The following is a 143,442-nucleotide window of genomic DNA, read 5'->3' on the forward strand; positions in this document are numbered from 1 at the left end:
CGCTACAATATTATTGAGGACTATGGTGGAAGGGGGCACCGCACACGGCTAAGAATATGATCACGTGGATCAACTTGTGTCTCTAGGGTGCCCCCTGCCCCCGTATATAAAGGAGCAAGGGAGGAGGAGGCCGGCCCTAGGAGGAGGGCGCGCCAATCCTAGTCCAACTAGGAGAAGGGGGGAAAGGAGGGAAGTGGAGAAGGAAGGGAGAGGGGGGCCGCGCCCCAAACCCCTTGTCCAATTCGGACTGGGCTTGGGAGGGGCGCGCGCCACCTCCTGGCTCCTTCCCACTAAAGCTCATTAAGGCCCAATACTCTTCCCCGTATTCCCGTAACTCCCCGGTACTCCGAAAAATACCCGAATCACTCGGAACCTTTCCGATGTCCGAATATAGTCGTCCAATATATCGATCTTTACGTCTCGACCATTTCGAGACTCCTCGTCATGTCCCCGATCTCATCCGGGACTCCGAACTCCTTCGGTACATCAAAACTCATAAACTCATAATATAACTGTCATCGAAACCTTAAGCGTGCGGACCCTACGGGTTCGAGAACAATGTAGACATGACCGAGACATGTCTCCGGTCAATAACCAATAGCGGGACCTGGATGCCCATATTGGCTCCTACATATTCTACGAAGACCTTTTATCGGTCAGACCGCATAACAACATACGTTGTTCCCTTTGTCATCGGTATGTTACTTGCCCGAGATTCGATCGTCGGTATCTCAATACCTAGTTCAATATCGTTATCGGCAAGTCTCTTTACTCGATCCGTAATACATCATCTCACAACTAACTCATTAGTTGCAATGCTTGCAAGGCTTATGTGATGTGCATTACCGAGAGGGCCCATAGATACCTCTCCGACAATCGGAGTGACAAATCCTAATCTGGAAATACGCCAACCCAACATGTACCTTTGGAGACACCTGTAGAGCACCTTTATAATCACCCAGTTACGTTGTGACGTTTGGTAGCACACAAAGTGTTCCTCTGGCAAACGGGAGTTGCATAATCTCATAGTCATAGGAACATGTATAAGTCATGAAGAAAGCAATAGCAACATACTAAACGATCGGGTGCTAAGCTAATGGAATGGGTCATCTCAATCAGATCATTCACCTAATGATGTGATCCCGTTAATCAAATAACCACTCTTTGTCCATGGTTAGGAAACATAACCATCTTTGATTAACAAGCTAGTCAAGTAGAGGCATACTAGTGACACTCTATTTGTCTATGTATTCACACATGTATTATGTTTCTGGTTAATACAATTCTAGCATGAATAATAAACTTTTATCATGATATAAGGAAATAAATAATAACTTTATTATTGCCTCTAGGGCATATTTCCTTCAAAGGTCTCTTGTCAGCAGCCCAAAGGGCGGGAAGTGAAGGCCTTTGGTCTCGGTTGGTGGCACCAACCGGTACCAAAGGGGTGGATTCGTACCGGTTTGTGCCACGAACCGGTACGAATGCCCCCCTTTGGTACCCTGTTGGTGCCACCAACCGAGACCAAAGGCCTCGTGCTCCCCGTGGCCAAAACTTTAATCCCACCTCGCTAGTTGAGAGGGGCGCGGTGTGGTTTATAAGCCCCACTGCCGTACCCCTCTCGAGCTCCTCTCGATTGCAGTCTTACGAGCCTAATTGTCACTGCTATGCCTGATGGGCCTATTGGGCCTTGTTCGGGCCTGAATCCTGGCCCATGTAGGGTTTCTAGTTGTATTCAGGCCGTGGTGGCCCAGTAGTTGGCAGTTTTTTTTGTTGCTTTATTTATTTTATTTTGTTTCTATTTACAATAAAAAACCTTACTGTTGCTATTTTTATTTATTTTATTAAAGTTAATTTATTTTATTAAAGTTTATTTATTTTACTTTTATAAAGTTTATTTTGTTTCTACTTCTTTATTTTATAAAAGTTAGTTTTACTTTATTTATTTTGTTTCTACTTATTTATTGTATTAAATTTTAATTTGTTTTATTTTGTTTCTACTTATTTATTTTATTAAAGTTTATTTTATTTTATTTTGTTTCTACTTATTTATTTTATTACATTTTAATTTATTTAATTTTGTTTCTACTTTTTATTAAAGTTTATTTTGTTTCTTTCTGCTTTTCATGTTTTGAACAGAAATTACTTTGATAATTTCAGTGGCATGAATTTTATAAAATTTTAGTTTAAAAAATACTAGAGGTTTATAAAAGCTTTTTAGTTCATTCCTTTTGCTATTAGAGTTTTATAAAAGTTTTTTAGTTGATTTTCTTTTCGCATGGTATCATCATTTCATCCACATAGCATCTGCAAGAAAGTAGAGATGGTTACGGTAAAAACTGGATGCACTTCGTGTACAAAACAGACAATCTCTTTTCAAGTATGAGAGTTTCGTATGGAAACTCGTCTGTTACGAAGGGATTTCATTTTTTGAACTTATTTGAACTCCATACTTTTTCTGTGTTCAAAATGCACCATTCAAAGACACATCATCAATTTTCAACCCTTTCTGACTTCATTTGTTATTTTTCACCCATTTACTGATTATTTTAAGCTATAAGACCCTGAAATTGAAAAGCACTACAAACGAACTCTGAAAAGGTTGAAAGTTGGCATGGTATCATCATTTCACCCACATAGCATGTGCAAGAAAGTAGAGAGGCTTACGGCAAAAACTGGATGCACTTCATGTACAAAACGGACAATCTCTTTCGAAGTATCAGAGTTTTATACGGAAACTCGTCTGTTACAAAGAGATTTCATTTTTTTTGAACTTATATGAACTCTATACTTTTTCTGTGTTCAAAATGCACCATTCAAAGCCACATCATCAATTTTCAACCCTTTTTGACTTCATTTGTTATTTTTCACGCATTTACTGATTATTTTGAGCTATAAGACCCTGAAATTGAAAAGCACTACAAATGAACTCTGAAAAGGTTGAAAGTTGGAATGGTATCATCATTTCACCCACATAGCATGTGCAAGAAAGTAGAGAGGCTTATGGCAAAATCTAGATGCACTTCGTGCATAAAATGCACCATTCAAAGCTACATCATCAATTTAGTACATATAGCTCTCATGGATAGATAAGTGACCAAATTAATAGAAGTTCATCATCACATTAAAAACAAAGTACATACATAGTTCTCATTGAACAACATATAGCTCTCCAGAGCATCTAGTTAAACCATACATTGAAACTATGTGAAACCTTTCAATGCAACAATAAATGCGATCATAATCACAACCAAGGTAAAAATTGATCCAACGGCATAATGATACCAAGCCTCGGTATGAATGGCATATTTTCTAATCTTTCTCATCTTCAACCGCATTGCATCCATCTTGATCTTGTGATCATCGACGACATCCGCAACATGAAACTCCAATATCATCTTCTCCTCCTCAATTTTTTTATTTTTTTCCTTCAAGTAATTGTTTTCTTCTTCAACTAAATTTAACCTCTCGACAATAGGGCCGGTTGGAATTTCCGGTTCAACTACCTCCTACATAAATAAAATCTATGTCAACTTGATGGGCATAATTGACATAAACAATAAATGAATAAAATAGTTATAAAAGATAATATATACCACATCCGAATCATAGCCAGGACGAGGGCCGACGGGGGCGGATACCAAAACCATCGCACTATATAAGCACAAGCAATAATAAAAGTAAGAAAATTAGACAAGTATCTATCTAAAGTAAGAATTGTTTTTCTTTCAGAAGAAGATAAGAGGCTCACCACAGTGGTGCAGGCGACGAGATCGGCGCGGGCGATCGACGACGCTGAAGACGTGGACGGGAGGTGACGGACCGCTAAACCTAGACAAATCTTGGGAAAAATGGAGCTTGGAGGTCGAGCTTCGAGAGGAGAAATCTTAACTAGCGTGGCTTGGGCATTTCATCAAACACCTCGTGTGCATAGGAGGTGAGCTAGAGCACCCAAATGTCCTCTCCTCGCCGGCCAAAAAAAACACAGCACTGTGGAGTGCTCTGCTGCAGCGAAGGGGTATATATAGGCAACTCATTTGTCCCGGTTCATGGCTGGAATCGGGACTAAAGCCCAGCCTTCTGTCCCAGTTCAAGCCAAGAACCGGAACCAATGTTTGTGGGCCAGGAGCGAGGCCCATTGGTCCTGGTTCGCGCCTGGAACCGGGACAAATGGGTCCATACGAACCGGGACCAATGCCCACGAGGCACCGGCCGGCCCCCTAGGCTCACGAACCGGGACGAATGCATCCATTGGTCCCGGTTCGTGGAAGAACCGGGACTAATGGGCTGGCCAGGCCCGAACGAAAGCCCCTTTTTCTACTAGTGCATGTCACCCAAAGGCCCAACTCCGGGTTATCCAAACGGGAAAGACACCTCCATAGTTCAGTAATAGGTGCCCGTTTCTACCCTGGTAAACATTTGGCCAGTTATAGGCGCCGGCGCACTGGCCGAAAATTTTGGCCGGTCGCATCCCGTGCGTTTGTTCCGCTAGTTGCCAACCGTCAGATTAGGAGTGCTTTGTCCCCTACATCCCGCATCCGAACCCGCACGAGATAAAAAAAGGAAAGGGTGCGGCTTAGATTGTCGAAATCCATCGCATCGCTGACCCTGCTTGCGCAGCCGCCGGAGCCCGGCTCGCCTCAATCCCCCGGTAACTTTTTTGTGAATAGCAATAGCATGATAACTCACACATCGCAGACCTGATAACTTATGTACCTTAATCCTGATAACTTTGGCGACGATGGTGAGGGGTGGGGGAGGGTTGTTGGTGAAATATCAATTTTTATGTGAATAGCATGATAACTCACACATCGCAAACTTGAAAACTTATGTACCGTCCTTGTAACTTTGGCAATGGTGGTGATGGGTGGGGGAGGGCTGTTGGTGAAATATACCCCCCCCCCCCCCCCCCCCGCGGTAACTTTTGTGATACTATGATAACTCAGACTTCGCAGATCTGATAACTTACGTACAAATATCATGGTAAATTTACGCCCGAATAAAGAGTTGTTGAAACATACACCGGTTACTTCTATGCAAATAGCAATGTAATATATGCATCGCAGACCTAATAACTTAGGTACAAATACCACGATAACTTTCGCCCCGGGGGAAAAAGTCGTCGAAAATACACCTCTGGTCACTTATGTATAAATAACATGTTAATATACATATACAATAACTGATAACTTTACGGTGAGTTTTGACCAAAAGAAGTGATCAAAACATGCCAACATGAGATCTAGTTTCGAAGTTCTCGTCGCGATGGATTTTTTATGTGTAAACAATTTTTAATCAGAAACGACAATTTAAGCTGTAAAATATTTTACAGTTTCAAGATGTCGAGAATCTACAATGACATCTGCTTTCCTGTGCTCTAGTGCATTTGCATGTGGAGAGAATGTTGGAGGAGCCATTTTTATGCCCCGGTAATTTCTATGTAAATGGTATGGTAACTGGGGTATCACAGAGGTGATGATTTATTTAGCCTAGGTGTAGTCACTTCTGAGCCGAAAAAAGGTTTTCAAAGGGAGCGACGGTTTGACCTGCAAAACATTTTAAAATTTTAAATTTGGTGGAATGTTTAGTGACATCAGCAGTTTTGTCCTATATGCATGCATGCAGCTATTGGGAAAAAGATTAGCCTAGATATGTTTGTTTTTTAATTAAAAAAATCAACACCCAGCAACAGCAGCAGCCCGACCGTAGATGAATCGTTCGGATGTCTTGTTATAATCCGACCGTCCGGACGTTAGCATAGCCCTTTCTTTTATAACTTTCAATGTGTGTGCTTGTTGATATCGGTGATTCAAATGGTTGCTAGTATTCTTTAAATTTAGTGGAGGTTGCATGTGTTGGAAAGTAGGAAAGTACACGAGATAGAAAAAGTAAGATGGTAACATCACAGGGAATAGTTTTTGTTGAATGATTATGGCGCACACCAACAACGACATTCAAATTTAACTATGTGGATGGCTGGGAGAGCACCAAATTGCTACCTACATGGTACATACATGCCCTGATGGAAAAACCAAAAGAAGTAAGACAACAAACTAAAAAAGATCGCAGTCAACCATGCAACCATGCAGGCGGCGGGCGGGCCGCGGGGGGGGGGGGGGGGGGGTGTAGATTTTGTGCCGTTGAACCACGGCCGTTTTCCTTCTCGCGCCATCTCCGCCCCGATACCTCCTACACCGTGGCGTATGTCGTGCCCCACTTTGCGCCCAGCTCAACGTAGCACGCTGGAAATGATAGATTCGAGTGTTCCATGCGAGTCAGGCCCTGGGCTGCTTTAAGGTTCTTGCCGACGCGAGTTGGGCCTCCCTGTATGCAATCAAATAGACTTTTTTCTCCCCATGTGAGCCTGGTTAAGCTGTATGCAGTTAACCAAATGCGTCCTAACTTTCGTTGGGTGATTGTGTCACACACCAACAACATCATTCAAATTTAACTATGTGGATGGCAGGGGGAGTACCAAAGTGCTTCCTACATGGTACGTACATGCCCAGAGGGAAAAAGAAAAAGAAAAAGTTAAGACACAAACTAAAAAAGATCGCAGTCAACCATGCAACCATGCAGGGGGGTGAAGCTGGAACCAAGCACAAATTGTAGCCGCACCTCATTGCGCACCTCGAACTCGAGGTCTTGAACGGAACCAAAACTAGCACGACAATCTGATCAACACAGCTCATCTTATTCATCGGTGCAATTAAACTAGCGTTACAGCAACAGTCCGAAAGAAAGAAAGAAAAAAGGAGGAAAGAGCGACCACAACAGACGAACAACGCTGGCACAGTGATTCACTACGTCCACTCGCCCACCGGCCGGCTCACTTTATTGGATTCACCATCACCCGGCGCAAGGCTGCGGCCGGGCGTCGGCGGCGACGCTAGCTAGTTACCGCCGGAGAGGTCGCCGTTGCGGCCAACCTTGGTGCACCTGGGCACGGGGCCAGGAAGGTAACTGTCGCCGCAGTAGTAGCCAGATCGGCCCAAGGACACGCAGTCCACGCAGGTGGCGGGGCACTTGTGGTCGAACATATCATCGCAGTGACATATCCGCAGGATCCCGCCGCACCGCTCCCGGTTGCAGCACCTCGGCCGCTCAAAATCCTTCACGGCCGCCGTTGCTTCACCGGCGCCAGCGACCCCTGGACCTGCACGCATCCGTTATCCAGATATTTGGACGGCATACTAATGGAAATGTGCAGGGATGAACTATCTGGTCAATCGAATAGTGTAACAGTTATGTACCGTGGCTCGGGAGACGGATAACGGCGTCCACCTTGTCGTCATCGGCGGCGGCGGCGGCGGAGAGGCGCCCAGCGAGGGAAAGCACCAGCAGGATGGCAGCAATGTATGTCTTCGTGGCCGCAGGCAGGTCAGTCAGCTAGGTTCCTCTTGGGTGAATGAAACTTACGGGCGCCGCTCCCGTATTTATAGCCCGTCAGCTATAGACTATAGTGCATATCAACATGTCATCATCTATTACTCCCAAGCGTTCATCATTTTTTATTTTCTTTTAGAAACCCGCAGGGCGTTGAATTTGGACACAATTACTAGCTCCTGCACGCGCATGGTGCACGCATGCATGGGGGCGCGCACTCTCAAAACGTGCAGCGAATCAGAATCCGCGTGCACTCTCGTCGGGGCATGCAAGAATCGCGTACGCGGCCTGCACCTGCACGCACACGTAGGTGAGGGTGCCGTGCGTGCTTGCCTTTAACCACCGATAAATGAGCACACGCCCGTTATACCTTCATGTATATCTGTGTTTTTTTCAGAATTTTTTAGAACATAGAAAATAAAAAATTTGACAAAATTTGATTTTTTTTTTCAAAACCGAGCTCCATGGAGCTCGGCCTCCAAAGACAATATTCAGCTAGACAGTAGTATCTTCTGCGATGAAAAACCTGCACCGAAATTGGAGTTGTCCTTCGCCCACCATGAGCTACTCACTCCATAAATAAATATAAAAGCGTTTAGATAGTGTGAGTACATAGTACGGCAAATGAATGTGACACTTGAGATTTCATTCCCCAAGATCATGGCACCCTCCCCGACTCCTCCTCCTCCTCCCGACCCCGTGCGGCCGCCGCCGGGCCGCACCGGGCGGCCACATCCCGATCTCCCCTCGACTCCCTGTGCACCCCCCTTCCTCCGCCGCCGCCGCCTGCAACGTTGCTGGGCGAAGGCCCCGTGGCGCGGCGGCGGCGGACCTCCTCTGGCGTCCTGAGATTTGAGGCGACGGCGGCCTGATTTGGATCTCCCTCCCAACGAGGATGGCGGGCAGCGGCGGCCGGGGCGCGACGGGGGGTTTGGCTGCAGCCGGCAGGAGTAGTACGAGATGGCGGCAGCGGCGGCCGAGGCACGTCCCGGGCTGCCGTTACGTCCTCAAACTGCTGCATCTCATCGGATTCGGCGACGGCTCGCTGAAGCACTCCGGGTCTGCATTGCATCACGAGGATTATGGCGGTGGTGGTCATCTCCTACGTCGGAGGTGGTCGACCTGAGACTGGATGATCAGATCTCGTGATTTGTAATCTAGTCTCGGCTACGAGTCGGGGAGACATAGTTGCCGGTGAAAACAGAACTGATGGCGGACGATGGCGGCGTTCTGCGCCGTTACCTTGATGAAGGCATCGTTCTGTAACTACTGTCGACCCACTCGTGCTGCTCTGGGGAAAACCCTATGATCTGGTTTTCCAGTTCGGACGATGACGGCACTGCGGTGTCGTTTCTCTCTTAGGAGCATTGTTTGTGGAGCAGCGCTGGAAGTCAGAGGCAGGAGGTGGAGCGGTTTCGTCTTGCACGGAGCTTCGGTGGAGATGTCAAGTCATGCCTGACCGACAGGTGCTACGCTTTGTCATGCCTGGTCGGCAGGTACTACGCATGACAGATCTTCCAAGGACTTCAAGCTGTGTCGGTTGGTGGTACTTGGCAGCATAGCGCTGAGGTGTATCAGTGGCGATCGCGACGTGCTCAGCTGTTTGTGCGCAGAGAAGAGGTGCCGTTGGGCGCCATGGTGGTGTCTACAATAGCTAGACCGAGCAAGGTTGATGCATCAGTACAGTTCTGAAGATGGAGCGGTGGCAGTTGGCGGCGGCGGCCTCTGAGAGCACGCCGGACCAATGTGTGCCCCAGACCCGGCAAGTGGCTAGGTTGGGGTCTCAGGTCTTAGGTATTAGGCTTGGTTGCGATGTCTGTTTGGTATTAGGCCCAGGCTATCTGCGCCCCTTCATCAGCTAGATAGATGTAGCGACAGTCTGTTGCTTAGATGGTGGCTTTAGTCTTACTGTTGTATCACTTTGTAACGTCTTGTGAAAATAATTAATAAAGTGGCTATATGCATCGCCCAGATAGAAAGGCCGGGGTCATCCTTCTTTTCTTAAAAAAAAATCGTGGCACCCTCACCGACGGATTAGTACACTACTAATGAGTTTTAACTCGATGGTCACTCCTACCTATGCACTAGTTAACCTATAAGAAATCATCCAAGGTTCGGATCCATCGCCGGCGAAAGCGGGTCGGGTCGCATCATCCCTCCAGTGTGATTCCATCTGGATGCCAGTCAGTTTGATAATACGGATGTATGCATGTACACTCTATTTTCATAAGCACCTTCAAAAGACTGAGCCAATATAACATCTTAAAAATTTATGTTATAGTTATCATAGATGTCTCACAGTCGACGGGAACGTTTTCTTTCACTAAACAAACATCGCCGGAAACCTGAAATAAAACTAGACGCCCGTCTCGTATTTATAGCCCCGTCAGCAATGGTGCATCTCAATGCCATCTACTGTACTCCCAAGCGTTGATCTTTTGTTTATGTTTTTAGAATCCCGTGACGTTTGAATTTGAACACGATCGATCACTCCTGCACGCGCCTGGTATATGCATGTATGGGGGCGCGTAGGGTTTCACCGTTTGCGTTGCTCCCAAAATGTGCAGCGAATCAGGAATCCACGTGCAAGTGTCGGGGCATGCAAGCATCTCGTACGTGGCCTGCACCCGCACGCGCATATACGTAGATGCTGCTGGCGTGCAGGCTTGCCTTAGTTACTCATATTAGGAAGTTTCATATACTAGTATGATGTATATAATATTAATGTATGATACTATTTTCATAGTGTATAGTATCATAAAGTAATATCATAGATGGTCATATTTTTTTTCATGCATGACACAAAGTAGTATAGTATTTAACATGATACGGTATCTATCTATGTTACTCTCTCTCTCTCTTCTTTAGTTATGTGCCACATGATCGTGTTTGCTATTTTCAAGTGCATGATACCGGCTACGATACCATCACTATGGCCAGCCATAGCCCTCGGCGGATCAGTACACTAGTAGTATTGAGTTTTAACTCAATGGTCACTCCTACCTATGCACCCCACTAGTTAACCTAAGAAATCATCCAAGGATCGGTGTCCATCGGCGGCAAAACCGGATCCGGTCGCATTCGGATCATACCTTCATAAACACGGACTAGTCAGTCGCTTGGAATAAGCAGGTAGCTATCTCAAAAAATATCAATAACTCAAAAGAAACAACACGGACTAGTCAGCTCGATAGCAGATTTTTTTTTTGACAAAGGACATTTTCATTCCGTGGATATATAGAGGCGATACAGCCAACAGGAGCGAATGCATGTTACTGTACAACACAATGCACACAACTAACAGTCCAACACGACCAAAAGGAAATGCCACTTCAGTAGTAATACATATACTGGCATCCACGACAATGACGGCTTCATCCACTCCGGCGGGGACGGTCGCACTTGTCCCTATCTTTTGTGCGGTTCCCTATTGTGGATTCTCCCGTTTTCATAAAAAAGAAATCCATTGATCTGCTATGTAAGAGGTTCGTCTCATCACCTTGCATCGGTTTGTTTGTTTGGATGCGTTGTTTTATACATAAAGTGGGACGAAAGCCTTTTCCAGCAAAGGCACACGAAACCATGGATTTTCTTGGATCAATCGAAGAAGAAAGGATGAGAGGCCAAATAAAATCAGGAGGGACTGGACCGTTGAAGGATGTGCGTACCTTGAGAGGCCAAATAAATCAGGAGGGACTGGACCGCTGGAGGATGTGAGTACCTTTTTTTTTTTTTTTTTTGAGAACCGAGGATGTGAGTACCTTGAGAGGCCAAATAAAATCAGAAGGGACTGGACCGTTGGAGGATGTGAGTACCTTGAGAGGCCAAATAAAATCAGGAGGGACTGAACCACTGGAGGATATGAGTACCTTATAAGAGGCCAAATAAAATTAGAAGCGACTGGACCGCTGGAGGATGCGAGTACCTTGAGAGGCCAAATGCAGCGAGACTGGTGGCTGGCGGTAAGATTCTCTTCCCCGGCAGCATCGCCTCGACTGGGTATGCCACCACTCGGCCATCCCGCCCTCTTCCGGCGAGGCCACCCTGCATCTCCTCGTGGTCACCTTCTCCTACAGCCCGCCCTGCACCCGACATCTCTCCATCTTACTCACCCCCACATCACAGATCACATGGCCAGCCGATCTGTCTTTGAGGGGATCGTCGCCGCACAGCACGTCGAGGAGGGGTACGTTACCATGCATGTCACTCACCCATTTTACTTTATCTATATGATCTATCTATCACAGTTCTACACCAATATATAATAGATGACCACTACTTGGCCTGTATGCGGATTGGGGAGTGGTGCTCCTACTACTTCCACACTCACAGGTGACAGACAGGTCACCCGACTACATGGCCTCGTGGCAACATTCCCATGCATGTCGCCAACCACCAGATGACCAGAAAAACGCATCACGTACATATTCCATGTGCATGCATCCTCCATCCATCTAAACTATCTATATATATATAAGCCTGCACTATTCGATCTACCTTCCTAGTCTCTAGCCCAGTCGTGCTAGCATCTGCACCCAGTCCTCCTAGCTAGACGATCCGGCGCCGGCGAGGAGGTCATGGCCATGGCGGCGACAGCGTGGCTGTGGGTGGAGGTGCCGGTGCGGGTGGACTGGCCGGCCGTGGCCGCGCAATGCGCGTGGGCCGGCGAGCAAGCGCGGGCGTTCCTGGTGGTGCCGGCCGTACGGCTGCTGGTTCTCCTGTCGCTGGCCATGACCGTGATGATCCTGCTCGAGAAGCTCTTCGTCGCCGTCGTGTGCTACGCCGCCAAGGCCTTCGGGCACAGGCCCGAGAGCCGGTACCAGTGGCGGCCGATCGCCGCATCAGCATGCAAAACTGGCGGCGATGACGAGGAGGACGGCATTGTGGTTGTCGGCAGCGCGGCGTTCCCCGTGGTGCTGGTGCAGATCCCCATGTACAACGAGCGCGAGGTGACCTCCTCCCTGGTGCTCAATAGGAGAATGCTGATCGATTTTGACCGGCGGCAAGCTGGTGCTGTGGTGGTTTTGTTTGCTGATCAATTTGTTCTATCGTTTGTTTGGATTGGATTGAATGGATGGAATGAAGGTGTACAAGGTGTCGATCGGAGCAGCATGTGCGCTGGAGTGGCCGTCGGATCGCATGGTGATCCAGGTGCTTGACGACTCCACCGACCCCGTTGTAAAGGTACGTAATCAATTCCCTTACTTTCTAAATATAGGTTTTTTAATAGAGATTTCAATACAAACTAGTATTATATACAAAGCAAAATGAGTGAATCTACACTTTAAAAAATATCTATACACATCAGTTAAAGGTCTCATATTTGGAAATCTCTTAAAGGTCTTATATTGAAAACGGAGGAAATATTTAGAAACGAAGGAGGTAGCCCGCTGCAAAAGCCATAATCCTTGGGTTACTTCGTCGTACATGCACAATTTCCAATTTCCCAAAAGTGTGGACTACTAGTTTCTTGCCGGCCGTGATAAGTGGAGATGAAGTCCTGCACATATATAGAAATCGATCGTAGGCCAACAACATGCATGTGCAGTGCACACAATCAATCTGGGATCCATGAGAATACCTTGGCGTCGCCAGAGCATGTTCCCAAATTCTTTGGCATATTATAACTAATCAGAATACCTGGCGTTCATGTGACCAAGAAGGAACGTGAGGAGACGTGACACTGGGTTAGGTGGCTGGATCTACCTTGATCGGCCTCATAGTCAACGCTTCACTCATCTTTCCGAGCCTCACAAAAAAGCAAAAAAGAAAGAAAAACACTTTATCAAGTTCGGGGTGCCACATTCCAATATTTTCGAATAGTGCTACCTCCGTTCTAAAATAATTCAACTTCTTTTTTTTAGATAGAAAATAATTCAACTTCTGGATTTATCGAAATTCAAGCTTGTTTAAGTTTGACTATTAAGTTGATAGAAAAAATTATTAACCCCTAGAGCATCAAATTAATCTCATCTGATTCTTTATGAAATTTATTTTCCTATGATGCACAATTTGCTGTTGTACTACATCTTTGCACATTTTTCTATAGATTTGGTAAAAGTTAAGCATGTTTGATTTAGGACAAATCTAGAACTTCAATTATTTTGAAAGAAAAGGGTAGTACTCATAGTTTTAAATAGTCGGCTATAGCTGTTTGAGCATGTTGCCGCTATTTGATTTCATGTACAATTTGCCGCTATAGTCTCGCTATAGCCCGCTATAGCCTCGCTATAGCTGTTTTTAAGGGCTGCCGCTACATACCATAGCCCGCTATTTAAAACATTTACTATGTTGGATGACTCGTTCCCGAATAAATTAATCACAAGCACTACACTCTTGATGCTGACGTTCACAGGGTTAGTTCCATCATCAAGACTAGTCCGGTTTATGATGTAAATTAGTCAAAAACAATTCTTAAGATCTTCATATGTAAATTCAAATGGTATAGGAGATAAATGAGACTTGGTTAATTCCGGGAGCTAGTTACACCCTTGGTTTTTTACAAAGAAGATGCTATTATTTGAGACAAATTGTTAGTGGTAGATGCAGTTTCGAAAGGCATGCTCCATGTTTCTGCTGTGGAGTTTTGGACAATAGATTACCCAACAGCACAATTTTTCAAGATAAAAACCAATCGTACTTTCTGTTTCATTTTTATCAGGACTTGGTGAAGATCGAGTGCCAGAGATGGAAGAGCAAGGGCGTGAACATCAGGTACGAGGTCAGACAGAACCGCAAGGGGTACAAGGCCGGCGCGCTCAAGGAAGGGTTGATGCGCGACTACGTGCGGGAGTGCGAGTTCATCGCCATGTTCGACGCCGACTTCCAGCCCGAGTCCGATTTCCTCCTGCGGACCATCCCATTCCTCGTGCACAACCCCGACATCGCCCTTGTCCAGGCTCGTTGGAAATTCGGTTAGCCAACCCTCGTGCACTATGTTCTAATACTACTGCTTATGACTTTATAAGCAAGATCTAAAGCTTATTTTGTACTCTTTGTTGTGCAGTTAATTCAGATGAGTGTTTGTTGACAAGATTCCAGGAGATGTCACTGGACTACCATTTCAAGTTTGAACAAGAGGCTGGATCCATAGTGTACTCGTTTTTTGGCTTCAATGGTATGTAAACTCGGTTTCGTCATAGACCCCTTTAAAAGAAAGGTTAAACCCAGGCCTCTGCATCATTGTCATGCACACAACCATATCTTATATATATAGCTCAAGTATCGAAATGAGCATGTTGAGTGAGTGATTTGTTTGGGATATTTGCATCTTCCAGGGACAGCCGGTGTTTGGAGGATCTCGGCGATCAATGATGCCGGGGGGTGGAAGGAACGGACGACGGTGGAGGACATGGACCTGGCTGTTCGCACGGCGCTGCTGGGCTTGAAGTTCGTGTATGTTGGCGCCGTCAAAGTAAGCCAAAAAATAATGCTCTTTTATTTAGTTGCTTTTCTGTCAGAAATAATCAAACCCATCCAGACACAAACCTAAGGATGCTTGGACCTGTGCACGGTTAGGTCAAGAGTGAGCTCCCAAGCACATTCAAGGCATACCGATTTCAACAGCACAGGTGGTCATGTGGACCAGCAAACCTGTTCAAGAAAATGTTGGTAGAGATTCTACATAACAAGGTCTGTATTTATTTGATATGTAAGGATGCATCACCACACACAACATCTTGTTGCCTGAAATTTAATTTACTCTGTGCAGAAAGTGTCGTTTTGGAGCAAACTCCACCTGTTGTATGACTTCTTCTTTGTTGGGAAGATCACTGCTCATACAGTGACATTCATCTACTATTGCTTTGCGATCCCGGTGTCCGTTTTCTTCCCTGAGATTCAGATACCTCTCTGGGGCGTGGTCTACGTTCCAACTGTTATCACCCTCTGCAAGGCTCTTGGATCACCAAGGTAACACACACCTTAAGATCGAACGACAGCTGTAATGTTTATTACATTAAGTTAACACCAGAAAGCCACTCTTTCAGTTCATTTCATCTGGTGATCCTCTGGGTCCTCTTTGAGAATGTGATGTCGTTGCACCGGATAAAGGCCACAATAACTGGTCTTCTCGACGCTAGACGAGTCAATGAGTGGGTGGTCACTGAGAAATTGGGAGATGCCAACAAGACAGAGCCTGCCATGGAAGGATTAGATGATGTGCAAGTGATAGATGTCGACCTAACGACGCCCCTAGTACCAAAGCTTGAGAAGAGGCGAACACGATTATGGGACAAGTAAGCAAAGTCTATTGTCTCGACGCTAATGCATTCTGATATATACTACTTTGGTTTACTGTATATAAACTACCGATTTGAAAGTTTTCTAGTTTTGTCAAATAATGCCTGATTTGTGTGTTCTTTTATCAGGTACAACTGCTCAGAGATTTTTGTTGGAACCTGCATAATTATATGTGGTTGCTACGACGTGCTTTACGCAAACAAAGGGTACTACATCTATCTCTTCATTCAAGGCCTAGCATTCCTCGTCGTCGGTTTTGAGTACATCGGCACATGCCCTCCCAGCACCGAATAAGCTACCATGCCATATATGGAGCTGATACGCATGGTTAGGACAAACCGTGTGCTAGTAAAGCCCCTCTCCTGCACATATCGATCTCAGAACATAACGATATACAAAGAATTTATACTCTGCCCTGGTCAGATCTGATCCAACCTTTAATTCTTTGCTGCCAAGAAGGCTATCAAAATTGCATGGTAGCTCATCTGATAATAACATGCTACCACGGGCGATGAGCAATACTGAAGCATCATGACAGAAAGATGCATTCAACACCTGGAGGAATAACGGAAGTTGTAAATGAAATAACATGCTCTGTCAATTACTTACATTAGATTCTCTAAAAAATTATGTGCCAATGTACTTACTGATGTAGCTTATTCAGAATAGAGGATGATCAGCACTTTGTGCGGTTGTGTTGTGTAGTCGGCCAAAACATGTAAATGTACATTTGCTCAATACCATTTATAACTATGTTGAATTCGGACAGACCTTAGAATGCAGTAACAAAAATTCAGACAAATGTTGGGATGCAGTCAAATTCAGACATGTAGCTTAGCAAGTGAAGGAATATTTGTGGTATAACTTTTTCGACGTGAGGCGGAGGAGGGAGATGTGTGCCCATGCTTATATGTGTGGGGTAGACGAAAGCTCAGTGCTTTGCTGAGTTCAGAACTCGGCATAGGAATCCCAACCGTCCAATAGCCATTGCCCCGTTTCCCGTGGGCCCACCTGCCAGATCTTTGCCGAGTTTTTCTCCACGGGAGCTCGGCATTGACGTGACCCCTGAAATTCTGTAGTAAAAAATAAAAAGGAAAAAACATTGTTGTCTTTTTGTTAGCGCAAACCCAGTAAACATAGACCGTCGTCACATCTCCGTCGCCTAGTCATTGGTGGGGCCCACCTGTTAGGGCACTGCCCAGTTTCTAACATGCAAAACTTGGCCAATGTGCGACATCGTCGAGTTTCTCCTTGTCGTCAAGTCCCTTTTTACGGGCACCGGGCACACAGTGATATTTGCGAGTTTTGTGGCACTACAGAGTTCAATTCCCTGTAAACTCGGCAGCCACCTTACACTGCCGAGCTCCCGATAAAAGGAACTCGGGGAACCTTGGAAACTCGACATCTACGGTGTTCCGGTGGTGATTTGATTTTAATTTGTAAAGATTTGTAAAACTTACATAGGTTCACCGTAGGTGTAAGATTTTTTTTTGCGTTTATCTTGGTAGTGTGACACCCTTCCACGGTGCCAGTGGCATAGTCAGAACTTTTGTGAAGGTTGGGCAAACTTGAGGCTAAGTGCCTAATCTTGAAATCGGAATAGAGTGTTTGAATGGACGTGGAGTATCTAGTCCCGAGCTCATATGCTCCCTAACAAACAGTAAAAAAATAGTTTAAAAAACACAAAATTTTGAATTTTTTTGGTGCAAACTTTGACAAATGTTCTCAGTGCTTGCAATTTTTCATTCTGAAATAACATTCGTGGAAGTCGTGGTAAGGAAACAAAATCAATACACCAAAACATGCTATTTTCGAAAACATTTTGGAGTGTTGTTTTTCTTTCTTTTTTTTACTATGACTTCCACGAATGTTATTTGAGGATGAAAATTTGCAAGCACCGAGAACATTTGTCAAAGTTTGCACAACATATGAAATAGCCTTGAATTTCCGAACCACAATCCAATTAATAATGAAGTGAAAAATATAAACATAGTAATCATACAAATGTATGAACTAATATATAATATGTCAGTATTCAGCTTCATATACCATAATAAAGTTGTGAGCACAACAAAAGTCATGGAACCAAGCCATGCATAGAACCAAACTTCATGTTGCCAGCAAAAGTATAGTAATCCAAATTAATTACCATAAAAACATAGTTTCGGTTCTGTTGCACATCATTCACATTTTTTTAGTTCAATTAGCATTTTCACTGCTTGCTCTATTAATCGAAAACCTCTTCATGTATCACATTTGATCATTCAAATTTTGAATTTAATACATAATTATCTAGAACAAATCCCTAAGCAAAAGACTAGGTCCATGAAGCCATGATCTGCCCCACTAGATCATTGCACACGCCCCGACCATAAAATATAAACCCTAAATCTATCAATGTTTTTGAATCATAACCAAGGTAGCATGTGAGGGTACGCGGTTAACTAAAAGACTATGTTTAAGTGGCTGGTTAGATTCCCACTTTTCATCTGTACCTTACATTCTCGATCTGATGGCAATTGCAGGAAGTTTATAGATTTTCACTGGATACTTCAACAAATTACTATACCATTAGGTTTGTTTAAAGTGTTTGCACCACCATGCAAATACGTAGTAGTTCAAATAATATTAGTTGTAACCAAAGGTACTCGTCATGACAGTAGGGTTTTTTTTTTTGCTCCCGGCGGGGCTCGAACCCGCGACCTTCGGCTCATAAGACCAAGGCTCTAACCAACTGAGCTACGGGAGCTGAGCGCTTAGGAAAATTGATTCCCCCTTTTTATATCGTTACTTATCTGTACATGAAGTTGACCGGGAAAACTGCTTTGTATACATAATACCAGATCTGTAATCGCAAGCACCTTTATATTGTTACTTATCTGTACATGAAATTGACCTGAAAAACTGCTTGTTACTTATCTGTACATGAAATTGAGCAGGAAAACTGCTTGTATACATATTCCCCCTTGTTGGTCCAAGTCAAGCACTCCAACCCCCGCACCGAAGAGGGGGTGCCAATTACCAAATCATGTTACCAACAAAATACAATATGAAGGTCGAAACTCTTGTACTCCCTCCGTTCGGAATTACTTGTCGCAGAAATGGATGTATCTAGAATACGTCTAGATACATCCATTTCTGCGACAAGTAATTCCGAACGAAGGGAGTAGCTCGTAGGGGCGGTTAGCAGCTTAGGTTCACGTCGCCGAGAAAAAAAATTGCCGACGCGTGTGTGACCATATAAGTGCACAGATCACTTACTTTTAGTGACCAGTAAGATGTGTCGTCGTCATAGTCGCTGCAAAATGGGGATACGATTTGGTAATTGGCACCGCCCCATTTGGCGTAGGGTTGGAGTGCTTGACTTGGACCAACAAGGTGCTTGCAAAATACTCCCTACATTTCAAATTACTCGTCGTAGATACATTCATTTCTGCGACGAGTAATTCGGAATGGAGGGAGTTACAACACAAAGGCCAAAACCCTTGCAACTCGTAGGGGCGGGTAGTAGCTTAGGTTCACATCGTCGAGAGAAAAGTTGCCGACGCGCATGGGACCACATAAGTCTACAAATCAATTCCATTCAGTGGCCAGGAAGATGCGTCGTCATCGTCGTAGTCGCTGCAAAATGGGAACCAGGAAGATCCACCATTACTATTAATCAGGGAATGGGAAGCCTCCACCGCAAATCATCATAGTCAACGCCATGACCGGCTGTTGATGAATGGGATTTTCCCTTCATTTTTACACATTTTAAACCGGATTTTCACAACCAATTATGAGATATCACTTCGATTTGTCTACTAATGACTAATAAATAATATAATTACAAATCTCCTTGTTTATTTGTGTTCTTGCAGATATGGGCATCAATGCCAATCAATTGGACACGGGTGCAGCTGTCTCCAGAGGAGAAAAGGGCATGCGACCATGTGGCGCCACCACCGAGACGTTGTATTTGACAACTTCCGTGAAGGGAAGGGATGATTCGCATCAGAGACACCCTGAAACCCAATTTCGTCCGTCTACACTATATAAGGAGAAGAAAATCCTTTGGAAAGAAGAGTTCCGGAGTTTTGCCAAGTTCACCCTATCAGCTACTGGCACCATTCCCATGTACAGTTGCCGCCATCTCTATAGCCATCATCATCCCCACCACCATTACCTCCATCTCCATTAGTCATATTACTTGTAATCGAGAGTAAATCACAATTAGAGGCATTGTAAGACTTTAATCATTCATCTTAAGATATCTTCGTCTACAATGTCTTTTGTTTTTGATCTATTCGCGATGTGTGAGTAGCCCCTTTGGGCTAAGGGCAGCAGTGTAGCCTTGCAGCCCCATGTACGTAAATAAAGGGATTGTTGCTTACTTTAAGAGAATGTTATTACTATGTTTGTGCAACTGTTTGGTCTCTTGTCTCTACTCGATCCTAGGGCTCGCAGGTACACCCGAGATGCAGAAGATCGAAACAAACAAAACTGGAAGAGAGGAGTGGAAGACTATGCCTAGTACATTAGCTAGAATCGAGTTTATGGGGGTACATACGGTGCATCATTAAACACCCAATGCATTAGTACAATATATATACTTAATAACTAAGGTAACCCATGAGTCGGAAGGGTCTTGGTTAGACAACAGAACCTTGATGCGGCTAGTAGTCGGTCGTGGGTTATCTGGACGCATCTTCCACATCTATTTGTTGACAAGGTATATGTAATAGTGTTCTGATACGTCTCCAACGTATCTATAATTTTTGATTGCTCCATGCTATATTATCTACTGTTTTAGACAATATTGGGCTTTATTATCCATTTTTATATTATTTTTGGGACTAACCTATTAACCGGAGGCCCAGCCCAGAATTGCTGTTTTTTTGCCTATTTCAGTGTTTCGAAGAAAAGGAATATCAAACGGAGTCAAAACGGAATGAAATCAACTGGAGAAGTTATTTTTGGAAGGAAAGCTACCGGAAAAGCTTGGAGTGCACGTCAGAAAAGAAGGGAGGTGGCCACGAGGGTGGGGGGCGCGCCCACCCCCCTTGGGCGCGCCCCCTGCCTTGTGGGCCCCCCGAAGGTCCACCGACCTACTTCTTTCACCCATATATACCCACGTACCCTAAAACTTTCAGAGACGAGAATAGATCTGGAGTTCTGCCGCCGCAAGCCTCTATAGCCACCAAAAGTCGATCGGGACCCTGTTCCGGCACCCTGCCGGAGGGGGGAACCCTCATCGGTGGCCATCTTCATCATCCCGGCGCTCTCCATAACGAGGAGGGAGTAGTTCACCCTCGGGGCTGAGGGTATGTACCAGTAGCTATGTGTTTGATATCTCTCTCTCTCGTGTTCTTGATTTGGCACGATCTCGATGTATCGCGAGCTTTGCTATTATAGTTGGATCTTATGTTGCTTCTCCCCCTCTACTCTCTTATAATGGATTGAGTTTTTCCTTTGAAGTAATCTTATCGGATTGAGTCTTTGATTTGAGAACACTTGATGTATGTCTTGCCGTGCGTATCTGTGGTGACAATGGGATATCACGTGATTCATTTGATGTATGTTTTGGTGATCAACTTGTGTGTTCCGCCCATGAACCTATGCATAGGGGTTGGCACACGTTTTCATCTTGATTCTCCGGTAGAAACTTTGGGGCACTCTTTGAAGTACTTTGTGTTGGATTGAATAGATGAATCTGAGATTGTGTGATGCATATCGTATAATCATACCCACGGATATTTGAGGTGACATTGGAGTATCTAGATGACATTAGGGTTTTGGATGATTTGTGTCTTAAGGTGTTATTCTAGTACGAACTCTAGGGCTTTTTGTGACACAGATTGATAAACCTTAGGTCATCCACTTGAGAGAAATTTGCTACTGTCATACAAACCTCTGCACTTGGAGGCCCAACAATGTCTACAAGAAGAAGGTTGTGTAGTAGACATCATGTTCACAAGTGCCATGCATGTTGATTATCTATATCTACATCTACACCAATATAAAAAGACCCAAAGGGACAGATCCAATTAATCCCAGCCATCAAATCATGTCAATTCAACGACCTAGACTGCTTTAATGTCGAGCGCTCAGCACGTTTAGCGTGCGCGAACCAAACTGTGGTTGGATGGTTAGAGGGACAGTGGTATCCCCAGCCCACCAGGGTTCAAGTCCTGGTGCTCGCATTATTCTTGAATTTATTTCAGGATTTCCGGCGATGTGCTTTCCGTGGGAGGAGACGTTCCCGTCGACGACGAGGCGCCTACGGTGACTTCGTAAATTTCAAGATGACATGCCGGCTTAGTCTCTTGGAGGTGCTCATAGGGGTAGGGTGTGCGTGTTTGCGTTCATAGGGATGAGTGTATGCACGTATGTATGAGTTCTTGCGTCTGTACTGATGTTAAAAAAACACGTTTAGCGTGCAGTTAATTTCATGTCAAATATAGTGCTAATCACATAATAACACGTAAATAATATCATACTTAATATCCGCATGCACTCAATATACTTTTAAATTAACATGCATTGCACGTACACATTGACTAGTCTAGATAAAATCCCGTCTTTACCTTCTTCTTCTTCTTCTTCTTCTTCTTTTTAGAAAAGGAGGATGGCCCAAGGCCTCTGCATCTGGGCGATGCATACGGCCACTTTATTAATTATTCTCACAAGATCTTACAAAGTCATACAACAGCAAGACTAAAGCCACCGTCTAAGCAACAACTGTCGCTACACCTATCCAATTGATGAAGAGCGTTGATAGTCTGGGCCTAATACTAGCATGAAGGTTCTCGTACACAACTAGAACATTATATGTAATCAAACACTTTGGGACAAAGGCACTCTAGGTAGGGCTAATAATCATTGTAAGTACAACCTTAAGTCTTGTGGAAAGCATCTTGAAGATAACTCTTGAGTCTAAGCTGGGTTACCCGCTCAGGGGAGTTTACTTTGGGAATCAAAATGATAGTGCTATCGTTCCAACCTTGTGGCACCACCGTGGTATATATCCTCTCCAAAACCTCTTGGATAAGATCATCACCAAGCATCGGCCAGAATCTTTTATAGAAAAGAGCGTGCAACCCATCAGGCCTGGAGCTTTGAAATCTCTAATTGCAAACAACTATTTTATTACTTCATCTTCTGAATGTTGGGCCATGAGGGCGTCATTCATCGCATTGGACACTCGGTGGTGGACTTTAGATAGAAAATTAACATTCAACACTTGTACTTGCAACGTAAACAAATCCGCAAAATACCCCCACTAGTAGAAAAAGGGTCAAATGTCAAGCACATTAGTGCCGGTTTGATTTTGAGCCGGCACTTATTTGTGTATTAGTGCCGGTTCCAACGGCTAGCCGGCCGCTCTCATTAGTACCGGTTCGTGCCATGGACCGGTACTAAAGTGAGTGGTGGCAGGGTGTTGTCAGTCTGGGGCCCCTCCAGCACCTTTTGTACCGGTTTGTATCATGAACCGGTGCTAAAGGTCGTCCTACATAAACCCTTCATCCACCCAAGCTCGCTATGTTCTTCCCCTTTCCCCTATCCTCTCTGTTCTTCCCCTCTTCCTCTCGATCTCATCACACATTTTGCCCAAAATTTGTCAAGATTTGAAGGCCCCCATCCATTCAAATGATCACAAAGGTTAGCAAGTTTGTTCTTTCATCTCTCATTGCTAGATTAGCTCTTGCAATGCTTTGTATAGTGATTAATTTATGAGTTTAGTAATTTGGGAGGAAATATATGTGCTAGTATTTGATTTATATGCAATTTGAGGTAAAAATAACACTTAGTTTGCATATGTAGGTGTGGTTTACTTAGTGCCTTCTAAATCTCCGTCGTAACCACCGTCGATCGCCCGCACCGTCCCGTCGCCGGCACCACCTTGTGGTGAGCCTCTTCTTCATGAATGTTTTACATTACCAAATTGATGTTTGTGTGATTTGGATATATAGTTACTTGTATAATTATCTTACCAGTACGTTGTTTGTTATACATAGTGCCATGGTTTTGATATCCGTCCCCGTCGGCCCTCGTCCTTGTTATGATTCGGATGTGGTATATTCTCTTTTAAAACTACTAGTTGCATTTCGTGTTTATGACAAATTATGCCCATCAAGTTGACATAGATATTTTTATCTAGGAGGTTTGTGAACCGGAAATTCAAACCGACCCTATTGTCGAGAGGTTAAATTTAGTTGAAAAAGAAAACGAATATTTGAAAGAAAAATTGAAAAGAATTGAGGGGGAGAAGATGGAATTGGAGTTGCATGTTGCCGATGTCGTCGATGATCACAAGATCAAGATGGAGAAAATTCGCTTGAAGATTAGAAAGATTAGAAAATATGCCATTGATAGTGAGGCTTGGTATCATTATGCTGTTGGATCAATTGTTACCTTAGTTGCTATCTTGATCGCATTTGTTGTTGCATTTAACTGCTTTAGTTAGAGAGTTATTTTTTTGTTGCATTTAAGTGTTGTATGAACTTTATGTATGAACTTGTATTAATTTGGTCTTTTCGGTGTTGTGTAATGAAGATGAGCCGACAATGGATGTACGATGACCGATGCTCTCCCGAGTTGATTAATGGCGTACAAACTTTTCTGCTTGCGGCTGAGGCAAACAAGCGGGCAGATGGTTTTATGCCTTGTCCATGTGCTGTCTGTAAGAATGATCACAATTACTCTACGTCAAGAACCATTCACGTCCACCTGTTTAAGTCCGGTTTCATGCCCCACTATAATGTTTGGACCAAGCAAGGAGAAAGAGGGGTTATGATGGAAGACAATGAAGAAGAAGAGGACGACGACAACTATCCTAGCCATGGGTTCCTCGAATATGATGATACAACAATGGGGGAAGAAGCTGAGCCGGCAATACGGGAAGAAGCTGAAGAAGAGGCATCAGATGAGCCCGCTGATGATCTAGGTCGGGCCATTGCCGGTGCAAAGAGAAACTGCGCAAGTGATTTGGAGAAGAAGAAGAAGTTGCAGCGCATGTTAGAGGATCACAAGAAATTGTTGTACCCGAATTACGAAGCTGACAAGAAAAAGTTGGGCACCACACTGGAATTGCTGCAATGGAAGGCAGAGAATGGTGTCTCTGACAAGGGATTTGGAAAGTTGCTGGTAATGATAAAGAATATGCTTCCAAAGGACAACGAATTGCCCGAGAGTACGTACGAAGCAAAGAAGGTTGTCTTCCCTCTAGGGTTAGAGGTGCAGAAGATACATGCATGCCCTAATGACTGCATCCTCTACCGCGGTGAGTACGAGGATTTGAATGCTTGCCCGGTATGTGGTGCATTGCGCTATAAGATCAGCCGCGATGACCCTGGTGATGTCGAGGGCGAGCGCCCCAGGAAGAAGATTCCTGCCAAGGTGATGTGGTATGCTCCTATAATACCACGGTTGAAACATTTGTTCCAAAACAAAGAGCATGCCAAGGCGATGCGATGGCACAGAGAAGACCGTAAGAAAGACGGAAAGTTGAGAGTACCCGCTGACGGGTCACAGTGGAGAAAAATCGAGAGAAAGTACAGGAAGGAGTTTGCAGATGACGCAAGGAACGTATGGTTTGGTCTAAGCGCAGATGGCACTAATCCTTTTGGGGGAGCAGAGCAGCAACCATAGCACCTCTCTATGTTTATATAACCTTCCTCCTTGGTTGTGCATGAAGCGGAAGTTCATTATGATGCCAGTGCTCATCCAAGGCCCTAAGCAACCCGGCAACGACATTGATGTGTACCTAAGGCCATTAGTTGAAGAACTCTTACAACTGTGGAATGGAACAGGTGTACGTGCGTGGGATGAGCACATGGGGGAAGAATTTGATCTAAAGACGTTGCTGTTTTTGACCATCAATGATTAGCCTGCTCTCAGTAACCTTTCAGAACAAACAAACAAGGGATACCGTGCATGCACGCACTGTTTGGATGATATCGACAGTATATATTTGGACAATTGTAGGAAGAATGTGTACCTGGGACATCGTCGATTTCTTCCGAGCAGGCATCCTGTAAGAAAGAAAGGCAAGCATTTCAAAGGTGAGCCGGATCACTGGACGAACCCTCGCCACTGTACTGGTGCTGATGTACATGATATGGTTAAGGATTTGAAGGTAGTCTTTGTAAAGGGTCCTGGCGGACAACCTGTTCCGAATGACGCTGACGGACGCGCACCCATGTGGAAGAAGAAATCTATATTTTGGGACCTGCCCTATTGGAAAGACCTAGAGGTCCGCTTCGCAATCGATGTGATGCACGTGACGAAGAATCTTTGTGTGACCCTGCTTGGCTTCTTGGGCGTGTATAGGAAGACAAAAGATACACCTGAGGCACGGGAGGACCGACAACGTATGCACGAAAAAGACGGCATACATCAGGTCATGCCAGCTACGCTCTTACCAAAGAAGAGAAGGAAATCTTCTTTGAATGCCTGCTCAGTATTAAGGTACCGTCTGGCTTCTCGTCGAATATACGTTTGCGAGAACATTCGCATGATGGCGTCCAAAAGGAGCAGATCTCAAAGACAGGACTCGGTACGTTTGTCAGAACACTATTCACAAATTTTTACACCATTATCGATATCTAGTCACACAACTAATACAAATGCATATTGATCTCCTTCTTAACAGTTCAGAGAGGTGCGGGAGCAGCTCCTACCAACGGAGCGCATACTAGCACTTCAAGAGGAAATGGCGGGATTTTTGCTCGACCAGGTCATAGATCCCAAAAGAGAATACTATTACCCGCTACCGCCCCCATGAACCACTTATCATCGTGCTCCGAAGGCACCAAGGCAACATGTAGGAGAAATTGTATATATATATATATACACATGTGTATGTGTGAATAATTAATGATGGTGGTTGTGAGACATTCGATGATATATATTTGTATATATATGCGGTTCTACGAGGAAATCTATTTATATATGTGCATAACGTGTACAATATGTAGTATTGTAAAATACCAGCAAACAAAAAAGAATTAAATGAAAAACACAAAATTAATGGAAAAATTAAAAATAAAACCAAAACACCCCCAAACATTTAGTACCGGTTGGTAACACCAACCGGTACTAATGGTCTACCAGCACCCGGGCCTGGCTCGTGCCACGTGGAGGCACTTTACCCCGGAGTGGGAAGCGCTTTTCCCGATGTGCTCGTTAGTGGCAGAGACTAGGATCGGATCTGACCACATCCCGCTGATCTTTTCCTCAGGGGAGGAGCAGATTCGTCGTCGTAGTAGATTCTTTTTCGAAACAGCATGGTTTGAAGCAGAGGGCTTCGAGAGCATGGTGCGCGAGATGTGGGATTCTATTATGTCTCATATGGGCCCCCAAAGGGGCCTGGCCGAGATTTGGTCTATAGCCGCGGCTAGGCTTCGTGCGTTCCTCAGGGGCTGGGGAGCCAATTTTGGTAGCGAATCCAAAAAGGAATGCGCCAAGCCGATGGATCAAATCACGACGCTTGACGCGGAGGCGGACGTGCGATCCTTCTCTGAGCAGGAGTGGGCGCAGAGATACGCGCTGGAAGACCAAGTGCTCTCCATCCTGAGAGCCGAAGAGGAGTATTGGCACCGTAGGGGCGGCATCAAGTGGGTGACCAAAGGCGACGCAAATACAGGTTACTTTCATGTGTACGCCAATGGAAGAAAGCGTAAATGTGCTATCCTTCACCTTAATCATGGGGATGGGGTCTTGGTCACCCAGGCGGAATTCAGTAAGCACATTTATGACTTCTTCATAGGGCTGTTAGGGACGGCCGAGGAGAAGCGGCTCTGTCTTCGGGAGGATTTGTGGGAGCCTCCCGAGCGGGTCTCTCAGGAAGAAAATGCAGGACTAGTCCTGTCTTTTCTCCCGGAGGAGATTGACCGTGCGCTTGCCTCCATGAAAGCGCGCACGGCCCCGGGTCCTGATGGGTGGCCTTGAGTTTTTCAAAAAAAATTGGCCGAGCCTGAAACATGTGTTTCACGCAATCGTCAATGGCTTTGCGCTGGACCAAGTGGATCTGGCCCGTTTAAACTTTGGGGTGATTAGTCTCATCCCCAAAGTTAAGGGCGCGGATTGCATCAAGTTATTTAGGCCTATCACGCTAATTAATGTTCCTTTTAAGCTGTGTGCCAAAGCCTACACCGTCCGGCTGACACCTATTGCTCAACGGGTGATTAGTAGGTGTCAGACCGGGTTCATCAAAGGGCGCAACATATTGGAGGGACCAATTGCACTCACGGAGATCGTGCATGAGCTAAAACGAACAAAAGAGCAAGGGGTTCTGCTCAAGCTAGATTTCGAGAAAGCCTACGACCGCATGAACTGGGAGTTCGTGCGGGAGGTGCTGCTCAAAAAGGGTTTTGATGCAGGCTTTGTTCATAGGATTATGCACCTGATTAGTTGTGGGCAAACAGCGGTGTCGATCAATGGGGAGATGGGCAAATTCTTTCGAAACAAAAGGGGACTCCCGCAGGGAGACCCTAGCTCCCCTTTGATATTTAATTTCGTGGCCGACGCGCTTGCTGCGATGGTGGCAAGGGCTCGAGGGGCAGGTCATGTGAAAGGCTTAGTGCCACACCTCATTCCAGGGGGGGTGACGCATCTGCAATACGCGGATGATACGATGTTGTTGTTTCAACCCGATGAACACAGCATTGCAACTATCAAGTTGCTCCTCCTCGCCTTTGAAATGCTGTCGGGGCTCAAGATTAATTTCCTCAAAAGTGAGGTTTTTATAATGGGAATGGACCAACACGATCGGGCCAAGATAGCTAACCTTCTTAATTGTAAACTAGCGAGTTTTCCAATTAAGTACCTGGGGCTCCCAATCTCGCATAAAAGGCTTGCCATCTCCGAATGGGAACCGTTGTATGGTAAAGTCGCCAATAGGGTTAGTCCGTGGCGGGGACGTTTTATGTCTTCTGCGGCTAGATTGATTCTCATCAACTCTAGTTTGTCCTCCCTCCCTCTGTTTACGATGGGCATGTTCTTGTTGGCAGATGGGGTGCATGGGAAGTTTGATACCCCGCGATCCAAATTGTTTTGGGAGGGAGCGGGGCTTAAAAAGAAATACCATATGTTGAAATGGGCAGCGGTGTGCCGTCCTAAGAATTATGGTGGGTTAGGGATTACTAATTCCAAACTTATGAATGTGGCCTCGCTTACCAAATGGTGGTGGAAATTAGCTTCTAATGAAGTCGGTCTATGGGCGGACCTCCTTCGGACAAAATACTTCCCGGACGGGAATGTGTTCACTGCCAAGGCATCGGGCTCACCGTTTTGGAATGGGCTCCAGGCAGTTAGGCCGGCCTTCTCGCTAGAGGCGAGATTCGAGGTGAATAGCGGCAGGTCTACCAGGTTCTGGTTGGATCGTTGGTTGGGTGACAGGCGCTTTGGCAGGAGTTCCCGCTGTTATACCAGGTGGCGGCGGACCCGCTAATTTTGGTGGGAGACGCTTTACGCTCGACGCCACCTGCAATTCACTTTCTGAGACAGCTGAACGCGGCGGAAATAGCAAGTTGGGACTTGCTTCAGGAGCAAGTGGGACACACTACTTTGAATACGGATGAGGATGTGGTCTCTTGGGACCTGGCGGCGTCTCGTAAATTCTCGGTGAAGTCCCAGTACAATAGGTTGACGGAGGGTCCCGCTGTAGATATTGCTAGGAACCTTTGGAAGGCTAGGGTGCCGCTAAAGATTAAGATTTTCCTTTGTCAATTGTTCCGCAATAGGTTACCGACGGCTGATAACGTAGCTAAACGCAATGGGCCCTCGAACGGGACGTGTGTGGTATGTGAGTCGTGAAGGAAATATGCCCTAGAGGCAATAATAATGTTATTATTTTATTTCCTTATATCATGATAAATGTTTATTATTCATGCTAGAATTGTATTATCCGGAAACATAATACTTGTGTGAATACATAGACAAACCAAACGTCACTAGTGTGCCTCTACTTGACTAGCTCATTAATCAAAGATGGTTATGTTTCCTAACCATAGACATGTGTTGTCATTTGATTAACGGGATCACATTATTAGGAGAATGATGTGATTGACATGACCCATTCCATTAGCTTAGCACCCGATCGTTTAGTATGTTGCTATTGCTTTCTTCATGACTTATACATGTTCCTATGACTATGAGATTATGCAACTCCCGTTTGCCGGAGGAACACTTTGTGTGCTACCAAACGTCACAACGTAACTGGGTGATTATAAAGGAGCTCTACAGGTGTCTCCAAAGGTACATGTGTTGGGGAACGTTGCAGAAAACAAAAATTTTCCTACGGTTTCACCAAGATCCATCTATGAGTTCATCTAGCAACGAGTGATCGGATGCATCTACATACCTTCGTAGATCGCGAGCGGAAGCATTCAAAGAACGGGGATGAGGGAGTCGTACTCGACGTGATCCAAATCACCGGAGATCCTAGAGCCGAACGGACGGCACCTCCGCATTCAACACACGTACGGTCAGCGTGACGTCTCCTCCTTCTTGATCCAGCAAGGGGGAAGGAGAGGTTGATGAAGATCCAGCAGCACGACGGCGTGGTGGTGGATGCAGGGGTCACCGCAGCAGGGCTTCGTCGTTCTACAGCGAGAGGGAGAGGTGTAGCAGGGGAGAGGGAGGCGCCAAGACTCAAGGGTGCGGCTGCCCCTCCCTCCCCCCCTTTATATAGGCCCCTTGGGGGGGGCGCCGGCCTTTGGAGATTGAATCTCCCAAGGGGGGCGGCGGCCAGGGGGGTGGAGTACTCCCCAAGGCAAGTGGGGCGCCCCCCCACCCTAGGGTTTCCCACCCTAGGCGCAGGGGGTGGGCCAAGGGGGGCACACCAGCCCACTATGGGCTGGTTCCCCTCCCCACTTCAGCCCATGGGGCCCTCCGGGATGGGTGGCCCCACCCGGTGGACCCCCGGGACCCATCCGGTGCTCCCGGTACAATACCGGTGACCCCCGAAACTCTCCCGATGGCCGAAACTGCACTTCCTATATATAATTCTTCACCTCCGGACCATTACGGAACTCCTCGTGACGTCCGAGATCTCATCCGGGACCCCGAACAACTTTCGGGTTACTGCATACTCATATCTCTACAACCCTAGCGTCACTGAACCTTAAGTGTGTAGACCCTACGGGTTCGGGAGACATGTAGACATGACCGAGATGGCTCTCCGGTCAATAACCAACAGCGGGATCTGGATACCCATGTTGGCTCCCACATGCTCCTCGATGATCTCATCGGATGAACCACGATGTCGAGGATTCAAGCAACCTCGTATACAATTCCCTTTGTCAATCGGTACGTTACTTGCCCGAGATTCGATCGTCGGTATCCCAATACCGCGTTCAATCTCGTTACCGGCAAGTCACTTTACTCGTACCGTAATGCATGATCCCGTGACCAGACACTTGGTCACTTTGAGCTCATTATGATGATGCATTACCGAGTGGGCCCAGAGATACCTCTCCGTCATACGGAGTGACAAATCCCAGTCTTGATCCGTGTCAACCCAATAGACACTTTCGGAGATACCCATAGTATACCTTTATAGTCACCCAGTTACGTTGTGACATTTGGTACACCCAAAGCACTCCTACGGTATCCGGGAGTTACACGATCTCATGGTCTAAGGAAAAGATATTTGACATTTGAAAAACTCTAGCAAATGAACTATACGATCTTGTGCTATGTTTAGGATTGGGTCTTGTCCATCACATCATTCTCCTAATGATGTGATCTCGTTATCAATGACATCCAATGTCCATAGTCAGGAAACCATGACTATCTGTTGATCAACGAGCTAGTCAACTAGAGGCTTGCTAGGGACATGTTGGTGTCTATGTATTCACACATGTATTACGATTTCCAGATAACACAATTATAGCATGAATAAAAGACAATTATCATGAACAAGGAAACATAATAATAATGCTTTTATTATTGCCTCTAGGGCATATTTCCAACAGTCTCCCACTTGCACTAGAGTCAATAATCTAGTTACATTGTGATGAATCGAACACCCATGGAATTCTGGTGTTGATCATGTTTTGCTCTAGGGAGAGGTTTAGTCGACAGATCTGCTACATTCAGGTCCGTATGTACTTTACAAATATCTATGTCTCCATCTTGAACATTTTCACGAATGGAGTTGAAGCGACGCTTGATGTGCCTGGTCTTCTTGTGAAACCTAGGCTCCTTGGCAAGTGCAATAGCTCCAGTGTTGTCACAGAAGAGTTTGATCGGCCCCGACGCATTGGGTATGACTCCTAGGTTGGTGATGAACTCCTTCACCCAAATTGCTTCATGCGCAGCCTCCGAGGCTGCCATGTACTCCGCTTCACATGTAGATCCCGCCACGACGCTCTGCTTGCAACTGTACCAGCTTACTGCCCCACCATTCAAAATATACACGTATCCGGTTTGTGACTTAGAGTCATCCAGATCTGTGTCGAAGCTAGCATCGACGTAACCCTTTACGACGAGCTCTTCATCACCTCCATAAACGAGAAACATTTCCTTAGTCCTTTTCAGGTACTTCAGGATATTCTTGACCGCTGTCCAGTGTTCCTTGCCGGGATTACTTTGGTACCTACCTACCAAACTTACGGCAAGGTTTACATCAGGTCTGTTACACAGCATGGCATACATAATAGACACTATGGCTAAGGCATAGGGGATGACACTCATTTCTTCTATATCTTCTGCCGTGGTCGGACATTGAGCTGAGCTCAATTTCACACCTTGCAACACAGGCAAGAACCCCTTCTTAGACTGATCCATATTGAACTTCTTCAATATCTTATCAAGGTATGTGCTTTGTGAAAGACCTATGAGGCGTCTTGATCTATCTCTATAGATCTTGATGCCTAATATATAAGCAGCTTCTCCAAGGTCCTTCATTGAAAAACTCTTATTCAAGTAGGCCTTAATGCTGTCCAAGAGTTCTATATCATTTCCCATCAAAAGTATGTCATCTACATATAATATGAGAAATGCTACAGAGCTCCCACTCACTTTCTTGTAAACGCAGGCTTCTCCATAAGTCTGCATAAACCCAAACGCTTTTATCATTTCATCAAGCGAATGTTCCAACTCCGAGATGCTTGCACCAGCCCATAAATCGAGCGTTGGAGCTTGCACACCTTGTCAGCATTCTTAGGATCAACAAAACCTTCCGGCTGCATCATATACAATTCTTCCTTAAGGAAACCATTAAGGAATGCCGTTTTGACGTCCATTTGCCATATCTCATAATCATAGAATGCGGCAATTGCTAACATGATTCGGACGGACTTCAGCTTCGCTACCGGTGAGAAAGTCTCATCGTAGTCAACCCCTTGAACTTGCCGATATATAACCCTTAGCGACAAGTCGAGCTTTATAGATGGTAACATTACCATCCACGTCTGTCTTCTTCTTAAAGATCCATTTATTTTCTATGGCTCGCCGCTCAACGGGCAAGTCAGTCAAAGTCCATACTTCGTTTTCATACATGGATCCTATCTCGGATTTCATGGCTTCTAGCCATTTGTCAGAATCCGGGCCCGCCATCGCTTCTTCATAGTTCGAAGGTTCACCGTTGTCTAACAACATGATTTCCAAGACAGGGTTGCTGTACCACTCTGGTGTGGAACGTGTCCTTGTGGACCTACGAAGTTCAGTAGCAACATGATCTGAAGTTTCATGATCATCATTAACTTCCTCTCTAGTCGGTGCAGGCACCTCAGGAACATTTTCTTGAGTTGCACCACTTTCCGGTTCAAGAGGTAATACTTCATCAAGTTCTACTTTCCTCCCACTTACTTCTTTCGAGAGAAACTCCTTCTCTAGAAAGGATCCATTCTTGGCAACAAAGATCTTGCCTTCGGATCTGAGGTAGAAGGTATACCCAATAGTTTCTTTAGGGTATCCTATGAAGACGCATTTTTTCGACTTGGGTTCGAGCTTTTCAGGTTGAAGTTTCTTGACATAAGCATCGCATCCCCAAACTTTTAGAAACGACAGCTTAGGTTTCTTCCCAAACCATAATTCATACGATGTCGTCTCAACGGATTTCGACGGAGCCCTATTTAAAGTGAATGCGGCAGTCTCTAAAGCATAGCCCCAAAAAGATAGCGGTAAATCGGTAAGAGACATCATAGATCGCACCATATCTAATAGAGTGCGATTACGACGTTCGGACACACCATTACACTGAGGTGTTCCAGGCGGCGTTAGTTGTGAAACTATTCCACATTTTCTTAAGTGTGTGCCAAATTCGTGACTCAAGTATTCTCCTCCACGATCTGATCGCAAGAACTTGATTTTCCTGTCACGTTGATTCTCAACCTCACTATGAAATTCCTTGAAGTTTTCAAAGGTCTCAGACTTGTGTTTCATTAAATGGATATACCCATATCTACTCAAGTCATCAGTGAGGGTGAGAACATAACGATAGCCACCACGAGCCTCAACACTCATTGGACCGCACACATCAGTATGTATGATTTCCAATAAGTTGGTTGCTCGCTCCATTGTTCCTGAGAACGGAGTCTTGGTCATTTTACCCATGAGGCATGGTTCACACGTGTCAAATGATTCGTAATCAAGAGACTCTAAAAGTCCATCTGCATGGAGCTTCTTCATGCGTTTGACACCTATGTGACCAAGGCGGCAGTGCCACAAGTATGTGGGACTATCATTATCAATCTTACATCTTTTGGTATTCACACTATGAATATGTGTAGCTTTACGCTCGAAATTCATTAAGAATAAACCATTCACCATCGGAGCATGACCATAAAACATATCTCTCATATAAATAGAACAACCATTATTCTCGGATTTAAATGAGTAGCCATCTCGAATTAAACGAGATCCTGATACAATGTTCATGCTCAAACTTGGCACTAAATAACAATTATTGAGGTTCAAAACTAATCCCGTAGGTAAATTTAGAGGTAGCGTGCCGACGGCGATCACATCGACCTTGGAACCATTCCCGACGCGCATCGTCATCTCATCCTTCGCCAGTCTCCGCTTATTCCGCAGCTCCTGCTTTGAGTTACATATGTGAGCAACCGCACCGGTATCAAATACCTAGGAGCTACTATGAGTACTGGTAAGGTACACATCAATTACATGTATATCACATATACCTTTTGTTTTGCCGGCCTTCTTGTCCGCTAAGTATTTGGGGCAGTTCCGCTTCCAGTGACCACTTTCCTTGCAATAAAAGCACTCAGTCTCGGGCTTGGGTCCATTCTTTGGCTTCTTCCCGGCAGCTTGCTTGCCGGGCGCGGCAACTCCCTTGCCGTCCTTTTTGAAGTTTTTCTTACCCTTGCCTTTCTTGAACTTAGTGGTTTTATTCACCATCAACACTTGATGTTCCTTTTTGACTTCTACCTCTGCTGATTTCAGCATAGCAAATACTTCAGGAATGGTCTTTTCCATCCCCTGCATATTGAAGTTCATCACAAAGCTCTTGTAGCTCGGTGGAAGCGACTGAAGGATTCTGTCAATGACCGCGTCATTTGGAAGATTAACTCCCAGCTGAGTCAAGCGGTTATGTAACCCAGACATAGTGAGTATGTGCTCACTGACAGAACTATTTTCCTCCATCTTACAGCTGAAGAACTTGTCGGAGACATCATATCTCTCGACCCGGGCATGAGCTTGAAAAACCATTTTCAGCTCTTTGAACATCTCATATGCTCTGTGTCTCTCAAAACGCTTTTGGAGCCCCGGCTCTAAGCTGTAAAGCATGCCGCACTGAACGAGGGAGTAATCATCGGTACGTGTCTGCCAAGCGTTCATAACGTCTTGTTCTGCAGGGAGAACAGGTGCGTCACCTAGCGGTGCTTGTAGGACATAATCTTTCTTGGCAGCTATGAGGATGATCCTCAGGTTCTGGACCTAGTCCATATAGTTGCTGCCATCGTCTTTCAGCTTGGTTTTCTCTAGGAACGCGTTGAAGTTGAGGACAACGTTGGCCATTTGATCTACAAGACATATTGTAAATATTTTAGACTAAGTTCATGATAATTAAGTTCATCTAATCAAATTATTCAATGAACTCCCACTTAGATAGACATCCCTCCAGTCATCTAAGTATAACATGATCCGAGTTAACTAGGCCGTGTCCGATCATCACGTGAGACGGATTAGTCAACATCGGTGAACATCTTCATGTTGATCGTATCTTCTATACGACTCATGCTCGACCTTTCGGTCTTGTGTGTTCCGAGGCCATGTCTTTACATGCTAGGCTCGTCAAGTCAACCTAAGTGCTTGCATGTGTAAATCTGTCTTACACCCGTTGTATCTGAACGTTGGAATCTATCACACCCGATCATCACGTGGTGCTTCGAAACAACGAACTGTCGCAACGGTGCACAGTTAGGGGGAACACTTTCTTGAAATTATTATGAGGTATCATCTTATTTACTACCGTCGTTCTAAGTAAACAAGATGCAAAAACATGATAAACATCACATGCAATCAAATAATAATAGTGACATGATATGGCCAATATCACATAGCTCCTTTGATCTCCATCTTGGGGCTCCATGATCATTTTGTCACCGGCATGACACCATGATCTCCATCATCGTGTCTCCATGAAGTTTCTCACCAACTATTACTTCTACTACTATGGCTAACACGTTTAGCAATAAAGTAAAGTAATTTACATGGCGTTTCTCAATGACACGCAGGTCATACAAAAAAAAAGACAACTCCTATGGCTCCTGCCGGTTGTCATACTCATCGACATGCAAGTCGTGATTCCTATTACAATAGCATGAACATCTCATACATCACATATATGTTATTCATCATTCATCACAACTTTGGCCATATCACATCACAAAACACTTGCTGCAAAAACAAGTTAGACGTCCTCTAATTGTTGTTGCAAGTTTTACGTGGCTGCAATAGGGTTCTAGCAAGAACGTTTTCTTACCTACGTGAAAGCCACAACGTGATTTGTCAACTTCTATTTACCCTTCATAAGGACCCTTTTCATCGAATCCGCTCCAACTGAAGTGGGAGAGACAGACACCCGCCAGCCACCTTATGCAACTAGTGCATTTTAGTCGGTGGAACCGGTCTCACGTAAGCGTACGTGTAAGGTTGGTCCGGGCCGCTTCATCCCACAATACCGCTGAAGCAAAATAAGACTAGTAGTGGCAAGAAAGTTGACAACATCTACGCCCACAACAAATTGTGTTCTACTCATGCAAAGAGAACTACGCATAAACCTGGCTCATGATGCCACTGTTGGGGAACGTTGCAGAAAACAAAAAATTTCCTACGGTTTCACCAAGATCCATCTATGAGTTCATCTAGCAACGAGTGATCGGATGCATCTACATACCTTCGTAGATCGCGAGAGGAAGCGTTCAAAGAACGGGGATGAGGGAGTCATACTCGACGTGATCCAAATCACCGGAGATCCTAGCGCCGAACGGACGACACCTCCGCGTTCAACACACGTACGGTCAGCGTGACATCTCCTCCTTCTTGATCCAGCAAGGAGGAAGGAGAGGTTGATGAAGATCCAGCAGCACGACAGTGTGGTGGTGGATACAGGGGTCACCGCAGCAGGGCTTCGCCGTTCTACTGCGAGAGGGAGAGGTGTAGCAGGGGAGAGGGAGGCGCCAAGACTCAAGGGTGCGGCTGCCCCTCCCTCCCCCCCTTTATATATAGGCCCCTTGGGGGGGGGCGCCGGCCCTTGGAGATTGAATCTCCCAAGGGGGGCGGCGGCCAGGGGGGTGGAGTACCCCCCAAGGCAAGTGGGGCGCCCCCCCACCCTAGGGTTTCCAACCCTAGGCGCAGGGGGTGGGCCAAGGGGGGCGCACCAGCCCACTATGCGCTGGTTCCCCTCCCCACTTCAGCCCATGGGGCCCTTCGGGATGGGTGGCCCCACCCGGTGGACCCCCGGGACCCATCCGGTGCTCCCGGTACAATACCGGTGACCCCCGAAACTCTCCCGATGGCCGAAACTGCACTTCCTAAATATAATTCTTCACCTCCGGACCATTCCGGAACTCCTCGTGACGTCCGAGATCTCATCCGGGACCCCGAACAACTTTCGGGTTACTGCATACTCATATCTCTACAACCCTAGCGTTACTGAACCTTAAGTGTGTAGACCCTACGGGTTCGGGAGACATGTAGACATGACCGAGATGGCTCTCCGGTCAATAACCAACAGCGGGATCTGGATACCCATGTTAGCTCCCACATGCTCCTCGATGATCTCATCGGATGAACCACGATGTCGAGGATTCAAGCAACCCCGTATACAATTCCCTTTGTCAATCGGTACGTTACTTGCCCGAGATTCGATCGTCGGTATCCCAATACCTCGTTCAATCTCGTTACCGGCAAGTCACTTTACTCGTACCGTAATGCATGATCCCGTGACCAGACACTTGGTCACTTTGAGCTCATTATGATGATGCATTACCGAGTGGGCCCAGAGATACCTCTCCGTCATACGGAGTGACAAATCCCAGTCTTGATCCGTGTCAACCCAACAGACACTTTTGGAGATACCCGTAGTATACCTTTATAGTCACCCAGTTACGTTGTGACATTTGGTACACCCAAAGCACTCCTACGATATCCGGGAGTTACACGATCTCATGGTCTAAGGAAAAGATATTTGACATTTGAAAAACTCTAGCAAATGAATTATACGATCTTGTGCTATGTTTAGGATTGGGTCTTGTCCATCACATCATTCTCTCAATGATGTGATCTCGTTATCAATGACATCCAATGTCCATAGTCAGGAAACCATGACTATCTGTTGATCAACGAGCTAGTCAACTAGAGGCTTGCTAGGGACATGTTGGTGTCTATGTATTCACACATGTATTATGATTTCCGGATAACACAATTATAGCATGAATAAAAGACAATCAACATGAACAAGGAAATATAATAATAATGCTTTTATTATTGCCTCTAGGGCATATTTCCAATAGTCTCCCACTTGCACTAGAGTCAATAATCTAGTTACATTGTGATGAATCGAACACCCATGGAATTCTGGTGTTGATCATGTTTTGCTCTAGGGAGAGGTTTAGTCGACGGATCTGCTACATTCAGGTCCGTATGTAGTTTACAAATATCTATGTCTCCATCTTGAACATTTTCACGAATGGAGTTGAAGCGATGCTTGATGTGCCTGGTCTTCTTGTGAAACCTGGGCTCCTTGGCAAGTGCAATAGCTCCAGTGTTGTCACAGAAGACTTTGATCGGCCCTGACGCATTGGGTATGACTCCTAGGTCGGTGATGAACTCCTTCACCCAAATTGCTTCATGCGCAGCCTCCGAGGCTGCCATGTACTCCGCTTCACATGTAGATCCCGCCACGACGCTCTGCTTGCAAATGCACCGGCTTACTGCCCCACCATTCAAAATATACACGTATCCGGTTTCTGACTTAGAGTCATCCAGATCTGTGTCGAAGCTAGCGTCGACGTAACCCTTTACGACGAGCTCTTCGTCACCTCCATAAACGAGAAACATTTCCTTAGTCCTTTTCAGGTACTTCAGGATATTCTTGACCGCTGTCCAGTGTTCCTTGCCGGGATTACTTTGGTACCTACCTACCAAACTTACGGCAAGGTTTACATCAGGTCTGTTACACAGCATGGCATACATAATAGACACTATGGCTGAGGCATAGGGGATGACACTCAATTCTTCTATATCTTCTGCCGTGGTCGGACATTGAGCTGAGCTCAATTTCACACCTTGCAACACAGGCAAGAACCCCTTCTTAGACTGATCCATATTGAACTTCTTCAATATCTTATCAAGGTATGTGCTTTGTGAAAGACCTATGAGGCGTCTTGATCTATCTCTATAGATCTTGATGCCTAATATATAAGCAGCTTCTCCAAGGTCCTTCATTGAAAAACTCTTATTCAAGTAGGCCTTAATGCTGTCCAAGAGTTCTATATCATTTCCCATCAAAAGTATGTCATCTACATATAATATGAGAAATGCTACAGAGCTCCCACTCACTTTCTTGTAAACGCAGGCTTCTCCATAAGTCTGCATAAACCCAAACGCTTTGATCATTTCATCAAGCGAATGTTCCAACTCCGAGATGCTTGCACCAGCCCATAAATCGAGCGTTGGAGCTTGCACACCTTGTCAGCATTCTTAGGATCAACAAAACCTTCCGGCTGCATCATATACAATTCTTCCTTAAGGAAACCACTAAGGAATGCCGTTTTGACGTCCATTTGCCATATCTCATAATCATAGAATGCGGCAATTGCTAACATGATTCGGACGGACTTCAGCTTCGCTACCGGTGAGAAAGTCTCATCGTAGTCAACCCCTTGAACTTGCCGATATATAACCCTTAGCGACAAGTCGAGCTTTATAGATGGTAACATTACCATCCACGTCTGTCTTCTTCTTAAAGATCCATTTATTTTCTATGGCTCGCCGCTCAACGGGCAAGTGAGTCAAAGTCCATACTTCATTTTCATACATGGATCCTATCTCGGATTTCATGGCTTCCAGCCATTTGTCAGAATCCGGGCCCGCCATCGCTTCTTCATAGTTCGAAGGTTCACCGTTGTCTAACAACATGATTTCCAAGACAGGGTTGCTGTACCACTCTGGTGTGGAACGTGTCCTTGTGGACCTACGAAGTTCAGTAGCAACATGATCTGAAGTTTCATGCTCATCATTAACTTCCTCTCTAGTTGGTGCAGGCACCTCAGGAACATTTTCTTGAGTTGCACCACTTTCCGGTTCAAGAGGTAATACTTCATCAAGTTCTACTTTCCTCCCACTTACTTCTTTCGAGAGAAACTCCTTCTCTAGAAAGGATCCATTCTTGGCAACAAAGATCTTGCCTTCGGATCTGAGGTAGAAGGTATACCCAATAGTTTCTTTAGGGTATCCTATGAAGACGCATTTTTCCGACTTGGGTTCGAGCTTTTCAGGTTGAAGTTTCTTGACATAAGCATCGCATCCCCAAACTTTTAGAAACGACAACTTTGGTTTCTTCCCAAACCATAATTCATACGATGTCGTCTCAACGGATTTCGACGGAGCCCTATTTAAAGTGAATGCGGCAGTCTCTAAAGCATAGCCCCAAAAAGATAGCGGTAAATCAGTAAGAGACATCATAGATCGCACCATATCTAATAGAGTGCGATTACGACGTTCGGACACACCATTACACTGAGGTGTTCCAAGCGGCGTTAGTTGTGAAACTATTCCACATTTTCTTAAGTGTGTGCCAAATTCGTGACTCAAGTATTCTCCTCCACGATCTGATCGCAAGAACTTGATTTTCCTGTCACGTTGATTCTCAACCTCACTATGAAATTCCTTGAAGTTTTCAAAGGTCTCAGACTTGTGTTTCATTAAATGGATATACCCATATCTACTCAAGTCATCAGTGAGGGTGAGAACATAACGATAGCCACCACGAGCCTCAACACTCATTGGACCGCACACATCAGTATGTATGATTTCCAATAAGTTGGTTGCTCGCTCCATTGTTCCTGAGAACGGAGTCTTGGTCATTTTACCCATGAGGCATGGTTCACACGTGTCAAATGATTCGTAATCAAGAGACTCTAAAAGTCCATCTGCATGGAGCTTCTTCATGCGTTTGACACCTATGTGACCAAGGCGGCAGTGCCACAAGTATGTGGGACTATCATTATCAATCTTACATCTTTTGGTATTCACACTATGAATATGTGTAGCTTTACGCTCGAAATTCATTAAGAATAAACCATTCACCATCGGAGCATGACCATAAAACATATCTCTCATATAAATAGAACAACCATTATTCTCGGATTTAAATGAGTAGCCATCTCGAATTAAACGAGATCCTGATACAATGTTCATGCTCAAACTTGGCACTAAATAACAATTATTGAGGTTCAAAACTAATCCCGTAGGTAAATTTAGAGGTAGCGTGCCGACGGCGATCACATCGACCTTGGAACCATTCCCGACGCGCATCGTCATCTCATCCTTCACCAGTCTCCGCTTATTCCGCAGCTCCTGCTTTGAGTTACATATGTGAGCAACCGCACCGGTATCAAATACCTAGGAGCTACTATGAGTACTGGTAAGGTACACATCAATTACATGTATATCACATATACCTTTTGTTTTGCCGGCCTTCTTGTCCGCTAAGTATTTGGGGCAGTTCCGCTTCCAATGACCACTTTCCTTGCAATAAAAGCACTCAGTCTCGGGCTTGGGTCCATTCTTTGGCTTCTTCCCGGCAGCTTGCTTGCCGGGCGCGGCAACTCCCTTGCCGTCCTTTTTGAAGTTTTTCTTACCCTTGCCTTTCTTGAACTTAGTGGTTTTATTCACCATCAACACTTGATGTTCCTTTTTGACTTCTACCTCTGCTGATTTCAGCATAGCAAATACTTCAGGAATGGTCTTTTCCATCCCCTGCATATTGAAGTTCATCACAAAGCTCTTGTAGCTCGGTGGAAGCGACTGAAGGATTCTGTCAATGACCGCGTCATTTGGAAGATTAACTCCCAGCTGAGTCAAGCGGTTATGTAACCCAGACATAGTGAGTATGTGCTCACTGACAGAACTATTTTCCTCCATCTTACAGCTGAAGAACTTGTCGGAGACATCATATCTCTCGACCCGGGCATGAGCTTGAAAAACCATTTTCAGCTCTTTGAACATCTCATATGCTCTGTGTCTCTCAAAACGCTTTTGGAGCCCCGGCTCTAAGCTGTAAAGCATGCCGCACTGAACGAGGGAGTAATCATCGGTACGTGTCTGCCAAGCGTTCATAACGTCTTGTTCTGCAGGGAGAACAGGTGCGTCACCTAGCGGTGCTTGTAGGACATAATCTTTCTTGGCAGCTATGAGGATGATCCTCAGGTTCTGGACCTAGTCCATATAGTTGCTGCCATCGTCTTTCAGCTTGGTTTTCTCTAGGAACGCGTTGAAGTTGAGGACAACGTTGGCCATTTGATCTACAAGACATATTGTAAATATTTTAGACTAAGTTCATGATAATTAAGTTCATCTAATCAAATTATTCAATGAACTCCCACTTAGATAGACATCCCTCCAGTCATCTAAGTATAACATGATCCGAGTTAACTAGGCCGTGTCCGATCATCACGTGAGACGGATTAGTCAACATCGGTGAACATCTTCATGTTGATCGTATCTTCTATACGACTCATGCTCGACCTTTCGGTCTTGTGTGTTCTGAGGCCATGTCTGTACATGCTAGGCTCGTCAAGTCAACCTAAGTGTTTGCATGTGTAAATCTGTCTTACACCCATTGTATCTGAACGTTGGAATCTATCACACCCGATCATCACGTGGTGCTTCGAAACAACGAACTGTCGCAACGGTGCACAGTTAGGGGGAACACTTTCTTGAAATTATTATGAGGGTTCATCTTATTTACTACCGTCGTTTTAAGTAAACAAGATGCAAAAACATGATAAACATCACATGCAATCAAATAATAATAGTGACATGATATGGCCAATATCACATAGCTCCTTTGATCTCCATCTTGGGGCTCCATGATCATCTTGTCACCGGCATGACACCATGATCTCCATCATCGTGTCTCCATGAAGTTTCTCACCAACTATTACTTCTACTACTATGGCTAACACGTTTAGCAATAAAGTAAAGAATTTACATGGCGTTTCTCAATGACACGCAGGTCATACAAAAAATAAAGACAACTCCTATGGCTCCTGCCGGTTGTCATACTCATCGACATGCAAGTCGTGATTCCTATTACAATAGCATGAACATCTCATACATCACATATATGTTATTCATCATTCATCACAACTTTGGCCATATCACATCACAAAACACTTGCTACAAAAACAAGTTAGACGTCCTCTAATTGTTGTTGCAAGTTTTACATGGCTGCAATAGGGTTCTAGCAAGAACGTTTTCTTACCTACGTGAAAGCCACAACGTGATTTGTCAAATTCTATTTACCCTTCATAAGGACCCTTTTCATCGAATCCGCTCCAACTAAAGTGGGAGAGACAGACACCCGCCAGCCACCTTATGCAACTAGTGCATTTTAGTCGGTGGAACCGGTCTCACGTAAGCGTACGTGTAAGGTTGGTCCGGGCCGCTTCATCCCACAATACCGCTGAAGCAAAATAAGACTAGTAGCGGCAAGAAAGTTGACAACATCTACGCCCACAACAAATTGTGTTCTACTCATGCAAAGAGAACTACGCATAAACCTGGCTCATGATGCCACTGTTGGGGAACGTTGCAGAAAACAAAAAATTTCCTACGGTTTCACCAAGATCCATCTATGAGTTCATCTAGCAACGAGTGATCGGATGCATCTACATACCTTCATAGATCGCGAGCGGAAGCGTTCAAAGAACGGGGATGAGGGAGTCGTACTCGACGTGATCCAAATCACCGGAGATCCTAGCGCCGAACGGACGACACCTCCGCGTTCAACACACGTACGGTCAGCGTGACATCTCCTCCTTCTTGATCCAGCAAGGAGGAAGGAGAGGTTGATGAAGATCCAGCAGCACGACGGCATGGCGGTGGATTCAGGGGTCACCGCAGCAGGGCTTCGCCGTTCTACTGCGAGAGGGAGAGGTGTAGCAGGGGAGAGGGAGGCGCCAAGACTCAAGGGTGCGGCTGCCCCTCCCTCCCCCCCTTTATATAGGCCCCTTTGGGGGGGGGCGCCGGCCCTTGGAGATTGAATCTCCCAAGGGGGGCGGCGGCCAGGGGGGTGGAGTACCCCCCAAGGCAAGTGGGGCGCCCCCCCACCCTAGGGTTTCCAACCCTAGGCGCAGGGGGTGGGCCAAGGGGGGCGCACCAGCCCACTATGCGCTGGTTCCCCTCCCCACTTCAGCCCATTGGGCCCTCCGGGATGGGTGGCCCCACCCGGTGGACCCCCGGGACCCATCCGGTGGTCCCGGTACAATACCGGTGACCCCCGAAACTCTCCCGATGGCCGAAACTGCACTTCCTATATATAGTTCTTCACCTCCGGACCATTCCGGAACTCCTCGTGACGTCCGAGATCTCATCCGGGACCCCGAACAACTTTCGGGTTACTGCATACTCATATCTCTACAAACCTAGCGTCACTGAACCTTAAGTGTGTACACCCTACGGGTTCGGGAGACATGTAGACATGACCGAGATGGCTCTCCGGTCAATAACCAACAGCGGGATCTGGATACCCATGTTGGCTCCCACATGCTCCTCGATGATCTCATCGGATGAACCACGATGTCGAGGATTCAAGCAACCCCGTATACAATTCCCTTTGTCAATCGGTACGTTACTTGCCCGAGATTCGATCGTCGGTATCCCAATACCTCGTTCCATCTCGTTACCGGCAAGTCACTTTACTCGTACTGTAATGCATGATCCCGTGACCAGACACTTGGTCACTTTGAGCTCATTATGATGATGCATTACCGAGTGGGCCCAGAGATACCTCTCCGTCATACGGAGTGACAAATCCCAGTCTTGATCCGTGTCAACCCAACAGACACTTTCGGAGATACCCGTAGTATACCTTTATAGTCACCCAGTTACGTTGTGACATTTGGTACACCCAAAGCACTCCTACGGTATCCGGGAGTTACACGATCTCATGGTCTAAGGAAAAGATACTTGACATTTGAAAAACTCTAGCAAATGAACTATATGATCTTGTGCTATGTTTAGGATTGGGTCTTGTCCATCACATCATTCTCCTAATGATGTGGTCTCGTTATCAATGACATCCAATGTCCATAGTCAGGAAACCATGACTATCTGTTGATCAACGAGCTAGTCAACTAGAGGCTTACTAGGGACATGTTGGTGTCTATGTATTCACACATGTATTACGATTTCCGGATAACACAATTATAGCATGAATAAAAGACAATTATCATGAACAAGGAAATATAATAATAATGCTTTTATTATTGCCTCTAGGGCATATTTCCAACAACATGTTGGGTTGGCGTATTTCGAGATTAGGATTTGTCACTCCGATTGTCGGAGAGGTATCTCTGGGCCCTCTCGGTAATGCACATCACATAAGCCTTGCAAGCATTGCAACTAATGAGTTAGTTGCGAGATGATGTATTACAAAATGAGTAAAGAGACTTGCCGGTAACGAGACTGAACTAGGTATTGAGATACCGACGATCGAATCTCGGGCAAGTAAAATACCGATGACAAAGGGAACAACGTATGTTGTTATGCGGTCTGATCGATAAAGATCTTCGTAGAATATGTAGGGGCCAATATGAGCATCCAGGTTCCGCTATTGGTTATTGACCGGAGACGTGTCTCGGTCATGTCTACATTGTTCTCGAACCCGTAGGGTCCGCACGCTTAAGGTTTCGATGACAGTTATATTATGAGTTTTTGAGTTTTGATGTACCAAAGTTAGTTCGGAGTCCCGGATGTGATCACGGACATAACGAGGAGTCTCGAAATGGTCGAGACATAAATATTAATATATTGGACGGCTATATTCGGACACCGGAAGTGTTTCGGGTGATTTCGGAGAAAACCGGAGAGCCAGAGGGTTACCGGAACCCTACCGGGAGATGTAATGGGCCATATGGGCCTTAGTGGAGAGAGAGAGGGGCAGCCAGGGTGGGCCGCGCGCGTCCTCCCCCCTGGTCCGAATTGGACTAGGAGAGGGGGGGCGGCGCCCCCCTTTCCTTCTCCCTCCCCACTTCCTTCCCCCTCCTAGTAGGAGTCCTACTCCTACTAGGAGGAGGACTCCTCCTGGCGCGCCAATAGGGGTCGGCCGGCCTCCTCCCCTTGATCCTTTATATATGGGGGCAGGGGGCACCCCTAGACACACAAGTTGATCCACGTGATCATATTCTTAGCCGTGTGCGGTGCCCCCTTCCACCATAATCCTCGATAATATTGTAGCGGTGCTTAGGCGAAGCCCTGCGACGGTAGTGCATCAAGATCGTCACCACGCCGTCGTGCTGACGGAACTCTTCCCCGACACTTTGCTGGATCGGAGTCCGGGGATCGTCATCGAGCTGAACGTGTGCTAAAACTCGGAGGTGCCGTAGTTTCGGTGCTTGATCGGTCGGGCCGTGAAGACGTACGACTACATTAACCGCGTTGTGCTAACGCTTCCGCTGTCGGTCTACAAGGGTACGTAGATCACAGTCTCCCCTCTCGTTGCTATGCATCACCATGATCTTGCGTGTGCGTAGGAAATTTTTTGAAATTACTACGTTCCCCAACAGTGGTATCAGAGCCTAGGTTTTATGTGTTGATGTTATATGCACGAGTAGAACACAATTGAGTTGTGGGCGATATAAGTCATACTGCTTACCAGCATGTCATACTTTGGTTCGGCGGTATTGTTGGACGAAGCGGCCCGGACCGACATTACGTGTACGCTTACGCAAGACCGGTTCTCCTGACGTGCTTTGCACAAAGGTGGCTAGCGGGTGACAGTTTCTCCAACTTTAGATGAACCGAGTGTGGCTACGCCCGGTCCTTGCGAAGGTTAAAACAGCACCAACTTGAGAAACTATCGTTGTGGTTTTGATGCGTAGGTAAGATTGGTTCTTGCTTAAGCCCGTAGCAGCCAGGTAAAACTTGCAACAACAACAAAGTAGAGGACGTCTAACTTGTTTTTGCAGGGCATGTTCTGATGTGATATGGTCAAGACATGATGCTAAATTTTATTGTATGAGATCATCATGTTTTGTAACCAAGTTATCGGCAACTGGTAGGAGCCATATGGTTGTCGCTTTATTGTATGCAATGCAATTGCGCTGTAATGCTTTACTTTATCACTAAGCGGTAGCGATGTTCGTGGAAGCATAAGATTGGCGAGACGACAACGATGCTACGATGGTGATCAAGGTGTCGCGCCGGTGACGATGCTGATCACGACGGTGCTTCGAAGATGGAGATCACAAGCACAAGATGATGATGGCCATATCATATCACTTATATTGATTGCATGTGATGTTTATCTTTTATGCATCTTATCTTGCTTTGATTGACGGTAGCATTTTAAGATGATCTCTCACTAATTATCAAGAAGTGTTCTCCCTGAGTATGCACCGTTGCGAAAGTTCTTCGTGCTGAGACACCACGTGATGATCGGGTGTGATAGGCTCTACGTTCAAATACAACGGGTGCAAAACAGTTGCACACACAGAATACTCAGGTTATACTTGACGAGCCAAGCATATACAGATATGGCCTCGGAACACAGAGACCGAAAGGTCGAGCGTGAATCATATAGTAGATATGATCAACATAGCGATGTTGAAACTACTCCATCTCACGTGATGATCGCACATGGTTTAGTTGATTTGGATCGCGTAATCACTTAAAGGATTAGAGGGATGTCTATCTAAGTGGGAGTTCTTTAGTAATATGATTAATTGAACCTAAATTTATCATGAACTTAGTACCTGATAGTATCTTGCTTGTTTATGTTTGATTGTAGATAGATGGCCCGTGTTGTTGTTCCGTTGAATTTTAATGCGTTCCTTGAGAAAGAAAAGTTGAAAGATGATGGTAGCAATTACACGGAATGGGTCCGTAACTTGAGGATTATTCTCATTGCTGCACAGAAGAATTACATCCTGGAAGCACCACTGGGTGCCAGGCCTGCTGCTGGAGCAACACCAGATGTTATGAACGTCTGGCAGAGCAAAGCTGATGACTACTCGATAGTTCAGTGTGCCATGCTTTACGGCTTATAATCGGGACTTCAACGACGTTTTGAACGTCATGGAGCATATGAGATGTTCCAGGAGTTGAAGTTAATATTTCAAGAAAATGCACGGATTGAGAGATAGGAAGTCTCCAATAAGTTCTATAGCTGCAAGATGGAGGAGAACGGTTCTGTCAGTGAGCATATACTCAAAATGTCTGGGTATAATAATCACTTGATTCAATTGGGAGTTAATCTTCCAGATGATTGCGTCATTGACAGAATTCTCCAATCACTGCCACCAAGCTACAAGAGCTTCGTGATGAACTATAATATGCAATTGATGAATAAGACTATTCCCGAGCTCTTCGCAATGCTGAAAGCTGCGGAGGTAGAAATCAAGAAGGAGCATCAAGTGTTGATGGTCAATAAGACCACTAGTTTCAAGAAAAAGGGCAAAGGGAAGAAGAAGGGGAACTTCAAAAAGAACAGCAAGCAAGTTGCTACTCAAGAGAAGAAACCCAAACCTGGACCTAAGCCTGAAACTGAGTGCTTCTACTGCAAGCAGACTGGTCACTGGAAGCGGAACTGCCCCAAGTATTTGGCGGATAAGAAGGATGGCAAGGTGAACAAAGGTATATGTGATATACATGTTATTGATGTGTACCTTACTAATGCTCGCAGTAGCACCTGGGTATTTGATACTGGTTCTGTTGCTAACATTTGCAACTTGAAACAGGGACTAAGGATTAAGCGAAGATTGGCTAAGGACGAGGTGACGATGCGCGTGGGAAATGGTTCCAAAGTCGATGTGATCGTGGTCGGCACGCTGCCTCTACATCTACCTTCGGGATTAGTATTAGACCTAAATAATTGTTATTTGGTGCCAGCGTTAAGAATGAACATTATATCTGGATCTTGTTTGATGTGAGACGGTTATTCATTTAAATCAGAGAATAATGGTTGTTCTATTTATATGAGTAATATCTTTTATGGTCATGCACCCTTAAAGAGTGGTCTATTCTTATTAAATCTCGATAGTAGTGACACACATATTCATAATGTTGAAGCCAAAAGATGCAAAGTTGATAATGATAGTGCAACTTATTGGTGGCACTGCCATTTGGGTCATATCGGTGTAAAGCGCATGAAGAAACTCCATACTGATGGGCTTTTGAACCACTTGATTATGAATCACTTGGTACTTGCGAACCGTGCCTTATGGGTAAGATGACAAAAACACCGTTCTCCAGTACTATGGAGAGAGCAACAGATTTGTTGGAAATCATACATACAGATGTATGTGGTCCGATGAATGTTGAGGCTCGTGGCAGATATCGTTATTTTCTCACCTTCACAGATGACTTAAGCAGATATGGGTATATCTACTTAATGAAACATAAGTTTGAAACATTTGAAAAGTTCAAAGAATTTCAGAGTGAAGTTGAAAATCATCGTAACAAGAAAATAAAATTCCTGCGATCTGATCGTGGAGGAGAATATTTGAGTTACGAGTTTGGTGTACATTTGAAACAATGCGGAATAGTTTCGCAACTCACGCCACCCGGAACACCACAGCGTAATGGTGTGTCTGAACGTCGTAATCGTACTTTACTAGATATGGTGCGATCTATGATGTCTCTTACTGATTTACCGCTATCGTTTTGGGGTTATGCTCTAGAGACGGCCGCATTCACGTTAAATAGGGCACCATCAAAATCCGTTGAGACGACGCCTTATGAACTATGGTTTGGCAAGAAACCAAAGTTGTCGTTTCTGAAAGTTTGGGGTTGCGATGCTTATGTGAAAAAGCTTCAACCTGATAAGCTCAAACCCAAATCGGAGAAATGTGTCTTCATAGGATATCCAAAGGAAACTATTGGATACACCTTCTATCACAGATCCGAAGGCAAAACTTTTGTTGCTAAATTCGGAAACTTTCTAGAGAAGGAGTTTCTCTCGAAAGAAGTGAGTGGGAGGAAAGTAGAACTTGATGAGGTAACTGTACCTGCTCCCTTATTGGAAAGTAGTACATCACTGAAACCAGTTTCTGTGACACCTACACCAATTAGTGAGGAAGCTAATGATGATGATCATGAAGCTTCAGAACAAGATACTACTAAACCTCGTAGATCAACCAGAGTAAGATCCGCACCAGAGTGGTACGGTAATCCTGTTCTGGAAGTCATGCTACTAGATCATGATGAACCTACGAACTATGGAGAAGCGATGGTGAGCCCAGATTCCGCAAAATGGCTTGAAGCCATGAAATCTGAGATGGGATCCATGTATGAGAACAAAGTATGGACTTTGGTTGACTTGCCCAATGATCGGCAAGCAATTGAGAATAAACGGATGTTTAAGAAGAAGACTAACGCTGACGGTAATGTTACTGTCTACAAAGCTCGACTTGTCGCAAAAGGTTTTCGACAAGTTCAAGGGATTGACTACGATGAGACCTTCTCACCCGTAGCGATGCTTAAGTATGTCCGAATCATGTTAGCTATTGCCGCGTTTTATGATTATGAAATTTGGCAGATGGATGTCAAAACTGCATTCCTGAATGGATTTTTGCAAGAAGAGTTGTATATGATGCAACCGGAAGGTTTTGTCAATCCAAATGGAGCTAACAAAGTGTGCAAGCTCCAGCGATCCATTTATGGACTGGTGCAAGCCTCTCGGAGTTGGAATAAATGCTTTGATAGTGTGATCAAAGCATTTGGTTTTGTACAGACTTTTGGAGAAGCCTGTTTTTACAAGAAAGTGAGTGGGAGCTCTGTACCATTTCTGATATTATATGTAGATGACATATTACTAATCGGAAATGATATAGAATTTCTGGATATCATAAAGGGATACTTGAATAAGAGTTTTTCAATGAAAGACCTCGGTGAAGCTGCTTACTGAAAGTGCAACTATCCCTAGGTGGTTTTGGTAATTCATAACAACATATAGCTCATTGAGCTAATGCTATTCCAAGATGATTATTTCAGGAAAGCTCAATGATTGGCATGGCATGGATGTGAAAGTGGAACCCTCAAAATACTAAGGACAAAGGATTGGCTCAAGCTCAAAAGCTCAAGACTCTTCATTTTATATTTTAGTGATCCAAGATCACATTGAGTCTTTAGGAAAAGCCAATACTATCAAGGAGGGATGAGGTGTTCCTTAATGAGCCTCTTGCTTCATGTGCTTAGTGATATGCTCCAAAACCCTCAACTACTTTCCCATATCCACATGACCTAAACCCTAAGCCAAACTCGGTCCTACCGATTCTTCCTATCCGGCGCCACCGAGTTTCACTTGTCATAAGCCACTGCCAAACCCTAGCAATTCGGTTCTACCGATAGGGATCTCGGTCTCACCGAGATGGGATTGCAAACTCTCTGTTTCCCTTTCGTAACTTTTCGGTCTCACCGAAAGAGCGAATCGGTCCCACCGAGATTGCAATGTAAATTCAGTGTTTCCCCTTTGTAACTTTTCGGTCTCACCGAAAGAGCAAATCGGTCTCACCGAGTTTTCCTGACCAACTCTCTGGTTAGCTAATTACCAAATTCCGTCTCACCGAGTTTGTGTAATCGGTCTCACCGAGATTACGTTATGCCCAAACCCTAACCATATCGGTTCTACCGAGTTGCATGTCAGTCCCACCGAAAATCTCTAACGGTCACTAGGTTTACATTTTCGGTCCGACCGAGTTTGTTGATTCGGTCCCACCGAGATTGGAAAACTGTGTGTAACGGTTGGATTTTGTGTGGAGGCTATATATACCCCTCCACCTCCTCTTCATTCAAAGAGAGAGCCATCAGAACACATACACCATTCCAACTCATATGTTCTGGGAGAGAACCACCTACTCATGTGTTGAGACCAAGATATTCCATTCCTACCATATGAATCTTGATCTCTAGCCTCTCCAAGTTGCTTTCCACTCAAATCTTCTTTCCACAAAATCGAAATCCTATGAGAGAGAGTTGAGTGTTGGGGAGACTATCATTTGAAGCACAAGAGCAAGGAGTTCATTACCTACACACCATTTGTTACTTCTTGGAGAGTGGTGTCTCCTAGATTGGCTAGGTGTCACTTGGGAGACTCCGACAAGTTTGTGGAGTTGAACCAAGGAGTTTGTAAGGGCAAGGAGATCGCCTACTTCGTGAAGATCTACCGCTAGTGAGGCAAGTCCTGTGTGGGCGATGGCCATGGTGGGATAGACAAGGTTGCTTCTTCGTGGACCCTTTGTGGGTGGTTGCTTCTTCATGGACCCTTCGTGGGTGGAGCCCTGTGTGGACTCGCGCAACCGTTACCCTTTGTGGGTGGAGCCCTCCGTGGACTCTCACAACCGTTACCCTTTGTGGGTTGAAGTCTCCATCAACGTGGATGTAGGATAGCACCACCTACCCGAACCACGGGAAAAACATCCATGTCTCCAATTGCGTTTGAATTCTCCAAACCCTTCCCTTTACATTCTTGCAAGTTGCATGCTTTACTTTCCGCTGCCAATATACTCTTTGCATGCTTGCTTGAATTGTGTGATGATTGCTTGACTTGTCCTAAAATAGCTAAAATCTGCCAAGAACTAAAATTGGGAAAAGGTTAAGTTTTTATTTGGTCAAGTAGTCTAATCACCCCCCCCTCTAGACATACTTTCGATCCTACAAGCGGTATCAGAGCTTTGGTCTCCATTTGCTTTGATCTCCATAGCTTTTGGTGGTCATAGCCTTGGTTTCACAACCTAGGAGAGTATGGCGTCTAGCGAGGGAAATTATCACCGTAGAGGTCCCTACTTTGATGGTACTAATTTTGCTAGTTGGAAGCATAAAATGAAAATGCATATTCTTGGACATAACCCCGCCGTTTGGGCTATTGTGTGTGTTGGTTTGCAAGGTGACTTCTTTGATGGGAGAGAACCAAACCGTGAAGCTACCGCGGATGAGTTGAAGATGTTGCAATACAATGCTCAAGCTTGTGATATTCTCTTCAACGGATTGTGCCCCGAAGAATTCAAAAAAATCAGGCGTCTTGAGAATGCGAAGGAAATTTGGGACACTTTGATTGATATGCACGAAGGTACCGACTCCGTCAAGGAATCCAAGTTGGATGTGCTTCAAAGCCAACTTGACAAGTTCAAGATGAAGGATGGTGAAGGTGTCGCTGAAACGTACTCTAGGCTTGCTCTCATCACAAATGAGATTGCCGGCTTAGGAAGTGAAGAGATGACCGATAGATTCATCATCAAGAAGATTCTAAGAGACTTGGATGGAAAATATGATACCGTGTGCACATTGATCCAAATGATGCCCAATTACAAAGATCTCAAGCCAACGGAGGTGATTGGAAGAATTGTTGCTCATGAGATGTCACTTAAGGATAAAGAGGAACTTCACAACAAATCAAGTGGTGCCTATAAAGCCTCATGTGAAGCCCCTACATCATCAAGTGAGAAACAAGACTTCAATGAAGAATTGAGCTTAATGGTGAAGAACTTCAACAAGTTCTACAAGAGTAGAAGCAAAGATAGAAGCTTCAAGTCAAGGTCCTACAATGACAAAAGATGTTCTAGTCGAGAGAGAAACTGCTACAGTTGTGGAAGACCCGGACACTATTCCAATGAGTGTATGGCTCCCTACAAGAGAAGAGAAGATTCTCCAAAAACAAGAAGCAAAGAAACACCACCAAGAGAGAGAAGGAGTAGAGATGATCGTTATGAACGAAGATACTCACGGAGAAGCAAGGATTCGGAAAGGAAGGAAAAATCATCAAGGAGCTACACAAGATGAAGACATCAAGCTCATGTTGGTGAATGGGTATCCAGCTCCGACTCCGACAGCCACTCCGAGAGAAGTTATCACTCCGACTCCAAAGATACTCAAGATGAAGGTGTTGCCGGTCTAGCACTTGTGTCAACCAACTCCTACGACATATTTGACTCACCAAATGAAGGAATTGGAAGATGCTTCATGGCCAAAGGTCCTAAGGTAACACACCCCGAGTATGTTGATTTCAATAGTGATGAAGATAATTGTTAGGTGATGATTTGCTTATTGACAACTCTAGTGATGAATACTATGATGAAATGTCAATTAATCATGCTAATCAAGATAAAACGAATGACAATGATAAGGAAAATATTGAGGCTCTAACTAAAGAACTAAACACTCTTAAGTTAGCTCATGAAACTATCTTCGAAGATCATCGAGAACTTTTAAAAGCTCATGAGAAATTACGCTTTGAAAAGCTCAATCTTGAGCAAGAGCATGAGTTCTTAAAAGCAATCAATGATGATCTCCGCAAGAAAAGTTCTTCTTACATTGCCAAGCGTTTACTCTTATCCACTTACATGCATCAAGTCAAGTCTAGTAACAAGAACAAGAAAGATTCTTCCTCTAGCAGTAACAATGATCATGCTAAATCCAATATTGTTGCTTCTAGTAGTTCTCTTGATTCCACTAATGACTCTCTTAGCCAAGTTACACTTGAGAAAGAAAATAGCTTATTGAAGGGAATTATAGAGAAAGGAGTGTACAAAAGCCTTGCCGGGAGCAAGCAATTCAAGGAAATTGTGCGCAAGCAAGGAATGCACCGGAAGAATCAAGGCGTTGGTTTTGAACGAAAGTTCAATGCCAATGGAGTTGAGTGGGAAGAAGATCAATACCCCAAGACAAAGTTTGTTCCTCAACAAGAGAAGTATGATACTTCTTTCAACGGGACACAAGCTCAAGATGATCTTCCACCACAAGACTACAAGCAAAAAGGCAAGGACAAGCTTCAAGAGGAAATTGACGCATTTGAAGAAGCTCCTAAGACCTTAGTCAAGTGGATTCCCAAGACTATTTCAAGTTCCACTTCATCAAGTATGACTACAACTCCAAGGATTCCCATCAAGATGATGTGGATCCAAAAGAAGAAGAACTAGAGAGTCCTTGAGGGTGACTCTGCCAACATACTTCACTCTTATCATTTTGGCAAGAACAAGTGCAATCAACTTCCACATCCTGCACTAGTTCAAGGAGTCACAAACCCTCTTGTTCGTAAGACAAGGGACAAGGTAACCTAAAAGTTTTCATGGACATCATCTTGTGTGTGCATCACTCTATGTCTATGGATATCCTTGTTTGTTCCTTGTGGGACTAACCCATGTAGGTATTGAAAGTGCAATTCACTCAAATGGATAGCTCCAAGTGATCTACATCAACATTGAGCATCCACATCTTCAACATCTACATGAAGTCATCATCGACGAAACCCAAGGTTAGTTCATCCCTCCAAGGGGGGATATCACATCTAGGGGGAGCTTTACTCTAAGACTTGAGCTAAAGCAACTCTAAAGATGTGAACACAACAATGCTTTATGTAAAAGTGGTAACCCCACTTGAGCTTAAACGATGAGTATGACCTATGATCAAGTGTTCTCACTTGACTCCTAAGTCAATATACTCATATATAGATGACCTTGTCATCGCAAATTGCTTGATAGATGCTAGAATTGGTTGTGCATGCCTTGCCACATATTTCATTTGCCATCTTATTGTGTGAGCATGCTGGTTGCATATTTTACTCATTCGAGGACATCCACTTGTTGTTTTGATCGTTTGGGTTTATTTCCTTTGCCAAGTGGATGGACAAGAATGCCTAAGAACCTCCTCTAGCTATCTATGCTCTTCTCGCCTCAAACTCTATTCATGCTGCATCACAAAATTTGATCAAGTCAGATTCGAACGACTCTGTGTGAGGAGCGCTCGGAGTCCCCGATTCGTCATAGACTTAAACATCCAAAACCTCTTTATGATTCTCGGTCTGACCGATACCCCACTTTCGGTCCTACCGAGATCATTAAGTTGATCTAGGTTTTCGATCTCGGTGTAACTGATTTGAACATTTCGGTCACACCGAGTTTCAGTAACTGCATGCAGTTATGAATCTCGGTGCCACTGAGTTGTTCCACTCGGTCACACCGACAGGGTCGGGCTATATATAGTCACGGGCAAAATTTGGAAATTTCTCCGAACCCCTTCGCCTGCGCGATAGCCTGCTCTGCCAACGTGGTCTCCGGATCGTCTTCTCGCCGCCAGTCGCCTCCAGTCGCTGGTCTCCATCGCCGTCAACGGGAATTCTGCCCCGCCGTTGCCGCCGTAGCGAGTCTCCGCCGAGCTAGGGTATGGACTCGATCTTTGTGCTATTCTCCAATCCAATTCTCAGCACATTGTGATCATCATGATTCTTGCCACGATTGAAACACTCCTATCCAGTCAATACGCCCGTAGATTAGCTTTGATTCGAAAATTTTAGGGTTAGGTTTCCGCCGAAACCATCTCGGATCCACCGAGTTGAAAAATTCGGTCCCACCGATTTGGCTTATGCCATTGCACAAGTGAGACTTGGTCTGACCGAGAATTACTTATCAGTGTGACCGATTTTGGAACTCTGTGAAACCCTAGCAGTCTCGGTGCCACCGAACTGTGACTCGGTCCAACCGAGTTTACTAGTTTAGCTTCCAAAACTGCTTCGATATCACCGAGTTTAAAAATCGGTAGATCCGAGATGATTTCAGTGGGAAACTAAAACTAAATTTTTGGATCATTCTTTTGCAAAAATCTCTGCATTTTGTGATGCTCATCTATTCTACCTCATCTATAAACTATTCACAGGGTCAGCAGTCAGAGCTTGCAGCATGTCTGATCAGAGTGACAGCCAGAACTTGTCAGAGCAGCAAGTGCAGATGAGTGAGGGCACTAGTCCCTCCAGCTCTTCAGATGATGGCAGCAGAAGTACCCCAAGCAATCTGCCAAAAGCTGCCACCAGACAGAGGAAGAAGAGAACTTCTGATTCTGAAGATGAAGATTATGTGGCAGAGGAAGAGGCCACATCAAAGAGAGTTGAGCCAGCTCAAGGCACAAAGCTAGGTCTAAAGATCAAAAGGCCAGCAGGCAGGCAGCCTATGTCAAAGGCTAGAGCCTCAACTGAGAAGCCCACTCCCAAAGAGCCAGTTGCTGCAGAAGGCAAGAAGAGGAAGGAAAGGGTCAAGAAGACCGTAGCCAGAGTGCTAGGAAAGGCTTCCATCATGGAAGAGGAAGAGGAAGAAGAGGTAGCTGCACCAGCACCTAAGGCACCCAAGCTGATGGGTGATGCCATAAGATCAGGGGCTACTGCATCTAAGCCCAAAGCTGCCTCCAAGCCAAAACCAAAGAGGAATACAAGGAGCATTCCTGCAGCTGAGAAGAACAAGGCCCCAGTGCCTGGGACTGTTGCTGAAGAAGAGGATGAAGAGCAAGTTCTTAGAAAGCTCAAGCCCAAGATCCCAGACCACAACGATGCTCATCCTGTGGCTGAGGACATGAAGCTCAGGAGAGATTCAGGGCTGAGGAAGTGGAGAGAAGCAGACCCGTATGCTTCAAGGAGAAGGACTGCTATGGATTACATATTTCACACCAAGGAACAGCAGGACTTCTATGAGACAGTGCTGCTAGATAAGAAGCCCATTGTTTGTGACATGAGATGGGTCGACTGGACCTACATGAAGGAAAATGAGGAACACTACCCTGGAGTGTATGACAGCTTTAGTGCTTGTGGAGTTGCTGACTTTGTTGGGCAGAAGCTCACAAAGTGGAACGAGGAGCTTATCATGCAATTCTACTCCACGGCACACTTCTACCCTGATGGAAGGATCACATGGATGTCTGAAGGTACGAGGTACCAATCAACTGTTGAGGAATGGGCAAAGTTGATCAATGCCCCAGAGGAGCAAGCAGATGACTTGGAAATTTATGCCAAGAAGAATATGGACCACAACTCAATGTCCAACATGTACAAGGAAATTCCAAATGAAGCTTTTGACACTTTTAAATTTGGCTCAGTGCATTATCTTCTGTCAGGGCTGCCAACCATCAATTGGATATTGAGGCACACCTTATTGCCCAAGTCTGGAGATCATAAGATGATCAGAGGCCATGCAATCAAATTGCTTCACGTCTTTGATGTGCCACAGAAGTTCAAGGTCATGAGCCTCATAGTAGAGACTATCAAGAGGACTGCAGCAGATCAGAAGAGGAGCTGTGGATATGCACCTCAAATTCAGGAGCTCATCAACTCTAAGATGGGCACGAGCATATATTTATTGGACAAGGAACACCTGCCCATCCGTTCAGATTTTGAGGACAATCAAGTTGTCATGACTGAGAATGAGCTATCGTCTACCCAAGCACAAGCAAAGAAGGAGAAGGCAAGGAAGGAGAAAGCTGCCAAGATGCCAACTCAAGAGGAGGCATCTGAGTATTTCTTGAAAACTAAACAAGAGCAGCTTGGTTACCTGATTGCATCCACCCTGCAGATTGAGAAAGGACTAGCCACCCTAACTCAAAACCAGGCAAGCCTAGAGAGAATCATGGAACAAAAGTTCTATGACTTGGATGTCAAGGTGACAGAGATTCAGACTGCAGTGGAGCAGCTCCAGGATGACATACAGGAGAGGAGAGGCAGGACTACCACTCATGCCTTTGCCAGAGTGCCACGAGGTCCAAGGTCGTCTGCCGTGCCAGTTGCTGACACAAGAGCCACCACTTCTGCACCAGCTCCAGCATCTACTTCAGCTCCAACTCCAGCGTCCACTTCAGCATCTATAGAAGCCTTCGTCCTTGGAGTGATCCGGACTCCACCACCACCAGAAGATCAAGCCTGAGCGTCGATCTAGCACTATGCATTTTCTAGGAACTTTTTGGTGACTTGTTGCCAAAGGGGGAGAAGATGTATAGATCATAGGCTTCGAGAGAGAGAGAGTGTGTGTTCTTTTTTTCTCTCTTGCTTTATTTGGTGGTTTTTCGAACTTGTTTGCTTTTGAGTGCTTGAGATACTATGTCATTGCTTGTGAGACATTGATGATCATGTGTTTGATCATAAGCTACACTTAATGCTTGCTTAATGCTATTATCTTATCTATCTTATGTGATCATTCACTATTCTTGGTTATGAGTGCATGTATTTCATTCTTACCATTTTAAGCGCTCCACCAAGATGTATGTGACATGGAAGAGTAACCCATGACTCTAACTCCTTGTGCATTTGCAGTCCAAAGCAAATTTTAAATATGCACAAACTTAGGGGGAGCTCTTACTTATCACATACTTCTCAAAGCGACGATATATTTCATGCTTATTATCATTTGTCGAAGCTTTGATCTATATGTTGTCATCAATTACCAAAAAGGCGGAGATTGAAAGTGCAACTATCCCTAGGTGGTTCTGGTAATTCATAACAACATATAGCTCATTGAGCTAATGCTATTCCAAGATGATTATTTCAAGAAAGCTCAATGATTGGCATGGCATGGATGTGAAAGTGGAACCCTCAAAATGCTGAGGACAAAGGATTGGCTCAAGCTCAAAAGCTGAAGACTCTTCATTTTATATTTTAGTGATCCAAGATCACATTGAGTCTTTAGGAAAAGCCAATACTATCAAGGAGGGATGAGGTGTTGCTTAATGAGCCTCTTGCTTCATGTGCTTAGTGATATGCTCCAAAACCCTCAACTACTTTCCCATATCCACATGACCTAAACCCTAAGCCAAACTCGGTCCTACCGATTCTTCCTATCCGGCGCCACCGAGTTTCACTTGTCATAAGCCACTGCCAAACCCTAGCAATTCGGTTCTACCGATAGGGATCTCGGTCTCACCGAGATGGGATTGCAAACTCTCTGTTTCCCTTTCGTAACTTTTCGGTCTCACCGAAAGAGCGAATCGGTCCCACCAAGATTGCAATGTAAATTCAGTGTTTCCCCTTTGTAACTTTTCGGTCTCACCGAAAGAGCAAATCGGTCCCACCGAGTTTGCCTGACCAACTCTCTGGTTAGCTAATTACCAAATTCGGTATCACCGAGTTTGTGTAATCGGTCTCACCGAGATTACGTTATGCCCAAACCCTAACCATATCGGTCCTACCGAGTTGCATGTCAGTCCCACCGAAAATCCCTAACGGTCACTAGGTTTACATTTTCGGTCCGACCGAGTTTGTTGATTCAGTCCCACCGAGATTGGAAAACTGTGTGTAACGGTTGGATTTTGTGTGGAGGGTATATATACCCCTCCACCTCCTCTTCATTCGAAGAGAGAGCCATCAGAACACATACACCATTCCAACTCATATGTTCTGAGAGAGAACCACCTACTCATGTGTTGAGACCAAGATATTCCATTCCTACCATATGAATCTTGATCTCTAGCCTCTCCAAGTTGCTTTCCACTCAAATCTTCTTTCCACAAAATCCAAATCCTGTGAGAAAGAGTTGAGTGTTGGGGAGACTATCATTTGAAGCACAAGAGCAAGGAGTTCATTACCTACACACCATTTGTTACTTCTTGGAGAGTGGTGTCTCCTAGATTGGCTAGGTGTCACTTGGGAGCCTCCGACAAGTTTGTGGAGTTGAACCAAGGAGTTTGTAAGGGCAAGGAGATCGCCTACTTCGTGAAGATCTACCGCTAGTGAGGCAAATCCTGTGTGGGCGATGGCCATGGTGGGATAGACAAGGTTGCTTCTTCATGGACCCTTTGTTGGTGGTTGCTTCTTCGTGGACCCTTCGTGGGTGGAGCCCTGTGTGGACTCGCGCAACCGTTACCCTTTGTGGGTGGAGCCCTCCGTGGACTCTCGCAACTGTTACCCTTTGTGGGTTGAAGTCTCCATCAACGTGGATGTAGGATAGCACCACCTATCCGAACCACGGGAAAAACATCCGTCTCTCCAATTGCGTTTGAATTCTCCAAACCCTTCCCTTTACATTCTTGCAAGTTGCATGCTTTACTTTCCGCTGCCAATATACTCTTTGCATGCTTGCTTGAATTGTGTGATGATTGCTTGACTTGTCCTAAAATAGCTAAAATCTGCCAAGAACTAAAATTGGGAAAAGGTTAAGTTTTTATTTGGTCAAGTAGTCTAATCACCCCCCCTCTAGACATACTTTCGATCCTACAAGTGGTATCAGAGCTTTGGTCTCCATTTGCTTTGATCTCCATAGCTTTTGGTGGTCATAGCCTTGGTTTCACAACCTAGGAGAGTATGGCGTCTAGCGAGGGAAATTATCACCGTAGAGGTCCCTACTTTGATGGTACTAATTTTGCTAGTTGGAAGCATAAAATGAAAATGCATATTCTTGGACATAACCCCGCCGTTTGGGCTATTGTGTGTGTTGGTTTGCAAGGTGACTTCTTTGATGGGAGAGAACCAAACCGTGAAGCTACCGCGGATGAGTTGAAGATGTACGACTACATCAACCGCGTTGTGCTAACGCTTCCGCTGTCGGTCTACAAGGGTACGTAGATCACACTCTCCCCTCTCGTTGCTATGCATCACCATGATCTTGCGTGTGCGTAGGAAATTTTTTGAAATTACTACGTTCCGCAACAAGTCGCTGGAGGATGCGAACCATGCCATATTCCAATGCGCACTGGCTCGTTTTGCCTGGAGCGCGGTGCGCCAGGTATTCCAACAGAGTTGGAATCCTAGATCGGGGACTGAGCTGTTAACTATATTGCACGTGCAGAGGGGTGCCAAAGCCAGGATTGTGTGGACTTGCGTGGGTGCACTGCTTTGGTCCCTTTGGACAATGCGTAACAAGATGACTATGGAACATAAGTTTCCGGCTAATCCGACTGGCGTTATTTTCAAATGCCATTTATTTTTACAGAGCTGGGCGCCGCTGGGGAAACAATGTGATGTCGACCTTATGAGGAGCACAATGGAACAGATCGCTACAAGTATCCCAAGACTGCGGCAAGTGAATTTAAGCGCCTTCTGTTTCCTTTTGGGGTCTAGCTTTTGAGTTAGAGTGGGTCGGGTCGTACCTTAAGAACTTTGTGATGTGTTGTGCTTGGCTGATGTGGCCTTTTGAGACTGCTGTGTGATGTGTGTGATGTGCAACCCTTGGATGCTGCCTTTGTGGCTTTATTAATTTAAAGCCGGACGCGACTAGCGTCTACGTTCCAAAAAAAACTGGAGCTCAGGCTATTTTGATAACAACAGTCTTCGGGTTTATGCTAACATCCAACAATGTATGTAACTATGTTTGTCTCCATGGTTCACTCACTCTTTTTACTCTTTTGTCTTTGGCTTTATTTTTTCGTTTTGTGAAAAATATTCTTTCTGTTTGATTTTTTTGAGCAATTCTTTTTCCTTGACTTTTTCTTTGAGGGGCTCTTTTTCCTTGACTTGAGAGTAATAATAAATGGTTCACTCGCCGGAGGGCCCAATAATACTTGGTGGATCGGGCCGGTCAGGGCCCAACCCAACCCAATGCTGCAGCGCAACGAGTGAGAGAAAGCATAGCAACAGACGGAATTGACGCCACTCATCCCTCACTGCTTCCTCTAGCTAGCTACGCCGCCAACATGAGCCACCTCCACCCCGGCGAGGGTGCCGCCAGAGCGCGCGCCTCCGCGCCCAGATCCACGCGGGCGACGAGGGCGCCGGGCCGGCCCGCCGACGCAGCGCGCGCCTCCGTCCCCAAATCGACGCCGCTGGGCATGGCGCCGGAGCACCCAGATCCGCGCGATTGAGGAGGCTACCAGAGTGGCTCGCCACCGCAGCAAGCGCCTCCGTCCCCAGACCAGTGCGAGCGAGGAGGGCGATGCCAAGATCCGCCGCTGCCGCCGGACATCGCCGGAGCCGCCTGCCTCCGTCCTAGACGGCGAAGATATGCTCCGGGAGATCCTCCTCCGCCTCCCTCTCTATGATGTCCCTGGCAGTAGCTAAAGAATCACAGGATAGAGATAGGAAATGGCAAAGGGATTGACCGAGAACGAAGGAGCTGGAGCAGCTCAGTTCATTCATTAATTCGATCCTTTGCCCAAAAGGCTACATGGAGCTTATATACACACGATTACAGCCGGTCTGCCCGGTCAACACAAGCAACGCAAACCCAACGCACGCCTACCTTTCCATCACGGTTCCAGCCGCGTCTGGGACCTGCCTGTCAGACACATGCGCAGTTGGTGGGGGTGTGACACTCGCCTCCCCTTGAGTTGAAGGCTCATCCCAGATTGCAGCATTGGGAAAGCGATTCTTCAGCACATAGAAATCTTCCCAGGTAGCACATTCTACTGGAAGAGATGACCACTGAACCAAAATTTGCACAGTTGCAGAATTACCTTTCTTGACCATCCGGCGATCCAAAATTGCTTCTGGCTGCGGGGCATTTTCTTGCAGTGTGTCCGGAGCTGGTAAAGTAGTAAAGACCGGAGTATACTTCGCCAAGAATGGTTTCAGCTGTGACACATGAAACACAGGGTGAATGGCACTAGCTGCAGGTAACTCCAATTTGTAGGCGACCTCACCTATTCGTTCCAGCACGTTGAACGGCCCAAAAAATTTGAAAGCCAACTTTGGGTAAGGTCGATTTGCAACTGAAGACTGTGCATAGGGTTGTAGTTTCAACAAAACAGTGTCACCAACAGAGAATGACCAGTCTGTGCGACCCCGGTCAGCATAGGACTTCATCCTGTTTTGTGCCTTGAGCAAATTTTCTTTGAGCATGTTAGTAAACTGTTGGCGCTCAGCAGCAACATTATGGGCAGTGGAAGTTTGATCCACGGATAGGTGAGGCAGTGCACCAAAATTGGGATCCATTCCATACACGCCTTGAAGGGGGAGCATTTGATGGAAGCATGGTGGGAGGAATTATACCAGAATTCGGCCATTGGAAGCCACTGGCGCCATTTTCCTGGACAATCATGAACAGCACAACGCAAGTACTGCTCCAAACATTGGTTGACGCATTCACTTTGCCCATCAGTGGCTGGATGATTAGCAGTACTGTAATTGAGCTTGGGGCCCACAGCCTGAATTAGTGCTCTCCAAAAATTACTTGTGAAAATAGGATCTCGATCAGAGACTATTGTTTCTGGAACGCCATGCAATTTCACCACTTGATCAAGAAAAAGCTTTGCCACAGAGGGAGCGGTATAAGGGTGTCGAAGAGGCATGAAGTGTGCATATTTAGTCAAACGGTCCACCACTACCAGTATGACATTCATTCCCTCTGACATAGGCAAGACCTCTATAAAGTCCATGGTGATGTCATTCCATGGCTTGCTGGGAATAGGAAGAGGTTGTAATGTTCCAGCAGGGTGACATCGTTCACTCTTTGCTTTCTGCCATGTGGGGCATTGCTTCACAAAATCCTCCACTGCCATTTTGAGGCCAGGCCAAAAGAACACCTTACGGACCCGCTGATAGGTGGCATGAATGCCAGAATGCCCCCCCCCCCACTGCGCTGTCATGCAAAGCACTGAGAAGCTTTGTTTGCAAGGACAACTGGTTGCCAATGTACAACCGCCCGTGGTAGCGAATCAAGCCCTTGTCCAATGAATATCCACGTGCATCAGGGCTCTTCATGGCTAGCTGAGCAAGTAACTCGATGGCTTCAGAGTCCATATCATAAGAACTCAAGATTTCTTGTGCCCATTCAGGTTGACAAATTGACAGGGCATTCATCTGTAGTAAGTGGCCCACTCTGGACAAAGAGTCAGCGGCATTGTTCTCGCTGCCCTTGCGATACTTTATCGAGAATTGCAAGCCCAACAGCTTTGACATTGCCTTTTTCTGTAGTTCAGTAGTGAGGTGTTGATCTGTAAGGGAGCACAAACTCTGATGATCCGTGAGTATAGTAAAGGGTCCCCGCTGGAGGTAAGCACGCCACTTGTCAATTGCCATAATAACAGCCATGAACTCCTTTTCATAAATTGACAATTTACTATTTTGAATTCCCAATGCTTTACTCATATAGGCCACTGGATGGCCTTCCTGTGCCAATACAGCCCCAACACCCGTATCACAAGCGTCGGTCTCCACGACAAAAGGTAATTTAAAATGAGGTAAAGCTAGTACCGGGGTGTTAGCCATGGCGTCCTTCAACAATTTAAAGGCCACGGTAGCTTGGTCCGTCCAGACGAACCCTTTTTTGGTGATAAGATTGGTGAGAGGCTTGGCGATGATGCCATAGTTCTTCACGAACTTTCTGTAGTAACCGGTTAACCCCAGAAAACCTCGCAGCTCGGTTGTGTTGGTCGGGATGGGCCATTTGACCATGACCGCTGTTTTTTCTGGATCGGTGGCCACTCCCTTATGCGATATAATATGTCCAAGATACTCAATACTGTTTGTGGCAAAAGAACATTTTGTCATCTTGGCATACAATTTATGTTCCCGCAGAATAGCTAGCACCAGCCGCAAATGTTGAAGATGTGTGTCCAAATCAGGGATGTACACTAGGATATCATCTAGGAAGACAATGACAAACTTCCGAATATAGATGGCAAAAACTGAATTCATTAGGCACTGAAACATGGCCGGAGCATTTGTTAAACCAAAAGGCATCACACTCAATTGGTAGTGGCCATGATGGGTTTTGAAAGCTGTCTTGGGTTCATCCTCCTCCAACATCCGGATCTGGTGATATCCCACACGCAAGTCTAATTTTGAGAAAAAATTAGTACCTCCCAACTCATCCATTAGTTCATCTGCAATTGGCATTGGGAACTTGTTTTTGATAGTCACTTCATTTAAATTGCGGTAATCTACACAGAAGCGCCAAGTGTTGTCCTTCTTTTTTACCAACAACACCGGGGATGCAAAAGGACTAAAACTAAGTTTGATTAGTCCTGCATCGAGCATTTCCTTGACCTGCCTCTCAATCTCATCCTTCTGCAATGGAGAGTAGCGGTATGGCCTAGAATTCACAGGTGGTGCATCTTTCTGCAGAGTAATGGCATGATCAAAATCCCTATGAGGCGGTAAGGTTTTTGGCTCTTGGAACACATCATCAAATTCATTTAGCAATTTCAGCACATCAGGAGAATTAGATCCTGTCACTTGGTCTGTCGGAGCAGGCTCAATCAGTGCCAGCGCCCACACATCGTTACCAGCTAAAGACTTCCGAAGCTGGTCAATTTCCATGACCTGTAATTGCTGTTGTTTTTCAATGAGAATACCCTGCAAATGCACTTCCTTGTCACCATAAGGGAAGGAAATGTGCTTGTTACGCCAGTGACAAGTCATGGGACTAAAGCTGTCCAACCAGTCCATCCCCAACACGGCATCATAAGCGCCCAAGTCCAGAATTCGCATGTTGTGACAGAAAGTTGCCCCTTGACACCACCATGTGAGTTGCGGAACTGCTATGGTGGAGTATATACGAGAGCCATCAGCAAGTCTCACCGCAATACTTTTGGCTTCTTGGACAGGAAGCTGAGCCCGCTGCACAAAATCTGAGTTGACAAAACTGCCAGTGCTACCGGAGTCGACAAGGATTAGCATGACCTTGTTACCCACCAATGTTCGGAGACGCAAAATGTTCACGTCCTCTGTACCAGCCAAGGCGTGACTGGAAAGCATCGAACATGCTTGGTCTGTAGCTGGTTCCTCCAGCAGCTCCAGAGCATGCACGGTGTCATCAGAAAAGACTTCCCCAAATTCACTCAATTCAATCATCATGAGTTGAGCTCCTGGTTTACACTTGTGCTCTTTAGTGTATTTGTCGCCACAGCGAAAACAGAGGCCATTGGCCTTACGGAAATCCCGCAATTGACGTTCCCGAGCATAATCATCTGTATTTTTTCGGCCTCCGTCTGTTCAAACAACAGCACCGGTACCCTGGGGGGGCACATACGTCACCGCAGTGGTAGGGTGTTTGATGGAAGCTGTCGGTCGTGTACGAGGACGCTGGTGATCATGCTCTTCCTCCTGTATGTGTGCCAATGCTGCAGCCCTGGTAACACTAGCTGGGTGGTGTAATCTGACTGCAGCACGAAGCTCATCACGTAGGCCATGAATAAAATGAGACACAAACCATTTGGAGGGTAGTGTGGCATCAGTAGATAACAAGTGATACATGCAGTTTTCAAAAGACCTCTTGTATTCAGCTACTGTGCCTGTTTGCCTAAGTTGCATCAACGTTGACATCTGCCCATCATACTCATCAGACCCAAATTCAGCAACCACTGCCGTGATGAAAGAATCCCAATTAATCTGGCGATGAGTGCGCTTGTAGGCTTGCAACCATAGAGCAGCATGATCCTCAAAATACAGTGTAGCAGTGCCAATCCAATGTCGGACAGGAACATTGTACATCTCAAAATAGGTATAGCAATTATCAATCCAGAGCAGAGGAAACTGCCCTTTGAAGACTGGAAATGCGTGTTTGGGCGGCTTCAGGTGAAATCCGTCACGGCGGTCGTCGCGGTGCTCGTGGCAGTCGTGGTCGTCGCCACGGACGCGATGACGCTCGTAGTAGTCGCCGGCGTCGCGGCGGCCCTCGTAGTAGTCGCCGGCGTCGGGACGGCCGTCGCGTCGCCCGCGTGGGAGCTCCTCGCGGCGAGGTCCATACGGTAGGTTGCCGTCCTCGTCGGCGTGCCCCCTGAGCTGGTCCACGGGGTCGTCCTCGTCGGGTAGCGACGCGCGCAGCTCGGGGGCGCTGTTGCCTCCGCCTCCGATCTGATTTTGGACGGGATCGCGGGGAGGAACAGCCGGAGAGCGCGCTCGCTTGACCTCCTGCAAATCCGCGCGAAGCTCACGGAGTTCGGCCGTCACCGGAGCGAGCTTCTCGTCAAGCGCTTTGGTGAAGAATTCCTGCAGGGATTTCTGCATCTCCTCCATCTCAAGCAGGATGAATCTGGTTTAGGCGTTTGGGATTGGTGGTGTACGCGGCGCCGTTGTGTGGAGTAGAACGACCTAGTCTGATACCAATTATGATGTCCCTAGCAGTAGCCAGGGCCGGCCCATAGATATATGGGGCCGAGGGGCAAGACAGCAATAAGGGGCCTTTATGTTTACTCCAAAGCTCAAAATATTTATATTTCAAAAGCAAAATAATATCCAGTACATAGCATAGTCTGATGATCTTAATTTGTACTCCAAAACTGACAATACAAATTATTTATTAATAAGTGAACTACACCATGATAGTAATGAAATGATGTAGTTCGACAAAAGCTCGCTTTCCACAAAAGCTTGCATTTCTAAATTTTAATGGAGACTCCATTTTGCCCTGCAAAACAAAAATTGCTGTCAAAACAGGTTGCTACTTAGATCTTTTGTGTTACCATGAGATAAAAAGTTAGGCACGATCTTACATTTGTTTCTAGATCCTCTCCCCAATTGGCCATGTTCTTCACTCCAAAAATCTTCACCCGGACTCATTTCTTCCAAACATTCCTGCTCAAGGCATAGTAAAGCAAACTGAGAAATTCACGTCTATACTAGAACTTGGAAATTCGTCTAACACTTCTAGAAGCAAAGTCATCGATTATTGCATCAACATTTATTTCATCCAACTTATCTTTCTCAATACATAAAGTAGCAAGACCATTTAATCTTTCTTGTGACATTGTTGACCTCAAATAGTTCTTTAACAATTTCAACTTTGAAAAGCTACGCTCTGCTGATGCTATGGTCATTGGTACAGTGAACAGAATTCGATAAGCAATTAAAACATTTGGAAAACAGTCAATATCTCTAACAAACTCAAAAATCTCCATAGCATGCAATGGCAAACCTGATTCTGGTAAGGTCATTTGCAGCAGTCTTAATTCGGAAAAAAGATCATCTAACTCAACATCGCATGAACCATTTCGTGAAAATGTTTCTACGAACTTAGCACAACATTTGCGTAGTTCAACATCATCCAATAACTTCATGTCTTTTGAGCTAAGTAAGAAACCAAATATACTTTTGAACACTTTGAGTTCTTTGAATCTAGTTTTCAGAGAGACATTTGCAATATCAACCAGAACTAAGAAGTAATTAACTTCGAACGCCTTCTCAGCTTTTAGAACTTCTTCATCGTTATTAGGTTCATCAAATTGTTTCTTCCTAGTAACATTACGTTTTATTGGAAATGATGGTTCTATGTCCATATCAACTGCAAGACCTTTGGCGATACTCAAACAAGATGCAAACCCTTCATCTCTGTACTTATCAAAAAACTGCATTACGCCTTCAATTTGCTGCAAGGTAGAGTCGACACACATAGATGCGGACTGCAACTTCTTACTCACCATGTTTATAGCAAATAATATATCATGCCAAATAAACATGCCAAGTAAAAACTCAAAACTACCAAGTGCATCAAATAAATTATTTGCGTCGCTCTTTGACTTGGCATCATCACAAATTTTACATAACTCGGACAAAGCTAGCCTTAATTGTGGAGCTTGATATCTAATAGCTTTCACACTTTTGATTCGACTCTCCCACCGAGTATTAGACAAACCTTTCACAGTTAAACTAGGAATATGATCAAGTAAAACTTTCCATCTTTTAGTGGAACTTGAAAATAAAATATAAATTCCTTGCACAATTCCAAAGAAGGATATAGCTTTACCGCAGGAATTTGCCATATCACACAAAGTAAGATTGAGGCTATGACACGCACATGGCATATATAGAGCTCTTGGATTTTTTTTCAAGTAAACGACTTTGTACCCCTTGTTTATTTCCTTTCATGTTGGAACCATTATCGTAGCCTTGGCCCCTTACATTATCAATATTTAAGCCATAAGAATCTATTGCGTCAAGAAGTACATTAAAAAGACCCAAACCAGAAGTGTCATCCACTGTCAAAAATTCCATAAAAAATTCTTCTATTTTTATTTTCTTATTTGACATGTTAACACATCGAATAATTAGGGTCATTTGTTCTTGATGGCTAACATCCGGAGTACAATCAAGAATTATGGAGAAATATTTAGCCTCTTTAATAATTTGTAAGATAGAACTAGTAACACTAGAGGCCAATAGAGAAATCAACTCATTCTGAATTTTGTGGCTGAGATAGTGATGATAAATTTCATCATTTTGAATTCGTCTAAGATGTTCTCGCATTATTGGATCAAATTCAGCAATCATCTCTACACATGCCAAAAAATTACCATTATTGTGTTGGTAAAGTTTCTCACTAGATCCACGAAAAGCCAAGTTACGTTTTCCAAGATATTTAACAATGGCTACTAATCTCACTAACACTTGTCTCAAACGTTCTTTCTCCTTATTGATTTGCTGCTGCAAATCCTTATCAATGGTTTTATTTTTGGCTAGTCTAACTTTTAACTCATTCCAAGTGTTCATGGTTTTAATATGCTCTAGATCATTTTCATGTTCTTTAAGCCTCTCGCTAAGATGCTTCCAATCAGTCAATCCATTACCTGCTAATGCACTCTTGTTGCTATGGGATTTGAAAAGCTTGCAACAAAAGCAGTACACTTTGTTAGCATGTTCAGAGTAAACCAACCATTTCCTATCATGTACCTCTCCATTGCTCAACTTTCTCGAATAATAAGATTTTGAAAAATGTCTAGAGTTACTATCTGCCGGGGTTTCTGATCCACGGGCACCTATGGGACCGGCGGACCGGGTCCCTTTTGGTTCGGCGGGGGGCGGAGGTTGCGCAAAGAGCAGATCGAGGCGAAGCAAGCGAGCGGTTGGTCGTGCGAGGAGTAAATCGAGGCGAAGCACGCGAACGATTTACCCAGGTTCGGGCCACACGGATGTGTAAAACCCTACTCCTGCTTTGTGGATTGGTATTGATTTCTAGCTCGGGAGCGAGCGTGGGTGTGTGGGATTGCTGAACCTCGCGAGAGCTCTCCAGATGGCCGACCCCCCCTACGTTGCACACGGGCCTCCTTTTATACTCAAGGGGTTACCGACATAGAGCAACGGGGGCCAAGGGCAAAAATGGAAAGGGTGCCGTGGGTAGGCACAGCTAGGTGCTGTAGTAGGCACAGCTAGCTGCTATAGTGTTATCATACCTAACCCTGACGGCAGGGGACAAGGGCATTAAATGCCCGTCTGTGTCGCCTAGACAGCACCGAAAGGGACCGCTAGGGAGGCCACCGTCTTGCCACGATGGTTGTCTTGTCAGCGCCTGCATGCCACCGCACACCCCTAGCTGCACAGCCTCCTGCCACGTGCGCTCGAGAGGGGCCCCGGAGTGACACGTGGGTGGATGTGCTGGAGCGCGGGCATGGAGTGGGGGCTTGCCGCGGCAAGCGCCTTGCCGCGGCCGTTGACTTGGCGCTTCCGGGAGCTTGTCGCTCACCGGGCCTTGTCGGGGCGCGTAGCGCGCCGCGGCAAGTTCCTTGGAATGCCTCGGACGGCCTTCCCGGCAAGCGCCTCTTGCCGGGGCCTTGGAACGCTTCTGATGGCCTTCCCGGCAAGCTCCTCTTGCCGGGGTATTGCCTTCTTCCCGGCAAGCTCCTATTGCCGGGGTCTTGTCTTGAGTACTTTGTTCTTGAATGGTCTTCAGAGGGACCACGGGGAATCTTGGCGGTGACCTGGCAGGCCTTGCCGCGGGACGCTGCAACTGCCCGTGCACAAGTTCAGGGTACAAGGGTACCCCTACTCTAGTACACCGACAGGAGCCCCCGGGCCTGGGCCAGACACGGTGCCGAGCGCTGTTGGGCCAGGCCCAAAATAGTGCACGGGCACGCACGGCCTAGGTCACGTCGCACGTCCCTCCGCTTCCATCGCGCACGCCCGAAACGGCACGCGTCAAACGCGACATCGTGGGTGACGCGGGCGGCGCGCGTGGGGCTCAGCCTCGCGAGCATGCGTCGAGCCATGATGAAGAGGAACGGCCCACGCCCTCTTCTCCAAACGGAGGTAGGCGTGGGGGCGTGGCGCATTTACTGGACGGGGCCGGTGCGCGGTTTTCGAAGCGCCCACTCCCCGAGATTGTGGGGTAGGGCGAGGCCGCCCCATCCGTCGCCCCAGTTCTGCATCCCCGCCACGCGGCTCCCATGCACTTGGGATCGCGGACGGTGAAATCGGGGATCCGGGCCGTTGCGAGCGGAGGTGACGGGTCGGCCCGCCTCCCTGCTCTTCCTGTGCCTTGATTTGTTGAGCGGGGCGGCTGGGCTCCCACTTCTCTCCTTTATAAGGAGCGGGAAGGGAGCACCGAAGCCTGCACGAGCTCATCTCCTCCTTTCTTCAGCTTCTGCTCCCCTTTCTCTCATTCGCCATGGAGAAAGGGAATCCTGGGCCTTCAACGGTGGCGGCGAGGGTCGCCGCCAGGCAACGCACCCTCCCCTCTTCCTCGCTCGTGGTGGCAGAGCCAGCCATAAGGGGGAGAGGGAGGGGGCGAGGTCGTGGACGAGGTCGAGGACGAGGTCGAGGCGCTCGGGGAAGGGGCGGACGGGGCGACGCGCCAACTTCGCCCCCGCCGGCGGCTCCTCTCCCCGCGGCGGTCCATATAGGGGACGACCCTTGCGAGTTCCTCGTCAAGCTGCACCGGGCGCCTCGCCGTCGCCTCCAGCTTCCTGCTCTGTTCGCGAGTGCGATGGAGTCGGACCCGCCCGAAACTATGAGATTACACATGAGGGGCTGTGGGATCAGCGGCACGCGAGTCCGCGTGGTGTTCCCAGCCCCTAGTGTGATGTATCTCGATCGAGGGTGGAAGACGTTCGCCCGCATCCACAGCTTGACGGGGGGACTCACCCTCCATTTTAAGCTGGTGGAGGGCGATCTCCTCACCGTTAAGGTCTTCGGGTGCTTCGGCACCTGGGCGAAGTGCTGCGTGGACAGCTCCTCCGATAGCGAAGGCTCCTCCTCGAGCGAGAGTGACGAGGAGGAGAGCGGCAGTGATGGTGAGGGTGGCGGGCGGCAGGACGGCGGCTCCGACTAGGTGTCGGGCGCCGTCTTGTGCGGCACCGGCGACCCCACCATCCGCGCCGCCGGCTTCTTGAACTCCCCGGGGGCGTCTCCTTGGGCGGCTGGCGTAGGGAGGCCCCGGAAGGGGAAGAGGGCTGGCAACAAGGCCGTCAGGTCGGAGTACGAGGGCGTGGTGCCCTCGACAGTGAGCTGACGTCCCGCCGCCCCTCCTTCGCACCCTTCTCCCGGCATCGCCATCACCGCCCGGCCCCCGGGATGTTCTCTTGGTGTCTTCTGGCACCGGTAGCTCGCCTTGGCGCCCTTTTCCCCTTTTCGCCTCCTTGATCTACCTCCTGAAGAGAGGGACAGGAAAGGGAGTACGGGCACCTTATCTTTTTAATTGTAAGCCCTCGGGCCTTAGTTGTATCTAGAACTTGTAATCCTCTCCTCATGTTTTTCATCCTCTATGGACTGTACCTGTATGGGGATGTTTTTTAATGAAAAGGGGATGTTTGCCGGGTTATTTGCCTCGCGGGTTGAACCCACGCCAAGGAACAAATCCTTGGTATCTCTCGGACAGGCATTCCATTCCCCGACAACAAGCCCTGCCGCCTTCCCACGTCGCTCGACCTTCCTCACGCCTTTGACGGAGGCGGGAACGAGGTGGGTGCGGCCTCCTTGTCCCATCCCTTAGCTGTCGCGGCTACGACCAAACTTGGCCCCGGGAACGCGCTCCAGGGCCTAGAGTTGGGGGAGCACGGCAGTTTCCGGGAAGGAACGCGGTTTCACATTCCCCAGTCCATAGGAGGATGCATGAAGAGGGATAAAAGACTTATCTGATATTGCAGCCCTCGGCAATTATGGCTTGCCGGGGGTGACACTTTGGCATTCGCAGCCCCCGGCGTTCTTGCCGGGGCCCAGGTGCCGGCGCGCCCTTCTTCTCCTTTTCATCTCCAGGTGGCCTGGCCAGGACGTGCGAGCCCTGTGAACGAAGGAAAAGCAAAGAGACGGACACTCAACCTCTAAGCTAGGGGTTAGCCGCTGTTAGGGACTATCGACCCTAACCAAGGACGAGACTCAGACTCAATCTAGCATGCATGCTATAGCCCCCGGGGTATGCAGCGCTTCATTTTCTGGTGCTCGGGGTCTGCGCCTGGCTCTGTACATAGGATTACATGCAACAGCGGCAAGACTCGTACAGAAAGGTGGTTGCCGGACGGGGTCCGACAACCGCGCCTTACGGGTAAAACTTACGAAGATGCTCGATGTTCCAGGAGTTGCTCACTGGGGTGCCATCTTCGGTCTCAAGGCGGACAGCGCCAGGCCTTGTGACTCGTTTCACCCGGTAGGGGCCTTCCCACTTCGGCGTCAACTTGTTTGAATTCTTGGCCGACTGAACGCGCCGAAGAACAAGGTCGCCTTCCTCGAGACTCCTGGCACTGACTCTGCGGCTATGGTAGCGGCGCAGAGCTTGCTGGTAGCGAGCAGCTCGCACAGCAGCCTGGAGACGATCTTCCTCAAGGAGCAGCGCGTCATCTTGCCGCAGCCGCTCTTGCTCAAGCTCATCGTAAGCGAGCACTCGAGGTGACCCGTATACAAGTTCCATGGGGGTAACTGCCTCTGCTCCATAGACTAGAGCAAAGGGTGTCTGTCCAGTGGCTCGATTTGGCGTCGTTCTGATCGACCAAAGAACCACCGGTAGCTCCTCGATCCAGTTTCTTCCGCACTTGTGCAGCCTGTCGAAAGTTCTGGTCTTGAGCCCGCGCAGCACCTCAGCATTTGCCCTTTCCACTTGACCGTTGCTCCTTGGGTGAGCGACAGAAGCGAAGCAGACTTTGGCGCCGAGATCTTGGGTGTACTGCATGAAGGCGTGGCTCGTGAACTGTGTGCCGTTGTCGGTGATTATCCGGTTAGGGATCCCGAAGCGGCAAACAATCGACCTGAAGAACTTGACGGCTGACTGTGCGGTCACCTTCCTCACTGGTTCCACTTCCGGCCACTTTGTGAACTTGTCGATTGCGACGTACAAGTACTCAAAGCCCCCGACAGCTCGGGGGAAGGGGCCGAGGATGTCGAGCCCCCAGACCGAAAAGGGCCAGGATAAAGGGATCATCTGGAGAGCTTGAGCTGGCTGGTGTATCTGCTTGGAATGGAACTGGCACGCTTCACACTTGGTTACTTGTGCAGTTGCATCCTGGAGGGCTGTTGGCCAGAAGAAACCTTGCCGGAACGCTTTGCCGACGAGTGCTCTTGCGCCAATGTGGTGACCACATATGCCTCCGTGTATCTCTGCCAACAGCTTCTGTCCGTCTTCCCGGGGAATGCACCTCAATTTCACACCGTTGAGTCTTCTTCTGTACAGCGTCTTGTCGACGAACTGGTACATACTTGACTGCCGGGCTACTCTTTCGGCTTCTTCTTGCTCTTCGGGAAGTTCTCCTGTCTGAAGGAAACGGACAATCTGCTGCGCCCATGTTGGAGCCCGTGGCTCGACAACAAGGACTAAAGGCAGCTCTGCTGCTGCGGGGACGTCCGCTTCTACAGCGAGAAGCTGTGTCTCTGTCGGAGCTTGACGTTCCTCGACAGGCTTGCCGGGAGCTTCAGCTTCAACGGAACAAACCCTAGGGCTTGCCGGAGCATCTGGCTCACCGGCGCTCTTGGCGTTGATCTTGGAGGTTGCTGCGGGAATATCTGCTTCTACGGCGAGAAGCTGTGTCTCTGCCGGAGCGTGACATCTCGCGACAAACTTGCCGGGAGCTTCTGCTTCAACGGAACAAACCATGGGGTTTGCCGGAGCATCTCGCTCCTCAGCGCCTTCGGTGTTGATCTTGGGGACCTTCTTGGCGGCGGCTTCGGGAAGCTCTGCCAGCAGGTAGTCACCAGGAATCAACTTCCTCCTCTTGCTTTGTCCAGTTGATGGTGTTACGGACGGTTGAGTCAGCTTGAGCACAAAGGTCCCTGGTTCCACAGGTATCTTAAGTGCGGCGCACTTTGACAGGCCATCAGCAATGGCGTTCTGAGTTCTCGGAACGTGCTCCATTTGCAGGCCGTCAAAGCGCTCTTCTAGCTTTCTCACTTCGTCGACGTAAGCTTCCATCGACGGACTCTGATAATTCTTGTTTACTTGGAGGACGACAAGCTGTGAGTCACCCCTGACAATGAGCTTCTTAATCCCAAGGTCTGCCGCGATCCTGAGACCGGCAAGCAATCCCTCATACTCTGCAGTATTGTTTGTTGCTTGCTCCTTGGGAAAGTGCATCTGGACTATGTACTTGAGGTGCTCTCCGGTGGGCGCGATAAGCAGCACACCAGCGCCGGCGCCTTGCAGCGAGAAGGCACCATCAAAGTACATCAGCCACTCTTTGCTCGCTTCTTTGTCGGGGATGCTCATCTCCGGAATTTCTTCGTCCGGAGTTGGCGTCCATTCTGCTATGAATTCTGCCAATGCTCTGCTCTGGATAGTTGAAGTGCTTTCAAACTTGAGACCAAAGCTCGACAGTTCCAGTGCCCACTCAACAATCCTGCCGGTCGCTTCTGGATTCTGCAGTATCCTCTTCAGCGGAAAGCGAGTGACCACTGTGATCTCATGTGCTTGGAAGTAATGGCGCAGCTTTCTTGAAGCCATGAGAAGGCCTGCAGGAGGGAACTGACAAAGTAAACTGGGCGCTGCACCATTTTCTTCCGTATCTCCTCGTGTATCTGCGCGGGTTCATCTTTGTCGGGACCAGAGCTTGTCGGGGAAGCCCCCTGCTTGTCGCTGGATGCACTTGCCGCGGTTGCTGGCTCGTCATCTGCCTCCCTCTCTGCCACCAACGCAGCACTAACCACTTGATTGGTTGCCGCTATATACAGCAGCAACTTCTCTTGTGGTTTAGGCGCGACAAGTATTGGAGGGGAGGACAGGTATCTCTTCAGGTCTTGCAGCGCAGCCTCCGCTTCCGGAGTCCATTTCATTGGACCTGCTTTTTTCAATAGTTTGAAAAATGGCAGGGCGCGCTCAGCAGACCGAGAGATGAACCTGCTGAGAGCAGCCACGCAACCGGCAAGTTTCTGTACATCCTTGACGCGCTTCGGTGCTCCAATCTGCTCAATGGCCTTGATCTTGTCGGGATTGGCTTCAATCCCTCGCTGAGACACGAAGAACCCGAGAAGCTTGCCGGAGGGAACTCCAAACACACACTTCTCTGGGTTGAGCTTGAGGCTGATCTTACGCAGATTTGCAAAAGTCTCGTCCAAGTCTTGGATCAGGGTTGCTCCGTCCTTGCTCTTGACCACTATATCATCCATGTAGGCTTCCACATTTCTGTGTATTTGTGGCTCAAGAGCAATATGGACTACTCTTGCAAATGTTGAACCAGCATTCTTTAATCCGAAAGGCATCCGTACGAAACAGTACGTGCCACATGGAGTAATAAATGCGGTCTTCTCTTCATCCTCCTCTGCCATGAAGATCTGATGATACCCGGAGTATGCATCAAGAAATGAAAGCAAATCACACCCAGCTGTGGAGTCAACAATCTGGTCAATGCGCGGCAAAGGAAACGGGTCTTTGGGACAAGCTTTGTTAACATCGATGAAATCGATGCAAAGCCTCCATTTCCCATTTGCCTTGCGCACGACTACAGGATTGGCCAACCACGTGGGATGGAGCACTCCTCTGACGAGGCCTGCTGCTTCCAGTTTCTTGATTTCCTCCGCAATGAATTCTTGGCGCTCCACCGCCTGCTTCCGGACTTTCTGCTTGACGGGCCGCGCATGAGGACAAACGGCAAGGTGGTGCTCAATCACTTTCCTGGGAACACCGGGGATGTCAGACGGTTGCCACGCAAACACGTCGACATTCGCCCGCAGGAAAGCAATGAGCACGCCTTCCTATTTAGGATCAAGCGCGGTACTGATGGTGAAGGTACCACCAGTGCCATCCTCCTTGGCGGACACCTTCTTCGTCTCTGGCGGAGCTGCCACCGTCTTCTTGTGCTTGCCGGTGAAGCCCGATGGTGCGCCCTCGACGGTAGCGCAGCACTCCGAAGAGGCGCGCTTGCTGGAGTGGGCATCAGAGCTTCTACCGGACTGGGTCTTCTTGCCGGTGGAGCTCAATGGCGCGTCCTCGACGGCAGCGCAGCACTCCGAAGAGGCGCGCTTGCCGGAGTAGGCACCAGAACTCTTTCCGGACTTGGTCTTCTTGGTCCCGGGAGCTTCAGCGGCAAGTGGATCGCGGTCTGCCGTGGCTGCTGCTTCCCGGTAGATCTTGTCGGCACAGATAAGAGCGTCCTTCTTGTCGCCAGGGACAGAAATGACGCTTATCAGGCCTGGCATCTTCAGCACGTTATACGAGTAGTGAGAGGCCGCCATGAACTTGGCGAGTGCTGGACGGCCAAGTATCCCATTGTAAGGCAACGGGATATCGGCAACGTCGAACGTGACCATCTCAGTCCTGAAGTTTAACTCGCTACCGAATGTTACCGGCAGCGTGACCTTCCCCTTCGGCTTGCTCCTTCCCGGATTGATTCCTTGGAATGTGCCGGTTTCTTCGAGCTCGCCGTCAGGGATCTGGAGTTTTCGGAGCACAGCGGAGGAGATCAGGTTTAAGCCGGCCCCGCCGTCAACTAGCATCTTGGTGACCTTGAGGTTGCGGATAGTTGGTGAAACCAACATCGGCAGACACCCGACCGCGGTTGTGCGGTCAGGGTGGTCCTCAATGTCAAAGATGATAGGCGTGCTGGACCACTTCAGAAGCTTGCGCGATTCGATGGGTGGTTCCGCTGCATTGACTTCCCGCACCCACTGTTTGAGTTGGCGGTGCGAGGTGTGCAGGGAAGCACCCCCGTCAACGCACAAGACCTCTGTGGCTTTCTGAAACTCCTGCTCACTGGTCTCAACGTCATCCATGTCTTCATCCTCCCCGTCGCCTTCGTCGTTGTCGCGGCCGCGGGGAGGTCTGTCTCCTTGCCGCTGCTTGGCCTTGCCGCGGCGTCCTTCCTGGCCGGTGCGCTTCTGGCCAGGCTTCTCGGCACCCCCTTGGGCTCTCTCCTTGTCGCGCCGCTCGTACTCAGCCCTCTGTTGCTGGACGAGCTGCTCGACCTTCTTGCAGCTCTGGAGGTCATGGCCTTGGTGCGGTGAATCTTACAGTATTGCTTGCCGGAGCCGTCCCGCTTGTCGGCGGCCGCCACAGCCTGACAGTTGGTGCATGCGGCAACTTCCTTGCCGGAGCTACCAACTGTAGCCTTCGTGGCGTTACCTTCATTGCCGGACTGCTCAACGACCAGCACCTCATTGTTCTGCTTCTTCCTGTTGTTGCGCCGCCGACTTCTCTTTGCCGGGGCGGCATCCTCACTGTCAGATCCTCCTGCTCCAGTGCTTTCTCCGGGGAATTTCCTCCCCTCCTCAGCGCGTGCACATCTGTCAGCCAGGGCATAAAGCTCACTGACGTCCCGAATCTTGCACATCGCCAACTCCTCCCGCATCCTGCGGTTACGCACGTTCTAATGGAACGCGCTGATTACCGCGGCGGGGTGGATATTTGGGATGTTGTGGTGTACACGGCTGAACCTCTGGATGTACTGGCGCAGGGGCTCTCCTTCCTTCTGGACGAGTAGATGAAGATCGCTCTCTTGGCCATGAGGTTTGTGGCCGCCTGTGAAGGCGCCAACAAACTGATGGCACAGCTCAGCCCAAGAGGATATGGAGTTGTCCGGCAAGTGCATGAGCCAGGACCTGACGTTGGGTTTGAGTACCAACGGGAAGTAGTTGGCAAGGATCTTGTCGTCCCGCCCCCCAGCAGCCTGCACCGTGATGGTGTAGATGCTGAGGAACTCGGACGGATGCAACTTGCCGTCGTACTTCTCTGGTACGTCGGGCTTGAAGTTCTTCGTACTGGGCCACTGAACTTGCCGCAGCTCACGAGTGAACGCAGGGCAACCTACCGGGTACGGTAAGTCGCCTGGTTCCCCTGGCGCATGCATGTCAACAGAGGGCCCAGCGCGCTGGTCTGACTGACATCGCGCTTCTCTCCGGCGCTCGATGCGAGTACGAGCGTCTTCCCGCTGCCGTTCTTGAAGAACTTGGCGCTGATCGCGACGAACTCGGGGATCAGACGACGCGGTGGAGTCGCTGTCGAGGTGGACCCGGCGAGTCGGTGATCTTGGCCTTCGGGGTGGGGAGTGCACAGTAGTTGCACCCCCACCAGTCTTGTCACCACCGGTTTGTGCCTGGCTGACTCGCTGCGGCTGCGACGTGGTCGGCTGCCGAGGAGTGTCGCCGTTGGCGAAACCGATGAGACTCTGGATAGTGGCCCTCCAGTCGTCGATCTTGTCCGGCGCTGGAGGGTAATCTAGGAGCAGCTAAGCTCGCGCCAGAGCTTCGGCTGCGGTGGCGGGCGGCGGTAGCGAACGGTGCGAGGAGCGGGATAAGCTCGGACTTCTAACTATGTGAGAAGGAGCAGTATCTCGTCCAGGCGACCGTGTCTCGCTCGCGCTGGCTTGTTGACGCGCATGGTGGTCCTGGGCGCTCCGGGATCCACCAGCTCGATCCGGGTCCAACGAGCGCATGGTACCGTGAGTACCATGACGCTGCCGGTCCCGCGCCTCCTGAGATGGGCGCGGTGCATGCACGGACGCCGAGGTCTTGGAGTGCGCCCGGTCGTCATGGGAGCCGGCTACGCTGCCGGCGGGCAGCGCAGCCTTGCCCTGGGACCTGGCAGCACCGCGAGTTCCCTCGTCGACGCGTGTTCCTCCGCCGGCGCCTGCCCCACCATCCGTTTGCTCCGGCGGTGGGTGGCTCGGCGCGGGCGGAGCAGCCGCCTCTGAAACTTTCTTCTTCGGCGGCATGTTGACGAAGATGGTGAAGATCGATGAAGAGGAGGAAGATCTAGCTCGCAAGAACGCCAGATCTGATTCACACCACTTCGACGCCCCCTACCTGGCGCGCCGGAGATGCCGGGGTTTCTGATCCACGGGCACCTATGGGACCGGCGGACCGGGTCCCTTTTGGTTCGGCGGGGGGCGGAGGTTGCGCAAAGAGCAGATCGAGGCAAAGCAAGCGAGCGGTTGGTCGTGCGAGGAGTAAATCAAGGCGAAGCACGCAAACGATTTACCCAGGTTCGGGCCGCACGGATGCGTAAAACCCTACTCCTGCTTTGTGGATTGGTATTGATTTCTAGCTCGGGAGCGAGCGTGGGTGTGTGGGATTGTTGAACCTCGTGAGAGCTCTCCAGATGGCCGACCCCCCCTACGTTGCACACGGGCCTCCTTTTATACTCAAGGGGTTACCGACATAGAGCAACGGGGGCCAAGGGCAAAAATGGAAAGGGTGCCGTGGGTAGGCACAGCTAGGTGCTGTAGTAGGCACAGCTAGCTGCTATAGTGTTATCATACCTAACCCTGACGGCAGGGGACAAGGGCATTAAATGCCCGTCTGTGTCGCCTAGACAGCACCGAAAGGGACCGCTAGGGACGCCACCGTCTTGCCACGATGGTTGTCTTGTCAGCGCCTGCGTGCCACCGCACACCCCTAGCTGCACAGCCTCCTGCCACGTGCGCTCGGGAGGGGCCCCGGAGCGACACGTGGGTGGATGTGCTAGAGCGCGGGCGTGGAGTGGGGGCTTGCCGCGGCAAGCGCCTTGCCGCGGCCGTTGACTTGGTGCTTCCGGGAGCTTGTCGCTCACCGGGCCTTGTCGGGGCGTGTAGCGCGCCGCGGCAAGTTCCTTGGAATGCCTCGGACGGCCTTCCCGGCAAGCGCCTCTTGCCGGGGCCTTGGAACGCTTCTGATGGCCTTCCCGGCAAGCTCCTCTTGCCGGGGTCTTGCCTTCTTCCCGGCAAGCTCGTCTTGCCGGGGTCTTGTCTTGAGTACTTTGTTCTTGAATGGTCTTCAGAGGGACCACGGGGAATCTTGGCGGTGACCTGGCAGGCCTTGCCGCGGGACGTTGCGACTGCCCGTGCACAAGTTCGGGGTACAAGGGTACCCCTACTCTAGTACACCGACACTATCCGGAGGGAACACAATATCATCATTTCTTACGGGACCCTTCTCAACTAAAATATCTCTAGCCTTATCATCCAGATTATCCCAGTTTCGTGGATCAAAAATATCAAGAGTGAATGGTTGTTGTTTATCAACACCCGGTGATTCAGAATTTGGTGAATGAGTTACATTTTCTTGCTCACTAGAATTGCTATTACCGCCATTCATATCATCATCAATAGAATTTGTATTTTCAGCTGGTTGTTCTTCAACACATACTATGGCCAATTCCAGGGGATCTGTAGAAGAACTAGCAGGTGTAAAAAAATTCTTAAGTGATCCTTTTAGGGATTTTACCTCTTCATCTTTTTCCTTCTTTCTCTTCCTTTTGGCACTACCAGATAAATGCTTTCTAGAGGACATCTCACTAAACAAGAACAAGCAGCATATAAAAAGATTAAAACAGGGAACAAATGCACCTGAATGTGGATGTAGGTGGCCGAATCAGTAGATCCGCAGGTTGCAGTCAGCACGAACAAGAACAGAACACCCCTCCTTCTCCAGTTCAGCAGTTCTCCCAAGCACTCAAACTTAGATCCGCTCAAGTCTGAAGAGCAGAAGATAAGAAGAAAGATGTGGAGTCGTCAGAGGGGGAGGGCACCTCTATTTAACTAAAAGGAGGAACAGGGTTATGGAGGGGAAGAAAAGAAGAACACGCACCGTCTCCTCTCCAACGTCCAGCTGATGGGGAACGAGCAGAACGTTGAAGAACGAAGGGGAGTCGATTGGGGAGTGGATTGGCGCCTTTAATCTCCGTTAATGGCCGGCGGCGATCTTGGAATCGGATACGGCACGGGAACAGCGGCGGCGCGGCGCTCTTTTGGGAGTCTCGATTTGGGGAAGAGGAAATGAGGAACATGGGAAAGATCGACCGACGCTGAACGGGCTCTCTTTACTCTCGCTGAACGGGAAAGATCGACCGACTACTAGAGGCAATAATACCTGGGCTGGGGCCCCTGCCTTCCAGAGGCCCAGGGCGGGCGCCCCGTTTGCCCGGCCTATGGGCCGACCCTGGCAGTAGCTAAAGAATCACAGGATAAAGATAGGAAATGGCAAAGGGGTTGACCGAGAACGAAGGAGCTGGAGCAGCTCAGTTCATTCATTAATTCGATCCTTTGCCCAAAAGGCTACAGGGAGCTTATATACACACGATTACAGCCGGTCTGCCCGGTCAACACAAGCAACGCAAACCCAACGCACGCCTACCTTTCCATCACGGTTCCAGCCGCGTCTGGGACCTGCCTGTCAGACACATGCGCAGTTGGTGGGGGTGTGACAATCGCCTCCCTTTGAGTTGAAGGCTCATCCCAGATTGCAGCATTGGGAAAGCGATTCTTCAGCACATAGAAATCTTCCCAGGTAGCACATTCTACTGGAAGAGATGACCACTGAACCAAAATTTGCACAGTTGCAGAATTACCTTTCTTGACCATCCGGCGATCCAAAATTGCTTCTGGCTGCGGGGCATTTTCTTGCAGTGTGTCCGGAGCTGGTAAAGTAGTAAAGACCGGAGTATACTTCGCCAAGAAGGGTTTCAGCTGTGACACATGAAACACAGGGTGAATGGCACTAGCTGCAGGTAACTCCAATTTGTAGGCGACCTCACCTATTCGTTCCAGCACGTTGAACGGCCCAAAAAATTTGAAAGCCAACTTTGGGTAAGGTCGATTTGCAACTGAAGACTGTGCATAGGGTTGTAGTTTCAACAAAACAGTGTCACCAATAGAGAATGACCGGTCTGTGCGACCCCGGTCAGCATAGGACTTCATCCTGTTTTGTGCCTTGAGCAAATTTTCTTTGAGCAGGTTAGTAAACTGTTGGCGCTCAGCAGCAACATTATAGGCAGTGGAAGTTTGATCCACGGATAGGTGAGGCAGTGCACCAAAATTGGGATCCATTCCATACACGCCTTGAAGGGGGAGCATTTGATGGAAGCATGGTGGGAGGAATTATACCAGAATTCGGCCATTGGAAGCCACTGGCGCCATTTTCCTAGACAATCATGAACAGCACAACGCAAGTACTGCTCCAAACATTGGTTGACACGTTCACTTTGCCCATCAGTGGCTGGATGATTAGCAGTACTGTAATTGAGCTTGGGGCCCACAGCCTGAATTAGTGCACTCCAAAAATTACTTGTGAAAATAGGATCTCGATCAGGGAGCGGTATAAGGGTGTCGAAGAGGCATGAACTGTGCATATTTAGTCAAACGGTCCACCACTACCAGTATGACATTCATTCCCTCTGACATAGGCAAGCCCTCTATAAAGTCCATGGTGATGTCATTCCATGGCTTGCTGGGAATAGGAAGAGGTTGTAATGTTCCAGCAGGGTGACATCGTTCACTCTTTGCTTTCTGCCATGTGGGGCATTGCTTCAAAAAATCCTCCACTGCCATTTTGAGGCCAGGCCAAAAGAACACCTTACGGACCCGCTGATAGGTGGCATGAATGCCAGAATGCCCCCCCCCCCACTGCGCTGTCATGCAAAGCACTGAGAAGCTTTGTTTGCAAGGACAACTGGTTGCCAATGTACAACCGCCCGTGTAGAGAATCAAGCCCTCGTCCAATGAATATCCACGTGCATCAGGGCTCTTCACGGCTAGCTGAGCAAGTAACTCGATGGCTTCAAAGTCCATATCATAAGAACTCAAGATTTCTTGTGCCCATTCAGGTTGACAAATTGACAGGGCATTCATCTGTAGTAAGTGGCCCACTCTGGACAAAGAGTCAGCGGCATTGTTCTCGCTGCCCTTGCGATACTTTATCGAGAATTGCAAGCCCAACAGCTTTGACATTGCCTTTTTCTGTAGTTCAGTAGTGAGGTGTTGATCTGTAAGGGAGCACAAACTCTGATGATCCGTGAGTATAGTAAAGGGTCCCCGCTGGAGGTAAGCACGCCACTTGTCAATTGCCATAATAACAGCCATGAACTCCTTTTCATAAATTGACAATTTACTATTTTGAATTCCCAATGCTTTACTCATATAGGCCACTGGATGGCCTTCCTGTGCCAATACAGCCCCAACACCCGTATCACAAGCGTCGGTCTCCACGACAAAAGGTCATTTAAAATGAGGTAAAGCTAGTACCGGGGTGTTAGCCATGGCGTCCTTCAACAATTTAAAGGCCACGGTAGCTTGGTCCGTCCAGACGAACCCTTTTTTGGTGATAAGATTGGTGAGAGGCTTGGCGATGATGCCATAGTTCTTCACGAACTTTCTGTAGTAACCGGTTAACCCCAGAAAACCTCGCAGCTCGGTTGTGTTGGTCGGGATGGGCCATTTGACCATGACCGCTGTTTTTTCTGGATCGGTGGCCACTCCCTTATGCGATATAATATGTCCAAGATACTCAATACTGTTTGTGGCAAAAGAACATTTTGTCATCTTGGCATACAATTTATGTTCCCGTAGAATAGCTAGCACCAGCCGCAAATGTTGAAGATGTGTGTCCAAATCAGGGATGTACACTAGGATATCATCTAGGAAGACAATGACAAACTTCCGAATATAGATGGCAAAAACTGAATTCATTAGGCACTGAAACATGGCCGGAGCATTTGTTAAACCAAAAGGCATCACACTCAATTGGTAGTGGCCATGATGGGTTTTGAAAGCTGTCTTGGGTTCATCCTCCTCCAACATCCGGATCTGGTGATATCCCACACGCAAGTCTAATTTTGAGAAAAAAATAGTACCTCCCAACTCATCCCTTAGCTCATCTGCAATTGGCATTGGGAACTTGTTTTTGATAGTCACTTCATTTAAATTGCGGTAATCTACACAGAAGCGCCAAGTGTTGTCTTTCTTTTTTACCAACAACACCGGGGATGCAGAAGGACTAAAACTAAGTTTGATTAGTCCTGCATCGAGCATTTCCTTGACCTGCCTCTCAATCTCATCCTTCTGCAATGGAGAGTAGCGGTATGGCCTAGAATTCACAGGTGGTGCATCTTTCTGCAGAGTAATGGCATGATCAAAATCCCTATGAGGCGGTAAGGTTTTTGGCTCTTGGAACACATCATCAAATTCATTTAGCAATTTCAGCACATCAGGAGAATTAGATCCTGTCACTTGGTCTGTCGGAGCAGGCTCAATCAGTGCCAGCGCCCACACATCGTTACCAGCTAAAGACTTCCGAAGCTGGTCAATTTCCATGACCTGTAATTGCTGTTGTTTTTCAATGAGAATACCCTGCAAATGCACTTCCTTGTCACCATAAGGGAAGGAAATGTGCTTGTTACGCCAGTGACAAGTCATGGGACTAAAGCTGTCCAACCAGTCCATCCCCAACACGGCATCATAAGCGCCCAAGTCCAGAATTCGCATGTTGTGACAGAAAGTTGCCCCTTGACACCACCATGTGAGTTGCGGAACTGCTATGGTGGAGTATATACGAGAGCCATCAGCAAGTCTCACCGCAATACTTTTGGCTTCTTGGACAGGAAGCTGAGCCCGCTGCACAAAATCTGAGTTGACAAAACTGCCAGTGCTACCGGAGTCGACAAGGATTAGCATGACCTTGTTACCCACCAATGTTCGGAGACGCAAAATGTTCACGTCCTCTGTACCAGCCAAGGCGTGACTGGAAAGCATCGAACATGCTTGGTCTGTAGCTGGTTCCTCCAGCAGCTCCAGAGCATGCACGGTGTCATCAGAAAAGACTTCCCCAAATTCACTCAATTCAATCATCATGAGTTGAGCTCCTGGTTTACACTTGTGCTCTTTAGTGTATTTGTCGCCACAGCGAAAACAGAGGCCATTGGCCTTATGGAAATCCCGCAATTGACGTTCCCGAGCATAATCATCTGTATTTTTTCGGCCTCCGTCTGTTCAAACAACAGCACCGGTACCCTGGGGGGGCACATACGTCACCGCAGTGGTAGGGTGTTTGATGGAAGCTGTCGGTCGTGTACGAGGACGCTGGTGATCATGCTCTTCCTCCTGTATGTGTGCCAATGCCGCAGCCCTGGTAACACTAGCTGGGTGGTGTAATCTGACTGCAGCACGAAGCTCATCACGTAGGCCATGAATAAAATGAGACACAAACCATTTGGAGGGTAGTGTGGCATCAGTAGATAACAAGTGATACATGCAGTTTTCAAAAGACCTCTTGTATTCAGCTACTGTGCCTGTTTGCCTAAGTTGCATCAACGTTGACATCTGCCCATCATACTCATCAGACCCAAATTCAGCAACCACTGCCGTGATGAAAGAATCCCAATTAATCTGGCGATGAGTGCGCTTGTAGGCTTGCAACCATAGAGCAGCATGATCCTCAAAATACAGTGTAGCAGTGCCAATCCAATGTCGGACAGGAACATTGTACATCTCAAAATAGGTATAGCAATTATCAATCCAGAGCAGAGGAAACTGCCCTTTGAAGACTGGAAATGCGTGTTTGGGCGGCTTCAGGTGAAATCCGTCACGGCGGTCGTCGCGGTGCTCGTGGCAGTCGTGGTCGTCGCCACGAACGCGATGACGCTTGTAGTAGTCGCCGGCGTCGCGGCGGCCCTCGTAGTAGTCGCCGGCGTCACGACGGCCGTCGCGTCGCCCGCGTGGGAGCTCCTCGCGGCGAGGTCCGTATGGTAGGTTGCCGTCCTCGTCGGCGTGCCCCCTGAGATGGTCCACGAGGTCGTCCTCGTCGGGTAGCGACGCGCGCAGCTCGGGGGCGCTGTTGCCTCCGCCGCCGATCTGATTTTGGACGGGATCGCGGGGAGGAACAGCCGGAGAGCGCGCTCGCTTGACCTCCTCCAAATCCGCGCGAAGCTCACGGAGTTCGGCCGTCACCGGAGCGAGCTTCTCGTCAAGCGCTTTGGTGAAGAATTCCTGCAGGGATTTCTGCATCTCCTCCATCTCAAGCAGGATGAATCTGGTTTAGGCGTTTGGGATTGGTGGTGTACGCGGCGCCGTTGTGTGGAGTAGAACGACCTAGTCTGATACCAATTATGATGTCCCTAGCAGTAGCCAGGGCCGGCCCATAGATATATGGGGCCCAGGAGCAAGACAGCAATAAGGGGCCTTTGTGTTTACTCCAAAGCTCAAAATATTTATATTTCAAAAGCAAAATAATATCCAGTGCATAGCATAGTCTGATGATCTTAATTTGTACTCCAAAACTGACAATACAAATTATTTATTAATAAGTGAACTACACCATGATAGTAATGAAATGATGTAGTTCGACAAAAGCTCGCTTTCCATAAAAGCTTGCATTTCTAAATTTTAATGGAGACTCCATTTTGCCCTGCAAAACAAAAATTGCTGTCAAAACAGGTTGCTACTTAGATCTTTTGTGTTACCATGAGATAAAAAGTTAGGCACGATCTTACATTTGTTTCTAGATCCTCTCCCCAATTGGCCATGTTCTTCACTCCAAAAATCTTCACCCGGACTCATTTCTTCCAAACATTCCTGCTCAAGGCATAGTAAAGCAAACTGAGAAATTCACGTCTATACTAGAACTTGGAAATTCGTCTAACACTTCTAGAAGCAAAGTCATCGATTATTGCATCAACATTTATTTCATCCAACTTATCTTTCTCAATACATAAAGTAGCAAGACCATTTAATCTTTCTTGTGACATTGTTGACCTCAAATAGTTCTTTAACAATTTCAACTTTGAAAAGCTACGCTCTGCTGATGCTACGGTCATTGGTACAGTGAACAGAATTCGATAAGCAATTAAAACATTTGGAAAACAGTCAATATCTCTAACAAACTCAAAAATCTCCATAGCATGCAATGGCAAACCTGATTCTGGTAAGGTCATTTGCAGCAGTCTTAATTCGGAAAAAAGATCATCTAACTAAACATCGCATGAACCATTTCGTGAAAATGTTTCTACGAACTTAGCACAACATTTGCTTAGTTCAACGTCATCCAATAACTTCATGTCTTTTGAGCTAAGTAAGAAACCAAATATACTTTTGAACACTTTGAGTTCTTTGAATCTAGTTTTCAGAGAGACATTTGCAATATCAACCAGAACTAAGAAGTAATTAACTTCGAACGCCTTCTCAGCTATTAGAACTTCTTCATCATTATTAGGTTCATCAAATTGTTTCTTCCTAGTAACATTACGTTTTATTGGAAATGATGGTTCTATGCCCATATCAACTGCAAGACCTTTGGCGATAGTCAAACAAGATGCAAACCCTTCATCTCTGTACTTATCAAAAAACTGCATTACGCCTTCAATTTGCTGCAAGGTAGAGTCGACACACATAGATGCGGACTGCAACTTCTTACTCACCATGTTTATAGCAAATAATATATCATGCCAAATAAACATGCCAAGTAAAAACTCAAAACTACCAAGTGCATCAAATAAATTATTTGCGTCGCTCTTTGACTTGGCATCATCACAAATTTTACATAACTCGGACAAAGCTAGCCTTAATTGTGGAGCTTGATATCTAATAGCTTTCACACTTTTGATTCGACTCTCCCACCGAGTATTAGACAAACCTTTCACAGTTAAACTAGGAATATGATCAAGTAAAACTTTCCATCTTTTAGTGGAACTTGAAAATAAAATATAAATTCCTTGCACAATTCCAAAGAAGGATATAGCTTTACCGCAGGAATTTGCCATATCACACAAAGTAAGATTGAGGCTATGACACGCACATGGCATATATAGAGCTCTTGGATTTTTTTCAAGTAAACGACTTTGTACCCCTTGTTTATTTCCTTTCATGTTGGAACCATTATCGTAGCCTTGGCCCCTTACATTATCAATATTTAAGCCATAAGAATCTATTGCGTCAAGAAGTACATTAAAAAGACCCAAACCAGAAGTGTCATCCACTGTCAAAAATTCCATAAAAAATTCTTCTATTTTTATTTTCTTATTTGACATGTTAACACATCGAATAATTAGGGTCATTTGTTCTTGATGGCTAACATCCGGAGTACAATCAAGAATTATGGAGAAATATTTAGCCTCTTTAATAATTTGTAAGATAGAACTAGTAACACTAGAGGCCAATAGAGAAATCAACTCATTCTGAATTTTGTGGCTGAGATAGTGATGATAAATTTCATCATTTTGAATTCGTCTAAGATGTTCTCGCATTATTGGATCAAATTCAGCAATCATCTCTACACATGCCAAAAAATTACCATTATTGTGTTGGTAAAGTTTCTCACTAGAACCACGAAAAGCCAAGTTACGTTTTCCAAGATATTTAACAATGGCTACTAATCTCACTAACACTTGTCTCAAACGTTCTTTCTCCTTATTGATTTGCTGCTGCAAATCCTTATCAATGGTTTTATTTTTGGCTAGCCTAACTTTTAACTCATTCCAAGTGTTCATGGTTTTAATATGCTCTAGATCATTTTCATGTTCTTTAAGCCTCTCGCTAAGATGCTTCCAATCAGTCAATCCATTACCTGCTAATGCACTCTTGTTGCTATGGGATTTGAAAAGCTTGCAACAAAAGCAGTACACTTTGTTAGCATGTTCAGAGTAAACCAACCATTTCCTGTCATGTACCTCTCCATTGCTCAACTTTCTCGAATAATAAGATTTTGAAAAATGTCTAGAGTTACTATCCGGAGGGAACACAATATCATCATTTCTTACGGGACCCTTCTCAACTAAAATATCTCTAGCCTTATCATCCAGATTATCCCAGTTTCGTGGATCAAAAATATCAAGAGTGAATGGTTGTTGTTTATCAACACCCGGTGATTCAGAATTTGGTGAATGAGTTACATTTTCTTGCTCACTGGAATTTCTATTACCGCCATTCATATCATCATCAATAGAATTTGTATTTTCAGCTGGTTGTTCTTCAACACATACTATGGCCAATTCCAGGGGATCTGTAGAAGAACTAGCAGGTGTAAAAAAATTCTTAAGTGATCCTTTTAGGGATTTTACCTCTTCATCTTTTTCCTTCTTTCTCTTCCTTTTGGCACTACCAGATAAATGCTTTCTAGAGGACATCTCACTAAACAAGAACAAGCAGCATATAAAAAGATTAAAACAGGGAACAAATGCACCTGAATGTGGATGTAGGTGGCTGAATCAGTAGATCCGCGGGTTGCAGTCAGCACGAACGAGAACAGAACACCCCTCCTTCTCCAGTTCAGCAGTTCTCCCAAGCACTCAAACTTAGATCCGCTCAAGTCTGAAGAGCAGAAGATAAGAAGAAAGATGTGGAGTCGTCAGAGGGGGAGGGCACCTCTATTTAACTGAAAGGAGGAACGGGGTTATGGAGGGGAAGAAAAGAAGAACACGCACCGTCTCCTCTCCAACGTCCAGCTGATGGGGAACGAGCAGAACGTTGAAGAACGAAGGGGAGTCGATTGGGGAGTGGATTGGCGCCTTTAATCTCCATTAATGGCCGGCGGCGATCTTGGAATCGGATACGGCACGGGAACAGCGGCGGCGCGGCGCTCTTTTGGGAGTCTCGATTTGGGGAAGAGGAAATGAGGAACATGGGAAAGATCGACCGACGCTGAACGGGCTCTCTTTACTCTCGCTGAACGGGAAAGATCGACCGACTACTAGAGGCAATAATACCTGGGCTGGGGCCCCTGCCTTCCGGAGGCCCAGGGCGGGCGCCCCGTTTGCCCGGCCTATGGGCCGGCCCTGGCAGTAGCTAAAGAATCACAGGATAAAGATAGGAAATGGCAAAGGGATTGACCGAGAACGAAGGAGCTGGAGCAGCTCAGTTCATTCATTAATTCGATCCTTTGCCCAAAAGGCTACAGGGAGCTTATATACACACGATTATAGCCGGTCTGCCCGGTCAACACAAGCAACGCAAACCAAACGCACGCCTACCTTTCCATCACGGTTCCAGCCGCGTCTGGGACCTGCCTGTCAGACACATGCGCAGTTGGTGGGGGTGTGACAATCGCCTCCCCTTGAGTTGAAGGCTCATCCCAGATTGCAGCATTGCGAAAGCGATTCTTCAGCACATAGAAATCTTCCCAGGTAGCACATTCCACTGGAAGAGATGACCACTGAACCAAAATTTGCACAGTTGCAGAATTACCTTTCTTGACCATCCGGCGATCCAAAATTGCTTCTGGCTGCGGGGCATTTTCTTGCAGTGTGTCCGGAGCTGGTAAGGTAGTAAAGACCGGAGTATACTTCGCCAAGAAGGGTTTCAGCTGTGACACATGAAACACAGGGTGAATGGCACTAGCTGCAGGTAACTCCAATTTGTAGGCGACCTCACCTATTCGTTCCAGCACGTTGAACGGCCCAAAAAATTTGAAAGCCAACTTTGGGTAAGGTCGATTTGCAACTGAAGACTGTGCATAGGGTTGTAGTTTCAACAAAACAGTGTCACCAACAGAGAATGACCGGTCTGTGCGACCCCGGTCAGCATAGGACTTCATCCTGTTTTGTGCCTTGAGCAAATTTTCTTTGAGCATGTTAGTAAACTGTTGGCGCTCAGCAGCAACATTATGGGCAGTGGAAGTTTGAACCACGGATAGGTGAGGCAGTGCACCAAAATTGGGATCCATTCCATACACGCCTTGAAGGGGGAGCATTTGATGGAAGCATGGTGGGAGGAATTATACCAGAATTCGGCCATTGGAAGCCACTGGCGCTATTTTCCTGGACAATCATGAACAGCACAACGCAAGTACTGCTCCAAACATTGGTTGACGCGTTCACTTTGCCCATCAGTGGCTGGATGATTAGCAGTACTGTAATTGAGCTTGGGGCCCACAGCCTGAATTACTGCACTCCAAAAATTACTTGTGAAAATAGGATCTTGATCAGACACTATTGTTTCTGGAACGCCATGCAATTTCACCACTTGATCAAGAAAAAGCTTTGCCACAGAGGGAGCGGTATAAGGGTGTCGAAGAGGCATGAAGTGTGCATATTTAGTCAAACGGTCCACCACTACCAGTATGACATTCATTCCCTCTGACATAGGCAAGCCCTCTATAAAGTCCATGGTGATGTCATTCCATGGCTTGCTGGGAATAGGAAGAGGTTGTAATGTTCCAGCAGGGTGACATCGTTCACTCTTTGCTTTCTGCCATGTGGGGCATTGCTTCACAAAATCCTCCACTGCCATTTTGAGGCCAGGCCAAAAGAACACCTTACGGACCCGCTGATAGGTGGCATGAATGCCAGAATGCCCCCCCCCCCCCACTGCGCTGTCATGCAAAGCACTGAGAAGCTTTGTTTGCAAGGACAACTGGTTGCCAATGTACAACCGCCCGTGTAGAGAATCAAGCCCTCGTCCAATGAATATCCACGTGCATCAGGGCTCTTCACGGCTAGCTGAGCAAGTAACTCGATGGCTTCAAAGTCCATATCATAAGAACTCAAGATTTCTTGTGCCCATTCAGGTTGACAAATTGACAGGGCATTCATCTGTAGTAAGTGGCCCACTCTGGACAAAGAGTCAGCGGCATTGTTCTCGCTGCCCTTGCGATACTTTATCGAGAATTGCAAGCCCAACAGCTTTGACATTGCCTTTTTCTGTAGTTCAGTAGTGAGGTGTTGATCTGTAAGGGAGCACAAACTCTGATGATCCGTGAGTATAGTAAAGGGTCCCCGCTGGAGGTAAGCACGCCACTTGTCAATTGCCATAATAACAGCCATGAACTCCTTTTCATAAATTGACAATTTACTATTTTGAATTCCCAATGCTTTACTCATATAGGCCACTGGATGGCCTTCCTGTGCCAATACAGCCCCAACACCCGTATCACAAGCGTCGGTCTCCACGACAAAAGGTAATTTAAAATGAGGTAAAGCTAGTACCGGGGTGTTAGCCATGGCGTCCTTCAACAATTTAAAGGCCACGGTAGCTTGGTCCGTCCAGACGAACCCTTTTTTGGTGATAAGATTGGTGAGAGGCTTGGCGATGATGCCATAGTTCTTCACGAACTTTCTGTAGTAACCGGTTAACCCCAGAAAACCTCGCAGCTCGGTTGTGTTGGTCGGGATGGGCCATTTGACCATGACCGCTGTTTTTTCTGGATCGGTGGCCACTCCCTTATGCGATATAATATGTCCAAGATACTCAATACTGTTTGTGGCAAAAGAACATTTTGTCATCTTGGCATACAATTTATGTTCCCGCAGAATAGCTAGCACCAGCCGCAAATGTTGAAGATGTGTGTCCAAATCAGGGATGTACACTAGGATATCATCTAGGAAGACAATGACAAACTTCCGAATATAGATGGCAAAAACTGAATTCATTAGGCACTGAAACATGGCCGGAGCATTTGTTAAACCAAAAGGCATCACACTCAATTGGTAGTGGCCATGATGGGTTTTGAAAGCTGTCTTGGGTTCATCCTCCTCCAACATCCGGATCTGGTGATATCCCACACGCAAGTCTAATTTTGAGAAAAAATTAGTACCTCCCAACTCATCCATTAGTTCATCTGCAATTGGCATTGGGAACTTGTTTTTGATAGTCACTTCATTTAAATTGCGGTAATCTACACAGAAGCGCCAAGTGTTGTCCTTCTTTTTTACCAACAACACCGGGGATGCAAAAGGACTAAAACTAAGTTTGATTAGTCCTGCATCGAGCATTTCCTTGACCTGCCTCTCAATCTCATCCTTCTGCAATGGAGAGTAGCGGTATGGCCTAGAATTCACAGGTGGTGCATCTTTCTGCAGAGTAATGGCATGATCAAAATCCCTATGAGGCGGTAAGGTTTTTGGCTCTTGGAACACATCATCAAATTCATTTAGCAATTTCAGCACATCAGGAGAATTAGATCCTGTCACTTGGTCTGTCGGAGCAGGCTCAATCAGTGCCAGCGCCCACACATCGTTACCAGCTAAAGACTTCCGAAGCTGGTCAATTTCCATGACCTGTAATTGCTGTTGTTTTTCAATGAGAATACCCTGCAAATGCACTTCCTTGTCACCATAAGGGAAGGAAATGTGCTTGTTACGCCAGTGACAAGTCATGGGACTAAAGCTGTCCAACCAGTCCATCCCCAACACGGCATCATAAGCGCCCAAGTCCAGAATTCGCATGTTGTGACAGAAAGTTGCCCCTTGACACCACCATGTGAGTTGCGGAACTGCTATGGTGGAGTATATACGAGAGCCATCAGCAAGTCTCACCGCAATACTTTTGGCTTCTTGGACAGGAAGCTGAGCCCGCTGCACAAAATCTGAGTTGACAAAACTGCCAGTGCTACCGGAGTCGACAAGGATTAGCATGACCTTGTTACCCACCAATGTTCGGAGACGCAAAATGTTCACGTCCTCTGTACCAGCCAAGGCGTGACTGGAAAGCATCGAACATGCTTGGTCTGTAGCTGGTTCCTCCAGCAGCTCCAGAGCATGCACGGTGTCATCAGAAAAGACTTCCCCAAATTCACTCAATTCAATCATCATGAGTTGAGCTCCTGGTTTACACTTGTGCTCTTTAGTGTATTTGTCGCCACAGCGAAAACAGAGGCCATTGGCCTTACGGAAATCCCGCAATTGACGTTCCCGAGCATAATCATCTGTATTTTTTCGGCCTCCGTCTGTTCAAACAACAGCACCGGTACCCTGGGGGGGCACATACGTCACCGCAGTGGTAGGGTGTTTGATGGAAGCTGTCGGTCGTGTACGAGGACGCTGGTGATCATGCTCTTCCTCCTGTATGTGTGCCAATGCCGCAGCCCTGGTAACACTAGCTGGGTGGTGTAATCTGACTGCAGCACGAAGCTCATCACGTAGGCCATGAATAAAATGAGACACAAACCATTTGGAGGGTAGTGTGGCATCAGTAGATAACAAGTGATACATGCAGTTTTCAAAAGACCTCTTGTATTCAGCTACTGTGCCTGTTTGCCTAAGTTGCATCAACGTTGACATCTGCCCATCATACTCATCAGACCCAAATTCAGCAACCACTGCCGTGATGAAAGAATCCCAATTAATCTGGCGATGAGTGCGCTTGTAGGCTTGCAACCATAGAGCAGCATGATCCTCAAAATACAGTGTAGCAGTGCCAATCCAATGTCGGACAGGAACATTGTACATCTCAAAATAGGTATAGCAATTATCAATCCAGAGCAGAGGAAACTGCCCTTTGAAGACTGGAAATGCGTGTTTGGGCGGCTTCAGGTGAAATCCGTCACGGCGGTCGTCGCGGTGCTCGTGGCAGTCGTGGTCGTCGCCACGGACGCGATGACGCTCGTAGTAGTCGCCGGCGTCGCGGCGGCCCTCGTAGTAGTCGCCGGCGTCGGGACGGCCGTCGCGTCGCCCGCGTGGGAGCTCCTCGCGGCGAGGTCCATACGGTAGGTTGCCGTCCTCGTCGGCGTGCCCCCTGAGCTGGTCCACGGGGTCGTCCTCGTCGGGTAGCGACGCGCGCAGCTCGGGGGCGCTGTTGCCTCCGCCTCCGATCTGATTTTGGACGGGATCGCGGGGAGGAACAGCCGGAGAGCGCGCTCGCTTGACCTCCTCCAAATCCGCGCGAAGCTCACGGAGTTCGGCCGTCACCGGAGCGAGCTTCTCGTCAAGCGCTTTGGTGAAGAATTCCTGCAGGGATTTCTGCATCTCCTCCATCTCAAGCAGGATGAATCTGGTTTAGGCGTTTGGGATTGGTGGTGTACGCGGCGCCGTTGTGTGGAGTAGAATGACCTAGTCTGATACCAATTATGATGTCCCTAGCAGTAGCCAGGGCCGGCCCATAGATATATGGGGCCGAGGGGCAAGACAGCAATAAGGGGCCTTTATGTTTACTCCAAAGCTCAAAATATTTATATTTCAAAAGCAAAATAATATCCAGTACATAGCATAGTCTGATGATCTTAATTTGTACTCCAAAACTGACAATACAAATTATTTATTAATAAGTGAACTACACCATGATAGTAATGAAATGATGTAGTTCGACAAAAGCTCGCTTTCCACAAAAGCTTGCATTTCTAAATTTTAATGGAGACTCCATTTTGCCCTGCAAAACAAAAATTGCTGTCAAAACAGGTTGCTACTTAGATCTTTTGTGTTACCATGAGATAAAAAGTTAGGCACGATCTTACATTTGTTTCTAGATCCTCTCCCCAATTGGCCATGTTCTTCACTCCAAAAATCTTCACCCGGACTCATTTCTTCCAAACATTCCTGCTCAAGGCATAGTAAAGCAAACTGAGAAATTCACGTCTATACTAGAACTTGGAAATTCGTCTAACACTTCTAGAAGCAAAGTCATCGATTATTGCATCAACATTTATTTCATCCAACTTATCTTTCTCAATACATAAAGTAGCAAGACCATTTAATCTTTCTTGTGACATTGTTGACCTCAAATAGTTCTTTAACAATTTCAACTTTGAAAAGCTACGCTCTGCTGATGCTACGGTCATTGGTACAGTGAACAGAATTCGATAAGCAATTAAAACATTTGGAAAACAGTCAATATCTCTAACAAACTCAAAAATCTCCATAGCATGCAATGGCAAACCTGATTCTGGTAAGGTCATTTGCAGCAGTCTTAATTCGGAAAAAAGATCATCTAACTCAACATCGCATGAACCATTTCGTGAAAATGTTTCTACGAACTTAGCACAACATTTGCGTAGTTCAACATCATCCAATAACTTCATGTCTTTTGAGCTAAGTAAGAAACCAAATATACTTTTGAACACTTTGAGTTCTTTGAATCTAGTTTTCAGAGAGACATTTGCAATATCAACCAGAACTAAGAAGTAATTAACTTCGAACGCCTTCTCAGCTTTTAGAACTTCTTCATCGTTATTAGGTTCATCAAATTGTTTCTTCCTAGTAACATTACGTTTTATTGGAAATGATGGTTCTATGCCCATATCAACTGCAAGACCTTTGGCGATAGTCAAACAAGATGCAAACCCTTCATCTCTGTACTTATCAAAAAACTGCATTACGCCTTCAATTTGCTGCAAGGTAGAGTCGACACACATAGATGCGGACTGCAACTTCTTACTCACCATGTTTATAGCAAATAATATATCATGCCAAATAAACATGCCAAGTAAAAACTCAAAACTACCAAGTGCATCAAATAAATTATTTGCGTCGCTCTTTGACTTGGCATCATCACAAATTTTACATAACTCGGACAAAGCTAGCCTTAATTGTGGAGCTTGATATCTAATAGCTTTCACACTTTTGATTCGACTCTCCCACCGAGTATTAGACAAACCTTTCACAGTTAAACTAGGAATATGATCAAGTAAAACTTTCCATCTTTTAGTGGAACTTGAAAATAAAATATAAATTCGTTGCACAATTCCAAAGAAGGATATAGCTTTACCGCAGGAATTTGCCATATCACACAAAGTAAGATTGAGGCTATGACACGCACATGGCATATATAGAGCTCTTGGATTTTTTTTCAAGTAAACGACTTTGTACCCCTTGTTTATTTCCTTTCATGTTGGAACCATTATCATAGCCTTGGCCCCTTACATTATCAATATTTAAGCCATAAGAATCTATTGCGTCAAGAAGTACATTAAAAAGACCCAAACCAGAAGTGTCATCCACTGTCAAAAATTCCATAAAAAATTCTTCTATTTTTATTTTCTTATTTGACATGTTAACACATCGAATAATTAGGGTCATTTGTTCTTGATGGCTAACATCCGGAGTACAATCAAGAATTATGGAGAAATATTTAGCCTCTTTAATAATTTGTAAGATAGAACTAGTAACACTAGAGGCCAATAGAGAAATCAACTCATTCTGAATTTTGTGGCTGAGATAGTGATGATAAATTTCATCATTTTGAATTCGTCTAAGATGTTCTCGCATTATTGGATCAAATTCAGCAATCATCTCTACACATGCCAAAAAATTACCATTATTGTGTTGGTAAAGTTTCTCACTAGATCCACGAAAAGCCAAGTTACGTTTTCCAAGATATTTAACAATGGCTACTAATCTCACTAACACTTGTCTCAAACGTTCTTTCTCCTTATTGATTTGCTGCTGCAAATCCTTATCAATGGTTTTATTTTTGGCTAGCCTAACTTTTAACTCATTCCAAGTGTTCATGGTTTTAATATGCTCTAGATCATTTTCATGTTCTTTAAGCCTCTCGCTAAGATGCTTCCAATCAGTCAATCCATTACCTGCTAATGCACTCTTGTTGCTATGGGATTTGAAAAGCTTGCAACAAAAGCAGTACACTTTGTTAGCATGTTCAGAGTAAACCAACCATTTCCTGTCATGTACCTCTCCATTGCTCAACTTTCTCGAATAATAAGATTTTGAAAAATGTCTAGAGTTACTATCCGGAGGGAACACAATATCATCATTTCTTACGGGACCCTTCTCAACTAAAATATCTCTAGCCTTATCATCCAGATTATCCCAGTTTCGTGGATCAAAAATATCAAGAGTGAATGGTTGTTGTTTGTCAACACCCGGTGATTCAGAATTTGGTGAATGAGTTACATTTTCTTGCTCACTGGAATTGCTATTACCGCCATTCATATCATCATCAATAGAATTTGTATTTTCAGCTGGTTGTTCTTCAACACATACTATGGCCAATTCCAGGGGATATGTAGAAGAACTAGCAGGTGTAAAAAAATTCTTAAGTGATCCTTTTAGGGATTTTACCTCTTCATCTTTTTCCTTCTTTCTCTTCCTTTTGGCACTACCAGATAAATGCTTTCTAGAGGACATCTCACTAAACAAGAACAAGCAGCATATAAAAAGATTAAAACAGGGAACAAATGCACCTGAATGTGGATGTAGGTGGCCGAATCAGTAGATCCGCGGGTTGCAGTCAGCACGAACGAGAACAGAACACCCCTCCTTCTCCAGTTCAGCAGTTCTCCCAAGCACTCAAACTTAGATCCGCTCAAGTCTGAAGAGCAGAAGATAAGAAGAAAGATGTGGAGTCGTCAGAGGGGGAGGGCACCTCTATTTAACTGAAAGGAGGAACGGGGTTATGGAGGGGAAGAAAAGAAGAACACGCACCGTCTCCTCTCCAACGTCCAGCTGATGGGGAACGAGCAGAACGTTGAAGAACGAAGGGGAGTCGATTGGGGAGTGGATTGGCGCCTTTAATCTCCATTAATGGCCGGCGGCGATCTTGGAATCGGATACGGCACGGGAACAGCGGCGGCGCGGCGCACTTTTGGGAGTCTCGATTTGGGGAAGAGGAAATGAGGAACATGGGAAAGATCGACCGACGCTGAACGGGCTCTCTTTACTCTCGCTGAACGGGAAAGATCGACCGACTACTAGAGGCAATAATACCTGGGCTGGGGCCCCTGCCTTCCGGAGGCCCAGGGCGGGCGCCCCGTTTGCCCGGCCTATGGGCCGGCCCTGGCAGTAGCTAAAGAATCACAGGATAAAGATAGGAAATGGCAAAGGGATTGACCGAGAACGAAGGAGCTGGAGCAGCTCAGTTCATTCATTAATTCGATCCTTTGCCCAAAAGGCTACAGGGAGCTTATATACACACGATTACAGCCGGTCTGCCCGGTCAACACAAGCAACGCAAACCCAACGCACGCCTACCTTTCCATCACGGTTCCAGCCGCGTCTGGGACCTGCCTGTCAGACACATGCGCAGTTGGTGGGGGTGTGACAATCGCCTCCCCTTGAGTTGAAGGCTCATCCCAGATTGCAGCATTGGGAAAGCGATTCTTCAGCACATAGAAATCTTCCCAGGTAGCACATTCTACTGGAAGAGATGACCACTGAACCAAAATTTGCACAGTTGCAGAATTACCTTTCTTGACCATCCGGCGATCCAAAATTGCTTCTGGCTGCGGGGCATTTTCTTGCAGTGTGTCCGGAGCTGGTAAAGTAGTAAAGACCGGAGTATACTTCGCCAAGAAGGGTTTCAGCTGTGACACATGAAACACAGGGTGAATGGCACTAGCTGCAGGTAACTCCAATTTGTAGGCGACCTCACCTATTCGTTCCAGCACGTTGAACGGCCCAAAAAATTTGAAAGCCAACTTTGGGTAAGGTCGATTTGCAACTGAAGACTGTGCATAGGGTTGTAGTTTCAACAAAACAGTGTCACCAACAGAGAATGACCGGTCTGTGCGACCCCGGTCAGCATAGGACTTCATCCTGTTTTGTGCCTTGAGCAAATTTTCTTTGAGCATGTTAGTAAACTGTTGGCGCTCAGCAGCAACATTATGGGCAGTGGAAGTTTGATCCACGGATAGGTGAGGCAGTGCACCAAAATTGGGATCCATTCCATACACGCCTTGAAGGGGGAGCATTTGATGGAAGCAAGGTGGGAGGAATTATACCAGAATTCGGCCATTGGAAGCCACTGGCGCTATTTTCCTGGACAATCATGAACAGCACAACGCAAGTACTGCTCCAAACATTGGTTGACGCGTTCACTTTGCCCATCAGTGGCTGGATGATTAGCAGTACTGTAATTGAGCTTGGGGCCCACAGCCTGAATTAGTGCTCTCCAAAAATTACTTGTGAAAATAGGATCTCGATCAGAGACTATTGTTTCTGGAACGCCATGCAATTTCACCACTTGATCAAGAAAAAGCTTTGCCACAGAGGGAGCGGTATAAGGGTGTCGAAGAGGCATGAAGTGTGCATATTTAGTCAAACGGTCCACCACTACCAGTATGACATTCATTCCCTCTGACATAGGCAAGCCCTCTATAAAGTCCATGGTGATGTCATTCCATGGCTTGCTGGGAATAGGAAGAGGTTGTAATGTTCCAGCAGGGTGACATCGTTCACTCTTTGCTTTCTGCCATGTGGGGCATTGCTTCACAAAATCCTCCACTGCCATTTTGAGGCCAGGCCAAAAGAACACCTTACGGACCCGCTGATAGGTGGCATGTGGGGCGCTGTTTTGGGAGTCTCGATTTGGGGAAGAGGAAATGAGGAACATGGGAAAGATCGACCGACGCTGAACGGGCTCTCTTTACTCTCGCTGAACGGGAAAGATCGACCGACTACTAGAGGCAATAATACCTGGGCTGGGGCCCCTGCCTTCCGGAGGCCCAGGGCGGGCGCCCCGTTTGCCCGGCCTATGGGCCGGCCCTGGCAGTAGCTAAAGAATCACAGGATAAAGATAGGAAATGGCAAAGGGATTGACCGAGAACGAAGGAGCTGGAGCAGCTCAGTTCATTCATTAATTCGATCCTTTGCCCAAAAGGCTACAGGGAGCTTATATACACACGATTACAGCCGGTCTGCCCGGTCAACACAAGCAACGCAAACCCAACGCACGCCTACCTTTCCATCACGGTTCCAGCCGCGTCTGGGACCTGCCTGTCAGACACATGCGCAGTTGGTGGGGGTGTGACACTCTCGACCTATGCTCGCTCCCCCGCGCCTCCGCCGTCTGCAGGCGCTGGCGAGGCATCCTCGCCGACCCCAAGTTCCTCCGCCGGTTCTATGCGCACCATGGCAAGCCGCCCCTCCTCGGCTTCTTCCAGGGCGGCGGGCAACAGGTTATGTTCACGCCCGTCCTCGCACCTCCGGACAGCATCCCCCCTGGGCGCTTCTGCCTTGGACGCTACAGTGAACACAAGGTGCTCGATTGTCGCCACGGCCGCGTCCTCGTCATAGACTGGGTTCTGGAAGAGCTCGTTGTGTGTGACTCCATTTCCAGCAAGGTGCGCCAGGTGGTGCCTCCGGCGGCTCTGCTTGACAGCGCTGCGTTCCAGGTATGGGGGGCGGTGCTCTGTGCCGCCTGCGAACAGGGCCATGTGCACGGCGCCTGCCACTCCAGCCCCTTCAAAGTGGTCGTGATGTGCCATCATTTTGATGAGAACCAACTCCTCACCGGCGTTTACGCCTTCGAGACCGACACATGGGGTCCTCTGATCTCTAGGGAGCTTCCTCCATATGCGTCTCGCAGTCATTCTAGCACCCTTGTTGGTAATGCCCTTTACTGGCCGTCAGTGTTGTCTTTGACCATCGCCATATTTCGATTTGATTTGGACACACAGAGATTTACCGTGATTGACGGGCCTCCCGGTGCGTATAATTACGATAAACTTCAGATCATCCGGGCAGCGGACGGAACTGTTGGTGTTGCCATCTTGCATCACAATAACCTTCAAATGTGGCAGAGGAAGGTCAACTCTGAGGGTGTTGCCGTATGGTTTCGGGGCAAGACTGTTGCATTGCGTAACATTCTTAATATCCCTCCTCGGACTGGGAGGAGCGCCGGGTCTCTCAAATTGGCGGGGTATGATGAAGATACCGATGTAATCCTTTTAGCTAGACCATACGGCGTCTACATGGTTCAAATCAAGTCAATGCAATCTAGAAAAGTTAATGGAACCCCGTCTCCAAATTATTGTCATCCTTTCAGGAGTTTCTACCCACTAGGTGATTGCTCACCCTTGGTCTTTATATTTTACATGATTGCTTGCATACGGTTATTGTGACTTTTAAATGTTGCACTTACAACTTTAACTTAATAAGAATTTTTCTGTGATAAAACTTAGCTAGCAATTATTATTTTTGCTAGATGGACTAGTTTATACCCGTGTTGCTTTATTATTTTCATGTATTTGAAAATATCAATTGAAATGTCAAATGATAAATTTCTGAGCTAGTATCAAGAGTTACTTTTGTATACTGCTTTGTATGAATGTTCCTTGCATTTTACAAGAGATGTGGTTTTATTTATGTGTTGCCAGTATTGAAAGTGACTTTTAACACATTTATAAAAATAAGTTATAAAAGTGAATTATTTTGCTCAAGTTATATTTGCCATCTCATCTTCCTATCGGTCTCATGTTGCCTTCTCTTATCCATTTGTCTTTTATTGTGGAACTGTTGTTGATTGTCGTGATTCTTATGCTTCTAGACACAGCCATTGCTGGTGGAACTAATGGAGCTGAAATGTTAGGATGATTTGATGTGCTAATGTGCTGAACCGGTTCAACAGGTAAGAAGATCTCCTGAATATAATTTGTGAGATTTTGACTTTTTTTTATTTATTTTCTCTTTGGAAGACAATATGCACCCTCAAACAACTGTCCACGTGGAAGAGATTTGGATACACACATGCTAGTAACACAGGGAAACCATTATAATGGTGTCGAGGCTGAGTGTCGGATCATAAATGATATGCTGATGATCCACATAATATGTTAGTAGCCCATTTTGCTATTACAAACATCAGTCACCTCATTCTTTTTTGTTGAGAAAAGCAATATATCAGTAACTCTCTTGTGTTGCGTCCATCACCTTAAAAATTTGCGTGAGAAGGCTGAAGGATTTATTCTGTTGTCATATATAGCTAATACGATTTTAGTCTGCTTTTTTTGAGGAGATATGATATAGCTCTACTTTATGTTGCTGAGCTGATCATGAGTTACATACTCCTGTTAGACTCGCCTTGTTCATAATACACTATTACATGCTACCATTAGGCACACATTGTTCATACGCTGTTACATACTCCTAGGTGCTACTATTAAGTTTTGTCAGTATCTACATGAGGTTTTCTAACATATTAACGCTTTTGTTTGCTCCAGCCGAAGAAGGGATGATGCCATTGTTAGATGTCACTGAGTTTGTCGCATCGCATCAATAGATTGGCGGCGTTTGTATGTTATCTGCAAAAACTTATCGTGCCTTAGTCTAGCCAAGTATGCAATGTAGCAAGATGATTTTGAATACCTGATCTGGGGAATTTGAGCTTAACTACCGTAGTATTATTTCAAGTCGGATTTGATCCTGTTGCCTTCTCTAAGTGCGTGTGCTTGGCAGCTCTTGTTGAGTTTCTGCCGCATGTTTTTGTATGCTTGTGTGTGCTCCTCAGCTTTGGTTCGAAAAGAAGGGTCCTAACTGAATGCTGTGCTGCCAGTATTTGAAAAGAACGGTCCTAACTAAAAAGCTTGGGAGTTGCTCCAGAATGTATACAGGTTATTGATCTGTTGCATGCCAGTGTTAGATCAAATCAAATGTGCATTCGTTCATGCTGTAGCCTGCCCGCTCAGTGGAGAAATATCTGAAACCGCACGCGACGCTGTCAAATTGTGGTTAGATGGACCCGACTATTCAAACATGCCCATGTAAAGTTTCAGGCTATTTGCAAAGTCTCCCCAAAACTTCAAACTGGATTTGTTTGATTATTGATGTCGTCGCAAGTTACGCTGATTTGCATCAGCTGATTTTACAACTTTTGGGCGTATCGAGAATGCTCATCTTTAGCCAAGCAAAACTGTCATAGAAGGTAGCATGTCCATGTAAAGTTCCAGGCCATTTGCGAAGTGTTCTAAAAACTTCTAAATGGATTTGTTTATTTGTTACGTCGCAAGTTACGCTAATTTGCATCAGGTGATTTTACAACTTTTAGGCGTATCGAGAATGCTCGTTTCATCTTCACCCAAACTGTTGTAGAAAGTTGTTGTCTTCTATGTACATGTAGAAGCCAAATTTGCAGAGCTGAAGTTCTACTGAGATTCTAAATAGTTTTTTATGCACTCAAGTTCAAAAAGTTTGCTGTAGGTTTCCGCCCAGATAGACAGAGAGTTTTCATCATCTTTTCCATATGCAATATGATGGACCAAGAGCAGTACAATAGAACAAACATCGTTGGTGCGGTCACACCAAGTTTCAGTGATAGTGCCCAGGAGGAGCCTCAAGCAACCAAACTGCCGACGACAACAGAATGCCGCAACCAAAAACATCAGTAGCCATCCTAAGCATGCCTACCCATTGCACTTCGCAAAATTGTAGCCATCACTCTAAGGCTACCAGAGCATAGACAAACCACCGTGCACCTGCTCAGCGAAGCGTGAAACAAAAGAAGGAACTTCGTTGAAACAAAGTATTCGTAATCTATATGCTGCATGCAAGTACTTCCTGTACTTTTAACCTGCACCAAAAGCACGCCGACAAAACGATGCTTGACAACATCGCCCTTCAGCATATCCCGTGTGGCGGCGGTGGCAGCGGGTACTGGTGGTAGCTGCTGGGAGGCACCAGGAACGTGCTTGTGACGCTGCCATCGGAGCCGGTGGTCGGAGAGCTCGTCTGCGGGCTTCCCGCGGGGTGCAGCCCCGACAGCAGCACGCTCCTCCCGGCCTGCATTGGAGGCAGGTTGTTGATCTGCGCCTGCCTGCCGAAATCCTGGAAACCCCACCGGTACGTCCTGCCGTCGTACTGCTGCGGGGGAGGAGTCGGAGTCTGGTGCCACTGGCCATAGCTGCCTGCGCCCATGCTTGGGGTCGTAGGGTATCTCTCGCTGGACCCTCCTGGTGTATCCTGTCTGCTTTGGGGGTAGTAGCGCTGCTGGTGCTGATCCGCTGAGCACGCCCCGCCTGACAATGGTGCCCGCCTCTGGTCCTGGAAGACTCTGCTGTTGTACTGCTGCTCAACTGGGTAACCGGGGTTCGAGAAGTGGGATGCATCGACGTTTGCCGGCGTTGGGTGTTGCTGCTCTGGCTGTACCCATTGCTGCTGGCTCCCTTGGTGCATAGCATTTGAACTATGATGATCATCTGGCAGCCACCATTGCTGTTTCCCTTGACGCGGAGGATTTGCATGAGCATCTGACATCCGCCATTGCTGCTGGCTCCCTTGGCGCCGAACATTTGTGTGCGCATATGTTTGCCCCCATTGCTTCTGGCTCCCTCGGCGCCGAACATTTGCGTGTGCATGTGTTTGCCCCCACTGCTGATTACCCCCTTGCTGCTGAACATTTGCGTGTGCGTATGGCTGCCCCCGCTGCTGGTAACTCCCTTGCTGCGGAACACTTGCATGTGCATATGGTTGCCCCCACTGCTGGTTACTCCTGTGCTGCGGAACATTTCTGCGTGCATATGGTTGCCCCCATTGCTGGTTACCACCTTGCTGTGGAACATTTGTGCGCGCATATGACTGCCCCCACTGCCGAGTACTCCCTTGCTGCATGGCATTTCTGTGTGCATCTGGCATCCCCCACTGCTGACTCCCTTCGTGCTGGGCATTTGCATGCCCGTCTGTCAGGCCCCACTGCCGACTCCCTTGATACAGAACATTGGCATGTACATCTGGCAGTCCCCACTGCTGGCTCCCTTGCTGCCGAGCATTGGCATGTACATCTGGGAGCCTCTTCTCCGATGCAAAACCTGCATCCTTACATTCATTAATCACAACGCTTTTCGCAACAGAAGGCGAGAACCCCTGGTACTGTGGATGTTCTCCAGTCAGATAGCCGGGCTGAGATACATCTGCGGATTGCTGAAAATGATGGCGCATTTGAGTAAGTGATGCAAAAGGCGGCGTGTCGATATGGGAAAATATCTGGGAAATCTTAATGTGCGAGAAGAGAGTGCTACTGAAAATGCGAGTACTAAAAGGAATCCTCATCTTACCTGTGTGAGTTCAGAGAATCCATTACAGACCGTAGAATTGCATAGTGTGTAGCCATCCCGTTTCATCTGCATATACAACCCAAAACTCAGAAATCGACCTGAAATATTATTTCAGTATACGAAGAAGACAGTTCCTAAAAAAATAAATCATCCAGTGCGGCAACTAGTTTAATATGCACAACAGGTAAACATATATCAACAGCTTGTCAGTGCCTAGTGGCAAGTGGCCACAGACAGAATGTCTTTTTAACCAGACAAAGACAGAAATGTTCAATTTCTTCACCGTCAAAAGAATGAATGCCTTGGAAGACAATGCTTACTTACCAGAAGAATGAATTGATCCACAAACTTCTTTGCTTGATCCTGAAGCATACCATGGAGGAGACAGAGATGAAGAGGCATTACAGTATTATTCTTGCATTGTAAAACTGAATTAAAATAGTACTCACAGAAGTGGGAAGAGTAGCGATGTGAAAACGCTCATCTCCTGATATCATTTCAACAGCTATTTGATGGTCATCCGGTGATTCAGACTCAAGAAGGCAAAGTATGTAATGAGATTGATCAACTATACCTGCCATGTGTGATGCTTTAGAACAAGAGTGGAACTAAGCACAAAATAAGACTATGCGTGCACAAGCAGAAATAAACCCACCTCTACAGAAATACTGTACACGGTGAAAAACAAGGCTTCTAATATTTCGAGTATGTTTCGATCTCCTAGATGGACAGCATGAAATGGTCTCTTCCCGCATGTATGGACTTCCCTCAGCACCCTTGTACCGAATGAAACAAGATGGTGAGCAGGAATTCACTGGCGTCAATGTTTCAAGACCATCAATTTTAGTAGCATTCCCATCTGGTGCATGCCTAGATAAAGAATAATGAACAATGTAAAGAACTTCTATAATTCTGGCACCAGTTCTACCGAAAAAATCCAACTTAAAATGAGAAGTACAGAGTGAAGTTGTACAACACCTCTGGGTGGTCAGGATGACCTCCGATAGAATCCTTTCTATGTTAGGTTCAATGTTATATAAAGGGTGTCCAATGCACACCTCAATATCTGGAGGAATACCAAATTGACTGCTAGTACCATCAGTAACACCTGGCTCTTTTGAGCTTCTGTCCTCACACGAACGCCTGACCAGAATATCAGCTTGTTTCTGCCTGTTCCCTTCGAAATTGATTTGCTCGTTCAGAGAAATGGTAGAAGTTCCTGATACTTTTATGTTTGAAGTAGTAGGTTGGGGCTCCGTCGAAGCTTTATCCTCGTGAGGTTTGGCATCTGCATTTCTTGAACTTGCATTGCAGGAGGTTACAGAGGTCACTGAACTGTCTTTGAGCTCTCCTCCGTGATTGTCCACATCTACACATGAGACCAGATGACTTTCTCTCATCCTTGTATCGGAAGAGTGAACCTTTTCAGGGATTTTTTCTATATGCAGACTGTTTCTGTTCAAGGAAGACTGTGGAAGAGTGGTCGGGAGTATTGACAGGTGCTCATTTTCCTTTCCTCTGCCAATTGGCTGTTCTAACTTGACCTCAACCGGCAGCTCTTTTGGAGATCCCAGCTTAACCTTTTCAGGGAACTGTTCTAAACATGGATCATTTATGTTGAAGGAAGGAAGTGGGTGAGTTGTTGGGACAACTGAGAAGGACTTCTGTTCCTGTAATCTTACGTCCTTTTTGCCCATGGTCTGATCTACCATAACCTCAACTGGCAGTTCTTTCCAAGATCCCTGCTTAACCTTTTCGGCGAATTTTTCTGAACATGGATCCTTTATTATGTTCAAGGAAGGAGTTGAGAAGGACTTCTGTTGATGTACTTCCATGTCCTTGTTCCCTATTGCCTGATCTACCTTGTCCTCAACCGACGGTTCTTTTGGAGATCCTAGCATAAGACCTTCTTTATTTGAAGCCCCCGCTGACTTTTGAAACTGGTCATCAGAACTTTGGGAACTCAACCTTGCACTTTTCACTGAAAATAGCCTTTGATGTAGAAGATTCGAGCACTCCTTTCTCTTTTGTGGTAGAACTGTCTCTGTTAGCAATGGCCCCTTTTTATGATCAACCTTCATGATAGCTAAGTCCGCCTGCTGATCATGATTCTGAAGAAAATTATCAGAAGCAGGAGTACTTGATGCACTTTGTTCCTTATCACAGAAGGCAGAGCTGTTGATAATGGTAGAAGAGCATTGCGTAGTATCTTCGGGATCAGACACTACAGTTGATTTGGCACTGTTAACTTGGGGAGGTGATGGACAGTTCACAGGCGAGCAGCTCAGTATTCCGCTTGGCAAGACTTCTAGAGCTGAATTCTCAATGCATACTTCTGTGTTAACTTGGGGAGGTGATGGACAATTCACTGGCGAGCAGCTCAGTATTCCGCTTGACAAGACTTCTACAGCTGAATTCTCAATGCATACTGCTGTGTTAACTTGGGGAGGTGATGGACAATTCACTGGCGAGCAGCTCAGTATTCCGCTTGGCAAGACTTCTAGAGCTGAATTCTCAATGCATACTGCTGCACCTTCACAGGAGTCACATTCCTTGGGCTTGCATTTGTCAGGAGGGCCAGGAGAAGTATTGAGAGGAGACGTCTCTTTCATTCGTTGTCTTCCGTTATGTAGACCTAAATCAATCTATTTGCATACAATTTGGCACAAAAGCACAAGCTAAATTGCAGTACTTTCTAAAGTTAACAAAGGAATAGAGTAAGGATCCAGGAACTGAAAACAGGGGTACCTTCTTAACAGAGTTGCATAGCTTTTCAAGGCATGGCTTGGGGTCCAAATTAAGCCTGGGTTGCAAGGAATTAATGATGGTCGACTCAGCAATCTGAAATATGCATAAGAAAATTAAATCAGGTGGGATTTTGGAAATAGTAGATGACAGTTAAACATTGCCTTTCCAGGTTTACAGAGGTGCTGACCAATTGCTCGTGATAAGTCCATGAAGCATCCACAATCAAAGATAGATCATTGAGAACACATTCAGTCCCCAATCTAAGAGCAATTCTGTTCATTATGGGGAAGTCGTCTTCTGAAGAATCATCCCCATTCGACAGGAAGGACCTGTAGTCCCGCACCTGCGTACATCATACAATGTAAAGAAAGCCCACATAAGCAGAGATAATACAGACAGCAAAGTTGCAAGATATGACTTTAGCTAACCTCGCAAACAACAATTCCATTTTGGAATTTACAAGGGATGCCATGCAAGATATCTTTAGGCAAGCAGCCATACTCAATATCCTGTAAGAATACATTTATAAAAGTATAAAATCCACAGATGATGCAGTACAAGAAAGTGTAACAGAAATAAGAAGGTCATCCGGAGTCAGGACAACATAACTTGTTAAGGATGCTCTGAATATAAATATTGCTTTCTGGGAATAAATATGCAATCAAAGCTATCTGGTGGTTCCCCCACAGGAAGAACAAACCATAAAAGAAATAAAATGTGCAATCCCAAAAATATGAAATGTTCAGCTGCTCTATGAAATGCGTGCACAGTAACACTTTACTCTGATCTCATCAGCAAAAGAGAATAGTGTGGACAACAAATTTTGCGACAGTCGAAATGCCCTGCCACGGTCTGTCGTCTCGTGTGTTCACCTCCAGCGCGCCCATAAATTTGTTGCACAGGAATGGACCGCAAAGCATAGCACCCACTCCGCAGTGCACTTACTCACCCACTTTTTACCTTGTTTCTGTAACTTGAAAATCGATTCATGATTAATTACCCCCAGGCCCCAGGTCACCCCCTCTCCCCTTGACAGTTCAGAGAAAAACGAGATGGGCACCATACGTACAGAGAGCAGAGATCTGGATGCCCTGGTGTAGGGCTTCCTCTCCGGATCATCACCAATCAGAAACACAAGCATCCCCTGCAACAGAGCACCGAAACCAACAGATTCGGCCATGAGCAACAGAGCATCATCAAGTATAACAAACAACACAAACAAACATGTAGCAGCGGTCGTCGCACGCAGACCTTGTCGATCCCGCCGACCGAGTACCCGTCCGGGAACAGATTCAGCGCGAAGGACGGCTCGAGGCCTGCATCCTCAGAGTTTTCAGCATCATTTGATTTGAGCGAGTACGGAATTATAACAGATTAACTGACCAAATCCTCGCGAAATCGGGCGGGTAGCTCGGGGCCTCACCTAAATCGGCAGGATCGGCTCCATGCACGGACGATCGGGCGGCGATGCCGTTGTCAGAGAACCCCGGCCCCGCCGCGGCGGCCTGCAGCACGGTCAGAGATGCTGAGTGTCCGTACGCTCGCGGCCACGACGAAATCTCGCGATACGGAGGAGATAGACAGAGGCGATGCTTATCGTGAACGGAGATGTGTGGGGAGACGCGGCGAGGGTGCTCACCTCCCACGGCGGCGGCTTGGGCGACCCGTCCGGGGCGGCGGCGGCGGGGGCGGAGGCCGGAGGCGGCGGGTAGAAGCGGCGGCCGCGGCGGGAGAGCTTGAAGGAGACGACCATCGGGCGGCCGCGGTGGCGGGGGCGGTGGGGGGTAGGGTTTTGCCCGGCGGTGGGTCGGTGGTTGGTCGGGGGTTTTTGGTCGGGGCTTCTGGGGCGGCGAGGACGGAGAAGAGAGAGTGGGGGAGGGACGCTGGATGGGTGGCCCACTGGCAGTGTCAGCGGGGCGGGGTTCTGGGCGGTGCGGCGTGCCGTTGCAGGCGTGCGGCGGGGCCACATGTCAGACGGGGTGGCGTGCTCTGTGGTGCCCGCGGCAGAGGCGGTGCCTTACCGAGGAAGATAGGTCCGTGTTTTTCTTTCGTTTTTCAGCCACTCCGTCTGTTTCAAGTTTTTTTTTTGGAGCGGCCGTCTGTTTCATCAAATCAAATTATATACTGTAAATAAATAATAAAGCTTTAGTTGTGTTTCAAGTCGGATTTATTCATGCTTGCCCAAATCTAAAACGTACCCCCCACTGTTTCAAAACAAGTGTCGTGGTTTTAGCTCTCCACTCTAAAATACGAGTCGGATTTTACTCCACAAGGGTGCAGCGAGATGAACAAGTAAGATTCTACCCCGGCATCGCTCTCATTACCATAGATTTTGATCGTGTCGACAATGAACAGATGCGTACTTTGATTATGCGGCAACTGGCTACAAGCCAATGCGAACCATGCAGCTATAATTAACGTTATTGAGTCGCATTGCAATATGATTATAGGATGAAATCAGCGAACCAAACACACACTTTCGTGGACTTAAGGCAAACTTCGAACTGCGGTTAATTTGGAACCGTGGATGTATGAGATTCACGCACTATAAAAAGCTCGTGTGGCTTGTTTGTTGTTACAAAATGATATCAACCAGGATACCTTAGCTGAGAACTCGGCCTCAAGTACCATACTATCGATGCTTGTTCCAAACCATAAAGAGTCTTGTCGAGCTTGCACACATGGTGGGGTGATTTCTGGTCTGCATATATACCCAGGTGGTTGTCTCATGTAAACATCCTCTTCTAGAAAACCATGCAAAAATATGTTATAAACATCTAGTTGTCGCAAACTCCACCCCTATACACAACAATAACAAGCACAAGCCTAATGGGTTGCAGCTTTAACAACATGGCTAAAGGTATCTTCATAGTCTAAAGTTCTAAACCATAATGTTGTTCAAAACCTTTTGTAACAAGACATGCTTTATACCTATCAATCGAGTCATCTGCCTTTTTCTTGACTCTATACACTCATCTACAATCAATGATATGTTTACCTCTTTGATCAGGTACAAGGTACCAAGTTATGCATGCATGGGGTCAGCAGATGCAATTGAGGACTGAATTTCGTTTCAAAAATAATAATGAAAGGGTCAATTTCCTAAATACAGATGGGTATTTTAAAAAACAGTATAAAACAGCTAGCTACGAGCCTCCACAGCGATTTGACGCATTTAACCGTCAGATTACAGTTAAGAATGGTCCAGATCTCTTCGTCCATCCCACCACTCCGGTCTCCACGCTTTCACCCCGTAATCGGGCCGCTACTCCGCAGGGTTGACCTGGGTACTCTCTCTTTGATTGGGCCGACCAATCGTGAATGGTAAACGAGGCCTGCCCCATGGTCTCTCTTTCTGGATCGATGGATTTCCCCCGACGCTGCGTGTGCTCATCCTCTGGCGACGGCGGCAGAATGGTGAGGCAGTCCTGCAACGATTCCCATCCTCTGGTGGAGGTTCGTTATTCCATGTTTGCATTTTTTCTGTTGTGGGCTGGGGCAAGCATCCAAGGTCGAAGAGGACATGGTGTGTGTTGCAGCCCGCAACCGCTTCATACCCTAGGTGAGGAAACTTATATCAGGCAGCAGGGGTTCAACTCCCTCTGGCTCTCCTCCCCTCTTGGCGGCAATCTCCGCCACCATGATCCTCTTATCGCCGCCCATGCCCTTGCACGTAGAGAATCCACTTCGGCAGGAAGACAAGTCCTCTGTTTATTCTCATTCTTAGTTTGCTAACAGTTACAGATTTGTTATTTCTACTTTGTTTGGGTCGGTACTAAATTTGCACATTGTTCCTCTCGTGTGCGGCTATGCTAATACCATCCACGTATCATTTTTAGAAGAAACTAATTTTCTATTGCATTTCCTTTTGAAATTGAGGATATAAAAGTGTTTGTTGTTTATCACCTTCTTAAGAACATTCATATGATTCAGCATGCTAGGGCATGACATTGATAAGTTCATCTAGATATCAACTGTTATCCTGCAAGAGATAATTGTTCATCTTTTTGTCAAGATTGTTGCTCATCTTATTTTTGTCCATAGTTTTTCTGAAATTTTAGCGTTCTTTTGTTTAGTTACAAACGGTTTGCATTGATTTCTTTTTCCATAAAATGTGTTTTCCCTTGCAGAAAGGAAATTCACTTCTTTGGTGGAGAGGCATTCATATGGTTGGTTTAATAGTTGATTTGTCTGCTCTCAGCTTGATTAAATGCAGTGTTGTATTTTTTTTCTTTTTTTACCATGATCATAGTATATCAAACACAGATGGTTTAAAAATATGAAGGTTTAATTTGTACAAACTTGATGAGATAGCCAAGTCTATAGATGCAAAGTGTCGAATTACTTGAGAACTTGACATTCCTATTATGGTTGAATTTTGCCAAAACTAGAGGATGGTAGACATTATAGAATATAGTGTTATAATTATTCACTCGGTACTTTTTCGACATCTTCTTCGTGAATGCGATGTAGAGAAAATGTAAAAAGCTAAAGCAATTATGTGAGTACATTAGTTCTGACTATTTTATGAGAGGTGCTACCATCTATATCGACCCATTGTAATTCAAATATTCAGAAATTATGAAAAATAGCTAGTGCCCAACTTTTATTCAACATTTAATATTTTCATTTTTCCTAAAATGGACGGGGCGCGGCAAAGCGCGCCTTCATGGTCTAGTGAGAATTTATATCACAGCTAGCGTACATGCTCTATTTGGACGGGGCCTTGCACGTCACTATGTGTTGATAGATTTCACATACCTATAGTCCATGGATAGCCGTGAGGATTTTGTTTACACATTGGATTAAGATGATCTATTATGAAGATCTAATGGTTGCAACATCAAGTTTAATAAAGGTCCACTAATCTTTTTTCTGCAAGAAATTTTTTGATCTATTCATCTTCAATCATGGCAGTACAATGAATACCAAAAATAATAGAAATTACATCCAGATCCGTAGACCACCTAGCAACGACTACCAACACTGAAGCGAGCCGAGGATCCACTAATCTAATGGTCAGATGTTTCTGATTTTGGGTATATGAGAATTTCCATCATAGCTTACATGTTCTATTCGGATGGACTTTCCTTGCACATCACATCTATGTGTTGATAGATTGCACGCATATATGTATAGTCAATGGATTACCGTGAGAATTTTATTTACACATTAGATTAAGTCGATCTATTACAAAGACCTAACGTCGTAATAGCGAGTTAAATAAAGGTCCACGAAACTAATGGATAGACGTATTTGATTTTTTGTGGGATCTTTTTTCTAGTTAGCCCGTAATGTACTTTTAATATACGCAAATTCTAATAAGTGCAGCTGCACTTTTTAACATTCCCGAGCACATCCTTCGATAGTCGTCGGATGCATCGCGATCACGACCAGGTGGAAACTGGTCGGGGCGAAACAGCGCGCGTTGATCTGGTCAGGGGGAAACGTCTCATGCGTGGTGGGGCCCGCCATTATCTGTGTCTTCTCCACCTCCCGCAACGACACTCTCTCCATTCGGCGTTGTGGGCGGTTTCTCCTTCCTCCTTGCCCAAATCGACATTCCAAATAGACGACGCGCCTGCCCAAATCTGCCTCGCTGAAGTCCAAAACTTTGGGAGGGGTTCAACATCGCGGGTGGTTGGTGCTTCGAGTTGCTCTCCCACGCGGCTCGTCGGCTGTGGGGAGCTGCTCTTGCAAGCGAGCTCGGCAACCACGCAGAGCAGCAATTACGGCGGAGGAGGCGAAGTGAGGCGGGAGCCGTTCTGGGCGGGCGGTGTCGAAGGAAGGAGGCGGTTCATAGCGTGAAGGTAAACCCCGCTCGGATCTCTCCATTGGTGGTGGTGGAGTTTTTACTTGGTTCGTCCTGCGCTGGCTAGGGCTCGCAGCGGTGCTCGTTTGTCGACCTGGTCAGCTTTTTCACGTGTGCTAGTCCCTACTACTTTACCAGGTTTTGGGCAGCCTCGGTGGTTAGGTTAGGTACTTGGTATGAATTCTAGATCTCCATGGACGTATATTCGGTCCCGCTTCTGGTTCGTGTGATTTCGTGGTCGAAATAGGCTTGGAGGCTGCCGCACTTGGGACGCAGGGGAGCAGAGGGGTTGGGAAGGTGCGTGCAGACACCGATTCAGCCTATGAAGAGCCATCCTAGCCAAACTGGAGATCAAAGCCACTGTGGCTGACTGTATAGAGATAGGTAGCCGATCCACCACGGTAAGCGCCGACACATGACAGAACAGGAGATTAGGGCAGATGACTCGGTCGGGATAAGGACGTGCAGGCAACGGAATCGGAGGAAACAGACCCTAAACGTGAGTCAGGAGAATTGATGTCGTGTCTACTCTTGCATCTGTGGGCACTCTCTTATTTGTTTAGACTAAACTTTTTAACTTTTCAACATGTGGTATAACTAGTACAATTATATGTAATAATGGTACAACTAAGTATTAAGATACAATGTATTATATATATATATATATATAATATTGGGTTTGTAAATAAAATTTAACTAAATTTGAATCATATATCACATGAGTTTGACTGAGTTATTTCCTACTCGATGCATCACTATTTTTTTGGTTTAACCAACTTTTTTATATCAGAGAACCATAGAAAAGAAAAGAAAATGGCATGTATCTTCAATGCTTAACTTGTGTAGATCGGAGAACAGTAGAAAAAATATATTGTATATCATCAATGACTAACTTGCGCCACTTAGATGGATTAAAATCTTATGTTGGCATCCATGTCTATTATAATTTCATGAAATATCATAATATATAGAGATATAAAGTTGACCGAGGATTCCAGAATGCATGCTTGTATATTTTGTGTGCTGGTAAATAAAAGGATTAGTTATGTACATATATACTATATAGGAAAATTTTAAATATGATTAATATCCATGACTGGTTTGCACCGGCACATGCTTGTTGTATATTTTTGAGTTTGTGTGCAGTGTCAATCCTGAAAGTATCTGCCACAGTTAGCATGAAAGTTTATGCATGCTTACAAACGGGGCAATTCCACTAAGCTCGTGATTCTTTCTTCATCTCAACTGGAGTAAACACCACACAAACACGCAGGAGAAAGTCCACAGAGGCCTATTCGAGCCATCCCTTGCCGCCCGTGTCACCGGTAAGACCACTCGTGAAAACTCAAGATCATGCACAACGTCTCAAGTTGAAAAACTCGTACGAGCACACGTGAATCAATCATGCAGCTTGCCGTCCATGTCATTAGACAGAGCGCTCGCGTATCGTCATGATCGCATACATACTATGTCGAGCTGATCCCAAGAGAATCATGCATGGATCACAAGACGTTCACAAGATAATCTAAAATAGATCATTCCGGCCGAGAAAGGTCGCGTTATAAGACGACAGAGGTGAACCAGGGGTACGTACACGGTACACCTAATATAATCACTCTTTTTCCAGTGGACCCGGCCGCATGCTGCAGTGTCGCATTCACCAGACCGATCAACGAAGTGCGTTCGGTGTGGAGACTGTTGAAAAGAAACGAGAGAGAGGGAGACAAAGAGGTAAAAGTGGATAGTTGTCTTCATTAATGATGAGATTACACACACACACACACACACACACACACACACACACACACACACACATAGTGGCAATGAGGCAATGGTCTCGGTTAGGAAAAGTAGGGATTAATAGGATTAATTAAATCCTAACACTCCCCTTAATCCATACTTGTTAGTGTAAGTATCATCATCTTGAAAAAGCTCCTCCAAAAACCCTGTGAGAAAAATATGAGGAGATAGGTGTTTAATATTTTGCTAAAACTCCTTCAAACCCAGTGGAAAAATAAGACAAAAATGATGCAACACATAATGGTAATTGTCTTTTTTAACTCAATACGAGAAAAATCATAGAGTTTAGAGGACAATAAATATGTCACATATACTTTCTTAAACAAAACCGATGAGGAAAACAGAAAACATGACATATGGTCTTGTGTTGATATTACCTCATTAAAACTTTTATGAGAAACTATAAAGTAAACTCATGAAGGAAAAAAGAGTATAATATGATGCTTTTAACAGGAACAATTCAGGAACATACTCCTCCCGATTCTTGCATATTCAGAAGTCATCATATACCAATTTCATGAACACATTTCTCGAACATAGAAGTTGGTAGAGACTTGGTGAACACATTTCTGGGTCTAGTAGTGTCTTTTTTTTTCTTTTTTTGTAAAATATTTGATGAACTCACCGAAGTTTGTTTAAATTTGCGCCTTGTTTGTGTGAATGTGGGGCCGGATTTTGTTTTTCAAAAAAAAAACCAAAATGCGAGGTGGGGGCGGTGACTGCGGAGCATCACGCCCCCAACACGTGGTTTAGCGCCGGTACGCCCTCAGGCGGCGATTTTTAGCGCCTCCTGGGGGGCCAACGGCTGGAGATGCTCTAACAACAGGAGATTGTGGAAGAGCACTGAGCCGCGTTTGGCAAGATTGGCGGCCGCTTGAGGAGGATGTGAGAAAATTATTACTGGTATGCATACATGGATCAGCAGATGCAATTGAGGATTGAATTCCGGTTTAAAAAAAGGATCGATTTCCTAAATGCAGATGGGTATATGAGAGTTTATATCACAGTGTACATGTACTATTTTGATGGAGTTTCCTTGCACGTCACTATGTGTTGATAGATTTCACATATCAATAGTCAATGGATAGCCGTGAGGGTTTTCTTTACACATTGGATTAACAGGATCAATTACGAAGATCTAATGGTTGTAATTGCAAGTTCAATAAAGGTCCACTAATCTGATGGTCAGATGTTTCTGATTTTGGGTATATGAGAATTTTCATCATGGCATACATGTTCTATTTGTCCGAAGTTTCCTTGCACATCACATGTATGTGTTGATAGATTGCACGTATATATGTATAATCAATGGATTGCCGTGAGAATTTTGTTTACAGATCAGATTAAGTGGATATATTACGAAGACCTAACGGTTGTAACAGCAAGTTAAATAAAGGTCCATGAAACTAATGGATAGGCGTTTCTGATTTTTTGTGGGATCTTTTTTTGGGTTAGCCCGTAATGTACTTTTAATATATAATACCCCTCTGTTTTTAAATATAAGTTCTTTTAATATATAATACCCCCTCTGCTACATACTGATGTATATAGACATATTTTGGAATGCAGATTCACTTATTTTGCTTCGTATGTAGTCCATATTGGAATATGTAAAAAGACTTATGTTTAGGAAGGGAGGGATACTAGAGGCTAACGTGTACGTCATCACGCCATTCTTCGCGAGTGAAATTAACTATTTTATATCTACATATTATTACAATCAGTTGTTTTTTTATTTTATCTGTGTTGGCTTTTGTGTTTTAATTTTTTTATCAGTGGTGTTTTTTATTCGAATATCGTGTTGGGTTGTTGTTGCGGTATTTTTATCCAAGAAGAAAGATGAGTTACTTGATGCGTGGTTGTGAAATTTTTGCACGTTTCGGCCTTGGTGTGGTGATTGCTTGCTCCTTTTTCACGCTAAAGCCATGAAATTGCTATATAATACTCGGATGGGCCAGTTGCTTGCTCAGTTGGCTTCCTGGTCCTCTTGATTGTTTAGCTCTTTCTTGCTCGCCACACTGCTAGCCCAAAAACAAAAACGACCTATCTTTTTTATTTCAAAATGTTACTTAAATGAAATGATGTTTAAGGAACTTTAAAATTATTATGAATTTTAAAATCATGAATTTTAGAAAACAATCATGAATTTTAAATATATTCATGGATACAAAAAATTGCTCGCAAATTTAAAGTTTTCAAATTTTAAAAATTTTCAAAAACTTTAAATGATTGTGAATTTAACAATATCCACAATTTAATCAATGCTAATGAACCTGAAAAAAGGTGAATTTTAAAATATGTTTATGTTTTTCAAGTACACAAATTTAAATAAACGCTCATGAAATAAAAGATGAAAAAATAAGAAGAAATGAAACTAAACACCACACACGTGCGCATGGGGTCCTCAGCAACCCCCACAACCGTCGAAGCACCAGAACGCTTCAATTCAAGGGAGCCTAGTATCTTCAATTCAAGGGAGCCAAGGTTGGTATCTCTATAGATAGATGTGTGATCGTCTCTCTTTGGTGTTGTTTGGATTTAGTGGTTGCTTGGTTTACCTGTTTGTAGCAATTCAATGCCAGATATAATGAAATAATTGGACAACAAAACTTGAAATTAGAAATAAATGATTTTCAGATGGTATGGTGTGTTTATAAATAGATAAACTTTAATGCTTCATAAAAATAGACACATTCAAAAAAGTAATATTAAACACTTTGTATTAGCAAGTGCACAACTCAAGCACAATATGCTATTTATACCGGGTCTCCTATGGAGGCCACAGTGCGTATCCGATTTTTGAACCACAATCCAGTGAAGCCATCCATGCATGGCAAGTCCTGTGCACAGTAGTTTCCCAGACCAACGGAGTGCCGCAGGGCTGTTTAAGGGAAGTGATTGAGATTTCCGACGAGATGAATCGATACATATCTCAATTGTTCATTCATCAATAATATACCTGACGGAAAGGCCGGCTGATGGAACATCCATCAGTCGACAGATCGTATCTAGCTAGTACCAGTTACTGTATCATTTATATGTTGGCCATGATGATGGTGCTGAGGTCCCCGACCTTGGCGCCGACGACCCTGCCCTTCTCCATGCCTTGCTTGAGCAGCAGGAACGTTGGCAGCGCCTCCACTCGGTACCGCTCCACGATATCCTGTGAAAGTGGTATCACAGTGAGTTACATATGCATAGTTTGGTTATCCGATCTGAAATTAGTTACACCCTCTATAAGGAAATATATTAACACTCTTATATTTCTTTAGGGCACGTTGTCCTACTTTGAACTTGTCGACGTCCACCTGGCAGAATATGGCGGCCCTTCTCTTAGCCACGGCCATGGCCCTAAAGGGTCTCATCATCACCCTGCATGGCTCGTTCCAGCTCGCCCAGAACATGAGCACCACCTGTATTATTTCAAACAGAAAATCAGAGCTTCAGAAATTCATTAAATCCAATGAGAAACACAACGGTTAAAATGATTGCGTACGTACCGGATAGGTTTGCGCTAGAGGGTGCGCCAGGGCGGACTCTAGCTCTTGAGAACTTGTGATGATGTAATAACTCCAGTAATAGCCTCTGCGAGGCGGCTTAAACACTGCACAACACAACAAGTGTTAAAATATTTACCGCGGGACAAATATTCCGTCGGCAAGCTAGCCATCATCCCCAAGCATAGGAAAGTAGCCATACGTACGTACCATCGACATTGGTGGTCAATGACATGATGCCGCCTTTGCTCCCACGGCGTGATCGATGCCAATATATAGATGGTTGTACGTAGCTTAGGCATCAAGCTGGTAGGGTATGCGTATGATATGAGAGCGACATTTCAGTGTTTGGATGGGACGGAATAGATGCTGGCCGGCCAGTCACGGCGATTAAAGTAAAGTTATTTTTTTTAGAACCGATTAAAGTAAAGTTGAGATGGATGTTCACACATGCAATCACGGTGCGCCTGTCTCTCCTTCCTTGGTATTCTCACTACTAAAGCCTAAAGCAGCTCGTCGCTATTATTTAGCCTCTTTAGTAGCTATACTCCCTCTATAAATAGTGATCTAAATGCTCTGATATTTCTTTACGGAGGGAGTAGTTAGTAGGGAGAACTGAGGTGTTTGGTTTCCCTGAATGAAAGTCAGAAGGGGTGAAGCCCTTCTTTGTTTAAAAAAAATAGTAATCTTACAAACAAAAATAAATAAATAAATAAGGTGTTATACTTCAATAAACGTCAGAATCCTATTATCAAACCTAGTTAGCTAGATGCTCATTTGCAACACGTTGATTTTTCATTTGATCCTTCATAAGCACGGATGCAAATTTGAACTTGGCTAGATCAGTAACAAAAGTCGGCGAATATTTGGCAAGGGGTCGGCATCGTAAAAGCGAACCAAATGAAACTTAGCGCTGTGAAAATAGGATCAAAGAGTCACCTAAAGATTATTCCAAACCCTGTCCTTTAAAAAAAGGGAAGGGATTCCACCTCCACTTGCGGTTCCATTTACGCCGTGAAGATTCTTGCCAACTCTTACAGCCATGTATTTTGGGATTCCTTTTCCTAGCGTCGCATTTACTCTCGAAGTAGCCTTTCGCTCCACATTATAATTGAAGCTCAAACGGACGAACCGATACAAAGTGCTGAGAAAATTCTCATATGAAAAGATCGAAAGCGAAATGAAATTCTTAGGAGTAGCAACGCCAACAATTCAAAGCTAAGCAGTAATATAGGAGATGCTACACAATAATACAGGAGATGCTACACAATAATACAAGAGATGCTACACATAACAAGAAGCTATGAAGACTACTGGCTCCGAAAGGAATCGCACAGTCTTAGGAAAACATTAGTCACCGAACACACCAAGCAATTGCAGAGAGGGTTGTCTGCCCTTGTGCTTCGGGCTACAAAGTGCCGTTACTGCTAGGAGATCATGGCGACCGAGAATGATGGCAACAAGATGTAATAGATAAGAGACAATCGAGACCACCTCACACCAGAGCCGAGAAAGCTGCATGCCAGGATCAAAGCATGATCGAAGTCGCTAGTGAGCTGCAACCAGAAGGTACCGAAGCTCCACGACTCCGCCCCCAAGTGTGTAACCACCGAGCACAAAAAGTGAGACTAGAGTTTTCAATCGGAACCCTAGCACAAGGAGGGGACCCATAACGACACCACCAAGAGGGAAGTGACACCCGCATGCATCGCCGTCGGTGGTGCCGTAGTGTCAAGTTTTCACTCAGAGCCGCACCCGTGTTACCCATGGTACCAAGGTTGCCGACCCAACCAGAGAAGAGGGCTGCCGCTGCCGCCGCCGAAGCCACGATAACACACCAAGATCATCGATCACCCTTTCCGTCACTACCTTTGATTTGTACTCGGCTTAATAATTAATAAAATAGTTGTGTGTATAATAATGATACAGAGGTTGAGGTTTTAATCTTCTTCTTTTAAAAAAGAAAAACCTAATAGCTAATGTTGTTATTTTTAGGTTTTCACCTTTCATCTGAAAAAGATTTTTGGTGAGCAGTATTGGAAGGACTTACTTTGTAATTGCCACCTAGATAATATATGTTCCTTTGAAGCCATATTAGTCGAATTTCATCGAAGCGGGAACAAGAGCCGGACAAGTCAATCTACTTGTTGCACCTTTTATTGACTTACCACACAAATTTTGTTTTCTTTGGCAAGCCAATAAGTGACTACAAAATAAAATATTAAAATTGTATTTAGGTAAGTATATGATGGGCAGAATTTGATAATATTTATTTACACAATCACATTAATATTGGCAGGTAAATAATGTAATGGAATATTTATACCCCTTTGCAACGCGCCGGAATTTGTGATAGTAATGATAAAGGTTTAACAAATAGCATTGAGGCAGGCAAATTTAAGGGTTGATAGTCGGCACAATTATTACAGAAGAATATTAAGGCACATCCATTGTAGCCGGAGAAGTCTATCTTTGGTGGCACACGTACGACAACAAATTAAACAAGCCGGTCAGGTAGCCGCATACCAGATCGACTAGCAAGCAGCACACAAAACAGAAGCAAGGGCAGATGCAGCGCGGCGTCACACAAACAAGCAAATAGGGTAAAGAAAACAAGCAAGGAAATCAATCAACGGCAGCACACGCAGAAATAGAATCAAGTAACCGGCGGCGGCGCGTTCGATTTGGCCGTGTCAGAAGCCTCCGGCGGCATCTGAAGCTTGTCGGCCAAGCTCTTGGCCCCCTTGAGCGAGAGCACGAGCCAGACGAAGGAGAGGAACTCCCCACCTTCACCCAAGCTCTTGGCGTGGAGGTAACCCCTGCACATGCTGGCCGAGTAGCAGAGCATGCCCAGCCACACCCGGTACATGAGCATCCACCGCGCCGTCGGGTCCCGTATCTCCAGCAGCTCCTTGGCGAGCTTGCATGCCTCCAGGATGTGGAAAACTTCTTGGGACGTACTACTACTAGTGTCACGGTCCAGTATGCCGGTAATGAGCTCATTGACGTCCTTCTGGCTTAGCTCGTCCTTGTTCTTGGACAAAGAGGAGGATTTCAGCTCCTCAACGGCTTCGGAGATGAGATGGTGCCTGCTGCCGGTGAGAAGCATCTCGGGGTTGAAGTTGAGCAGGTGCGCCATGTAGTTGGATATTGCCACCGTGCACTTGATATGAAGCCGTAATGCCGGGTCCCTACTCTTCCGTTCTTCTTCTTCTTGTTCTATTTCCCCTCTGCCTCCTCCTCCTCCTCCTCCTCCTCCTTGTTCTTGTTCTTCTACTGCTTCTTCTTCTGCTGCTGCTGCTGCTTCTGCTTCTACTCCTTCGACTTTTTCTTCTGCTCCTCCTCCTCCTTCTCCTTCTTGTTTACCACCATCATCGACCAATGCGGCACCGTCAATGCAGCGGAAGCAAAGATCGCAGGCCATGTGCCATAGGAGGACACTTCGGTCGAACGAGACGCTCAAGCTTTCTTTTATCTCCTCGCCACAGTGCCCTTGCAGCTCCTTACGGAGAGCCCAGTTGTGGGAATCCAAGATCCTGTAACTGGCAAGGTCACGGTCCTGTGCATCCACCAGATCTGCGATCACTGTCTGTGCCACCTTCTTGTACAGTTGACCAAGTTGAGGCCTGCAAGAAAGACATCCACCCTTGCAGTTGAAGCCCATGCGCCTGGCACACTCGTATATCCACCCGATGCTCTTGTCGCCCTCCCGAAGCGCCGCGTCGACGAGGTTATAGCCGGGTACCGTCTCGCACAAGGCTGGGACCTTTGTCATGGACATGAGCCGGTACAGCAGCTGCCGGATGAACACCGCCAGGACATCCAGCGCCGCGGTGAGGCACAGGATGATGTAGGTTATCTTCACGTCGGCGCGCCGATACGGGCGCTTCTCGCTCGCCGCAAATAGCGCCAGGGCGGCCATGTGCAGGACAGGAACCACCAACAGATGATAGAGCAGGTATGGAGGAGTGACAACCACGGTAGCTCTGGTGTAGATGAAGGCGAATGCACTGCGCAGCCAGCGCGGCAAGGCCTTCTCGGCGACGGGTAGAGGCGGCAGAACATCCTCCACCTTGCCAGCTTTGTTTCGTGACACCAGGTCCTTGGCAGCAGCTAGCAGTGACATGTCTGAAAGTACCATCAAGACTTTGTCTGCCTCCGTCAGGGCCACCACCGGTGGTTTTTGCTCCTTCTTCCCGCCGGCTCCTTCTTCCCCGCCGCCAACACTGCTTTGTGTGGGCATCCCGGTGAAGCAATTGCTCTCCTCGAACAAGAAGAACTTGTTGACGCGCTTCCTCCACTTGGAAGGCTTCTTGGTCCCTTGCACCCAGGCCGACACAGCCGCTAGCCTCTTGCGGCTGTTGAGGGCCAACGGCTTCTCGCTGAAGCTGAGGACGCCGACGACGAAGAGAAGGACCGCCGCCGCCAGTAGCTTCCAGTCACTAGAGCTGCGCCATGACTTGCAGAAGGCGTAGAGGGCGACCGCGACCTGGGACACCAAGGTCACCGTGTGCCTCGTCCACAGCTCGTTGTCCTCGATCTCGTAACCGGTCATCTCCTGCTGGCCCCCGAGGTGGATGAGGAGGACAGGAGCCCAGAGGACCTCCAGGACGCTCGACTGCTCGACGCCGCCGCAGTTGCTGCCCCTTGCGTGGCGGTTGAAGAGGGTGGCGAGCGCGTAGATGGCCAGCGTGTCGCTGGAGATGTAGGCCAGCCAGATGCACGTCCTGCAGACGCGCGGGATGGTGTACTTGCGCATGGGCGCTGCCAGCAAGAGGAACCACTGCAGGCCCAGGCTGCCCAGCACCAGGATGCGCAGCTGCCAATCGTCCCACCATCGCACAACGCTCCAGATATCAGACATCTCTCTCTCTCTCTCTCTCTCTCTCTCTCTCTCTCTCTCTCTCTCTCTCTGTGTGTGTGTGTGTGTGTGTGTGTGTGTGTGTGTGTGTTACCACTCCAGTCACTCAAGGTACGTACTGGATTGAAGGGTTGGCATTCCATCTTATGTGCGTCGCGCATGCATGCATGCATCTTGTCAAAGCGAAAAGAAAAAGGATAAAGGGAATGCTAATACATAAAGTCGACCAAGCCAGGTGCCATGATACATGTGATACTGTGAATACAGTGATACTGTGCCGTTATACTCCCGGCCCAGGGTGCATGCGCTTTGCGTGTCCACGGTCATATTCTACGGCCACGATACATGTGATAGTGTAGATACGCTGTAGAAACAAGGCTGCAGCCTGGGGAGTGGCTTTGCGTGTTGCGTTATATTCGAAGCCCACACGCGCGTTAGCTAGAGATGGTGCATGTGCGCTCATCTTCACTTTATTGATTCGGACATTGCATGTACTTGCATTGCACCTTATTGTGCCGATAACTATGCCGACTACTATCACTTGAAAGTGCACTCGGTAATTACCATTTGATCTGAACAGATAAAATAGTTCCGCCTCCTTAGAAATCAATTATTTCCAAGCCTTGTCGAGTGTCTTCTTAACACTCCACTTTTTATAATGGAAAAGGGAAAAAAAGTAAAATAAGCGGGAAAAGACACATAAAACTGATCAAAACGGCTCCTTAAAACCCGCACAAAAAAATGTTCCAAAAACCAAAAGAAAAATTGCCCCCGCCCTTGACTTTACGGCGCTGCAAGCACAACAAGAAAAACCAAAGATAAACGGCTCCCCCTTCTCTTCAATGAGCGCCAGAATTTCACCTGGTGCCACCTCAGCCGTACTAGCAACATTGGTACCATCACCATCCATATGCAGCCTCTTCCTCACCGTTGAGTCAACGTTTATGAGTCCTGCCTCATTTTTGTTCCGGCTAGTAACTGCATCAATATGCTCCTTCATAGTGCACATCCCAGCCTGATTCATCACATCAACAGGTTTACCACGGCCCACCAATGATCCTCCCGGAGCCCTTGCGAACTGATGCTCACGTGGTCTGTTTAGCGCATCTGCATATAGCCAGGGACCAATTTTTTTGCTCTTTTCATCATGCACACCATTACCACACTCTTTAAATTCATGACCAACCAAACCACATACACTACAGAACCTTGCTAACTTCTCATATCACGCAAAGTAGACATGGTGTTCCGTTGCACATACTACACTAACAATTTTTTTAAGGGGCTTCTGAACATCAAGCCGCACACGGACACGAATATAATCACCCTGTGTATTCCCATTAAACCTCATATCAAGAATCTCAGCAGCATCCTACACAAAATTATCCACAATCCCTCTTTTACAATAGCCATCGCACAACTTCTGAATTTGAAGCCAGATTGGCATAAACACAATGCTCATGTCATCGGTCTTACTGACTCCGTCGTGCGGACACATAAAAACTACCCAACAACCAAGGGCCTTGATTCATCATTCGCTCCTAATCGCCCAACCAAGACGGCTACACCATGAAAAGATTTGGTCTGATAGGGCGGAAGCGTACCTGCTGCGTCGGATTCCATGTAGCACGCATGTCTCGGTAGAACGCGGCCTGACTAAAAGGTTTTTCAAATGAACCCCTAACTGGGGCAATCCATTGCACGCTCTTCTTTATCTCCGGATCATCCTCATGTATCACCAAGTCATCAAAAGCTTCTCATTCAGATCCAGCTGCTCGAAAAAAATCACCCAGATTATTTTTTCTACAGTCGTGCCAGTGCTATTTTCCGATTGGGCATCAGCTACGGATGTCATCACTCTTAGAAATGACGAGGGCGAGAGGAATACTTGATCGCGGGAGTCAATTAATTTGTTAAGGTCTCGTTGGGGAAAGAGAACACGCTCGTATGAGGACACACTCAATCAGGTTGATGAGTCGACCAGAACAAAGATTCGATCGCAAGAGGAAATTAGGGCAGATGACTCGATTAGGATAAGGACGTGCAGGCGACGAAATCGGAGGAAAAAGACCCTAACCGTGAGTCAGGGGAATTGATATCGTGTCTACTCTTTGGAAAAAAAAATCAAAAAAGGATATATAGGGAATAGATAAATTCCACCCGCCCAAGTAGAGAACTGTTACAAATAAAGAAAGAAACTAATAAATTTAGGTAAGAAACAAGATAAAATAAACCATATTAGATACCGGAATATTCAGTTTGGTAACCTGCTACTAATTCTTCCTCCGCTTCTGGTAAATCAAAGGGTAATCTTTCACATTCTGCCAAAGAAGAAATTAAAAAAACTAGAAAACCTATAGGCTGACGCCAAATATTCCATCCAAAAATACCGTAGAGATAATTGAGCATGCCATGACTGTTCGACGTGATTTTGTATCAAAGAAGAGAGGTTATTTAGTTTTGGTAGTATTAAAAAAATCATGGATGGCGTGGTTAACTTTTTTTTATTGTAGAAGATTTTTTTGAAGTGCAGGATACAAAGAAGAATATATGTGCATACAAGGGACTGGAGCATGCATGCATGCATGCCTATCTTTATACGTGGTGCATGGCAAAAGCAAAAGGAGTGCCTACGTACGACAAGCATGCATTGAAGAATGCCCGTGCATGGCTACGTACAAAAGCAAAAGGAGTGCCTACGTACAGGTATAGCAGCAACGTGCACCTTTTTGCCTGTACGCGGCGGTCGCCACGACCGGCACGTACAGCTACGTACAAATGCCCGTATGCTAGCCGGCAAGCGCGCGTACATACTTGAATAGTCGTATAATCAACAAAAAGAATGAAACGGTGAGCCTTCTAGACGGTCAGTGAGTCACACGCTTGGCAATCGAATCGGCCCACCTGCCGGCCACTTGGGTAGGAAATTTTGTACCTTGTTTTGCAGGAGTGGGCGTCAAGAAGATCAGCCGATGGATAAACATACGAAGCAAGATCAACACGTTGCCGTCTATATCCCTTCCAAGGAAATCGGCAACGGCCGAACGGCTGCTGCGCGTCACGCAGCGCCTATCCTCTCCTGCCTATAAATACACTCACGCTGGGCCAGAGATGAGGAGGCACACATCCATCCACCACGCAGCACTTCCTTCATCCATCACGCTGAAACGCAGAAGCACCCGGAGGCTAGCAAGAGAGAAGATCTGAAGCCCGGCGAGACGCAAGAAGCTCTCTCACGCGGCGCCGGATTCCCGGCCGGACAAAGGACGCAGGCATCGACGCCGGCGTACACGGAGAGGAGGAAGCCGGCGTACGCCCATCTGCGAGCAAGGAACATCGGCGGCAACAACATGAACGCTCGACTCACGTTCCAGGAAGGTAGTACTTTGATCTAACTTACCACTTCTTTTCTTACTCCCCATATATAGAATGCATATACGGGGAACTACACAAACGATGCTGAACTGCCGAAGAGGAGGTTGCCGTGATCGGATCGGGCCGCCGCCCGAGATAGAGCCACCGGCGCCGTGGAAAACGATGACATGGAGGGGTCTCCATCACCGCTCACTCCACTTCATCACGATGGTGCCGCGGGACGCGACGACATGGAGCACGCCACGATGCCGCCACTGTCGATGTCGTCAAGCCGGCCACATGGAGGTCGGTGGCGCGGAGATCGCCACCACCACTCATGCCCACTTCATCACGATGGTGTCGCGAAAGATGATGACGGGGAGCACGCCACGACGTCGCCCACCAACGACGTTGTCGAGCTGGTGCCATGCACATTGATGGCATAGAGCTCGCCGGAGGGATGCCTTTTGAGATGGAGATCGAGAGTTCGTCGGCACGCCCTTCGCCCACTTCATCGAGCCGGTGACATAGAAGACGAAGCCGTGGAGCCTGCCTGGACGCAGACCGTCGATCACTTTATCAAGACGGCGTCGACGACGACCACAACATGGAACTCGACGTCGTGCAGCCCGTCGTCTACTTTGTCACACCGGAGGGTTGCCGTTCATGACGGCGACCCGGAGCCCGCCATCACACACCGGTCATCAACCTTAGCATGGAGGACGACGCGTCGCCGGAGCTCATCTTCACCAAGCCCGCGCTATGGACGCTGACGCCATCGAGGTCGGTGTCACGGAGGTCGACGCCACTGTGGTCGCCCCCACTCATCACCGCTCGATGAGGACGACGCGTCGCTGGAGCTCATCTTCACCAAGCCCGTGCTATGGGCGCTGACACCATCGAGGTTGGTGTCACGGAGGTTGACGCCACGGTGGTCACCCCCACTCATCACCGCTCGATCAGGACGACACGTCGCCAGAGTTCATCTTCACCATGCTTGCCCGCGCCAAGGTGGCCGCCCCCACTCATCACTGTAGTCATGGTGCTCCCCACTGGATTCTTCACCAAGCCAGCTCTATGGAGGCCAACGGCACACAAGTCACCATCACCACTCACGTCCACCTTGTCTGGACGGTGTGGTCGACAGAGAGTTCGCCGAGACGCCGCCCACCGCTGACGCCGCCAAACCGGTGCCATGGAGGTGAACGCCATGGAGATCGCCATCATCACTCGCGACCGCTTCATCGCGACGGTACCGTGGAGGACGATGACACGGGGCGTGCCGAGACGTCGCCACGGTCAATGTCGTCAAGCTTGCACTATGGAGGTCGATGGCACGGAGGTCACCATCACCGCTTGACCGTGATGGTATCGTAAAAGACGACGATACTATGCTCAATATTGCACGAGATGATGAATACTTCGTCGCATCGGAGAGATGCCATTCGAGACCTCGACGCCGCAAAGATCACCGTCACACACACTTCGCCCACTTCATCGAGCCGGTGACATGGAGTACGAAGCCACAGAGCCGTCCGGGACGCCGCCTGCCAATGATTTCGTCAAGTTGGCGCCAATCACAAGGAGCTCCTTCACCACCCCGCTTCGGCACCGGCGTCGTGCCTCTCCTTCACCATGCCCGAACTCAATGGTGCCTTGGTGATGTTGTCACCAGAGCCTAACCGAACATCGCGGCGTGGTCTACACATGAAGAATAGCCTCTAGTATATACCCGTGTGCGTACAAGGCCATGTTCAAGACGGGAAGACAGGCGGCCGGATGGCTCATCACCGCATGCAGTGACCGGCGCGACATCCGAGCTATCGCTACGCTAGCTCTCCTCTCTTTGTCGTTGAAGCCAATTACACGTGCTCCATAGTACTGAGGAATGAAGCAAGGAATACAGGTGCAATCAACAGACATAGCATGTGCACATGCATGAGCCATGCACGTATCTTCTAGCCGGCTGATGGCGAGAAGGTTGCCACCCGAAGACGACGCCGATGATGCTTGTCAGCATACCGATCTACTTCATCATGCTCGGTGTCGCCGAAGATGGAGACACGCAGCTCCCCACCTTCTGCTTGTTGTCCACTCCGCCTCACTGCACACTTTGAAGATGAAGATGTAGAGCACGGCGACGTCCACTCGGCGCCCGGACGCGAAGCGAAGGCCGGGGTCCCATACCATGATGCCACGAGGAAGATGGCCTCCTACCCCCGTGTCGCTGCTACCCGCGCCACACTCATTCGGAGGTCGGAGCCGAGCAAGTTGGCGCCGCCCGAGGACAAGGCGCGGCTGCAGGGCGACGCGACTTCAACAACAATACCACTCCTCTACGATCTCGTGAGACGATGCCTTGACTACGCCGACTGTCGTGGACTCGGCATCTGGCCAGGACGAGGTGTCGACCACTCAGGTCATGCTGGCGCGAGCAACGTGACGGTCATACACCGACGCCGATCTCCATCGACAATTACTCCCGCAGGGTGTAGACCCTTGTACACCCCGAGAAGCTACTGGTCGTCGAGAAGTCCGAGCCGAGCGTGATCCATGCTACCCCAACAACAACTCCTCCAACGCCGCCAAGACCGACGAGGCACGACGGCAAGGGCGAGCGTGGCCATCGCAAAGGCTACGCTACACGCGGCGCGTGTACCGACGAGGACACGGGCTCTGCCGCCGCCCACACACACACATCACCATCATCATGCATGGAGAACGCGAAGCGAAGACGACGAAGACGACCACATAGCTCAATCGGAGGTATTTCGCGGAGCAACCCGCGGGAGTAATTAACCGGGAGTCTTTCGAGGCCCCGGGAATCAGGAGATCACACAATCGCCACAGCCAGCTTGGCCGTGCTAGTAGGCCATGGAGCGCACCTTTTTTTATGAGATATTGTAATTTTATTTCTCCAATGAGATTAATGAAATACATGTTCCCGTATCTCTTTTTCTTTGTGTACTACGGTACACTGGCACGCCCGCATACGCAGTTTTCTTTCCCCGGCGTCTGAGAGAAACACACTCCCTTCTTCCCTTCTCCCCGGAGTTTTAGATGTTTTTCTCGTGTCAAACAATGACGTTGTTAAGATTCCATAAAGACCCTTATGGCCTTGTCCTGTAAATGGGCCCTTGTGAGCCTCCAAAATATTTTAAGTCCATGGCCAATACCCCAATTGGTCGCATATGTGGGCACTCTCTTATTTGTTTAGACTAAACTTTTTAACTTTTCAACATGTGGTATTAACTAGTACAATTATACGTAATAATGGTACAACTAAGTATTAAGATACAATGTATTTATTATATATATATATATAATATTGGGTTTGGAAATAAAATTTAACTAAATTTGAATCATATATCACATGAGTTTGACTGAGTTATTTCCTACTCGAGGCATTACTATTTTTTTTGGTTTAACCAATTTTTTTAGATCAGAGAACCGTAGAAAAGAAAAGAAAATGGCATATATCTTCAATGCGTAACTTGTGTAGATCGGAGAACAGTAGAAAAGAAAAAAAAAAGCGTATATCATCAATGATTAACTTGCGCCACTTCGATGGATTAAAAGCCTATGTTGGCATCCATGTCTATTATAGTTTCGTGAAATATTATAATAGATAGAGATATAAAATTGACCGAGGATTCCAGAATGCATGCTTGTATATTTTATGTCCTAGTATATAAAAGGATTAGTTATGTACATACTATCTAGGAAAAAATATTAAATATGATTAATATCCATGACTGATTTTGAGTTTGTGTGCAGTGTCAATCCTGAAAGTATCTGCCACAGTGAGCCCGAAAGTTTTTGCATGCTTACAAACGGGGCAATTCCACTAAACTCGTGATTCTTTCTTCATCTCAACTGGAGTAAACACCATATAAACACGCAGGAGAAAGTTCACACAGATGCCTATTCGAGTCATCCCTTGCCGCCGGTGTCACCGGTCAGACCACTCTTGAAAACTCAAGATCATTTGTATCCCCTCGCACCCCTCGCACCCCTCGCGTCGCCTCCCCCCGGGCGACGCCAGGGGCCCCAACCCTAGCGCCGCCAGCACCTCCCCCTCCATCCCCTCCTACCGCCGCTGCCGCCGGCGTGGGCCGCGGTGGCGGCGGGCCCGGTGCCAAAGGTCCTGGGCGGGGGGAGGCGGCGGATCCCATCTGAGGCGGCGGGGGCGGCCCTTCTCATGAGATCCAACGGCGGCGGCTAGGACGGAGTATCCGGGCTGTGCAGCGGGGGCCCGAGCACCATCACCGGCGGAGCGGCGGCCCTGCATGGACGGTGGCGGTGGCAGCGCCCCATCCGGCGAGGTGGGCTGTCCTGCTCGTGATGGTGACGACGGCTACTGCGGATCCAACACCCCGTTTGGATCCGTCGCGGGGAGGCCTTTCGCCGACCGGCGGCGCGTGGAGGGACCGGTGAGGAGATGTCGGATCTCTGCCGGAGTACCGACGGCAACATACATCTTCGTGGCGAGGTTCCGCTCGGTTCCAGCCAGCCACGAGGTCGGGAAGACGTGGCTTCCGATGAAAATCGCGCCAGACTGTGGTCTTGGCGGACGATGGCGGCGTCTCAGACGTCGTTTCCTTCTGGAGGCATCGTCGTTGCAGGTCTCATCAATCTGATCGGGAAGTTCCGGGGGAAACCCTAGATCTGGGTTTACCGGATCGGACGATGACGGTGCTATCGGTATCGTTCTTCCTCATGGGGGCATCGAGTGCTGGTTGGAGGGGACAAGAGGAGGAGCGGTGTTTCATCTGCTCCATTGGTGACGGCGGATCTCGGCGGCGTGGCGCAGTGGAGACTCGGCGCCTGATGAGCGGAGATGGACTCGCGCAGGAGGGTGACGCTGCCTGGCGTCATGGTGGCGTCGGCGGTAGTTGGACCAGCTAAGATTGATGCAGCAGTACAACTCTGAAGATGAATTCGTGGCAGGTGGCTGCGGCGGCCTCACACCCGGCAGGGGTCCTGGTTGAGAAGCACGCCGGACTGGTGGGTGCCCATACCCGGCAGCGTCCTGGGTGGGACCTCAAGTCTTTAGATGTTTAGGTTTGGCTGCGTGGTCTGTTTGGTATTAGGCCCAGACTTTCAGCGCCCCTACATCAACTGGATAGGGATAGCGACAGTTGTTGCTTAGTTTGGTGGCTTTAGACTTATTGTTATATGACTCTGTACAGTCTTGTGTCAATAATTAATAAAGTGGCCATATGCATCGTCCAGATGCAGAGGCCGGGGGTCGTCCTCCTTTTCTAAAAAAACGCACAACGTCTGAACTTCAAAAACTTGTACTACCACACATGAATCAATCATGTCGCATACCGTCCATCTCATTAGACAGAGCGCTTATGAATGGTCATGATCCCAAGAGAATCATGCATGGATCACAAGACGTTGGGTGAGGCTACACATCAGTCGACTGACTTTTTCGAATTGGGTTAGTCAATCATTTTCGAACGTCCGATCGACATCCAATAGCGCCCAACCTTTCTTCTACCTCCATCTCTTCTCCTTCTTCTCCAGACCGTCGCCGGCCGCCGGCGGAACGGCCTACGACCACCATCCGCGGCCGGCGGCACTCCCGCATACCCTCACCGCCTCGCCTTCCCTGGAACAGTCCCCCACCGCCGGCCTAGCCGCTGCCCCGGGCCATCCTTCTGGGCCCGCTCGTGTTTAAGTTTTTTCTCCAGCGAAGTGCACCACCGCCCCACCATCGCAGTCCACCACCGTCCCCATCCTGAACCCTAAGATAGATACTGGGGTAGCCCTCCAGCAAGCCTCTTCCTTCTCCTTCCTTACCTCCGGCTCACTCCGGCCAACTCTTGAAAACCGATTGACCCTATTTCAAAATCAGTCGATTGGCATTTAGCTAAACTGCAAGACGTTCACAAGATAATCTAAAATATATCATTGTGGTCGAGAAAGATCGCATTCTAAGTTGACAGAGGTGAAACAGGAGTACGTACAGCGGTACTGGTACACCTACCAAATATAAGAGCATCTACAGATGCAGACAGCAAATCCAACCTCTCAAACGCCCGCGGACGCGACCAAGCGCGTCCGCGGACAGTGACCGGTCGAGCCTCAAATATGCTCCTCTGCATCCATACAAAGTATGCAAAATAAATCGTACATACTATATACTGCGTGCTACCCTAGCTAAGCTTCGTTGTTGGAGATGTCCACGACGTCGGTGCTGGGCGGCGGATAGATGGGCGCGTGGGAGGGCTCCGGCTTGTCGTACTTACCCGCGGCGTGTTCGGCCTCCGCCTCCAATTCGGAATCGAGGATCACCCGCAGATCCGCATCGCCAGCGTCCCCCACATCTTCCTCCGGCTCCTCCTCCTCCTCCTCCTTCTCCAAGTCCTCCTTTGGATAGCCGGGCTAGGCATTACATGGCCCGCCGGAGCGGCGTCACACGACGGCATTGGTCTGACGGAGTAGACGACCTTTGGACCGCCGGGTTTCGGAGTGCTTTCCTGTGAGACCCATCGTCAGTTCGATGTGGCGGGCACGCCAGTGCGCTCCCATATCCGCCTCATATTTCTGTTGGATATAAGGGGTGCCGGTCAACCGTGGCGTTTGAGGCCCATTTCAGGAGTCACATTTTCGGAAACGGTCATTGACCGGGCCGTCCGCCCGGGCATCTGGGACGGGTTTAAGGTGCCGGGCTGTACATGCTCTAATGACTCTTTTTCCAGTGGACCAGGCCCTGTGAGCATACACCAAAGAGCTTGCTCTAACCAAAAGTAGTTTGGTCTGAGGAGTATGGTAGTAGGTGAGATCGATGTTGAGTACGATGATACTCGATCGAGCTCCAGACGCCGTCTGCTGCAGTGTCGCATTCACCAGACCGATCTACGTACGTTCACTGGAGATGACCAGAGCACGGGCCTTCTCTGTTCTCTCATCTCTCTCCAGACATGCATGCATCAATACTAGCACTAGTTATGCCATGGACGCCCCCACGCATGCAGCACGTACAGAGATTGATAATTGCTACTGATATGATGCTAAAGCTAAACACCAAGGGACAAAGGTGAGGAAGGAGACATGTTGCAGCTAGTTGCGGTGCTGCACCGGATGGATCACTAATGCATCATGCATGCATGGGCGCTGTCGTCCTACAGTGTTGCGATCGCGGTCGGCAGCGGATACAATTTGTCCCAGTGTCCCCGTGCACACGTGTGCTGTGCCTGCTGCTGTGTGCTTACTCTTCCCTGCCCATGCTTGTTGGTTCCTCTGGCCGGGATTGATGCATCATGCGTTCAAGCGTACTCTGGATCGATTATTACTCAAGCCCTCATCTGTGCATTACACTGTTAAAGCGATGACCATAAGACCATTGGTCCATTCATCTGACGCGCGTCCTCAAGAGGGAGAATATCTGCTGCACCGATGCACCAAACTCATGTTGCACATTTTAAAATATTTTAAAATCTGAAGAAAAAAATTAGCACATTCACACAACATTAATGTAGGTTGACATGAAAATTGAGCAAAATTCAAAACATAGCTCAGAAAATAAATAAGACAAATTCAACACCAAATAGTACTTTAGATTTGAGCTTTAGATTTGCCCCATTATCGCATTGATGTCAAATTTGTCATTTTTGTATCTTAAGAAATGTTCTAAATTTTGATATGATTTTTGTCACAACATACATTGATGTTGTGTCAATGTGCTAGATTTTTTTTCTGGTTTTTAAAATATACTATGGCATCCGGTGCACCGGATACATTCCCGTCCTCAAGGTTGCGTTGTCAAGTTCAGAGTTTCAGGTGTTGGATTCGTCTCAACGTAGCAAAAGCTTTTGATCTAGCATTGACTCATTCCAATCGGCGGGTCAGGATTGCATGCTCAAGCTTTAGTTGAGAGATAGTATCTTTTTTCTGTCTGTGGAGAGCTTAAACTGAACTTGCGTAATAGTCTACCGATTCTGACACGATTTAACCTGACAGATTCTGCTTCCAAACGGGGCCATTTCACTGACCCTGTGATTCTTTCAAGCACGGAAGAGGAGATTCATATGCTGCACACATCAACCGTGATCCACTTTGCCGCCCATGTCATCATCAGGCTACTAATAAATACTCCCTCGGTCTTACAATATAAGATGTTTTCACAAGCTATGTTAGCTTGCAAACACGTCTTACATTACGGGATGGAGGAAGTAATAATCATCACACCATCACAGGTTGATCCCACCCGAGAGAACCATCACACTGCGATCAAAATGGAATAAGAAAAATGGTCTCATCACCTTTCTTCTCAAACAGAACACAAGCTGTTGCAGATTTTCACCCAACCATCTTCTGAAATTAACAGTGCCAAAACTATTGTTATCAGCCATTTTCTTATCGTTCGGTGCACCCCATTTCATTATTGGCATCAAATATGACTGGATACTGATATCGCATGGATGGTAGACTGGCAGTTGAACCACACAAAACATCGTCCCAGAAATCAGTCTGTCTCACATATGCAACTCCCTTAGTTCTGTCCAACAGATATAACGGCTTTGACTTTGATCAGATCTGCAAAATAAGCAGCCCTTGTGCTCGCATGAGAGATTCCATTCTGAAACTTATATTCGTTCCTAACGATACCTTATCACATGCCACCTCCCCTGTCTCCAATCTCCGCCACCACTTGCACAACAAAACTAAACATTGAAGTCTTTCTAGGTTGTGAATTCCAAGACCACCCTTTATTTTCTAGCCCTAATTATATATTCTAAGCCATCTCACCATATAAAATAATAATACACGTGCATATGATAGGTCGGAGCATTTTATCATACAAGCCTTCATCAATGTTACTTCCCGGCCATCTACACTCTGTCAAGTTGCAACATGTAACCTACCGCCACACACAGCCAAGCACACCCCTTGCGTATCATGATAATTATCCTGAAAAAAATCAGCATGCAAACTGGATACGTTGACTTGTCTGCCTAGTGGTTCTTTCTTGGTCTTTCATGGAGGAACACCAACACATGCATGCAAGAGGAAAAACCCATACCCCCTCCTCTTCCCCTCTTGCTGTCAATCTCATCAGACCACTCAATAATCATCATGATCCCACCATCTCAAGTTGGAAAAAAATCATACCACACGGACACGAATCATGCATGATCGTCCATGTCGACAGATAGACTGCTCACGTATTGTCATGATCACACCATATGTGAATCTGGAGCTGATCCAAGAGAATCATGCATGGATCACAAGAAGATTATACGGATGATCTAGAGCGTGCTTCGGTACAGCCCCCCTTAAAAAAGTATAAAAAGGTATTTTTGTCCTTATACTAATTCAAATTAGTTGCCTATAATACGCCGGTTGCGTCCCTATTATCTCGGCACAAAATTCATCACCTCCAATCCAGCCATGCAACGGGCCGGCCGGCGCCATCTTCGCACCAACGGCAATCATCGCGTCCAAGAAGCCCATGGCCGAAGCTTACCACACGGGGCTCCAACCTCCAAGTCCCTGATGTGCTTGCTCTTCAGGTCATTTGCGCAGCACCGCCGCGGCGGGTGCTCGCCGGACGGGTCTGGCCATGCATAGGCTCGCTGCTCGTCTTGTACTTCAGGGCCATCTCTGTCCCGGGTCCCGACCTCCTCGTCGCACAGTTCACCTCACACATTCTCGGCGGCAAGGGACGAGGCGCCCGGAAGAATCAATCTGATCTTCACCGCCGTCGAGCATGTCCACCGTCCAGGCGGTTCAAGTTGAAACTGTGAATAAATCCCAGCATGTCAAGATATACGAATTGACCAAGCTTGAGATGCCGCCGGTCATGGCCGCCGCCACAACCCAATGTCCATCGCCAATACTTAGATGGCACGACGCTTGACCGCGATGCCGCACTGTCACTGTTCTTCGTCGTCCTTGCCATCTTCCTAGCGGTACATGTCTTCGGCGTACACGCGTCGCCGGCGGCAAGATGGATGTTATGGGCCAAAGGCCATGAACTCGTGGATGGTGGTTGTGTTCACGGCGTTGTCCACGTTCTTGAGCTGCGGGTATATATGAACGCCACTGGGCATCCCGTTGCAGCTGCTGCTCGTGCTGCCCAGGATCTGGATGCGGGGCGTTGTGCCCCCATTGTTGGCCGCGTGTGGGAGAAGTAATACGCGTGAGAGGGATAGAGAGTACAGGGAATATTTACATCTTTTTCTAAATGCCCATCATGTCCTTGATTATGAAGGGGTATAGACCAATCTTGACCGTTAATGTGTTTAGGGGGGTTGTACCGAAGCAGAATTTACCCCCTCTCGTCCCAAAGTGGAAGACCATTTATTGATACTATGATGGTGTAAAAAATAATCTTATATTCTGGGCTGACCAAATCTTTCCGAGTAAAGATGCAGGTCAGGTAGCATCGATCGCATTCCAAGTCGACAAAGATGGAAGAGGAATACATGCAGGAGGGTGTGCTCCATGGACCATGGACTGATGGATCCCTGTTTAATTAACTAGGTACAACTAATCACGCCTCATAGAATGGACCCGGCTCTATGAAGTGCAACAAGAGCTCTAACCTAGAGCAGTTTGGTCTGGGGAGTATATGGTAGTAGTACTGGTACGTGAGATGTTGGATCACTCGGTTAAGTGTCTCATGCCGCAGGTCCACACGCCATGTGCAATGTTGCATGCACCAGATTCGATGGACGCACGTACGGTCAAGATGACCTGCTTTGTGGGTGCACTGCCTGCATGGCCATGGACCCTTCTCATTTGATCATTTATGCCCGTATAACAACAAAGGAACAAGGAGGAGGAGGAGAGAAGTTGCGCTGTCGTTCTACGGTAGATAGCTAGGGCCATCGATGGACAGCAGATTTGTCGCCTCGCGTCCACACGTACGTGTCCCTGCTTCCCTGTTTGCCCTGCCCATGCCCATGCACTGTATTGCTAACGCGATGACATCGTGCTACCAGTAGGGATGTACTCTTATATAAATCTCATGCGAAGTCAAAATATCTCTACTTTGACTAAATTATATTAAAAAATGTCAATGTTCATGATGTCAAATCAATATTGTTAGATTCATCATGAAATGTAGTTTCACAGCATATATATTCGATATTGTAGATGGTGATATTTTTTAATATAAGTTTGGTTAAACTTTGTAAGGTTTGAGTTGACACAAATCTAATAAAAACTTTATTAAAAAATCATAAATGGGCTTAAACAGGATTAAAAAGAATCATAAATGCGCGTAAGACCATTCATCCCCATCCCGGTGAAGATTGCTAAACTGAGCTGCCTTTTCCTGCGGGGAGCTTCAACTGAACTTGTGTGCTACCGTTCCGTATTATCTGCCACGGTCCTTATATTCTGCTTCCTAACGTGGTCATTTCACTAATCTTGTTGTGACTCTTTCAAACACGGAAGAAGAAATTCGTATACCGCACATGATTCATGAATCATGATCCACTTAGCCGTCCATGTCATCAGGCTACTCGATATTTTTTATGCGGCCGGTGTCATAACGACACGCATGAATATTCATGATCACACCCTCACAGGTTAATCCCAAGAGAATCAACATAATACGATCAAAAGGATAAACAAAAATAAAAAGCTGGTCAGTGATCTGGTAGATGGTTATACTCCCTCTGTCCTAAAATAAGGGTCTCAATTCTAGTTTAACTTTATACTAAAATAAGTATAAAGTTGAGACACTTAATTTTGGATGAAGGGAGTACATGGTGTGATCCAGGTTACTTCTCAAAGAGACTAGCGGCTGCTGCAAATCCTGACCCCAAGTCCCCAACCATCTCCTGAAGTTGTAGCGCCAACTCGTATTATCAGCCCTTTTCTTAACGTATGGTGCATCCCACTTCATTATTGACATCAAACATGCCTGGATACTCATGTCGCAGGGCAGTTGAACCACACTAAGCATCCTCCTAGAGATCAGCCTGTCTCCCATATGCAACTGCCACACATCTATAACGGCCTTGACTTTGATCAGATATGCGAGGGAAGCAAAATAATAAGTAGCCTTTCTGCTCACATGACAGATTCCGTTCTGGAACTTATATTCTTTCCTAACGATACGTTGTCACCTGCCATCTCCTGTCTAAACAATCTCCACCACAACTTAAACAACAAGCTAATACTATATTTTTCCAGAGTGTGAATCCCAAGACCACCCTCTTTTTAGGCCTACAAATTCCAGGTCATCTCAGGACAACATTAGTCTTTGGCAGTGAATCTATACATGGACATGGTAGGTAAGAGCATTTTGTCACACAAGGCTTGATTGATGTTAAACAACCTCCCATTGACGGGAGAGGATTTGTGTGGCACGCTGGTGCGGGGACATGCACGTCCCTGGTGCCTGCTCTTTATTTTGGCTTCCGATTTTCTAAGCTTAACATCTTTTAAATGGAAATTCTAAATTAAGTTCTGTTTTCATATTCTAAATTAAGTTATGTTTTTCAAATAAGATGCATTATATATTTTTTGACAACTTTTAAAAAGTTAATTTTTAATGTTGAAACTTAGTACGAGCGACCGATAAAAGTCAATTATTTTGTGTCTATGACCGACAGGAAAAAAAATGCTTTAAATTATGTATCTGAAACTGGTTGAAACTTGGAAGTTTTAGATGCAAAATTTGTCAGTTTCATTGTTGAAACTTAGAACCTTTTGAGGGATTCTCTTTTTTACTATGCCCTCGTGCAGGATTGAATTACTGCGGGAATCACGTTACACAACAAGCTGCACTCGCGTGCCCCTGCGCATTTCTGTCCCATTGAGAGGGAAACTACTGACACTACTAACCACATGATCAAACAGGGTCCTCAAAAGTCAAAACACTCACCCACACATCCCTTTTTCGGAAAGGCCGAAGCCACACCCTTAGATGAAACCAGCCCTTACAAGAACTTATTTACAGGAATAATAAATTGCATGCAAGTCCTTGACAAGAACGCCGTCTTTCTTTCTCATTGACCCGGCAAAGTGCCGTGATTAAAACTGGACGGGGGAATACCTACGGGGCAGGCCCATATGGCTGAGTCAAAGATCCAGGCCCATCAAGTTGGGAAAAAAATCATACCACACGGACATGAATCATGCATGATCGTCCCATGTCGACAGGCAGACCGTACCGCTCACGTATTGTCATGATCACACCATACATCCATCTGGAGCTGATCCCAGAGAATCATGCATGGATCGCAAGACTATCACAAGATATTCTAAAACAGCTACTCCTTCCGTCTCATAATATAAAAGCGTTTTTGACACTGGGACGGAGAGGGAGCAGATCTTTCCTAGATGGAACAGCCCGGGATACATACAGCAGGATATGCTCCATGGACTATGGACTGATGGATCCCCTGTTTAACGAACTAGGTACAACTAATCCCGCCTTAATTATGTGGAATGGACCAGGCCCTGTGAAGTGCAACAAGAGCTCTAACCTAGAGAAAGAGAAGTTTGGTCTGGGGAGTATGGTAGTAGTACTGGTTGGTACGTGAGATGTTGGATCACTCGCCATGTGCACCAGACTGGTAGACGCACGTACGGCCAAGACGACAGCGCGTGTGTGGGTGCACTGCCTGCATGCATGGAGCCATGGACCATTCTCATTTGATGATTTCTGTCGGTATAACAGCCATACATGAACGGCCACTGTGGGCAAGCACGCATGCATGCAGCACAGACCTTAGCTAGCTTGCTAATCAGGATGCAAAACGCAAAGGGACAAGGAGGAGAGAAGTCGCACTAGTAGATGGATCATGGCTGCATGGGCGCTGTCGCCCTACAGTAGCTAGATCGGTCCATCGACGGGACAGCATGCAGATCTGTCCTGTGGCCTCCCACACGTACGTGTGCCTGCTTCCCTATTTCCCCTGCCCAATGCCCATGCGCCCATACAATCATACAAAGTTCGTGATGAACAACATCCGGAAGACTAGCAATGGCCACAAACTCACAGTCGAGACAGAATGCAGGAGACCCTCCACTTAACATGAGTATCCCAAGTTACTGAGCAGCAATTGAAGCGTGCCGCCTTGAAAAAACCACCGGACTACATTGCACCCACTAGACCAAGCTATCTTTAGGGAGGGCCGCCTGCCCTCTCGCTCCGGAATGTGGAGTGCCAACCGTGCCATGA

At 46.8% G+C, this 143,442-nt stretch overlaps 7 protein-coding genes, 1 non-coding gene and 2 pseudogenes across 10 annotated transcripts; 2 read left to right on the forward strand and 8 right to left on the reverse strand.

Moving 5' to 3' along the window:
- The first annotated feature begins 11,914 nt into the window (after positions 1-11,914).
- On the forward strand, positions 11,915-16,340 carry LOC125547555 (putative glucomannan 4-beta-mannosyltransferase 11). The gene is made up of 9 exons (XM_048711380.2): positions 11,915-12,335; positions 12,472-12,570; positions 14,048-14,300; positions 14,393-14,503; positions 14,664-14,800; positions 14,905-15,018; positions 15,098-15,297; positions 15,375-15,623; positions 15,756-16,340. Exons 1-9 carry the CDS (start codon positions 11,964-11,966, stop codon positions 15,919-15,921), a joined length of 1,701 nt encoding a protein of 566 aa, XP_048567337.2. The 5' UTR covers positions 11,915-11,963; the 3' UTR covers positions 15,922-16,340.
- A 1,962-nt stretch (positions 16,341-18,302) lies between these two features.
- On the reverse strand, positions 18,303-18,376 carry TRNAI-UAU (transfer RNA isoleucine (anticodon UAU)). Its single transcript has one exon. It is a non-coding gene; the product is annotated as a tRNA-Ile (tRNA).
- An 8,546-nt stretch (positions 18,377-26,922) lies between these two features.
- Positions 26,923-103,760, forward strand: LOC147977714 (uncharacterized). The gene is made up of 6 exons (XM_087514511.1): positions 26,923-27,502; positions 27,756-27,961; positions 62,664-62,804; positions 62,924-63,014; positions 102,198-103,235; positions 103,720-103,760. Exons 1-6 carry the CDS (start codon positions 26,923-26,925, stop codon positions 103,758-103,760), a joined length of 2,097 nt encoding a protein of 698 aa, XP_087370637.1.
- Positions 83,149-87,804, reverse strand: LOC147977715 (uncharacterized; annotated as a pseudogene).
- Positions 88,167-91,562, reverse strand: LOC147977716 (uncharacterized). Its single transcript, XM_087516424.1, has 4 exons — positions 91,206-91,562; positions 90,965-91,092; positions 88,281-88,362; positions 88,167-88,195 (listed from the first exon to the last, which is right to left on the reverse strand). The coding sequence occupies exons 1-4, from the start codon at positions 91,402-91,404 to the stop codon at positions 88,167-88,169; spliced, it is 438 nt and encodes a 145-aa protein (XP_087372550.1). The 5' UTR covers positions 91,405-91,562.
- Positions 91,748-96,470, reverse strand: LOC147977717 (uncharacterized; annotated as a pseudogene).
- On the reverse strand, positions 96,833-99,974 carry LOC147977718 (uncharacterized). The gene is made up of 4 exons (XM_087516425.1): positions 99,873-99,974; positions 99,632-99,759; positions 96,947-97,028; positions 96,833-96,861 (listed from the first exon to the last, which is right to left on the reverse strand). The coding sequence occupies exons 1-4, from the start codon at positions 99,967-99,969 to the stop codon at positions 96,833-96,835; spliced, it is 336 nt and encodes a 111-aa protein (XP_087372551.1). The 5' UTR covers positions 99,970-99,974.
- A 1,216-nt stretch (positions 103,761-104,976) lies between the features above and the next one.
- On the reverse strand, positions 104,977-111,849 carry LOC125542321 (uncharacterized). 2 transcript variants are annotated; one of them, XM_048705305.2, is made up of 13 exons: positions 111,600-111,849; positions 111,384-111,465; positions 111,212-111,276; positions 111,030-111,104; positions 110,389-110,469; positions 110,148-110,303; positions 109,961-110,053; positions 108,191-109,857; positions 107,868-108,082; positions 107,662-107,786; positions 107,537-107,575; positions 107,213-107,278; positions 104,977-107,078 (listed from the first exon to the last, which is right to left on the reverse strand). In XM_048705305.2, exons 1-13 carry the CDS (start codon positions 111,711-111,713, stop codon positions 105,780-105,782), a joined length of 4,077 nt encoding a protein of 1,358 aa, XP_048561262.2. In that variant the 5' UTR covers positions 111,714-111,849; the 3' UTR covers positions 104,977-105,779. The 2 variants fall into 2 exon arrangements, with proteins under 2 accessions (XP_048561262.2, XP_087402038.1); XM_087545912.1 differs by lacking the exons at positions 111,030-111,104; positions 111,212-111,276; positions 111,384-111,465; positions 111,600-111,849 and adding an exon at positions 110,742-110,783 and having other exon boundaries at positions 104,996-107,078.
- Positions 111,850-120,269: 8,420 nt separating this feature from the next.
- Positions 120,270-121,332, reverse strand: LOC125542322 (thioredoxin H-type-like). 2 transcript variants are annotated; one of them, XR_007297857.2, is made up of 5 exons: positions 121,280-121,331; positions 121,073-121,176; positions 120,860-120,985; positions 120,532-120,735; positions 120,270-120,453 (listed from the first exon to the last, which is right to left on the reverse strand). XR_007297857.2 is itself a non-coding variant. In XM_048705306.2 (4 exons), exons 1-4 carry the CDS (start codon positions 121,302-121,304, stop codon positions 120,607-120,609), a joined length of 384 nt encoding a protein of 127 aa, XP_048561263.1. In that variant the 5' UTR covers positions 121,305-121,332; the 3' UTR covers positions 120,270-120,606. The 2 variants fall into 2 exon arrangements, 1 of the variants encoding a protein (XP_048561263.1); XM_048705306.2 differs by having other exon boundaries at positions 120,270-120,735; positions 121,280-121,332.
- Positions 121,333-123,465: 2,133 nt separating this feature from the next.
- LOC125547551 (uncharacterized) lies at positions 123,466-126,016 on the reverse strand. The gene has a single exon (XM_048711376.2). It carries the CDS (start codon positions 125,931-125,933, stop codon positions 123,726-123,728), a length of 2,208 nt encoding a protein of 735 aa, XP_048567333.2. The 5' UTR covers positions 125,934-126,016; the 3' UTR covers positions 123,466-123,725.
- Between the last annotated feature and the right edge of the window lie 17,426 nt (positions 126,017-143,442).

The sequence above is a fragment of the Triticum urartu genome, chromosome 3A, assembly GCF_056163025.1.
Source record: "Triticum urartu cultivar PI428250 chromosome 3A, HENAU_Tu73, whole genome shotgun sequence".
Classification (NCBI taxonomy): domain Eukaryota; kingdom Viridiplantae; phylum Streptophyta; class Magnoliopsida; order Poales; family Poaceae; genus Triticum; species Triticum urartu.

Excerpts from the sequence above, each read along its gene's own strand:
- LOC147977718 (XM_087516425.1), bottom strand. The coding sequence starts at position 99,969 with ATGGAGATTAAAGGCGCCAATCCACTCCCCAATCGACTCCCCTTCGTT. Across the intron at positions 99,760-99,872 it reads TGGACGTTGGAGAGGAGACG|ACTTGAGCGGATCTAAGTTT; the intron begins GTGCGTGTTCTT and ends TCTGCTCTTCAG. Across the intron at positions 97,029-99,631 it reads CCACCTACATCCACATTCAG|GAATGTTTGGAAGAAATGAG; the intron begins GTGCATTTGTTC and ends TGCCTTGAGCAG.
- LOC125542321 (XM_048705305.2), bottom strand. The coding sequence starts at position 111,713 with ATGGTCGTCTCCTTCAAGCTCTCCCGCCGCGGCCGCCGCTTCTACCCG. Across the intron at positions 111,466-111,599 it reads CCAAGCCGCCGCCGTGGGAG|GCCGCCGCGGCGGGGCCGGG; the intron begins GTGAGCACCCTC and ends ACCGTGCTGCAG. Across the intron at positions 111,105-111,211 it reads CGGTCGGCGGGATCGACAAG|GGGATGCTTGTGTTTCTGAT; the intron begins GTCTGCGTGCGA and ends GCTCTGTTGCAG.
- LOC147977714 (XM_087514511.1), top strand. The coding sequence starts at position 26,923 with ATGGTGCGCGAGATGTGGGATTCTATTATGTCTCATATGGGCCCCCAA. Across the intron at positions 27,503-27,755 it reads TCTCCCGGAGGAGATTGACC|CCTACACCGTCCGGCTGACA; the intron begins GTGCGCTTGCCT and ends TGTGTGCCAAAG. Across the intron at positions 27,962-62,663 it reads ACTGGGAGTTCGTGCGGGAG|CTACGCCGCCAACATGAGCC; the intron begins GTGCTGCTCAAA and ends TCCTCTAGCTAG.
- LOC125547551 (XM_048711376.2), bottom strand. The coding sequence starts at position 125,933 with ATGTCTGATATCTGGAGCGTTGTGCGATGGTGGGACGATTGGCAGCTG.
- LOC147977716 (XM_087516424.1), bottom strand. The coding sequence starts at position 91,404 with ATGTTCCTCATTTCCTCTTCCCCAAATCGAGACTCCCAAAAGAGCGCC. Across the intron at positions 88,363-90,964 it reads CCACCTACATCCACATTCAG|GAATGTTTGGAAGAAATGAG; the intron begins GTGCATTTGTTC and ends TGCCTTGAGCAG. Across the intron at positions 88,196-88,280 it reads GAGAGGATCTAGAAACAAAT|GGCAAAATGGAGTCTCCATT; the intron begins GTAAGATCGTGC and ends TTTGTTTTGCAG.
- LOC125547555 (XM_048711380.2), top strand. The coding sequence starts at position 11,964 with ATGGCCATGGCGGCGACAGCGTGGCTGTGGGTGGAGGTGCCGGTGCGG. Across the intron at positions 12,336-12,471 it reads CCATGTACAACGAGCGCGAG|GTGTACAAGGTGTCGATCGG; the intron begins GTGACCTCCTCC and ends GATGGAATGAAG. Across the intron at positions 15,298-15,374 it reads AAGGCTCTTGGATCACCAAG|TTCATTTCATCTGGTGATCC; the intron begins GTAACACACACC and ends CCACTCTTTCAG.
- LOC125542322 (XM_048705306.2), bottom strand. The coding sequence starts at position 121,304 with ATGTCATTGACCACCAATGTCGATG. Across the intron at positions 121,177-121,279 it reads ATTGACCACCAATGTCGATG|TGTTTAAGCCGCCTCGCAGA; the intron begins GTACGTACGTAT and ends TGTGTTGTGCAG. Across the intron at positions 120,986-121,072 it reads CTCTAGCGCAAACCTATCCG|GTGGTGCTCATGTTCTGGGC; the intron begins GTACGTACGCAA and ends GAAATAATACAG.